This window comes from Channa argus, chromosome 22 (genome assembly GCF_033026475.1).
Source record: "Channa argus isolate prfri chromosome 22, Channa argus male v1.0, whole genome shotgun sequence".
NCBI classification, from domain to species: Eukaryota; Metazoa; Chordata; class Actinopteri; order Anabantiformes; family Channidae; genus Channa; species Channa argus.
The window spans coordinates 5,340,786-5,482,557 of NC_090218.1; the positions used below are offsets into that span (position 1 = coordinate 5,340,786).

Below are 141,772 nucleotides of genomic sequence, written 5' to 3' on the forward strand. Positions count from 1 at the left end.
CACAATTTTGTACTCTGTGTCTCGATTTCTCTCGGTGTGTCAACTTAACAACTCATTATATAATCACAATGTTCTTTGTCTTGTACAGATAAGACAAATATTGTATCTCACTGTAATAATTCTGCCTTCCTGTTAACACATGCCCTGATATGCTTAAACATATTATATCCATTATGTTACTCTCCTAATCTGTTGTATTCCATTTAATGTGACCAGGCCCCATATGGTTCAGTGAGCACAGTGAGCACTCTCACACCTTCACCACCACTGAAGTAACAAGAACAGCACCACATGCTAATGTGACAGAGAAGTGAAAAAATGCATATGAAGTAAAGTGAAAATAGAAACGTGTTTACAGTGAACAGAACAGATTGAATTGTAAATAATGTTACACTGAGCAACAGATCTTTAATTAGCAGCTTGCTAAAATTCAATACTGTATCACCTTTTTTCATTTGTTTGCTTTATACTGACTAAAATGTGCAGTGCACCTTCCTGTTTAGAGACTGGAGTGTTCACAGACTGTATAGAAAACACAGTCCATGTGCAATGAACAGTGAGTGTGGAGGTGTAGCTAAATGCTGTGACATTCACTGGCTAAGCCCCCAAGGGCTTAAGCAATGTCTTGCCCTCTTAAGGCTGAAGAAATAAGAACCTTGCAGACATTTAGTCTGACTTCACTTAGCTGCTGCATTTTCATCCTTTCTTTCTTTTGTCCTCTTGTCTCCCAGTCCCTATTTACCTTTCAGGCAAGTCTATTAACCTGTTGTTAATAGTACTTTGGAATGACACAGCCGGTGCTGCATGTTCCACTTCAGCTCCGGAGAACAATATAAAGAACACTGCCACATCTTAATCTCACATTTTTACATCGATATCATTATTGTCACTTTCGTGGGCATGAAAATACTTGAAAGATTATCAATTCAATCATCTCTTGTCTTGAAAAAATTTTAAGCAAATTTTCTGAAATGATATCTGAATTCTATAAAAAACATTTGTATTTCAACCAGTTAATGATAAAAACCTGGTTGGTTCCTGTAATGACCCTGAGTCCGCTGTAGCTGCAGTTACAAAAGGTTAACTAGTTTACAATTGACTTTTTAGCATTGCCCCAGGAGCAGATGATCTCTTTATTCAGTAATAAGAAGCAAGCCTCACTGGGACCTTTTAGTTTCCTTTTAAAAACACTCATACACAATGTAATAACAGACAGTACCTTGTCTGACCTTGATGTCATCTCAAGTGTGCCACTGAAAACAATCTGTAGTCATAACAGCAGCTTTAATTGTTATGCAGACGACACCCCTCTACATCCACCCGCCCAGATGATCTTCACTCCCAAGTATCATCGCTGATGAAAAACATCACTGATGAATGAAATATTAGAGCCACATCTAATCACTGTGGGATGATGTCTGTCTACAACTTTGACAGCTATGTTTCAAACTATAGTGCTTTCCTATACTCACTGTATAAGGAAACCTCAAAACCTCAAAACCAAACTGAGATTCTGGTGGTATACTTCTGGAGGTTGCGTAACTTTGGTGCAAGTGCTTTTGAACAGGGTTGCTGTTGTTTTGGTGATTGTTTCCTCATTAATTGTAAAAAGCCCTTATAGCAGCCATGGAAATTACATAAACCAGAAGTACACAAGGCATTTATGATTAATAGGGATATATGGTAAATGTATATTTAATGTTACTACATTACAAGCTATAAATAATATCTAACAAAAAATTTGGTAAGTTTTCAATGTTGCATTTATTCTTATAAAGGTATTTTGTAATTTACTCTTTAAAATAAATACCCCCTCAATCATATTCATATTTTCTTCCTATGTTCTCATCACTTATAACTGTGAGTGTAGGGCCCATTATAGACAATATATAGTAACCAATCTGGGTACTGCAGTTTCCTCCCACAGTTCCAATACATGCATGTTGGGTTAATTGATGACTCTGAATTGCCCGTAGGTGTGAATGTGAACGTTTTTTTTGTCTGATAGTGTATCTGTGTTGGCCCTGAGATAGACTGGTAACCAGTCCAGGATGTACTGCCTCTCACACAATGAGAGCTGGGATGGGCTCCAGGCCCCCATGAAACTAAACATGATAAGCAGTTAAGATAATGGATGGATGGATGATAATTTCTGTTATTTTCACAGACTGGTCATTTCCATGGTGATGGTATCCTTTGAGAGGCTTAATAAAAGCTCTCTTGTGCCAAGGTGCTAGGTTACACTTACTATGTCTTATGCTATTCACAATTAGCTGTCATTTTATGTCCATTTGCAGTGATTACAAAGTAACACCAGCTACACATGAGGCAGGGAAACACATGAGGAATACACTTCTGAAATTGTGTAATTGATTCAGTGGTGCCTACATTCTCACCAAATCATCCAAGAAGCCTGTAGTTTTAATGAAAGAGACGTGAAGGAAAGGAGTAAAACCAGCATGGCATGTTAATATTCTCAGCTGGGAGTCGGTCTCAACCTTGACTCAGGAGTAAAAAAGAAAATTCACTGTAACGCAAATCAGATGTGAAATTGCTGAACATCCTTATGCAGGCTACATACTGTATTCTGGAAATGATTTACAGCACAGGAGACAGAAAACATGTCTCACTGCTGTAAAGAAGTGATTTTTGCTCCTACTAAAGACATTACAGGACTCCGGAGTTACCTCTGTTTTCTGTTCTCTGCCTTAATGTATCCATCTATTCATTATCTGCAATCACTTACCCTGTGTTGGGTCATGGGGGGGGCTGGAGTCCCTGCTGTCATAGGGCGAGAGGCGTGGTACACCCTGGAAAGGTCCCCTTAATCTTTTATTGTCTATTTTTTATATATTTTCTTGTATATTTTGTATATTTACCCATCTGCTCTTACATGTATGTGACAAGCAATGGTGTTGAGTCAAACTCCTCCCTCAGTTTCCTATTTGTTTAATATGTTACTAGTGTCTTTCCAGTCCAGTCTCCACCAAACACTGAAGAAAAGCATCTCTTTTGCAGGACTTTGTGTTCTGTTCATACATTTTCAATATAGATAGAATCTATAATTCTATATAGCACAAAAGCAAAAGTGACAGAAAGATGATAGAACGAATGACTGAGAGCAAAGAAAACTAGAATTAGTGAAAATTTATTGAAACCAATCAATAGTTGCAATAGCAATAAATCAACTATTGATTGGTTTCTATGCTGACAGATGCACACCTTTAGTGCAGCTCTGCAAGATCCAAACTTTTTCAGATTAATGTCTTTTCCCACTTAATCAGTCAGGGACAACATTCTGCATACTTCTTAACGTTAAGAGAGAAATTTTTGGCTAGAAATGTTTTGTAAATACAAGACTGTTAGCGCCAATGTGCCAGTGTCCACCCCTGTAATCTACACTCAGCACTACTTTGTTGCTCCTGGTGGGAAAATCCATCACTTGCATTTGCCAGATAAGACCTATTTAAAACAAGAGGGTGGCCATCTTCACCGAAGAACCAGACTGCATTTCATGACAGGTGTACTGCTGGTATTTAACATTTGGTGTGGGAGGAGGTCCTTCGTGGGGGAAAAAAGCGAAGATTTAAATGCATAAGCAATGAATCTTTCTGAATGCACTATAGATATATGAGGATATAGATGTGTAGATGAGGAAACGCATATGTCCTTCCTACCGTATCTATTCGCAGGATCGATATTTCTTTCCTTTTGCCGCCAATCTTCTCACACACATAAAAATATTTTTTTGTTTCTTATTCATATGCATGTGATTTTGACAGTACATGGATTGCGTCAGTGTGACGCAGGTGGTGAACACAGGGGTTGTTATTTTTGCATATGACGCACTATGTGTGCGCGTTACAAAACCAGCATTTATGCTTTTTGTTGCTAAAGCATGACAAACAGTAAGCATCTGATTGAGTGTGCATCCATTTCAGTTAAAAAAAATTGGCTCGCATGTTCGATCACAATCAAAGTTCTTAACATTGCAGAATACACAAAGTGCATTAGAGGGCAGTGCCCACATCAGTGCAGCTTGAGCTAATGCTTACATTTGTCAATTTTTTTCGCCCAAAGCGGAAAGGAGAAGTAATATAAAAAGCAACACGAGCCTGCGGGTCAGTCTGCAAATTACCTTTATTTGTATTATGTTGGGATTCCTCATCTGATAACCCATGGCTCTGGAGAGGTCAATAAAAATAATTACCATGAGCCTCTCCTAGCGTTAACTCGAGATGGTGTGTGTGTCATAGACAAATCATATTTTACCAATATTTTACCAATATTCATTAGATTAAGATGGGACAGGTGCAGTGCGTCAAAGTAAACAACCCCATATTTAGATATTCATTGTGGTTAAACAAATCGGTATTGGAGGTACAATTTCCAACAACTTAGCCTATTATGTATATATTCTATTATAAAAATCAATACTTTGCTAAAGCAAGCGGAAGAACAAACAAAAACAATCTACAGTAGCTTTAAATAATTAAAGATTACCTTGCATATGCTGACAGATGGCTGGTTTCTTATTTACCCACTCATGAAGGCAACCAGCTGTGATTAGCTTGTATTCAGTTACAATGGATTTCAAGTATGATGTTTTAATGATGGAGGAAATGTGCCAAAAGCTCCACCAGAAGGAAGACTGCTTTCCCTTTGGTGTCCACAGTGTGTTCAGTATGTTTTCAACACCTATAATCTTGCCAAAATATCAAGACAGCCCTGTGCTAGGTCATATTTCAAATCTCGGAAGAGAAAAATGCTCTTTTATTTTGTACTTTCTTCAGTGAAAAAAATCATTGAAATATGAAGTCTGTTAGTTTTCTATTTCATTTTATCAACACTAAGTTCATCAAGGGTGCAGCAATTTCATATGTCTAAAAGCCTAGTTTCAAGTATACGGAAATCTATGGAAAGTATTCCACCAGATTTCTACATGAAAATATCAGAAATAAAAAAAGCAAGTAAACAAGTTGTCTTTTAAATGTGAAAATAAAAGCAATGAGGGCAGCAAAGTGGTGAGGTGGTTAAAGCTGGGGCCTCATACGTAGAAGGTCCCCAGTTTTATTCTCGGCAGGTTACATTAGTGTGAATGGTTGTCTGTCTGTGTATGTCTTTCTGTGTTGCTCCTGAGATCGAAAGGCATCCAGAATGTACCCTGCCTCTCGTCAAATGACAGGTGGGATAGGCTCCAGCCCCCCGAGGTCTGAACAGAATAAGCGGTTAATTGGATGAACAGATATCAGCAATGAATATTTTCTCCATTTTAAAGTTGAGAACCTACAAAAGAAAAACTAGAATCAAAGCAGGGTTTCTGTTTGGCTGAATATATAGTACCTTTTTTCCTTCTTCCACAGAGCCTTTATAAGTCCCTAACCATGTAAGGCAGAAGCTCTCTGCAACATTAATTATGGGAACAATTTGGCAGCGACTGCATGAATACTGTGTTTGGGAAAACAAAAGATATTGCTTCTCAAAAAAAACAAAGAGTCACAGTAACCTCGAATTTGTTAGTTTGTCAGCCTGTTGTTAATCCCTCCCACACTCAAACAAGCGATAGTTGAAAGCCTTTGTTGGTATAGTGTAAGAATATCCCAAAAGCAAATAAAGGCTGAATGAAAGTTTGTTCTGTAAGCTAGTCAGACAGATACAGATCTGTGAAAACAGGCAAGGCGAGCTGCAAGAGCTTGCGTACATTTTTGCAGATAAATTTTGCAGTAAATTGTAATCGTGAGCATAAGTAAAAAGCAATAAAGAAATAATTGAATAAGCTGAATAAACAGATTTCTATTCTCATTTTCTCCTTGCAGTTTCTTTCCTCCCACTTGCTGAATCCAGCATAAAATTTGCATTAATATTTTTTTTGTCAAAGTAAAGCAGCTACAACAACAAAGTAAAATATTTACTCCCATAAACATTGTCTCCCTAATGGCTTTTTGATTCAAGCTGAAATTTCTCAGCAACCTTTGGAAATGTCTTACAGACATTCATGGTTCTCTGAGTGTAAAACCTAATAACTTCTTGAATTTGTGGTCGCTCATTGTTCAATATTCCCACTGGTCAACTGCAACTACTAATGAAATGGCACATTATAATATACGGATCTTCATGGTTCCCAAACATTTTAGAAAATGTATAGGTGTCCATTGACTTTTAATCTCATGATGTTGTGTGTAGCACCACCATAAAGGTCAGATATAAATAGTATGCTACTGGATGATTTTCAAAGCATCACTTTAATGATCCATTTAGTTCTGGAAAAATTTAAACTTTTCAATATGTACGATGCTAATCACATTTCCAATAACCCTAGTTGCTATTTATGTTTAGTGCTAATTGGCCGTTGCTTTATGATGGGGTAAATACAGATACTAAGCACAGTAAAAAGTATACTGGCGGTTTTACACGTTAAATAATGCCGGTGTTATGCTCACCACTATACCTTGGATTTAAACAACTGTTGTAGACCTGATGCTATACATATTCTCAACTCCAGGATTAGCCCCAAGGCCAGCTGTCAGACTGGAGAAGTCAGTCTGTGAGCTTACTGATAATCATTTAAACGATCAGGTCATACTGTGACATCAACAATTATATTAACATTTCAATCTTGTGTTCTAATTTGGCTATAGAGTCACTGTCTTTTTGCCTTTTCAAATTTGGACATGGATCACACCTATTGTGTAACTCACTTATTATAAACAATTTCAGTGATTGATAATGAGACATTCTGCAAAACCTCCCAAATGTTTGGGGAATGCATTAGAACTAGGCACGACTCGCTAGTCTATCTCTGGGCTAATGTCCTGCAACAAACCTCAATTGACATTTGGAACATATATTTAGAAACACATTTAAACCCCTATATTACCTGCTTTGTAGGGTAAATTGGGTTGTTTGCTCTTCAGGGTCTGGGATCAGAGAAAATTTGTGCCCAGTGACTAGAAAATGAAGGACATTATACTAAAATAGAATGATATCTTGAAATGTCAGGTTGAAAAGAAAGTGGGAAGAGAGCGATCTACGAAGTCAGTAGTTGTGTTATTAGTGATGAAAAGGTGACATGTTGAACAATGTCTCAAATGTCTGTCAGAACCCAAATGGGTAAGATTAAAAGAGAAGAGACTGAGGAGGACTCATGCACACAGGTACCAAGCATTTAGTTTAAATCCCTTCAAATCAGACAAGTCGTCCCTTGCTCTTTGTCCTCTTTGTTTTGGTGACTTCATATAGCTTTGCTACTGAAGAAGGCCTTTCGACTCCTCCTCTGGTCGCCCCGCCTGATAAAGGGGGGTCAGACACAGGGCAACACCTGGTTCTCCATCATCTCCCTTGGGGCACAGAGTCTCACACATTAATTCACTGAAGTGTGAAGATCTGCCATCAAACCAAATGCACACACAGCGATGCTTAAAGCATTTACGTATATGGGCACACTCTCACAGCTACACACACAAACTCACTAAGCTGCATCTCGGGGGACAACGGTAGCCTTAGAAACAGGAGTTGTGCCACTTTTTTCTCCCTTTTTTTTTTCCATTTTCACTCTATCACTGGTTTCTTTCCTTATATCGACATGCTGACAAATGAAACTCAAAAACAATAAAGGGAGCAAGAGTTACTTTAAGGTGTTTTCAATAAATTCAATAACATAATTTTTGCACAAATTCCTACATGGTTCACATTTATTTCCCACCAGCATTGCTCCCATGTGCTTGTGCTTAACTATTTGAATTTTGACTCACTGATTTAGGTTTTATAATATCTTATAACCGCCCATTTGCAAATTGTGACAATTTCTGGCATGCTTCCGTTTGTTAATATTTTTCTACAGTGATAGCCCTTTGAGGAGGATTTTAGATTGATATGTGGTTGATTGTTTTCAAAACCATTTTTTTTTATGTTCTTGAATCTTGGTTGGAAAAACACTAATGATTGGCTTTCTATCTCTTGAAAGGATGATCCAGGCAAATAATTACAGATGGTTGTTTTTCAGAGTCAGATTTATCCAGCCCATCTGATTTGCATGAGATGGGGATGGAAATCAACAGCCAAAGAAATCAGAAACCCTTGTTTACATGTATTCTTATTCTACCAAGATAACATATAAAAGACATGATGTGTAAGAAAAGACGCATGTTATGTCATGTATAATATGCAAACACATGAATTATGGCCAACATGCTGGACTAATAATTACATTATTAATTCAATCTGTCTATCAAATAAAGTAAACAAATGTAATCTTTCCAAAGTCACATTAAAGAGGTTCTTTAGCAAAACAAATACTCTTTAATGGTCACTAAATTTAAACCCAGTGATTTTTATCATATAGTTTGCAGGTTTGCTCTGCCTACCATGCTGAATCGGTTGAATGCTCATGCTGCAGCACTGATATGAAAACAACCCACACAGAAGCTCAGGACATGAGCAGAGATTTGTGCCACCAGAGTAATACATTTGGTGTCACTTCTTGTTTTTCACAATTACCCAAACATTGGCACTATGTGAAGGCCTTTCCAGTGGAGAAATGTACCGATAAAATGCTGTCAGTTTGAAAAACAATTGATAACCAAACAACTAATATTCGCCATATGATATTTAACGTCTGCATCAAATAAAAAAAAAGAAACCCGTCTTGTTTTCATACAACTCTTGGGAATATTAAATCACCCCTCGGCTTCACTTCAGTGCTCAAAGGATGCCAAAACACTTCAAAGTAAAGACTGCTCTTTCATTATTCGCTATTCATACCTTTTTTGTAAGGGTTGAGAAGTGATTTGCTCTTTCAAATGCAAGGTTTAAACATGTTAAAACATAACCCTTGATCTTTTGCAAAGTACTTTTAAAAGCACACTGTAGACATTCAATTTAGTAGCAGCAGGTCATTCCAATCTGTCAAAAGTACAACTGAGGGTGACATAAAGGCAAAAGTGAGCATATAAGTGCATTGTGTTTTCATAAACTATCAAGACTTCATAATAGCATAGTTACTGCAAGACTGAGCAGCCAGGTGAGATGAAATGATAATCTTTCATTGCCTTTAAAGAATTCAGACATAAAACATTTATTGGAATTGATGACATTAACAATCCCATTAATGCTCCCAGTCTGTCACAGTGTGTATCACCCACATTAAACTCTTTAGTGGGGCGCTTTGAAAAGAATAATTAAACAGCAAATAAAAAAGAAATCTCACAGTTCTCGGGAAACACAGTGAACCTTTATAGAAGTGAGGAAAAAATGTAATGTTGCATTGGATGTTACATAAGACAAAGGTAACTGCAGATAACTGCCATGTTCTTGATAGATCACTGCAGCAGTCAAAGTTGTTCTTTTGTAAGGGTCAGCACTGGTAAATTTCCTGCAGAGTAGTGCAGAGCTTCAGGATGTACTCATCAACGACATGTGTGTACTTTGAGAGACTCTGTTTAGTCTCTCCAGGGCCTGGGCATGGATAATCAAGCCACACGAGTTTCTTGGGAAGAGGTGTTTACTTGTCTTTGGCTCCATTTATTCAGTGTAACCCCTGTGCCATAACTGCAGTGTTTCTGAATTATACAACTTTAAAGTTATTTGAGTTTATCTTTATTGACAACTGTATTTACCAGAAAAAATTCTATTCACAAGCTGTATATCTGGAGGCTCGAACGCTAATAAATGTAGGTTTTTACATTAAACGACACAAAAAATATGACAAAGCCTTGACTCTGGTATTATTAATCTAACATGGAAGCATGCTTTATGTAGACTATTAAATATGATTTAGTCAATATTAAATCCTTTGCCTGAACGGAATTAGTGCAGTTATCATGAATTTATATAAATCAATGAAGTAATCTCAACTCTCAACACGACTGCTTTTTCTATAGACCTCACAGTCACCTAATACAGTTACAAGAAAAAGTAATGTAAATGTCAAGATTTCCTGGGTTTCTGCATGATCATCAAAGTCAAAATTATCAACAAATAAAATGTCTAAGTTCATTAAACACAAACAGCCATGATCTACAGTACTTGTCTTCATTGAACACGCCCATTAAACATATAAAGTGAAGGTAGAAACAAAATGTCAATATGCTTGTGATGTCACTCAAGTGGAGTCAGGTGTGAACCTGGAGTCCAAAAAATAGAACAAAAATGCTGGTGTGATTTATAAACCCAGTCAGAAAGTGTCAACGTGCTACTCACAAGCAGCATCAGCTGATGAGCTATGCCTACGCAAACCAGAGATCTCAGAGGACCTACGATGAAGAGTTGTTGATTTGCATGTAGCTGGAAAGGGTTACAGAGTAATATCAAAGATTTTAGCTTCTAGTCAGTCCACAGTTAGACATAATGTATTGTCTACAAACGGAGATGGTTCGGTACGGTGGCTACTTTCCATAGAAGTCGGTGCTCAGCCAAGATTATTCCAAAGGCACAACGCAGAATGATCAATGAGGTTAAAAATAACGCTAGAGTAACAGACTTGAAGGATTCATTGGAGCTTAACCATACACAAAACATTAAACAGCCATAGTCTGCATGGTAGGACACCACAGAGAAAGACAATGTCATCTCTAAAAACAACATTCCAGCACACCTGAAGTTTGTCAAGATCACATTCACTCTACAACACTACTGGGAAAATGTTTTGTATGCAGGTGAAACGCACAATACTATGTATGGTGTAAGTATGGTGTATCAAGAGAATCACATAGCAACAAGAAAACATCATCCCCGCAGTGAAAGCACAGGGGAAGGAGCATCATGTGTTGGGGCTGATTTACTGCCTCTGGACCTGAACCACTTGCCATTGTGCAGGGGGAAAATGAATTCCCAAGCTTATCAAGGTATCCTTCAGGATAATGTCAGGGTGTCTGTGCACAAGCTGAGGCTCAGAAGAAGCTGGGTGATGCAACAGGACACAAAAAATATGACGGTCCAGCCAATCGGTGCAGCCATCTTATTCAGATGGCTGCAGATAGAAAATCACGCAACCATAATTTGTTAAGTAATACAGTGAATAAGAAGAAATCTGTTAACATAAGTAAATGAAAGTAAATGACTACTTGTTCATTGTATTGCTGTAACACATTCAAAGCAAATTATGGTTACTTGATTTGATCAGATCCATACATTTTTTTTTCAGTATAAAGACCTTTGACGTACTTAATGGAGCTCAGGACTCAACCCTATAGAGATGCAGTCGAATGACCAAAACAGAGCTGTTCACGCCAAATGTCTTAAGATGGCTCAGGTGAAGCATTTCTATAAAAAAGAATGGTCCAAAGAAATCTTGTGTTTGTTGATATTTGTGACCAATTTATGCAGAAAAACAGGAAATTGCAAACAGTGCATTTACTTTTTCTAAGGACGGTATGTATTATTACATTGTATATGTTTTGGCAGAGAGATTGATGGATTCTAGGTTCAGTAGATTTGTATCATGGAGTACAACACAGGAATTGACTGCAAAGTTTCAGTACATTCTTATCATGTGCCACCCAATTGCAGACCTACAATATTCTCATAGGCACTAAATCAACAAGGCTCGGTTTAGACACTAAAAACATAAGGGATAGGTGTTTGGTGAGCCGCTGTCTTCCGCTTGAAAACCCAGTGCTTTCACAACCAGCCACATGTAAGTAGCTATTCTCTGTAAGGTAGAATAATCAATAATGTCCCATTGAATGGTGTAGTGACAGTCAAATTGGCTGGAGAAATACAAAAGTAAACCATTGGTTTGGACTGTGCAGAGCACTGTTCTGCTTTTCTTTCCGCTCATTTTGTGCTTACTGTAACAAATATGAACTCTATCAGGGAGCCAAGGTGGCAGGCTCAGCTTCATTGCAGCTTCAGAGTCAGATCAATTTTAATTACCCTGTAGCCTTTCAGAAAGCATGAGAGCAATGGGGATTTGAACAGCTGCGATGGCCATGCTAGCCACTGAAAACCCTGAAAGCAACGGATACAAAATATAGCACAACATCAATGGATGCACTGAGAAGAAAAGAGGGCTTATGAAAACCTGATAGTTAGCACCACAATGTTGACAGGGGACACTGCCTTTTTACAAAACTGATTCAATCCCTAGTGTTTTGCAATCTCATGAAAGGGCGACGGATTTCTCTCCCAAGCTTGGGACAGGATAAAGACAGCGTTGCATTTCCACAGAGATAAAAGAGAAACTGTGGGTGAGAACACAAGTTTAGATTTCATGGAAGACACACACATACTCTCGTCTGTAACAGAGAGCAGGCCAACTCTTTGTCAGGATTTCAACACAAGTGGTTTTAACCTGCAGCCGTGTGAGGGAGTGTGAGGGAGAGATAGGAATGGGGGAAAGGAGGGTGGGGGGGGGTGGGGGGGGCAGGAGACAGACAGAGGGGAAGCTGCACAGGAAGATGTCACTGCCAACTGGATGTTCATACTGGAATAGTGGGCTTGTTACATTTCAGTGTCAGACAGTGTCCCTGCTAGATTTGTGGCTGCAGCCTGTTAAATGTTTGTTTGAGCCTCTTCTTTGCTTGATGAGAGAAACACCATGTGGTTAAACTTATGCAAACTCTTTAAGTACGAGGCTACTCATCAGTAGTTCTTACATGGGCTTCTGCAAAGATATTCTCTTTGTGAAAAAAAAAGGTACTGCAGCATTGAGATGACTGAATCAAGACCCTGAAAAATCTCAAAATGTGCTGCAGCACCAGAATAGTTTAGTCAACACAAACTGCAATAACACTACGTTTATGCGCACTCTTCAATATGCTGTCACATTTTCATGAAAAAAGGAAACAACTCTACATTTTGGGAAAAGGGAATTCAACGTCAGGCTACTGTTAGGTAAAAATTGAAAAGAAGCCCCCCCCCGGCTTTTACATCCCACTGCTGCAGAAGCCATGCTGTGTCTCCCCTCGAGGCAAAGTGTTAACAACCAGTGTGGGGAAACACCACCTTCATTATACCTAAGAAGCTCTGCTGTGATGAGGCAGCTTTAAAAAACTGAATACATCAGTGTAAGTTAAGCAAGTGGAATCTTGTTTAGCTTTACTCCCCACATCCAATGGGGTTTAAATGTCAGTTCCAATCAGTGCGGTTTAGAAGCCCTTTTATGGAAGAAGAATTAGCTTTGAGACTTTTTGTGGAACTAATAATATGTTAATATTCTGTCTTATTTATAAAACAGTGTTTAGATTAGCAGTTCAACTAGCACAGACTTACTGATATAGTACATTACCTATGTCTTTGTGTCACTGTTGGAGAAGTGTTACAGACATCGCTTCACATCGTGTCACCTCTTTTACAATAAAATGCACTTTCCTACATCATTTCTTTGCTGCTTTGCAAGTCTGTGTGTTCTTAAATCAGTTTCATTGGATTAACTAATGCACTCACCCATCTAAGAGAAGTGCTGTTCATAAAAATAATATATGGTAATAATTATGAAAAAAAAAGGCTGGGTAAGAGAATTGCTGTACCCAAAAAAAGTCTCTTTTTTGATCCAGTGGTTAAAGACATTTAATTGAACTCTACATAACATCACATAACTTAGCAGCGCAAGAGACATGACGCTTTAAGATATTTTTAATTAAAATATGCCTCTAGAGGCAGTGAGAAGTGCAATGACAGAGGGAGATGTTCTTTTTTTATGTTGGTACAGTATTTCTCAGTATGAATTTTGACCATATATAGTACTTACTGTAAACCATTGTAATGAAGTCAGATTTAATAATGCTGAGTAAATACACTCTATTGGAATGATTATCTTGAGTATGCGAGAAGGTCCAGACGGACCAAATATAGACACTAACCCATAACTCCATCAACCAATCCACACAAATACATCTTCCAGGATTTGCAGCCGCGCAGAGGCAAACATTGAGTCATCATGTATCCAAACATGTGTCCCAAGTGACGTTTCACTCTATTTGACATGCGGTTCAAAGCTCTTCCAACACAAACTCGCCCACTTTAACGAGGAATGAGTCCGAGGAATGAGACACGATAAATATGTCAGAGGACATTCAACCCCATTACACACTACTAGGAAGAGTTTACAGCTGACTTGCAAGAGACAGAGTTATGTTGGCGTCTTTGCCGGAAGTATAATTAGTGAACTGATAACCTGTTAGAAGAAATTAGTGGAGAACCTGTGATATATAATTTGACTCCAACACCAGGTGGGTTCAGTGCGTGGCCCGCTGATAAATTGAATGGATGGGATCTTCCCATATGCATTTTCTTCCATATTTTATCAAATGCTACACGTGGTTTCCCTTGTAACAGTTAGCTATCGTATTATTCCATATTGAACCAAAGCTTTACTTATGCCAGATTTCGGGCTGTTTAAAGCAAAAATATTTAACATAGTGTTTCATGATTTAAACCATCGACGCCATTCATCCAGTGTTTGTCTTTTCTGTACTCTGTTCTCTATGCCCTACCTTTAATAAATACAAGTAGAGCATTGTGCTTTTACACAGGTGCATCTCGTGTCCCACGTTTGGACCATCAGTTTCCACTGCAAATCAGAAAGTTGTTAACGGTGCTCTTTAAAAATGCAGCACTGCCCTTACAGTATTCTGCAACAAATACAGCTGAACAGGAGACGGGGATTATGTCACAGTGTAAAATGGGATTTTCATTAGTTTGAAGAGAGGCTGGCTTTCCTTCTGACTTGCTGGTTAGGATGCTTTTTGCCTTGTTGCAGTGCCACAGTTTTCAATGCGTCTCCAAGTGCGCACGACCAATCTGCAGCGGCGCTCCGCAGACTGCCTGCCAGACATCTGGCTGCTCTGGATTTATTTTTGGCGGCGTTTATTTTCGCTAAATAACCCCCAACAGGTGCATAAGTCGATTTTGTGAGAACATTGGTGGAAGGACACCCTGGGGAATCTGGACGCGATGCGGAAACAGGTGTAATCCACCGAGGAAACTTGGTTGTGGTTTATTTTCGTCTCCAGTGTGTGTTGGTGAGCTGAATGCGGCGTGCGCCGGGCTGCGTTTTTTGTCCAAATAAGACCGGATGGAAGTCGTGATCAAAACTGACCGAATGTGGATGTACAACAGGAGAACTGTAAAGTCTCCAAAAACGGAAGGGCAGAATGCCGACTAGACTAAAGCCCAATACAAACGAGGACTGGCATTAAAAGACAACAAAGCTTCAACAAGCGGGGTCTTCACGCAGATTCACACTCCGGTTTTCACTATTTGCGGATGCTCAGTGCAAGTTGATGGGAATTATCTTCAAAGCTCTACAGGTCTGTTTCAGTCAGTTTTTAATTTTATTCCAAAAGAAGCAAAGTGATCTCCCTGAGCGAAGTTCCGATGCCCAACATCCCAAAGGTCAGTTATTTCAGTCTACAAGAAAACGTACATATTACTGGGAGCCTTTGGGGTCCCTCAGCTACTGAGGAGGCAGCCCAGCATCTATAAAGAAGAGACCTTTCTCATTTTCACAACCACTTCTATTTTTATCCACGTTGGTCCTCTGGATCATTTCTCGCGCACTCACACAGAAATAAAAACGTCAAATCTCACCTGCGACTAAATGCAGACGCTCTGCACGGTAGGGAAATGTCTGACAGTTCACACAAACCCGGTAATTAGCGAATGCTGACAATTAATTTGCACCCAATTTACTGTAATTGTAAGGACAATACAGTGTTCACCGTGGTCTGCATTGTACTGTCTAGTCTTTGCAACTTCAGGACTAAAAAGGCATTTTGCTTATCATAGCATTTTCTCTGCTGCTGCACTTGATTACTACAGAAAGCCCCTTGCACAGCAGGCTCTGTGGATACACGCAGCAAACATCCACGGATTCTCCTGTCCTGGACTTTCTGCATGTTGGGTAATCTTGTAGCTTCTGTATTTTGTGGCAATCTTTGTCAACTCAGTGTGTTGTTCAATACGAAAAGACCAAATAAGGTTGATGCCATAAAGAGCAAATTTGATGAAGTTGACGTCAGTGATTTAGTACATTTTAAAACCTCACACAATACATATAAAGTACTATTCTTGTGTGCTTCTGAATAGTGTTGAATGTAATTATGTAATATATGTTTTTTAAATATGTCTATTTTATTAATAATTGTGTTAATTTCCTGTTTATTTTTGAAGAACAAGAACACAGAATGGTGCTTGCAAGACATGGTAATAAAATGTATTACTTTGGTAACAGTTTAAAAATCAACTGCAGTATTGGAGTTGATTTTTGGCAGGAAGATCTACTTTTACAGAATCACAATAAGATGCCAAACAAGCAAAAAGTTACTGTGCCAGCAAAGAAATGGGCAGAAATTTCAGGCCTAATCAGATAACACCGCACGGTGTCCTGAATACACTTCAGTGTTTCTAAAAGATAGAACTAAAAAGAAAACATATAGTTCCAGTACATAGTACTCACAACCCTCCACGTGGAATCATGGCTGATTTACCTAAAGTTTTTGACAGAAATGTTTGACTAGACTATCGAGAAATCTATGACTCCTCCAAAGGAGTTGAGCTTCAGTAGCTGAGGAGGGAGAGACTGTACATAGAGCAACTTTTATCTGGGCTCCTCACCAGCAGAGAGTTAGTTAGCTGCTACAAATCTAGTGTCATGACTAAAGGAACTTCTTCTAGTTGACTTCAGTTTCTTGCAGCTGCCTTATGGCAAGCTCTGAGAGCTTTTTTTCCTCTTCTCACTACACTGAAGGTGGGACTGCTGAAGAACAATTTTCGTACCGTATGTACAATACATGTCTCTCCGATCTCGGCTTGAAGCTTGCAACTCCTGCAGAGGAGTCTTATGTAGATGTATTGGTGGACTCCCTCACTAGTCTCATTCTGGTGCAGTAGCTCAGTTTTTGAGAACGGCCTGCTCTAGGCTGATTTAAGCGTGTGCCATAATTCCTCCAGTCATTAATGATGGATTTAACTGGACTCCAAGGGATACTCAGTGACTCTGGTATGTCCTTGAATCCGTCCCCTGACTTCTGCTTCAGTAAGCTTTTCAGAGTTGCCTAAAGTGTTCATTTTGTCTTCATTAAGTAGTTTTTGTCCAGGATACTGATTCAGCAGTCACTGGACCTTCTAGGTACAATTGGACGTAAACTACAATCCTCTAAACACATTCGTTTCACCTAAGTGAGCTCCATTTCACTAAGTTTGAGACTCCAACTGGCTGCATCATGGTTTAGGTGAGATCATTTAAAGTGGGTGAACACTTTTGCAATGAGTTATTTCAGCACAAGCAATCCCTATTATATTTTTAATAATTTGGACAATTTTGTAGATATTTGTTTTCACTTTGACATGAAAGACTCAAAAAAACCTAAATGAAATCAACCATGATTCAATTTTGTGACAAAATAAATACTTCCATATGGGCTGAATATTATTTTTAGGAACTGTGACTAGGATTTAGTTTCTTTTTAACAGAGCTGGGTTGGCTGATTATGGCAACAACATCACAAATACAATAATCTTCATAACTAACTCTCAGCAATATAGACAATGAGCAGAATTGACAAAATGTTGAACTATTCTTTCTAAATGTGCTAATTAAGGATACAGAGGATTCGGCACAGCACACATAGCTTGACGCATATTGATAAAAGAAATTGCTGTTTTTCTCCTTGTACTTATAAACTAATTAGGCTGCAGTGAGTATGTTAATCCACTCATTATTTAGTGGATAGAGACACAGAGCAGTAATGGGAGACAGGAGCACTAACTACAAAACACTTCCACTTCATCTTATTTAATGTTTTTGCTCACCTGTTTTATTCTTGTAGCTTTAAATCCTATTAAATGAATTGGGGATGTAAACACAGCCAAACCATTGTGTTTACATTGTTGTGCTTATGTTTAACTTTGAACATACAGCACAGATTTTCGAATGATTTTATTCCTGTGGCTGCATGCGTGTAGTCTGAGAAGAAGTGTTATCTCATTTTTAATATCAACATGCGACACATAACAGGTTCCTAATGTTCCTATTAGAATTCTAAACACTGGTCCCTCATCTTCTATTCATGCTAAGTATTTTGTTATTGCAGTATGTTTGTGCAGTAGCTCTTACTCATGCTAAACTCCAGACGCCCAAGATCTTGACCATTACCTTTAAAAAGTACAGCATCCCTGTGAAGGCTTGATTTGGAGAAGCTGCTAACACAAAAGTGCCGGAAACATCACTTCTACTGTCACCAGGCAACCACCGACTGCCAATCACTTACCAAGCATTACTAATGATATTAGCCGAAGCTATTAGTAACTTGAGATTTAAATTCTTATCATCCATTTCAGCTAAGAGCCTGACTGTGTATCATGATTTGTCTTTGCTGTTGAGCAGGAGCAACCACTGCCAACTTTCCTTCTGTTCTCCTGGCTTAGTTTGGATTTGCCTGACAGATGAACAGAGAAAACAGTGCAGTAATGCGAGATGTTTCTCTGCTTAGTGTTTAATACTTTTAACATTTTTCTGCTTGGTGCGTTTGTCCAAAAGCTGTGCAAGACCCATGATACTAACTACTGTGTGGAACTTGGACTCCAAAGCAAAGCAATAAATCATGTCCCTGTCCCTTCTAGGGTGGACTTCTCCCATCTGGCAGCAGCTGTAGCAGTGTTAGCAGGGTGCTGGTGAGCTGAAGCCCAAGGAGATGTCACAGCTGTACTACCGGCGGACTGACAGCTCCTCGTACAAGGACCGCATCCCACTTAGAATTGTGCGGGCTGAGTCGGAGCTGTCGCCTTTGGAGAAAGCGTACCTTGGAGCAGTGGAGAAGGGCGACTATGCTAGTGTCAAACAGGCCCTGGAGGTGTGTAAGCTTGTGTATAAAAAGAAAGCAGAATGGATAATTTGATTAGTAAAGGGATGAATGGGTTACAGCCACTGAAACTAAATTATGGATGCACGAATGAATGGATAAAAAATTCTTAATCTAATTGGATTGATTTGGAAGAAGATTAGAGGATTTATGGGTAATACATGCAACCGTGATGATCCTGTACTCGTTTCCAGCAACATCTGGGGCCTTTATTCACCCTGACAAGTGTCAGGCTATTAGTAGACACAAGATATTGCTTGAGAGCAGCTGTTCTGTTGTACAACAGTGTCTAAAAAGTTGAAAATTAAATTAAAAAAATAATTAATTATTGAGCATTATCAGAAAATAACTGCACACAATGCAGTAGGCAGGTAAAAGGAAAATCGAACTGCTGACAATTTGGTCGGCACTGTTAACATTTGTGTTTCCATTCTGAAATCAATTTTTATTCCATTTCAGTGTGTATTTTGCGTCCTAATCAGTGTTATGCTTTTGAACCAAGTCCCAGAGTAGCACTTAAAACAAACGCTGACTTTAAATCACAACCTCATTTTGTCAGGAGGCAGAGATCTACTTCAAGATCAACATCAACTGCATCGACCCTCTAGGCCGCACAGCTCTGCTGATTGCCATCGAGAACGAAAACCTGGAAATCATTGAACTCTTGCTGAGCTTTAACGTTTACGTGGGCGATGCCCTGCTGCACGCAATCCGCAAGGAAGTGGTGGGAGCTGTGGAGTTGCTGCTAAATCACAAGAAGCCAAGTGGCGGCATGCAGGTAAGGAAGGGGGGGGGGGGGGGCATGGGAGAGGTCTTAAATTAAGAAGGCTTTATTCTGGGGGGGATGCAATGAGAAAACTCGGGTTGTTGACAATCGTTGCAGCCAAATTGTGTCATCATGTTTTGGTAGTTTGGTGTCAATTCGACTTTTAAAAAGTTTTTCTTTCCATTTAGCTCACAATATATAAAACTGTACAAATGCACTGCACCTTACACAAGGTGTATTGTTCTTCATTAAATGTAAAAAGAATAATTTACATAATTAGATAAATTGGTTTAATGAATAAAAACTTCCTGATCAGTGAAGCCAAACGTTTCTGCCTTAAAAACAAACTGCATGTGGACCACAGTGGGCCACATGCCAAGTCCCAGGAAGACTTTTAGATCTAACTGAATGATAGAGTGCAGTGTCAGCTGCTAAAATACTGGCAGTCATTTCTGTATGCTTTTGACTGGAGTTCTTCATACCATCCAAAATAATTGACCCAGTATTGTTGGCAATAACAAAAGCTGACACTTCAAAAAGCTGCCTTCATAAGCCTTTTAGAAAAAAGAAAAGGTCTAACAGAATACAAAAGAGATTTAATGAGTGTGTTCACTGAGGAAAAAAATAGGATTTGCCGCATATTTTATTCAGTTTTTTAAAAAGAGGTCTTGTAAAGATGGAGATTAGTTGGAAATGCAGCACTGCTGTTCATAAACAGAGCCCTTTTTCTAGTGAATGAGAACTGCCTGTTTAGAACTTTAATCACTGTAATCAAAAACTAATAGCGTTATTAATTTCAGATTGGCACCCTATTTACACTGATTGCTCTCCACTCAATGAGAGTTTTCACCACACATGTCGGAACACACATACAGTACATCCTGTTTATGGCTTCCCTCTCAATCTATTAGCAGTACTACAACACGAATCAGAAACGAGCACGTGCTTTTGGCTCCAGTGATCAACTATAGGTCAGAGGCACACTTGTTTTGTCCTGTCACAATCTGTGCATTTGGCTTTGATATCATAGAGCAAAATGCTGTAAAAGGAGAAAGTGAGAAAGAAGCAAGCATTAGGGCAAATCAATTATTGCTTATTAAATGGATGTGTGGAAATGAGACACAGGCTGAAACAAATCAGTCTTAACCCTTTCCACTGTAGCAGCCACTGTATTGGCTGCTACATTTCTTCTTAAATGTCTTCACAACATAGTGCTTCTCCCCATCACAAATAGTTCGCTCCAGCGCTACCAAGAAGGGCTCATTGATTATATTAAAAGGTTTTTTCAAAAAAGTGCATCCTATCTGTGGCTAGTGTCCTTTCTGAGATTTATTTGTATGGAGGTTTGTTTTACGCTCTGTTGATTGTGGGCATTTGTCTTTTTATTTTGCAGAATGTCTGAATGATATGCTTGTAATAATCTTGCAAGTATTGTGGCCTATTTGTTTTCCGCCTAGGAGAGCTCTGGATATCAGCGTTTTAAACGGCTTCGTGTATTATGCTCTGAGTACAGATATCCATCTGTCACTGCTGGGCCTCAGTGTTTTGCAATTAAAAGGGCCTTTGGGTGCTTTTGTGCTTTGGTTTTTTTGGGGCTTCTTTCTTATCATAGTCCACATTTAGCTCATTGTTTTTCCGGGGCACTGTAACCTACATAGAATGTGCATGTATAAGGGAATCCTTCTTCTTCTTATATATAAAACACTGAACGTGAGAATTCACAAAGACGTTCTGCAGTGTCGTTCAAAAATAAAACTGCGCACTGCCCTGTTTTATACCAGCTTTATCTAAACATTTGTTATTTTGTAGGATGACACATGAAAACTGTGGGGAGGCTTAGTGAAAACAAGAGCAAAAGCACTCTGTGATCTGACATATTTCACACCCATCAGATGCTAATGTTGAATTTTTAACCAATCTGGTGATGGTGGATGCCGGATTCTATTAAGAGTAACAAATGTACATCACATGAACGAGTGGGCTATCATTTTGTTGCTTTTCTCCACTATTATCATAACTTCACATCTACCAGCCTGCACTCTTCCTGCTCCATGCTTGGGCACAGGCCAAGGGTGTTTGATGTCGATTATTTGATGTCCCTCCTCCCTCCATGTGGAGAACAGAGTATAGAGCTTATTAGATCAGCCTCCTCTGCAAAACATGACAACTCTCAGACATAGCTCTCTGCTGCTCTTTGGAGATGATGCTGCACTGTGACTACTCTGAGAGCATTTTTGTTAATATTATTAATAAAATGTCTTTAGGATACAAACATTGCAAAGTGCACCAGACATCACCCAACTTCATATTTAGTATCCTATGCATTTTATCTTTTTTTTGAAGAAAGAGATAGAGTTTTTTTTTTTATTATGAGAAGAGTAAATAACCAGATATTACTGTTAATCAACTATTTGTTATTATACATGTTTTGGAGGAACAATTCACATCAAAATGTGTCCTAACGACTTTTTGTTGTGTCCCTTGTCACCTCACTTTTCAGCTTGTTACTGTGTTTTATTCCTGTGTGAGGACACAATATAGAACACCGAGTAGCCTGGGCGATGACATTGATCTGAGAGATCAATATCTGAGAGATCAATATTCTATTGTTCGTCTTGTCAGTACATCAAGCTTTCTGTACCTTGAGTCCCCAGTCTTCCAACTTATAGTTTGGTGCAAAAGCTTGCATATCCTAATTTTGGAATGACGAGTGAAGAGTGAAACAACAAATTTGAACAACAAAATGTTATTGTTTAATATTTAATATTTAATGGCTTGTATGAGGATTCAAACTTGACTCTAAACTTAAACCAATAATGATGCACATTCAGCTAGTACAAATGTACTTTCATCATCACAAATAACAAAAATGGTCAAGAAGAGTATAAAAAACTAATTATTACAGTACAATATTTAAGTAAAATATTACAAATTATATTAGTGCAAAAGTTCTTATACTCCTTGATAAATGTATTATTAAATTAACTATATTTTATAATAGGTCTTAGGTTTTACTCATTTGTTTTGCAGCTGGGTTGGGTTGAGGGGAAAAGTTTGCTTTAAATTTATACTAATCCTGTTGTCATGGCTACACTAATAAACACTCTAAAATACAGTAATAAATACAGTCAAGTGTATATAATTTATGCATACCTGCATAAATAATTAAACAAATAAACAAAGAAAAATACATATTTATACAAATTCAGCATCTATTTTTAAACAGATTAGCAAACTACATTTAGATAATATCTTTAAATCTATGGAACTATGTATGTTTTTATCGCACTATGTTCAAATGGACGACACAGTTAGAGAAACACACAATGTGTAAACACTGAGGCCATAATTAGGATTTCATGTATAATGTATATATCTTTCACACTAAATTCAATTTTCTTTCCACTTTCCTGGCTATTCCTGTGTGACATAGTGATGCTTTTTCCCTCACAGTCATCTGAGCACCTCTCTCTCTCTCTATATATATGTGTGCGTGTGTGTCTGTCTCTTCCATTTCTCTCACCACAGAATCAGATAATAGGCTTTCAATTAAAATAAGTCAAAGGGGCCAGCTTACTCCTCTGCAGCCCACGGTCATGTATCCCTGCTGAATGACACGGGAATAGCAAAAGGGCTTAACTGGAGTAGGTGATAAGAGGCCTAGGTGAAATAAGGCTCTATCTGAGCATAATGATTCCCACTGCAATGTGTGAAATGCTTTTTAAGCGATGGCCTGTAAGCTTTACAGGGGCTTTGATGTGGATAGGAATTTTTTTATTTATTTCTTTTTTGCTTTTTCACCATTAAGGACATTTATACCTTGCTGGTATTTGACTAGTTTTTACTGCAACTCACCAAAGCCCCTAACAACTGTTTTTTTGTTTATCTTGCTTGTCACTTTTAACTCCATTGTAAAGACCTTTGAACTGCACTCTGCAGTGAACAGAATGTCTTTCAGGCTTTGTGTTTCCCCAAACCAATTACGTCTTTGCTCTGAGCATGTGACTTAAACCTGACAGAAGGGAAAAAAAGAACTCTAAATTGGCAAAAAATTTCAGCCAAGGCCAAATGTACTGCTCTGAGAGCTTCATTCAGCATAATGAATGTGTGATTGAAGCCTAACTTCTTTCGTTTCCCCTGAAAGGTTCCTCCTATCTTATTGGACAAGCAGTTCTCTGACTTCACCCCTGACATCACTCCTATCATCCTCGCTGCACACACTAACAACTATGAAATTATCAAGCTTCTAGTGCAGAAAGGTGTGTCTATGCCACAGCCACATGAGGTGGGTAAACCAAATGTTTCTCATTTTGCGATGTAAATTGTTAGTGTGTTTTGTTGCTATTATCAGCTTAAAACTCCATATCTTCCAAATGTCAACAACTGTTCGGGGAGTAAACAAAAGTCTTGTGTACTTCTTGATTAGTCTGCAGCTTTCACATTCTCCAGTGGGGGTTTTGAAAGTATTTCTAAGCCCAGAAGGTCTGAGTTCTACTGATTTTCTCAGTCAGATCAGATAATACAGAAGATAATTAGTTTTAAGTCGAGCAGCATCTTATAGAGATCATTTTTAAGCCCATACTCAAAAATGATCAGTATTTTCTCATAAAGTCTTGTTAACTTTTTAAATAAATTAGATTTTACATTTGTTTTGTTAAACTCTTTATTTAAATAAATATGCCCACAATTTCCAATGACATCACACCGCACTCCTCACATAGCTTTCTATTACTGAACACAGACAAGCCTCTTTTACGTGGGTTCATTCTTTGTTTGATGTTGCAGGTGCGCTGCAACTGTGTGGAGTGTGTGTCTAGCTCTGATGTTGACAGCCTACGGCACTCGCGCTCACGCCTCAACATCTACAAAGCGCTGTCGAGTCCGTCGCTAATTGCACTCTCCAGCGAGGACCCCTTCCTTACTGCGTTCAGGCTCAGCTGGGAGCTACAGGAGCTCAGCAAGGTCAGGACAGCTAACAGTGGAGTGGAACATCATGATCTCATAAAAATAAAAAAGAATCATTAACTAACTGAATGCTGCAGTCATTTACATCTAAGTGCCCTTTCATTATACCATAATGTGATCTGCAATGGCTTGTAAATTTCTTAGGTAATTATTTATATATCTCATTAATATATATTGGCCTTGGTAATAGTCCAAATAGACTAGCCTCAGATGTGGAAATTCCCAGAAATAATTCCTTGCTGTCATGAAGTCCAGTGAATTAACTCCAGGACTTAATTTACTCTTGTCTTCAATTGCTTTTTCAGACTTTTACTTTTGTAGCCACTCTTCCACGCGTTGTGTTCCCATCGGGCATTCCGGCAACTTCACAGACCTCATTAGTTCTACTTGTTGTCACCTGTGCCCCGGTCTATTTAAACAGATCCTTGTTGCTGTTATGTTCCTGAAGAACACCAGCTGCTCTGTTCTAGCTGCCTTTGGTTCTCTGCACTCAGTTTCTCGTTGTTTTGGTCAATGTTTATTTTTCTCTCTGGTAATTATTACCAAAATACCTGTTCTTACATACATGTGCACACCTCTGATATATTATTTACGTCTGCTTGCCCCTGTTTAGTTTTCCTTGGTTTGTCGCTTTGTTTGTGTTTGTTTGTGCTCGCTCTACATTCCCCTTCCTTGCTCATGTTAGTTTCTGTGGTTCACTTGCCATGATCCTTGTTTAGTTTCTCACATTCTCCTTGTGTTATTTGATCTAATTCTGGCTCTGCAGCATTGTGTTTGCTTGTGTCGTAGTCCTGCCTTTAGTTCAGGTCAGTTCTGTCCTCCCTCCTGGACTGATTTTTAGTTAGCTATTTGCTATGCATTGTGTTGTTCAATAAACCCATTATTCAGTACACCTCTCTTCCTGTCTTTTACTTGGGTCCACTCTTATACACAAAGTCTGGCACCTTGCCTGCTATGGGTCAATGTATTTCCAGCTCAAACATTAGTGTTTAATTTAGTTTATTGATGCGATGCCTTGATTAAATACCTGTAAACAAGTGTGAAGCTGCTTAAATAACAAAATAGTTGGAGCAACTGTACTGGCTCTGTAGTGTGTAATTACTATTTTGACATACATTAACTTCAACATTTTCCCTGATATAATGATTTACATTTCAATTCCATTGTTCTTTTGGAGCTATCCTTCTTTATTGATACCTTTACCTTCTGTATGCACTCCATCTATGCTGGATCTTTCAGGTGGAGAATGAGTTCAAATCCGAGTATGAGGAGCTGTCTCAGCAGTGTAAACAGTTTGCCAAGGACCTCCTGGACCAGACAAGGAGCTCCAGAGAGCTGGAGATGATCCTCAACTACAGGGACGATATCAATATATTGGAAGAGGAGGGCAACAATGACCTGGCAAGGCTCAAACTAGCTATCAAGTACCACCAGAAAGAGGTAAACATGATAAAATTGTACATATTTATCACCATATTAATGCTGGTCGTATATCAATCTTGTATTCAGATTTAGGTTTTCAGATTTCCGCAGGTTTAATCAGTAGCTTTCTGAGAAGATCATATGACAGAGGTTGAAAAACAAAAGCAGTGTGAGAGCTATAGTTTCAAATCTGTAGTTAATTCACTCACATCTGTTGGCACACTTCCACTCTGTCAAGTGAACTTGGCCCCTCTATCACCAAACAAAGGTGGGAGAGCCAGACATGACTGTAATAGGATGGGTTTAGCCTTTCAAAGCCTTTGTGCAATATGTTAATTTCTTTTTTTCACAGATTTCCTTTCCTCTGCTATTCTTCTTTGTGCTCTGTTCAGTAGTGTTTGCACCATTACCTACTGTCCAGCTTGCTGTTAGATTTCACATGCCCCAGGCAGCATTCACTGCATGTTGTCTGAGGAGGACTGCCAAGCTTTTGCTCTTAGCTGACACTTTGTCTTCTCATAGGTGTCACTGACGACCAATATGAACTAGTGTAATGATGTTAGATTCTTGCCAAAAGTTGCTGGATGCTGGTTTGTGTAGGATGTTGTTTGTTTTTGCTGTGACAGCTGACACAGATGACAGAGAGGCGGGTTTTGATTCAAAGGTGTTACAGCTGTAAGGTGATACTTGGGTCCATAACAAGACTGTATCTAATGATACAGCTACTGTTTTTAAATTAATATGTAGAAAGCGAGGAAGCAAAAAACAATTTCTACTTGTAAAGTTTCATGCAGAACATTGCATGTATGGTGTGTGTTTGCAGGATTGTGTGTTTTTAATTAGGACAGGATTATTACCTTTACTATGATTTTTCATTTTCCTATTGAGCTAGTGTGCTGTTTTATTCCTGAATTGATTTTAGAAATATATTTAAACTAAATGTGTCTTAATTATGTTTAAATCATTATTTAATTACTGTGCTGTATATATATTGTACACTTATTTTATGCTTTTGCTTCTGTGTGCAAATAAACTAAATAAACTAAATAAACTATGACTCAAAAAAGTAAAAATATATAGTTTATAAATAAATGTGTGCCACTGCTATAAACATGACCAGTAGCACATACAATCATTACGTAGAGCAGTGTCTAAAAATTATGTAGCACTTCTCCCTTCAAATTTTTGTGTGTTCAAATCTCTGACTAGTTAATTTGTTTGGGCTGTAAGAATTGAAATGTGTTTACTGTACACTGAATTTACCTGGTAAAAGCTGTGGAGGAATGGAAAGGGATAATAATAAGAAAATCTAATGAGCAGTGAAATTAGACATTTTTGGTTTTTTTAATGAAGGATGTAGCAAGTCTGATTTTGATAGGCTTGCTCATTTATTAGATAGCTGAAGGATCCCTCAGGCAAGTAGAAAAGTATTAAAATGAATATTTCAACGAACATTTTTGCTGCCGGGGATAAAGGTAAAGGCAAAATGATGTGGAATTGGTTGTATTTTGCTTGGAGCACTGCCTGGTTGTCAGAGCAGCCAAACTTTTTGGAGGCGTATTGATTTATGATGCTGCTGTTTCCTCCTTCATCATTTGAGTTGTTGCAAATGGAGACACGGGTTGGCAGATAAGCCTGTCAAGTCACAAAAGGGCAATTGGGAGCTGTGCAAGTGCACAAATAGACACGATGATAGATAATCTTAACCCAACCTTTTTAGGTCTTTGGCAGTAAGTCTTTCATTGCGCAGACAGTAAATAAACATCCTCTGCCATGACTGTCCCCCTCACACCTCCTCTCTCCAGTTATGTCCCAATATGCCCTTCACCTGCATCCTATTTATAACACCCTTCAATTGTACTACAACTTTGATGGAGGTGTCTCATGTTGTTGGTAATCATCCACCCAGCTGCCCTTTTCAAAAGATAAATGTCCAAATTACAGTGCGGCAAAAGCTTTGTTGGCCTTATTTGCACAATTCCAAACTAGTTTTAACTTTGTCCTAAAATCAAGTTACATCTTTGTGCATTCATATTTTCCCTCGTTAAGTTTAGTCTATAAACTGCCTATCTCCAAAACAAAATGGTGATTTCCAGAAGTGAAATAATCTTATTAATTTATAAGATTGTTTTCATGTGTTTTGGAGTTATTTGTTTGTGGTAGTGCAGTTTTGTTATTTTAGCTTCATAGTACTCTATGATTAGTCTTGCAAGAGAAGCTGCATGAAAAAGGAAAAGGTCTATTAGCAGTTTAGCTCAGTGAAGCTGTGGCCCTATACTGCAGCAACATTTTCCACTGTAGTGTGGAAAATTTTCCCTGTGATGGGAAAACGACACTTGTTCAGTTTATTTGGCAGATGTAGTTACAAGGATTGCTCGTTGGTTGTGATGGATGATCTTTAAGCCAGACAAGTTTTGGGTCCCTGTGAGGGACCGCGGGTTAAGTGGACACACTTGGTTGGATTGGAAAGGCTCATTTGACAGTTTTTTCAGAGTAACAGTTATTATATTCAGGACATTTTGTCTGTGATGTGATCACCACTTATCTCTTTCAGCAATTTTGTGCTCAAGCACTTATAATTGCCTTGCCATTCAGCATCAATGTGTGTTTTTTATTTTTTTATTTTAAATAATCCTGGCTGGTGATGTATTCCAGTGAGTCACCAGGAGCCTGATTTTGACCCTCAACCGAACAAAATGTGGTCATTTGCGATTTTGTACTTATCCTTGCATCTGTTGTGTGTTTTCCAGTTGTTGCTGCTGTGCTCCCAGGGTTTTTAACTGCAATTTAAAATGGTCTGAAGAGACATCTCCACAGGCCTCCCGCCTAAAGAGCTGAGCTAACGGAGAAGTCTGTGCTTTGATGCCGCGGGTGGCCAAATCCGATAAATATGATCCATAACACATACACATTAAAGTGCCAATTATCCCCTCTGCCTCCCTGAAGGTTTCGACAGTGGATTGCTCTCATTTGTACTGATATACTTTCCAAAATATAGGTGAATACATTGAAGATTCACAGTGCGAGTAATAAAAGACCGTCTCTTTAATATTTCAAAAGTTCAGAGGCGCCAAGGGAAACCTTTCAATTTCAAATGCAGTAGGTTGACGTTGCCCCCTTGTGAGATCATATAAAAACTGCAATACACTATTTAAGTGTTTTTAAAGTCTCCATTAAATTGAACAATAAGTATTATGTAAGGAAGAATTGATAGCACCTAGTGGTTTTTAGTAATTTAAATAAATGTATTTAGAGAGAAGGCCATTTGTTGATAGTGTTTGAAATTACTCTAGGAACACATTTTAAAAGTGGATATATTCAGCCAGTGTTTCATCTCTGCTTAAAGTGTCAGACAGTGTGATCACAAGTGTGTGTGTAGGTTGACTCAGAAATACCCATCCGTATCAATTATTCATTTGGAAGTTCATCTAGAAAGTCAAGGTTTCAAATTTTTTACAGATACACAGTCAAAATTGTACACCACACTATCCTTTCCATGTAGGAGTCAATGCAAGAAAAGGGCTGGGAGATGGCTTCATTCTCCCTTTGAAAATATTTGAAATGACAAGTTATAGTTTTCATAGCCACATGTATTTCAGCTCTTGGCAAGAGACGAACCAGTTACAGCATATCCAGCTGTTCTGTGTGTTGTGACGAGTAGTGTTTGTGTCTTTGCGTGTCCGGGGAAAATAGAGAATGGCTCCTGTGCACATTTAACTATGGTAAGGCCACAGGGGAGCTTGTCTTCATAGTGCTAGAAAGTATCCTCACTTGGCCACTCACACAGTGATAAGCACCTTTCTGGCGTTTGTGGACAGTGGACTGTGGAGAGAGAGAGGCAGTAAAGGTGCTACAACGACACTTTCCCGACTGGAGTCTGTTTTGAGTTGTGTGAATAAGCCACCTAAGGCAAATATGACACTTTGCTACTGTTCAGTATTGGAAGTGATGGTGACAAACAAAGGCAAGGTGCCAAAACAGAGGTGTATGACCTGTTGAGATTTTAACCACTAAGGAAACAACATTGGAAGATAAATTTCAGGATAAGAAAGTTTGTATAAATAATGGATCTTAATATTAGATAAACACAATTGCTCTTAGATAATGTTTCATGGCTAATTGAGGCCAGTGTATGCAAATTCGTTACTTCTGTTCATGAAAACTTTGGACAAGTATATTAGCATGGATGCATTTCCTAATTACAGTGTTGATTATCTTAATTTGAGACCTCATTAGCATCCCTGTCAGTGTTTAATATGTCATAGTGATTAAAGCAGGACATCAGGCAGCTCAAGTGCCTCTTGTTAACTGTCATTAAGTAGGAGGAGTGTTCCGACAAGTAGTGTAAGATGCGAGCTAAACATTAAGTCCTCTGCTCACCTGTGCCTCCAAAAGTCCAGATACCTTCTGATGGAACAGCTGTGGCAATATGATCAAAGCGTTCCTTGAGTAGATGGAACAATTCTAGTATCTAAAGCTGCCGCAAAATATAAATGAGGTAATTATGAAATTCAGAGTCTGATTCAGTCTTCAGGGGCAACATATGGAGTTCAGCTGTTTTGCCTATAAAAGGCTCAAATTCAAAGGAGACATATGAAAAGTCAACAAGAGCTTTTTTTCCCTCTTGCCCTTTAGTCTTTAATTGGAACATATTGGTTATACAAATAGTGGTTAGCCGTATCTCTGATCATTCCTGTTATCGTAATCCTCTCTTCCTTTCCTTTGTTCTGTCTTTCGTTTGACAAAAGAAAAGGAATTCCTCTTCCCCTGCACTCAAGCGTGAAATTGGTCACCCCGGTCCCCATATCTGCATTCCTCTCCAGTTGTGTTGGTAATACTTTAGCTGAAGTATGGAAATGTGAGGCATTCTACTCCACACCCTGACGCAGATAGGGATCGCTGGTTCCCATGGTAACGAGGCTGCAGTGTTGGTGAATTGGCACCCGCCGGTGCCAGTCGACACTTTGACTCTGTTTTAGAGCCTCAACGTGATATTTCACATTGTGTGTGCCTGTGTCTCATGTGTGCTCATGCTGTAAAACAACTTTGTTGTTGTATTTACTTACAAAAGTGCATCCCACATATCTGTACATTACCACCAGAGACTGTTGAAGGAGTTTTAGTTCATTCAGTCGAAGCAGCCCCACAGCACAGCTTTAATATTTTGGATTTATCAATCATGGTAAAAACTGTACTTTAAGAAAAGATCACTTTTGTTTTTAAGTGTTTCATAAAACAGTTAGGTGCCCATGTGAACACTAAACATGGTATTTCGTACTGTAACTGCTCCTTCTGTTAATACTGGTCACAAAGAGATTGCTTCTTAAAACCCTTGGCAAAAAAGGGGAAAAAAATCCAGTCCTCCATCTGTGCAAAGAAAATACTACAATGTTTATTTGAGGACAAAAATGGATCTAACCTACCAAATTAGTCATAAGTGGATATCTTCCAAAGTTGCAACAGTGTTCTGTTCTCTCTTTGGGTGTTCCAACTTTTCTTTGAGTGAGACTCAACAGGGAAACACAAAGAAGTGATTTCACAGTGAAAAGACTTCAACTTACAAGAGATCCACTTGATTTAATGAGCTCACACCACTTAAGCCTCATTTTAGCTTCTGATACACATTTACATACACATATTTTCACAGTACTGAATTTTGGATCACTTTAATTGAAATGGCTTTAAGGAGGACTTGCACAACCTTTTGGAGGCACCTAATAAATTATTCTATTAACAGGAGGAATCTTTACATCAGGTGGTCATACTGTTAATTTAAGAGAAGCTGTAACCCTGTAATAATTACAGGATGGCTTTAACTGAGATTTCTTTATATTTCTCTTGTGTAGTCACAGTATGATCCTATAGAAACATAAAACAAGCCAAACAACAGGAAACACAGCAAAATATTTCCCACATGTTCATTTATGCTCCGAATACATTCAGTCATTTCTGTCATGGCTGAGACGCACATGTGGACATCTCAAGCCAAAGATGATCCCCCAGTTTCTTGACGTGTTGTTTCACTCTGCTCACTGCTGTTGGTTCAGCCACAAATTGAAATCCTCCTAAAATCTTGATGTGTGATTACACTTCAATTTTGACACCACCAACACATCCTACTCTTCGGTTTGTGCAGTATGCTCTAAACTGGAACTTGCTGCATTTGCTAATTCTGGCATGTGTCTACTGGGACATGATGTTCTGTGTAAAACTATGAAATGTCCTCAGGCTGAGCATGCTGTCTCCCAGCAGCCATACATGCTGCTATCACAACTTAGATTAAGAAAAGTTCTTCTGAGACATTTTTTTTTTAAGCAGCCCAAAAAGATGAAAAGTAATCTCTTGTTTTATTTCTTCAAGTTTGTAGCTCAGCCAAACTGCCAGCAGCTTTTGGCGTCTATGTGGTATGATGAGTTCCCCGGCTGGAGGCGGCGCCACTGGGCAGGGAAGTTCGTCACCTGTGTCTTCATTGGCCTCCTCTACCCCTTGTTTGCTGTCTGCTACCTCATCGCGCCTAAGAGTCGCTACGGTCTCTTTATACGCAAGCCCTTCATCAAGTTCATCTGCCACACGTCGTCATACCTGACCTTTCTATTCCTGCTGCTCCTGGCCTCCCAGCACATTGTCACCACAGAGCAAAGCAGGCAGGACAGGCAAGGCCCCGCACCAACCGCTGTGGAGTGGATGATCCTGCCCTGGGTGCTGGGTGAGTGAAAGCAATGAGGACAGGGGTTGTAAATGGTCATCATGTATAAAAATAACACTGTGGCTACTTGACGAGGGCAAAAGGGCAAAATGAGAGTTCTCATCACCCACTTTGAAAAGTTTGTTTATAGCCATTTTATTAATTTTATAAAGATGTGGCTGGATGTTATTTCGAAAAGTCATATATGAGCTCACTCCTTATATTTATCTATGCTTGGGATGTGACAATATGGATGGTCCATCACTACATATATGGCTGGATAGTGGAGTCAAGGGAAAGTGAAAAATTAAAACAAATATATGTGGTAGATTGCCAGACTCAAAGTACCACTGGGCCTAAATACAGAGACACTGGCTCTTATCCTTATTAATAAAATATGGAGATATTTTGCAATGCAAATTGCAATTTCTGATCTTTGTACTGATGATTCAGTCAGGGGCGGTTGATGCCCATCTAAGTTAAAAGTCATCTAACTCCCACTCACCTGAAGTTGTCTATGCAGCAAATAAGCCGAACCTTTTCCAGCACAGCCCCTACAGTCCTCAGAATAACTGAGCTATTTTATCAGTCACCTGCTAGAAAGAAGCACTTCCATGTCTCTATAATGACATGAACTGTTCAGACAAATCTCTGCAATTTTAGGATTCATTTGGGCAGAGATCAAACAAATGTGGGATGGTGGTTTCCAAGACTATGTCCATGACTGGTGGAACCTGATGGACTTTGTCATGAACTCTCTATACCTGGCTACCATCTCCCTCAAGATCGTAGCCTACACAAAGGTAACTAACCGTGAATACTATTGATCAATTAATTCTATCTATGACTCACGGTAGAAAAGGTTTCAGTGTGTTCTCAGTTTATTTGTTCCTCGTTCTTTTCCCTCTTCAGTACAGCGGCAGTAAGCCCAGGAACCAGTGGGAAATGTGGCACCCAACACTAGTAGCTGAGGCAGTGTTTGCCATAGCAAACATTTTCAGTTCCCTGCGCCTGATCTCGCTGTTCACAGCCAACTCTCATCTGGGGCCTCTGCAAATTTCTCTTGGGAGAATGCTGTTAGATATCCTGAAGTTCCTCTTCATCTACTGTCTGGTAAACAGAAATGGTAGAGAGAAGCAAACGTGGTGTAGGACATTAGTAAATACGAATATCAGTAATAATTGCTTCCATTTTGCACATTTATTTATCTCAAGGTCTTACTGGCATTTGCAAATGGGCTGAACCAGTTGTACTTTTACTATGAGACCAAGGCTTCAGATGAGAAGGGAAAATGCAAGGGCATCCGATGTGTGGAGCAGAACAACGCTTTCTCCACGTGAGTTCACATGAGTCTAAACTTGCTGGCATGTGTAATGTGGATGTGTAATGTTGTGAAAGCAAGTGGCAAAGACAGAGAGATGTGAGAGTTTGTCTGTTGCTGTTACGTGCTGAAAAATGTGCAAAAAATCTAGGAACACTTTTAGTACAATTTTAATTGTAAATGCATTGAATTAAATGCATTATGGAAATTATTTCCATCTGTGTGACATGTATCCTACGCAGATTGTTCGAGACCCTGCAGTCTCTCTTCTGGTCAATCTTCGGTCTGATTAGCTTGTATGTGACCAACGTGGATGCCGACCATCAGTTCACCGAGTTTGTTGGAGCCACCATGTTTGGCACCTACAACATCATCTCACTGGTGGTGCTTCTGAACATGCTCATAGCCATGATGAACAACTCCTATCAGCACATTGCTGTGAGCACAGATCTCAGCAATTATTGCAAAATAAGAGTGACGAATGGATAATGTATCAAAGGCATGTTTTTCAAATGTGCCCTAATCTTGATTTCAGGATCATGCAGACATTGAGTGGAAATTCGCGAGGACAAAGCTGTGGATGAGTTACTTTGAAGAAGGGGCCACTCTGCCGGCCCCCTTCAACATCATCCCTAGTCCCAAAAATTTCTGGTACCTGCTGTGTTGGATTAAGAGGCAAGTGTGCAAGAGGACAAACTCCAAGCGCCCAGAAAGCTTTGGCTCTCTCGGAGTAAGTCAATTTTCAAAACAAATCTAAACTAATCTCACGCAGGAATAGGAAAAGAGAATCTGGCTTGTTTTCACACTGAACTTTCTTTGCAGCTTAGAATAGTTTAATGTCTGACTGGGATAATAGAAATTTAGTTTAAGAGCAGAAGTCTTAAATATTGTGTGCTCCATCACCGTGAGGCCAAATGTACAGGGACACACACAGCAAAGGTTAAATTCAATTTTCAATACTGTGGACAAGAAGATACTTAGCTTTTTTCTCTCATTTCCTGCTCTCGTTCTAACTCCTTCCCTCTGGCATCTGATGTCTCTACAGAGACGAGCTGCAGAGAACCTGAGAATAAATCATCAGTATCAGGTAGTTTCTCTCAAAGGAAGCTAAAAGATATTACTGTCCTTTACTAATGTGTGTGTGTGTGTGTGTGTGTGTGAGGGGGGGGGTCACACACTTGCACTTGTGCATGCAAGTGTGTGACAGTTCACCCATTCTGCTCTTTGACTGCTTTCTATACTTTCAATTTCTATCTGTCAGTACAAAAGACCTAAGAATTACACTCAGTGGGATTTCCCATTTGCCCTCATCTCCAGGGGGCTATTGTATTATTTTTGCTAGAGGAGATGGAGCTTCAAATAAGCATATTTGTAATGTTCTTTCTGACTGGTTGCTTGAGTATTGAAATGACATTTTCATTCACGTTGTGTTCAAAGACATTTATTCTTGTACTGCTGTAGGAGGTCCTGAGGAATTTGGTAAAACGTTACGTGGCCGCCATGATCAGAGATGCCAAGACGGAGGAAGGCCTGACTGAGGATAACTTTAAGGTAGGCTCAGGTCCTAGTAAACCAGAACTGTACAAGAAACTAAATATTCAGACACAATTACTCCCTGCTGCTGTAGCATTTAGTAGCTTAAAACAGGAACAGGGGGTGGCCAGGGGTAGCACAGGCCCCACCAAAAATGTTTTTAAAGCTGAAAAGAGCAGTAAACATTCCCCTTGAATTCATTATGTCGATGGAACAGGCTCCAGATGAATGATAATGTTGGTCTGTGTCTGCTGTGTGTAAAAAATGTGCCTGTCTTAAAAGGTTATGCCATATGAACATAAACAATATGTGAGTTTTGCTTCTTCGGTTCGTTTCTGTTCTCTCTCTCTTTGCTCGTTCTCCAGATCTATAGAAGACTGAATTAAATTTAGTTTTAAGTCAGCAATATAAAATGGCCTTTTTAAGTGCATACACAAAAAAGTATTGACCCTTGGCTTGCTGAGGCATTTTTTGTCAGCGGTTATTTGATTTTGATGCTTTGTTAGAAAAATAAAGTGCTCTATCATTACGCTATGAATTAAAATGTATCCACTTAGTACTGACTGAACTGAAATATAATCGATACTCTGCAGCCTCTGGGACTGGGTAGTTGAAAAGCATTAGTTAATGTACCAGGGGAGTATACTCTATGCTTTGCTCTTTCAGGAGCTGAAACAAGACATCTCCAGTTTTCGTTATGAGGTGATGGGCATGATGAAGACAGGGAAGCCTGGTCTACAGGTAGCAAAAGCCAGTGGCAGCTCAGTGGAGTGCAGTCTTGTTTACCCTAATTCCTCACTTAAGGTTGCATCCTGCTCTCAGAGCAGCCAGGTGAAAAGCAAACTCAACCGTTTCAAAATAACCACATCTATCCTCAAGCAGGGCGGTTCTACAGCTTCACCCAGGCCACCTGAAGCCTCCAATGGTCTGCCTAATGGACTCTGGAACCTTGTTCCTGATGAGAGCTCAAGTGAAACGTCAAGCCAGAGGAGAAATTTCCCCAAAGACATTAGTGACTTTGGCTTGTTCCAGAAACGCCACTGGGGCAGCAAAGAAGCCACGTCAGGTGCAGGAGAGCTTTCCAGAAGGATATACTCTTTACCAGAGGTAGCAGGAGAGTCAGAGAGCTCTGAGAGAGAGGAGCAGAACAAAGAACAAAGTAGAGGTAAGGATGAGAAAAAACTCTTGGAAGGGGAAAATGTGGAAGAAGCTTCAGTTAATGAGGCACCTGAGGGGAACAGTGAGATCTCAAACAACAACAGCAGCTTGGAGTTGAATGGGCATGAAGAAACCAAGGAAAAGGACAAAGACAGTTTGAAATGCAGTGACCCTGCATGTTTGTCAGGTTTATGCAGCGAAGAAGCGTAAAATGTGATGACATCATGCTGGACTGAAAACAAAGAGACAATCAATGAGTGTCGAGTGAGAAATGCTGTTTCAGAACTGTACCTGTCATTGTTTGTCTTTCAAAGAGTCCAACTTTTCGAGGAATTACTAGTAACTACGAAACTAATGATCAGCTTTGATCCATGGAGACTCAGGGAGGCCTTTGATTTAAATGTTTCAAAACGCTGTTATATTAGCGCTGAAGATACGGTAAGTGGAGCTCTGTGGGAGAATCGCAAGGATTTAAATTTTAACTTAAATTAATGTTATCTAGTAGATGATTTCCTGACACTGATAATTTCATTTTTTAAACTCATCTCTTTTGTTTTGCCCTTATTTGACATGTGCCCTTGTTTTCAAATTATCCATTTTTCACCATATCTCTCTCTACCTCTTTTCTGCTTTATCTCCCCCTCCTTATCCCACTAGAGCAATACATGTGTTCTGTTTTAGACTCGACTCTGCCTTATGCTGTCTATTTCTGCACTTTACATTATTTATACTGGCATTGCAAAATATATGAAAGATGTGTCGAGGTCTGATCATGCAACAATAACCCTGTCAATGTTCTTCTATGCAAATATCTGGGATTCTCACTGCTGTGATGAGGACGATTGTGTATTTAACAGTGACAGGTATTGACATGACAGGTATTCTCAGCTGTAAGGAAGAACATGGCTGACTGTCATTTAAAATAAAATGGCATATTTACGGTGTGAACACAGCCTATCAAGCATTTACAGCAACATAATATTCAATTGTTATCACTCTTATTGAAAATACACTTTACAGCTGTTTTTAAACCCGTATCATTAGATGTCATTTTGAATGAATGGTGTTTTAGACATGAAACCGTAGATCAGAAATAAACATATAAATCTTTACTTTGCTATTTTTTTTCTTTTGCTCAGTGAACATTGCAGACACAATACTCATATAATATGCTGTCATGATAGGGCAACACAGTTAACTTTTTGCTGTCAGTATTTTATTTCGAGTTAGTTAGTAATGTTTTCTATAAGTCTGTTGTAGTCACTCATTCACATTCATTCCCTTGCTTCCCTTGTCTTTCAGTGATTCTAAAATAAACATTCAACATTGAAATAGCTCCAACACATTGCTAGGTGGGAAAAAAATTACAATAATTGTTCGTTGCTGTTTTCATGTTGTTGAATGCTTGCAAAACTGAGCTTTAATGCCAAAAAATGCCATTAAAATTTGAAGGCATGTCATAAAACAATTCTCGTTAAATATTCCCCCAGCTACATTTAATGTTTTAATTGAACACTTTCACAGGTTTAAAGATAAAAGAGTAAACTTGATGTAATTCTGTTTGACGGAGCTTTAGCAACAGGGGTGTTACCTCGACATTTTAATGGAGGAAACGTTAAAGTATGAATGCCAAAAGCAAGTACTATTGAATGAATGAATGAATGCATTAATCAAGTTGGACCAAGCTCCGTACAGAATTACTGAACCCTTTCAGGGAGCTGTTTTCTTCCTCTTCAAGCAATCTGCCCATTAACTGCTGAAATGTTCTTCCATTAGTCCTAAGAGTAAGTGCAGGAAAATCGCACAATGGGCGGCCATTTACAGGATCTTCGGGCAATTTGCCTTCAAAAAAAAAAAAAGAGGGGCAAAAGAAAAATATGTGTATTACAGTCACTGAAGTATATTATATTCATTTGAAAGTCTTTCTCAAGGAACAGAGAAGCAGGAGATTGAACTGCAAACCAATATAATATAAATGTAAAACCTGTTGCTCATTAGTTACTGTGTTGTAGTTATGTGTTGCAAAATGATTCTGTAAATCAAAGTGTTATATATGTTATATTTCCACTAGTATATGGCTTTATCTCATGAAAAGGTCTTCAGATAACATCATCTGAAAAAATTTTTTGGTCTTAGTGGTCCTGCTGCTTCAGGACTCTTCCGGATGATTCATTCAGGTGATTCATGCATTTCGTAAGGCAGAAAATTTAAAATCTGTGAAGTGGTCATTTTACTGTTAACTGGAGAAATAAAAAGGAGCAGCTATCTTCTCCTAAAAACCAAACTGTCAAAAGAAAACCCCAGCAGGAACTTTTCGCTTCGTAACACTGTTGTCCAAACTAAGTTAGGACAGCGAAATGATATCACTTGCCCTTTCTGCTTTCCCACAGACCTTTTTGTTTTCTCAGAACAGCAGAACACATATTTTTGTAGCTTTCTGATACCTTCCTGTCTGCACGCTCAGTGGCCTGCGATTTTTTTTTATTTAGTTTTTATCACTGAACAAGGAACCAAGCAATGGAAAGATTACATTTTTAACAGATGATGAAACTGTGTGATCAGATGAGGAAACTGTGTGCAGACATGCTCCTGGGGCTGCGATGGATCTTCCAACTGCACTCAGCCAGGCTCTCACAGATGCTGAAACATTTAACATGTACAGATTAGTTTATAACTAGATTTTACTTCCAAACACTATTTTGCCTCTTTTCAGTTCGGACTGAAGTGATTTGTTCTGAAACTCGAGCTTTTCCCTCAACACTTAAATCTTAGTATTACTCACTTGAAATTCTCCAAAGCAACACATCTGCCATGTCCCTAAATATTGTAATTTTCAGTGCATGTGATGGATCGACATTTGCTATTTAGTGAAGTAAGAAGATACGTCCATGGATTCATCATCCAGAAAAAAAACGGAAAAGGTGCCACTTTATTAAATGAAAAAACAGCCGTAGTTACATGTATTTACTTTTTTTTTATTGTCCTTTTTGGCTTATCCCTTGAGTTCAAGGTCGCCACAGCGGATCATTGTCCGCATGTTGATTTGGCACAGTTTTGTCTTACCCAGTAACGCTTCGACATATACCCGGGACCGGAGATCGAGACAGTGACGGACTGGGCTGCAGCCACCCCCTGTTACATGTATGTATGTAATTGTGAAATCTGTATTACCCAGGTCACAGAGGCCTCACAGATGACTGTACTGACAAGTTCTTTCCACTAGGTGGAGATGTTATCATAGACTGGAGTTAGTGCTATTTGTCTTTTTATTTTTTTTTTCTACCCATATCTTTTGCATGATCTAAGATTCTAAATAACAACTTCACCTTCTCACTGCCTGCAAGGGTGCACAATAGTCCACTGCAGGTTGCAGGCAGTGAGAAGGTGACACATTGTGGTTTAATGTTTGTTGTAGAGGAAGCCGACAGAACAGAGGCAGATAAGAGTGAGACATTTTGCTGACTGTTAGTTATAAGTGACAACCCATCATGTGCAGTAGATCTTTGTGAGTCTGTTGCTTTATGTTTGTGAACCTTAAAGCACTAGGAAAGAAAATCAATAGCTGATGAGTTTAAATGCTGAATATTCGTTACTGGCTTGAATATGTGTGTTTTTCTTAATGTTACTCTATCCAAAGGGAGGAGGCCCGGTTGGCTGCATCTCAGACTGTATGCTGCTATCTTCTCTGTCTGAGGGGTCATGTAGGTTCATAAGGACTTCTGCTGATCAGGAAAACATTTATTCCTTTTAAAATAAATAAAACAGTTAAATAAATTATAAAACAGTTACATTAGCATTAGTGTGAACACCACAGTATCCAGTTCCTGGCTATGGTTTGTTTGTGCTTATATTTGTGGCCTAAACTGGAAGATTAAGCTCTCAGCTCAATAAATCACCAACATCAGGAGAGCTCTGACCTGCATGTTTCCACTTTAGAAGCACTCCTGTTCATGTTCACCAGTCAAGACCTTACATGACGACGTCCGGAGAATCTGTCTTTTATTTATTTATTTTTTTCTTTGAGCTATATCAGATCTGGCTTCAACTTGAGACACTGAGACAGCTCTAGGGACAAGCTGGGACTGGGAAAGACTTAAGCTGATGAATGATAACCATGACAGTAGGGCAGATGAAGGGAAAAGGGAAGCTGTCGGAGCACGAAGGGGAGTACAGGGGAGGAGAGGCTGGTGGAAATGATGAATCCCACATTGTAAAAGTAATGAGGAGGAGAGAACTATCCCAGGGGTTGGATGAAAAAATATACTCAGACTTCTGTCAGAAAGTGTGACTGTGTTATCTACACAGATTTGTTAATAAGGCTCTTTGGGCTTGATTTATTCTAGCACATTTAAAACTTATCAATCAATTTTATTTGCATAATTTTCTGCCAAATGTCCCAAGACACGTGTGTCTTACTGCCTCTGTTAGTTCATGTTTGAGCCGGAAAGAGTGACTTTGAATTTCTCCTTTAACTATATCCTTACATGTTTTTGTCTTTTGTGCATTTTTCACCTGCATCAGTCTTAAATCTATCTATATTACAAAGTAGTCTAATGGATTTTTAGGACAATCCACAGCTGGAAGAGAAGCTCTTACAATAGCGTGTAGGACTGTAGAATGTGAAGTTGAAGTTACAGGGTGTCGTTGGTGCTCTGGGATGTGATGGTGGTAAAGAAATTCATGTGAAATGCGTGTGAAAAAACGTGAGAAAAGGGGGAGACAATAAGCTCATGCTTGAGTCAGAGCTGGAGGCAGGATTTCTGACTAAAGAGAAGGGGGTGTGTGTTTGAGAACAGCACATAATGGTATGGAAAAGACAGTGAGAGAGTCAAAACAGAGTGGGTGGGTACAAGTGTGAGTTAGAGGGAGAGACATATGTTGGTATAAAAGCGCCCTCTCTCATGCACGCTCTCATATCTCCTGTGTATTTGTTTGCTGGTGTGCAGCTGTGTGAGTTTGCGTGTGTGTGTTTGTTTGTGTGTGTGTAGAAGACAAGAGGAGTGTGTGTTTGTTGCACTAAAGAGGACTGATAACTCCTCAGGATGCATCAGCTGCTAGTGGTGACCTTAGTGCTGGTGGCACTCTGTTCTCTTCAGAGTGTCGATTCTTCAGCTTATGACAAGATAGTGTCCCACAGTCGCATACGAGCCAGGAATCAAGGGTAAGAAGTCTCAGATGTGGGATAGAGGGAGAGAGCTAGACAAAAGAGGGAATGTGTGATGTCAGGCAGAGGCTGATACAAGTTCAAAGAACAAGTTTTAGGAGGTTTAGTTTTTCAAAACCAGAGACCTGGTGATTTTTACAATCCTGATCAGTCGGCTTGCATTTGTCAACAGAATAAAATGAACATAATGCATGATTTGTAAAAGGCTAACAAACGTGTGTCTATATGTGAAATGCTTTGCATGTCGGATTTTTCAATTATGTTATCTTCTAAAGTGGTTTTAACCAGGTTTTAATCAGATCATGATTTGATAAGCAGGTCAGCCACACTGATGACTTTATTGATTGGAGCCGTAATGGAAAATTCAATAGTGCCTCTCACATTCGTTCACTCTTCTAGTACAAATAATGTGACCAATTTCTTGTTTGACATTGATTCTGGTATTTTTTTTTTTATATAACTTTAAGTGGTATTAAAGAGTGTCTATTGCTAGTAGAAATTAATTTCTACCATTAACTGTAGTTAAAAAAAAAGGGAGCGAAGTATAAACTTGACTTGGCTCTTAAAAAACCAAATTATTCATTGTCAATCAACAATGCATAAGTCTTGACATGCACAGTTTAAATGACATTCTTTCTTTACCTGCATGCACCCCTCCCTGTTCCGTACCCTCACTCAACGACCTTCTCCTCCTCTCTCACCTTCTCATCCTTTCTTTTTACATTACCTATCTATGGCCCCTCTCCCCCTCCACCCTCACATTCTACCTCACTTGTCCCCCCTCCTCCCATTGCTTCTGTCTTTCCTTGTCACTCTCGCATCCCCCCCCCGCCTCGTTCCTCACAGCCCCAATGTGTGCGCTCTGCAGCAAGTCATCGGGACCAAGAAGAAGTACTTCAGCACATGTAAAAACTGGTACAAAGGCTCCATCTGTGGCAAGAAGGCGTAAGTCCTGACCAAAGTATTAAATGGATTGAAATGTATTTTATTTTATTTTGTTTTAATTTCATTTGCATCTAATCTAAGTGGCCATCACCAGTGTCCAAGTTTCTAGAAGCAGGCTTTTGGTAATTCTTGGAAACAGGAAACATCTAAGTATTAATTTAACTTATCAGATCACACCAGGTGTTCAGAGTTTTTGTACATGTGTACATGGATTTGAACCAACCGCTAACCTTCGCTGGTACCTGTTAGTTTATTTTACTATTGTCCTGAGGTCAGCACTGTGTGACCCCAGCTCTGGGGACCTTCAGGCTCAAGTCAACACCTATTCATCAGATTATTCACAACAAAGAAATTACGTCAATTTTAATAGTGATGACTGAAATGATACATTTACAAAGTTTTAAATGTGTTTTAACATTTTTCAGAAACAGGAGCTTTAGCCCAAAGTCTTCCAAATTAATGGGATTTTAAACTCTTACACATAGAAACTCTATGCAGAAGATACAATATCATTCTTTCTCTCTCTTTGTCTTCATCCATCCATCCTCTCCTCACAAGCCTGAGCATGCTAGGTAGCCTGCAGGCTGGGGGTTTGTTCTTTTGTAGACCTGCTGAGGTTTTAAACTCCGCACAACAGTGATTGATGCCCCACTCAAATGTTTCAGGTGCTCATAAAAAATGTAAATTCTTTTTGTTTGTATACAATTTGGCAAATAGGTGGGTATATTACTACCCACTACTAATATCTAATTTCATCACAAGGGTAGTGTGTACTTGATTTGCATGTGTGTTTGTGCATGTTTCATACTGTTTAATTAAATTACATTATTTAATAGCACAGATGACAACCAAACATTTAATTAGAAATGTATTAAAATAGATTTATTCATATAACGTTTATAGTGCTAGCATATATGGAGATTTTCAGTATGTGTCCCACAGCAGGAGTAATAGCTATTTTAGAGTTTAGCAATAAACTGTAATAATTCGTTTTTGCTAATTGAAAAAAAATGATTTATTAACAGGCAGGACATGAATATATCATTTTAGACTGTAACTTCTGCAGGACTTTATCAGAGGGCATTCTGAAATGGATGTACGTTAATAAATAGTTTCCATATCATCTATTGCAGAATAGGAACATGTTAGCTTGAAATATGTGGATTATAGCGGCGGATGTGTTGACGGTGTGTAAGGCTCGGCTGGAGATGCTCCCGCTTTGTAGGTGAAGTCTGTTGCGGGTTCTTTCCCGTTTACTCTCAATGAACCACACACGTGCAAGACCACACATGCACAAATACAGTAAACACATTTCTGTTAGTCATGAAATCAGCTGTAACACCTTCTGCTGTGTGATGATAAACAATAAAATGACTAGATGAGAGGGAAGCTGGATAAAAGAGTGACTCAGTCAAAAGTGTTTCATCTTCTCCCAGTTTTACCAACATATCATTACATTAACCACCCAGCAAGTATCAAACAACTACTAGAGATCATAATAAAACGTGAGGAAACAAAGCAGGGGTTTCTGCAGAAGGGACCAAACATATTTAACTGTTTTTGTCTATCAGGCTATTAATCAACAATAACAATAAAAATTACTTCAAAAAATAATTAAAAAGAACTAGACAACTTTAGCTAAACCCTTTTAACTGTTCACTTGCTATGAATGTTTCTTTCACCACTTTAGACAAGTTTAAAGAATTTTATTAATATTCCATTCAAATTGATAAGGTAACGTACTATACGAACCACATCAAAATAGGTGAAAGAATAAACAAAAATGGAGAAAACGTGAAAACCCTGCCTAAACTCCCCCACCGTCATTGGTTCACACTGACATTGACACTGACATTGTTCTACAGCAGTGGAGGAAATCCACCCAGCTGCAGTGTTGAAGAAAGATTAGAAAAGGCTGTTCGCCACAGCTTGAGGTACCAGGAAGCTGGTCTTTAAAGCTTCGCAACAGCACATGCAGCACATACATCTCTTGGGAGTCACTTTAACAAAAGAACAAGTTATGCCGATGGGGATTCAACCTGTGCTGTGTTCTTTAATTATCTACTGTGGAGTTAAACGATACCATGGGGATTTTTTTATTACCTTAATTTCCACAAATAAGTGCCGATGGGAGCTGCTGGAGGATCAGATGGAAATCCTTTTCTATGTCTTGTGCTGCAGCTCATATATATACAACATGTAAGGAGTAGTGAACACACTGTATGCCTAAAATCAAGTTTATTTGTGGTAATAGTATTAATACCATAGCAATGTAAAAAAATTAAAACATAAAGGTAAATCTCCATATATATCTAAAAAAAGAAAAATGTTGGTACAGTGTTCTGGAAACTGATGGCACTGCTTAGGAAGCACCGATGAGGACACATGAGAAAATTAGTATTGTTGATTACATAACAGGAAAAAAACTGTAATGTTCTCATGTGATGCCAGGCAACCCCACCTAGAGTGTGTGTGTGTGTGTGTGTGCGTGTGTGAGTGCGTGCGCGCATGCGTGTGTGTGCGTATGAATGCGTGTGTGTGCACAGATGCCCTGTGTTTGCACATCTGCTCATCTGGAAGCCACATTGAGCTGGTTCATGCAGTGACACATCCAGAGGCCTCGTTGCTGGCTAGTTCTGTCTCTGGTCTTTACTGCATCCATTATCCTGTCAAGAGTGCAGCGAGGGAGCAATGACTTCATACTTTCCTGACAGCCAGCTGTGTGTGTGTGGATATTTATGTATTTTACATTGTATCAATTAGTGTCAAAGCATAGAAAAATTGCACTGTAAGCAACATGAGTGTGTGCACAAAAATAGCAAACTCATAGGGGTTAGTATCTACCGTATGCACATTTCCATAGAAACACAGACTAATTAGTGGACAAGAGAGGTTGACTAAAACATGTGAGTCACTGTGGGGAGTTGAAATGAGAAAGTGAGTGATGTTTTCTGTTATGTGCACTGAACAGTATGTTTGAAGTGGGCTAAGAAGGGAGTGGTTTATCCTTGCATAATGGATCACTACCATTCATTTCTGAAAGGAAAGCAAATAGTGATTTGTTTTGGATGTCAGATTGTAGAGAAAGCACATACTGTGTAGAAGTTCGCAAAGAGTTCATTTGATCATCTTAGTAGAACAAACAAACCTTTTTACCAAACCCACTCAATGCTCCAACTGGAACCTATGAAGTGCTTCAGGTTCAACCCTAATTAAAGTTATCCCAGCGTTCAGGCTGTTTCTCTGGTGCCTCATTGTTTAGTATCCAATGCTGACTCACTGCTAGTTGCTTTGCATCTTGGAATATGTGTGTTAGCTTGGGATCGGTCCCAAACAAATGGCTGCTCACTGCCGAAGGTTGGCTTCCTACAAAGCAGTGGTTCCAAAACCTTTACTGATAATGTCCAATAGAATTGTTTTTCAGCTAAGTACATCCTTTACCAGCACAAAACATATGTATTTCATACCATACAATGCACAAATACCACATAAAATGAATTTCTTAATCCATTGCAAACACATATTCTTCATTATCCTGACAGTAGTTTGGTGGCTCTTATTTTTTTTACTTGTCTGCTCTATGGTTTCAGCTGTGTTGCGGCTACATTTTAACAGCAAATCCACTTTCTTTATTTCTGTCCGTCGTTTTATGCAAACTGGCTTCCCACTAACAGTGGTTTTGATTGCATTAGTGGATTTCAACGTTTCTGGACTTTTAAGGTTGCATTGAAAATAGGAATCCTGACTTTAAAATCTGGTTTATCAAACTTTTACAATTTTTAAGAAAGATACTGTTTAATTATCTTGGTATTAATGTGTGACTGGTATGTGTAAAGTGTAAATACGTCCTGCAGTCCTTCAGACTTCAGAAACACGGATTGTGCAGCTTTATTGTTGTTCGTACTGTTAGCAGCTCCTTTCTGCTTCCTGTCAGGATGTTTCTCCTTTGTTGTGTTTGATTTATTGGCCAATGTGTATTTGACATGGGTGTGTTGCTACACAGGGGCAGAACACACCCATGTCTGGTTTATAAGTTAACATACTGTATTCTAGATCTAGATGAAAAAAAAAGTATGCTGTAGTAATGTTGGGGCTACAACTATGGCATTTCACTTATTGTATGTGACACCCATAGGAGTAGTCCTCTACATTTTTTTTTCCAACAATAATTTTGAAGAGAGACATCAAATCTTTACAGTAATTCAGCTCGTCAGTGTTATACATTTTCTCTTCTGGGCTGTTTAGATGATGTTACTCATACCGTTGCTTTTTAAAAATTTAATTTCTTTCCTTTTGTGCTGGGCTTATTGCTGTACTGGAAATGCTGTTGGCTTGCTGTCTTGGGCTTGTCTTTCCTGTTCAGCCATTGGTGGTTCAGCAGGTGGTGACCTGCTGGGAGTTGCGCTCTCTGCCAGCCTTCTTGTGGACGCTTTTAATGGACCGCATTCATATTAGTTGTGTTTTTCTGGCCCCTGTTATCACCCTTAACTTGCTTCCTTTTTATTTTTATGACCTCATCATTTCTCTGCTCTAGCTTTCAAATGTGCTTTGCCCAATTATGGATATGATATTTGGTGAGTAAGATTCGTTCTTCCACTGCCCAGCATGTCTTTACTGCCCTAAACAGGTTTGTGGTTGTTCTTGAAGTTTTTCCATTGCATCTATTTTGCTTGTTGCCTTGTTTTATTTTTGTTTTTATTTCTGTTGCAAAAAGTGTGAATTGTTTAATGTCCATCTCTCTGACTGTTTATGTTACTGTATCACATTTTCTTTTTACGTTTGCATCTCAATAAAATTAATCACTGTTGTTTTATGATCAGCTAATTAATGAAATCACACAGTACTTATATGTTTGTTCTTTTTTCGACAGCATGGTAGTATATGAGTGTTGTCCTGGGTACACGAAGCTGCAGGACCATAAAGGATGCCCTGCAGGTAGGTTTCCCACAACTCAGGTCTTGAATGGTTGAATAACATTATTATGTCATACAGTTGTGAATTCAAAGTAATTTCAAAAGTGTTATTCCTGTTGACTGGCCTATTGCTGAGAATGAACAATTGCTCTGCTTTTCCCACCTAGTGGCCCCCATCGACCACGTGTATGGTACGCTGGGGCTGGTAAAGGCCACAATGACGCAGCAATACTCTGACATGTCCAAGCTAAGAGAGGAAATTGAAGGCAAAGGCTCATTCACCATGTTTGCACCTAGCAATGAAGCCTGGGATCAGCTGGAACCTGTGGGTAGCCTGAAAGTTTAAAACCTTTCTAGAGCAAAGCAAAGAAATAGTCAGTCAATCAGTCAGTGCTCTTTACCAAATGTTGTGATTTCCCCAGGAGGTACGCTCTGCACTGGTGAGCAATGTGAACATCGAGTTGTACAACGCTCTTCACTTCCACATGGTAAACCGTCGTCTTCTGACCAAAGACATGAAGAATGGCATGACTGTATCTTCCATGTATAATGACCTGGGACTCTACATCAACCACTACCCAAATGGGGTCAGTTTATCCACTATGTAAAATGCACAAGATTGCATGACAACATAAACATGATAATGAATATCTTAAACTACTTCTGATCTAAGTGAGCATCTTGGTTTATTAAAAAAAACAACCTTTTTCTAAAGATTGTGACAGTAAACTGTGCCAGGATCATCCTGGGTAACCAGGTGGCCACAAATGGTGTAGTACATGTCATTGATCGGGTCATCAGCGCTGTGGGCAGCACCATCAAGGATATCCTGGATGTCTCAGACGAGCTTTCCACCTTCAATGTGTGTAAAATTTTTATTACAAAGCCAACATTTTCTTTGACTGATGAAGCTAGAATGAAGTATTAAAAACAACATTAGCTGGAGCTACAAGGTTTCTAGCAATGTGAGACACATTGTTCTGTCTTGTTTCCCAGACTGCGGCGTTGGCTTCTGGTATGATGGACAAACTGGAGAAGCCTGGCCACTATACTCTGTTCGCTCCCACTAATGAAGCTTTTAGGAAATTAAGCCCAGGCTACTTGGAGAGTATCATGGAAGACAAGGCTGTTATTGCAGGTATATTGCACATCTGATATGTGAATAGTAATAGAAATTACTAACATACTGTGCTTTTGTCTTTGTGCATGTTGCAGAGATTAAGAGCAATAAAATATTTTTATCTTAGGACTGACAGTGTTGGTCAAACAGGAAGTTCTTCCACATCTTGTGTCCAGGCAGAATTCTATCATTTGTACACACATTTATGGTTCCCAGTGTTTCCACTTTTGTTGATCCCTCCACACCTCCAGTAGATGAAAGTTTTCAATTAACCAATAAACTGAAAGAGTTGATTGGTTAGATATGTGGACTGTCATGGTTGCTAATGAATGTAGTGTAACCCATGAGGTTGACAGTTTTGTTTCTATTAATTTAACATATTTTATTAAATTTACTTCCATACAATTTGTTGCTGACATTTATATCCCTGGGATTGTAGTTACTTTGGACGTCTCCTTCTTTTTATATAGCACTAGCTAACTTTCCTTAGACTTGCAATGACCTCAAATCAGTCTGATAGGTTAATTCAATATTTACAACCAAATTACTGAAGTCATCTTCCAAATCCATTTAACAAATTGCAGCTAAATCTTTCACACAATGTAAGTCCTCAAACCACACAATGAAAGCAGGAAACCCATGTCTTCACAGTGGCAGCTTATCTTCTAACTTGCTGAGTCACTATCCAGCCCGGATTGTTTGCTTGCCAATCTGGAAAAACAATATAACCTCAGATAAATTCTCAAAAACCCAAACACATGGCAGGATTTACTGACCAACCATGTTAAAACAGCCTCCAAAACAAAGATAATATGGAGCCTTATGCCTTGTCTCTACAGGTTTGGGCCAGAAAGTAATTTTGCCAGCAGTGCCACACTGATTGCATTTAAAATGTTGTGGTTTTCAAAGGTATTTGCATTTCTTTTGCCAGGCCAGTATTACTTCCTTAGTTTATCAATTGGACTTAGTCAGTGGTGAGATCCCATATATAAATGACAGAAGTAAATATTTGTATAAGAAGTGTGTGTTTTGACTATTGATTGCAACTATCAAGCTTGTGTTGCATTGCTACGACTACTGGACATACAAAGCCTACAAATTAGTTTATTCTTATCAGCTACTTTTCCCTATTAAGTAAATTTAACATTTTAATAATTTTGAAACATTTACATGGGTCTATAGGAAAAAGATTATTCATCTTTGCTGAAAAGTAAGTTTGAACAGGTCAGTCAGAAATCTCCCCTTTCTGAGGTCACGATGGGCGTTGTTTACATAGGCCTTTCTCCAGATTGGCCGAAACACTCGACAGGGAAAAAAAAATAAAAATCTGGGCTGATATCAACACTGATGGTTCACACACTTGCAAAGAATCATGGGGTGCGAAAGCTCACTTACTTTTAAAGCTTAAGATATTTTCAGACATGTCAAAATACATAATTGAAGTTGTATTTCATCTGCACAATTAATAAGTACCTTTAGGGGATCTCTAAAGGTAATGCATAAATGCATAAACGAGTAAATCTAACCTAGTTTATCCCACTTTACTCACACTAGCTTTTTCCTCTTTGTTCCATCAGCCCTGGTGAACTACCATCTGCTGAAGAGTGTTCAGTGTTCAGAAGCAATCATGGCAGGGTCAGTGTATGAGACCGAAGAGGGAAGCACCATAGAAATCGGCTGCGATGGGGACAGTCTGACAGTCAATGGCATCCAGATGGTGCTAAAGAAGGATATTGTTGCCACCAATGGTGTGATCCATCTTATTGACCAGGTGCTAATCCCTAACTCAGGTAAAGCACATGTTAAACATGATTTAAGATTCCTCCAGATGATATGCTAGCGTTAACAATCCTTTAGCTATATGTCTTTTTCTGTGATCATCACCATGTCATGTTTATGTGATATCAGCCAAGGAAGTGAAGGACTTGATGGGAGACTCTCAGAGCAAGTTCAGTGACATGATCTCCGAAATGGGCTTAGCTGCCGCCTTGGGTCCAAAGACAGAATACACACTCCTTGCTCCTGTCAATACAGCATTCACTAGTGAGTTGATCTCCAACCAAGTTTAAATAAACAGCGGAACAATAGTTTCAGATTTCAGAGGCATACTGTTAATTTTAAATCTATAACTTTTCCTTGTTTTTGTCAGACGAGCTGGTGTCAACAGACGAGAGCCTGCTGAAACTCATTTTGAAAAACCACATCTTGAAGCTTAAAGTTACACTTAGTGAACTTTACAATGGACAGCTGCTGGAAACCCTGGCTGGGAAGCTGCTCAGAGTCTTCATCTATCGCAATGTGAGAGCTTTGTATATGTTTGTGTGTAATGCTGTAACAAAGTCAAATCAAAGGAACAGGAAATGAGATAAGTAAAATGCAATGGAGAGTGTAAACTTCCATATTGTAAATCTGGAAGCCATTACCCAGCCTCTTATCAAGTGTTACCATGATTTTGCTTATTTTCAACTGTAAACAAAGGCAATGAAACAGCTAATTAGTCCAGTTCTTGGCAGATAAAGTGTGTTTAAGCACTGGCGATCGCATATTTGAAATGACTGTCTTTAATTTTCAGTGTCACTGTTTACCTTTTGATCATTTCTCTGTTTTTAGGCTGTGTGCATAGAAAATGCATGTATGGTACGTGGCAGTAAGGAGGGAAGCAATGGGGCCCTCCATCCTCTAAGATCTGTCATCAAACCACCAGAGAAATCAATGTTCCAGCTCCTGGTTGCTGACGGACGATTCAAGTAACAGCCACATTTTATTTTATGTTATTTTTTGCTGTACTCATTTTTATAATAACAATGAATGATATGTGATGTATTCTTTATTTATTTGTTGTCTTAAATGTATTTGATGTCCTGGCTTTGAGATGCCTTCATGAAGACCAACCTTTAGAAATAGTATACTTGATTGAAAATATCATGTATAAATATGTACAAAGTACAAAATACTGTACAATTTAACACACTCCAAAGTAGCTTTGGTGGACTCATGTTTGGAAACATTTGCTGTTGATTGATTTTTCAAACTTCATATTTTTTGACCAAGTGGTATATGCTGCAACCACAGATGAACAGAGAAAGCAGGTGTATGAACAAGTGGAATACATACATGTCTGATACAAATTCTTACAAATACCATAATCCACCACTTTAAAATGAGTAAGAGATGAACAATTTGGTCCAAATGCGACATAGAATCTGCTCTCATCGTTGCTTAAACCAGTCGTATGTGAGTTTGAAATTTTCTGTTCTTTCTTCTTATTTCATTTCTTTGAACAAATTCAGGATTTTCCTGTCATTGATGGAGACTGCAGGTCTCACTGATCTGTTGAAGCAGCAAGGTTCCTACACCATTTTTGCTCCAAGTGATGAAGCCTTTAGTGGCCTCAGCAAAGAGGACTTAGCTGTGCTCAGACGTAAGTAAAATGAATATCACGATCCATATCAGTAAAAAGAGAGAGAACATATACCAGCTTTTCAGCAAAGTGTGTAAATTGTATGTGTATTTTCTTGTCACTGACAGGTGATGTGAATTCTTTGAGAACCATTTTGCTGTACCACTTCAGTAATGGCACCTTCATCAATGGAGGATTAGAAGGAGGAGTCACAAATCTGCTTAAAACCCTCCAGGGCAACAATCTGCAAGTTTTGTCTGTAAGTACCATTAACCATCATCTGAGTGTGTATTTTTGTCCTCCGAATCAGTAAGACAGGGGTAGTTCATGAATCACTGAAAGATTAATCAAATGAAGGAAATGCCTAAAGTATTTCTTCACCAACAGATGCACCAGTTTATAAATTGTTGAATTTTGTAAAGGGTGCGCAACCAAGACTCTAGTCCCCAAACATGCTGGCTGGTAGCTGGATTTTAGTTACCTAAAGATAAAAAAATCAAAATCATTCTGGCTATTTGATGAAAAAGAGTAGATTGTTCTTTTAAGAGCACATTTGTGCTATGAAATCAAGTTTGGAATTATCACAGATTAATACACATTTAATTTAACATAAATAATACAATTTAAGAGCTGGATGTCTTTGTCCCAAAGTAATAAAATCTGGCTTGCTGACATTTGTTTGTCAACTCCCACCACTGCTGTTTCTGGCGCCCATCTGCCTTGACCCCCACCTCTCACCTTTTGTCACATCAGGTTATCAGCCAAGGTCTCACATCAGGTCCTTAGGCCTGCGTTAATGGACACAGTTGTTTGAAACAGTTACAGGAATTATTCAGGCCTCACACTGTTATAAAAACAAGACTACGGTGATTTGTAAAACATGTGTTTAGTTTTTTTAGTGTTTAGATTTTTAGAGAAATGACTCTTTTCAGCAGGTGAGGGATGAAAGCGGGGAAGCAGAGGAAAAGGGAAACCTATCCTTTCTCAGAATATTCAGTCACAACTGTGTGGACAATAAAACTGAAGGAAATTAATCATACATGGAATTTCCCACTCTCTTTTCCAACAATGGAGCGCACTGCCTGGGATTTCTGTTAAGCGTCTGGCCTCAAGCCCTCTCATGTCAAACCATTCACAAAAAGTGTTAATATTGATGTTTGGGGAGTATACAATTTAGCAAAATCTCGAGTGTAGACATTTTTCACTTGCTCGTTCATCTTCTCTTTAACTCAGGCTAACAACACCATTCATGTCAACTCTGTGGGCGTTCCAGACAGTGACCTGATGGCCACAAATGGTGTGATTCATGTGGTGAAGAATGTTCTCTATCCTGCAGGTGGGAACAGCATACATTACCATACGTTCACATAATGTGCAAACAGGGCTGAGATGCATTTTCCCTTATGTATATTGATTGCAGACCTTCCCGTGGGCAGTCAGGACCTCCTGGTCCTCCTGAAGAAGCTGATTAAGTACATCCAGATACACGTAAGGCAAAGAAGAAGCACGTCTGTGAATGTGTACAGCTCAACTTATCTACTTATCAAGTGCCTTATACCTTCTGTTATGTTACTGTTTTTGTTTTTTAGTATGTTTCTGGATTTTCTTATACTGAGATCCCACTCACTTTCATCAGTAAGTTCCCTTAGTGCAACACTTGCACAGACTTTTTGAATATGCATATGGATCTGCAACAAGATAAAACAATTTATGTTACTTTACAGAGAGGACCATCACTACTCATGTTGAAACAGGTGAGACCAGTATTGTTACCACATGATTGTATGTCTTGGTCAGAGGATTGATTTATTATTACTGGTGAAATGTATGAGTCATTCAGAAACTGATGTTCATTGGTAAAAATAAGCATTTGCTCTTAAGTTAAATCCACTCCTGCAGCCACACGCAAATCATGCACTGCATTCAAGCCTCTTCCCTGCTTCTTCTTCTTCTTTGTTCCCATGAATACCCCGTCTTAATTTTTCTTAAGTCAACTTGGACCTCTTGGCATATTTAATCAACCCCTTTAGCGATGAGGTAATTGGGCAGTTGAAGCACACGGTAACAGGGTCAGAGACCATAGACGTCTCTTGGATGTTGTTCGCTCAGTTGGTCTGAATCCAGTACACAGATGGGAGCATGCCTTGAGATATTGGATAATATAGACAAGATGAAGTCAGATTCTTTTAAAGTTATTAAGCGCATTACGTGAAGATCAGAACTGAACCTCGGGACCTCCAGGGGGTTTAATTTAGGGGTTGTGGTATTATGCTATAAATGTATGGAAATAGAAGTTTTACATGTATTTTTATGAATATTGTTGGCATTGTATTATACGTGTAATGTTTTCAGCTCTTATCGTTCATCAAACAAGAGTGCAAAAATGAATAACACACTCTTTGCTTGAGTTGCTTATAAGAATGCATCACTTTGTTTTATATGGACTCAGAAGCATTAATATTTAGCCCTGCTTGAGAGGCTTAGAATAAGACTGAGTAGCAACGGGTTGCAAAAGCACAGAAACTGTGCTGTGACACAATCCAGTATTTTTGTGTGATTGATGAGTTAACCTTCCAGAATAAGAAAAAAAATGTAAAAATGTCTAAACGACTTTGTTGAGAGAAAAGACATGAGCTTGGCTGAGGCTATCCATTACGGGACCTTGGGCCAAAGACGACATGTTCTCTGATGCATTCAAACATCTGTCAGCTTTCATCTAATTATGGGTCACATCATCATGTCATCCAAAAAAATTCTGCACTCAGAAGAAGAAAATATAAAAGAATCAGCCTGGCGCAAGTTTCTAGTGGAGCTGACCCAAAAAAGGATTTGTAAAAATCTAGATAAAAGAGATCTCTATTATGAGATGGAAATGTATTGACTGGGTTTAAAACGTGTAATGTAACATGCCACATTTTGTCCTTTTGTTATTTTGATAAACCTGTAGGCGGCGATCAGTTCTTGTAAGCATTTTATGAGCAATGTTTGTGTGTATGGCACTAGTGCTACCGCCATCTCCACTACGTCCTACACCGCTAGACACCTGCTTTTTGTTTTTCCTCAAGACTAAGTTTTTTCTTTAACAACTCACCCCAGCCAACACCACCTATTGTAACTAGTGTGTGTGTGCTATTTTATTTTATTTTATTTTATTCTATTCATTTCCTATTTCACTTTTCTAGTTACTGCTATATCCTCACTCTTGAATTAAATTTTCACTGCACTGTACATTTGCTTCTGATGAGGTTATGAGCATCTCCGACAAAGTGAGATGTAATGGAAGGCAAGGCCTCAAAATCAATAAGTAGGCGAAAGCTGTCCTTAGAGAATAGCACACTGCAGCATAGATCATAAAATCATTACTTATTAGGTAATATTATTAGGCTCTGTTTTTTTTTTCCTCAATGCAATATAATGGTCTGCTGTACACACATCCTTCTCTCATAATAGAAAATACTGTAAGTTGAAGAGTACAACCTTCACATGACCACTCTTTCTGCTATTCTTAAGTGATGCTCATGTTACCTTTTTCTCTGTTTAGTCCCTGATGTAACAAAGGTGACAAGGGTCATTGGGCCAAAATCTACCTTGACCAAGGTATCAACAGTCATTGAGACAGAAGCAAAAGTCACTAAGGAGATTATTGACGGGGAACCAGTGACCACCAAGGTAACCAGGGTCATCCAGGGAGAGCCTTCAATCACAAAAGTAACAAGAGTCATTGAGGGGCAGCCGGATATTACCAAGGTTACAAGAGTTATTGAGAGTAAGTTCATCATTCCTGTTTTGAGCACAAATGATAAAGAAAAGTTGGAATCAAATACATTTTCAACCGTTTAAAATGAAGATTTAATAGAACAGTGTATTGATTGCAGGTGGACAGTTCGATGCAGATGGAAGGAGGATTGGAGGTCAGTGTCTTTTTACATGTTTTTTTTTTCTTTATAGAGCATGATAGATGAGCTCTGTAAGAACTTTCTTCTAACAGCTCTTTTAACAATTCACGTTCACCTCAGTTAACTGAGTGTCATCACATTTCCTTGGTGATCATCAGTTAAGTCACCTGACATACTGTTTTCATGTTGTGCACCATTTTACCCTCAACAGGGACATTTTTAATCAAAACCGTTTTGTTTTTTACACAATTTAATTCAGACTCACTTGAGTAACAGTTTTCATTTTGTCATATATATTCCTTGGCAATAATTACTATGTCGATTGTCTAGCCATTTGGAAGAAGTGGAAATAAATGTCCATGTCCACTTGTCAGTAAGTAAACAAAATGAACTAAATAACTATGATGTTATACAGCATCTTGCTGAGCCACCACGGTACATTTTGTAGCATAATAAAACACAACAGGTGACCAATTCCTACTTATTTACTACTGAAAGGAACCAGAAAACTGTGTTTTTTATAATATCTAGCTCTTTAAGCTACTTTTTAACTTGGCTGTTTTGGCCACCAAAACAAAGCAACCAGCCAGAGTTTCTGCTGCTGCCTGCATCTACAGTCAGTTCCTAATCAATGTTGCTTATCTAATAAAATATACAAGACAGCTGCTTCCTGATGGGAAAGACTTACAGATCACCTATGCTTAAGATTAGGCAGCCAAACATGCTTTACTCAGTTAACAGTTTCATTGATGTCAAGCTTTGGCCAGCCACCATTAAGAATATCACTAACTTTTTCTAGTTTTTCTAGTTTCTTGTATAGGTTTAGCAGTAACACCATTAAGGAAGGAGGTTTTCATTTACAGTCCATCATTTGCTTAGGCACACATAGTTACAAAAGGGTTTTGTGCATGTTTTTCTACTGCCCATGGTGCACCATGATCTGGATGTCAGTCCATCCCACCACCTATGCATCTGACATCATCTCTCTGTCAGCGTTCTTGTCTCCCAGTGCAAGAACCCCATCTTTCCCATACTCAGCTGTGAACACAGCTGCGATGTGAATGTGTGTGCAGCGAGCAGATTATAACAAACCATTTGGGGTGCCCGACTCAGACCTTTGGGCCATTGGCTTGTTTGAGTACAGTGGGAGGTGTGCTTTAAACCTACCTTCAACTGCTTCATGGGTGCCTTGCAGCGTAGTCGGGCTAAAAAAAAAACCTTTGGCTTTTTCTGAGCTGAGCGCCCCCTCTGCACACCTGTACTTCACACCTTCTTCATTTGTGTGCAAGTGCGTATGTGTATTGCACATTAGTGCTTGACTTTGTGTTGGCGGTGGCGGAGGAGGTATTTTATGGGGTGTATGTACCTGTCAGTCTGTACGTCTGTCAGTCAGTACAGTTGCTAAGTCGCTACATGACTTTCAACACCCTTCTCCGCTGCCCGTCTGAAGGTGGAGCCGGATACATCACAGCGAACGAGCCATATATCATTGAGGGTAGGGGCTCCTTATATAAACTCTTCATACTAAACAGGTTTCTTTAAATATTTATTTAATTTCCTCCTTGAAATAATCACATTTACAAATCTGTCGTTATTGGTCAAATAATTGGCTGCTTCTGGTAGGTAAGGAGGACATTTTTAACACTGTTGTAACCCCATACATGATGTTGTATGATATTGTATGTGAGGGACACATCAATTTGTTTTGTGGATCTAATTGTTTTCTTATGACCGTTCAGTCCCTAAGTTTACTACTATCCATGGCAACCCAGACCTGGTCGATGAGGAATCAAGGAGAATTTCTGAAATCATTCGAGGTGAATATGCAGAAATGCAGACCTGCACAAATCTTCCACAGTACTTACGTGTGTGGCCAAATGCAGTTTTTGACTATGTCGTCTCTTGTTTTCACAGAGGGGGGAAAATTTGCAGCTGCCAGGAAACCTCCAGGTAGGAACAAGATTAGCTGTGGATGCATCCATCAACACCAATTTTGGATGAAGCTAAAAAGAGTTTGCCAAAAAACACATCATCACTGCTTGTCATTGTTAGATTTTCTCTTTGCTTTTGTTGTCTTTACAATTTAGTTTAGTCCCTCTATACCTCTTCACATGCCTTTCCTTTATCACCTGTTTTATTTTGTCTTTGTATTAATTTGATTCTGTGCATGAACTCTGTCTTCACTTTTACAGCAGGAATGAGGAGAAGGTCAAGGTTGGTGAGGCGTCACCACAAGCCAAGGGAGTGAATTCTGCAGAGAGGAAACACCTTTGGGCTCACTGCAGAGACTGAATGCAAATCCTGTGCTCCTGGTTGAGTGCTGGAGGATTTAAAAGCTGTAGACCAATAAAGAGACATTAAGTTTAACTAATTGTTTCTTTCTTCAGACTACCAATTAGGAAACATTGTTTACTTTTCCATTTGGACCATTTTGTATGTGATAGGCATTGTGTGTAATCACAATGCAATGATATTAGACAAACCCTTCATGTAAGTAATGTAAGTGAGCAAGGGAATATGATTTTCTTTTTTACTGTGGGGTAGATTGTGTGCAAGGTGAGATATACCACTGAGAGATTTGTAAAAGTTTTTTTAGTTTTTTTTTTTTTTTTAAACAATGTCTCTTTTATAATTTTACAGCTTGGGAATACTTTTGAATGCTTTCTATGGTGCTTGGATTCTGTACAATGGGTGCATTTCTATGACTATGACAAATTTTCAAATTCAAATTTTTCCAGCTTTAATAACTGTTTTCATAATGTTTTACCTAAAGAAATGGTTGTAAATAAAATGCAAATAATTGTCTGAGAATACTCTTTACGTTTTCATTATTACTTCATGTCTCAGTATAGCTGGTCTTAATCACGATACTGTCACCCCTCTAATCAAACATTGTCTACAAGACCCGACAAGACAGCCAGACTGTCTCTGTCCAAGGGTAACAGAAACACCAAAATCTCAGTAAACAATGAGTTGTGTATGATTTGCTTAATTTCTACATGAACCAAAGTAACAAAACCACATGACCCAAAATTACATTATAAAATAATTTAACTTTTTAGGGGGCCATGTACCTAGTATAATATCCTGTAGTCTCAACTGGTTGTCAGGCAAGTGTTCATAGCCAGAGACAGGTCTAAGCCATCACCATTAAGGAGGGAAAACACTTAATCACTAGCCCCCTTTACATAACTTACATAACTGTAAACTTATGGACAAGTATTTTGCTTAATTACACGTAGCCATAGACACACAGATTTGTCTGCTCGGGACTGGTGTCATGTTGGCTCTGTCACTTCATCACCTGTTATGCGAGCTTGATCTGTGCTGCAGAGGTCTGGGCAGCCTCTTTTTGCCTGGCCTAAAGACCAAGCCTTTGCTGCAAGTGCCAGATTTATGACTGCGAGAGTCCAAATGAGGTTGGCTTGGTTCTTACCCATGTGTGGTTTCCATGATAGCTACAATATCAGATCAAGTTCTCATGCAAACCCCCGGTGACAATATAGCGTAACTATAGTAAGCATTGCCTGTAGGTGTTAATGTGAGTGCGAATGGTTGTCTGTCAGTGTATGTTTGTTTATGTTGGTTTTCTACATGGTGGTTTTGAGTGGTATCCATGGTGATTGAGGATACCTTGAACAGGATGCAGATCATCCACTCTTCCATTGCTAAAGCATCTCCAGATCGTCAGATCATTACATTTTCACCTCAGTGCTTCACTGAGGGCAAGCAGGCATCTAATATCATTTAATGAGCTCTGCATCTGACATACAGTATATTTTTCGCTTGGATCTAAATATCTCAAACTACCTTAGTAGGTTTTCTTTTAATGACAAACCTGCCACGAGGCCAGTTGACCCAAGTCTCCTACTCACAGTGTCTATACTCAGTGGTTTCTCTCTTCTTTTATTTAACAATGCATCCAGTTCAGGAGTAGTGAGGCATCTGGTTTTCAAGGAGGACACTCAAAAGTAATTGTCTTGCGCAGATGTGCACTTGGCCCTTCCACTGCCTCTGCCTTTTTCCGATTGGATCCTGTTGCAGAATGTCTCTGGAGAATATAGTGTGCATCTTTAGAAGAAATGTTTTGGCTGTTTTCCTAAAGAATAACCTTCTTTTCCCAAGACAAGTAAACTGTATAGACACATGATTTAAAGATAATTTCACTCCTTTTTATATGAATAAATGAACATATGACTCCAAGCAATGGCAAATTTAACAATTACAGGCAAAACACAAATTTACAAAAAAATATTTTACTTGATCTACTGTTGCCTTGTGACAAATACACTGTGCTTAAGGAAAAGTAGTACAGTACCTGCATTATTACTACTCCCTCTGTATGCTTTTGTCAAACCTGAAACTTAATTGTATCCCTTCCTAGGTTTGACCCAAAGGCTTTTTAGTCTTTCTCCACCAAATTATTCAACTCTAAATTACAACCAGCTGACCAAAGCAAATGTATGGAGCTTGAGAGCAGTCTCTGTGCAGACAAGAGCAAAATACAATCCAGGATTTACTGCGTGATTGATGTACTGTGACAGGGAAGCCTTTCCAGGCCACCACTAAAGGTGGTGCTTTCACTGATCCCACATAATGTGGTTGGATTTTTTTGTCTTATAGTGGATTAAGTAAAAGGATAAATATGCAACTATAAACTGCAGGGTTTGCAGATATTATCTACATCTTGTATTTCACACGGGTTGCTGTATAATGCCTAAACAGCAGTTAAGTAGTTAAATGACACAAGAACAGAGGAGTCAGCCTAAATTACAATAAAATGAGAGGAATTTTAATAAAATAATTGACTTGGCTCATATTTACAGCCAGCTGTACTTCCGACACCCATATTAAATGTAAAAACAGAAATTAACATAAATTACATTCTTGCTGATTGACATATTTTGAATAATGCAAAAAAGAAAGTAAAAGTTGTCTACACAGTATGGCGCTACCTTTCTATTTACAGTTACAAAAATTGCAGAAAATTGCAATTGTAGTCTTGATAATCAAATAAGCTTTCCATAATATTTCACAGATAAAAAATGAGCTGCTAAAAACAAAATCATAACTATAATCCTTTAAAGATTAGGCCACGCTTAGAGACAGAAAAACATCGCACTGCAGGTGCTACCTTATTTTCAGCCATCGGATCTTGCAGATGTTGGAAAAAGAATGCTGTGGTTTGTCTGAGAGAATTCCACACCACTGAAGTATAACTACGATTTCCACTACTCAACAGACAGCAACACATGCAAACACCCAGCCAAAGCACAACAGGATTTGCTATAGTATGCAGATCAGTGGCCAGAAGTTCCTGCATTTAGAGAATAATCACTGTGATCTGTGCATTTTGGAGAGAATTATGTCATACCTTTGCAGATGCACTTTGAGATCAATAATTAAATGTGCTGGTTTAGGAAAAGATGTGGTTTTAGGTTGAAACAGCAGGTCTACATTGGGGGAACACGGTATCAGATGTAGGCCCTATAGAGTATGTACACAGTAGCCACAGTACATTTTAAACATTTAAAAACAACAAACAAAAATCTGACTCACTTAAACCATTCATTTAATTGTTTTTACTTATTTCAGCAATATATGACAGTTTCCTTGTTTTACTTTGCCTTGTTTTCTATAGATTCTGCTGCTGAAGTTAACCTCATAGTTGAAATTATAGCACATAATCATGTGAAGCTCCATCAGCTTAGACATGACTAGTGTCTGACACAGACCATGTAACAAGGAATCATTTCATACCAGCCATAATTTCATCATTTTCCAAGGAAAGGGAGGGGGCAAAATCATAGTTGGAAGCAAGGGAGGATGAAGGACAGGAGAGCTGGAAACAGATCAAGGGAGGGCTATGACAACACATATAAAGCAAGACTGTATGTTCACTCTCACAGTTTTTTACATCAGTAATGAAACAGATGTTTTTTAATAGAATTCAGATAAATATTTTCAATAAACCAAGACTGTGTAAGATTCATACTTGTTTACAGTTTAATACAAAAGAGATACAAAATTCCTTGATGTGTGTATTCTTCTGAATGTCATGATTTGGAAGTAATGTCGTAGCATTTATCTAAAAAAGAATTTACCCCAGTCACTGTTGTTTGGCTTTGATCTTTTTTCTACTTCTGCAGCATAGAAGCCTGACAACAGACAAAGCAGTGAGCAGCAGTAAAGTTGCTGCTGTCAATAACACTAGTAGAACATCTACACAGTAGTATGAGTACCAGGGCATCTTATAAGCCTCTGTACGTAGGTGTGGGGCCCCTTTATGGCGCATCACGTATTCCACCCAGAAGATGGCCTGATCCATGGGTGCTACTGGCTGATCTCTGTGCAAACGTGACAGTCTTTGCATGTTCTGTCTGTAGCTGTCTTGATGGAGAACTTCCATAAGACCTTGCTCAAAACTGTGGCCATTAATTTCACTTAATTGAAGGATCTTTCCAGCTCCTCTCTCCTGCAAACGAAGAAGGTTGTCATACTGGTCGAAGAACAATGGTATGCCGAGAACAGGAACACCATGGTAAATGGCCTCCTGGACTCCATTAGTTCCTCCATGAGCTACAAAGACTTTGGTCTGAGGGTGGCCCAAGAGGTCCTTCTGTGGCATCCAGTCCACTATCAGAGTGTTGTTTCCCAAAGTAGAGGGACGCTCCCCTTTGTGCCTCCATATCACCTGATGAGAAAATAAACAGAAGTATTAGCAATTATCTGCAGATCTATATGCCAGCAGACAGACAATGATCATGTTGTCTAATCTAGCAAAGAGCTGGATATCAATCTATTAATATATATATATATATATATATATATATATATATATATATATATATATATATATATATATATATATATATATATACATAAATTTTTATGTATATATATATATATATATATATATATATATGTTTTTTCTTTTGACTTATCCCATGAGCTCAGGGTCGCCACAGCGAATCATTGTCCACATGTTGACTTGGAACAGTTTTTTTTTTACGCCGGATGACCTTCTGACGCAACCCTCCCCTGGCTGTTAGGGGTTTAGTGTCTTGCCCAGAGACACTTTGACATATACCTGGGACCGGGAATCGAACCACTGACCCTGTGGTCTGTGGACGACTGCCTTACCAACTAAGCTACATTTATTGATGTATTAAATTACTTTTTGTACATTGTGATATTTGCTCATTTCTAATATTTTGTTTATTTCAAAATGCATTTTGAAGTGAGGTGAATTTTTAAAAGCCTAGAACGTTTATCTATATGATTATTGCTGAATAACACATTTTACGATTGATCTGAGTCAAACAGAAACAATCTTTTCACATATCATGATCACAAATGTGTTACCTTCTGAGGCATCTCTGCAAACACACTGGCAATTTCATTCGTAACTTCCTGAGGCAACGCTTCAATCCAAGTTCCTAGAGACATGATGATCACTCCATGTTCCCCGGCACTTTGAACAAATTCTTCTAGGTCTGCTGGCAGAGGTTGGGCTGGTTTGCACTGAAATCCTCCTACATAAACAACATTTGGCATTGTGGGCCGAGGGAAATCAAACACAAAGTCTGACCTGAACAACCAAATGTCTGCTTCCTGAAGAAGTGAGAAGGTATCACAACCACCCTGAATATATTTATCACAGATGGCATCATAAATTGGCCCTATCATGAATTTCTGTTGCAACACAATAATGCTGTAGAAAAACATGTTCTTGAGCCTCTGAATGAAATTCATTTTGTCAGTTAAGCCTGATCCTGGCACTGGGATATAAGAGAGGGGTGAGGGGGCTATGGCAAAATGACCTTCTCCACTAGTGATCCAGCGAACATTGAGAACCATTGGCAGTTTGAGATACTTGGCTAATATAAGGCCTGGTGCCATGCCTGGGTCAGTGAGAACAAGATCATATTCGGAATCCACCAAGCGTTTGACCATAATTTCATCATCAAGTAACCTAACAAAGGCATCACACAACACCTTATGGGCCCGGTAAACCATAGCAATAAAATCCTTGGTGAGTTTGAAGAAAGTAAATGCTGAGGCCCCCGTACGCTGCACCTGAAAAGTAAAAATTAAAAACATTTAATAATGAAGAGGTGATTACTACCTTGATTAGTGAAATACTAAACGATCTACGTGGAGCCCTGTACTAATGACATACATTCATATGCTCTTTTAAATATGCGCCCAAAAAGTCCTGCAAGCCTTCATCCATTTTAAATGTAATAGATGTGTAGAGAGGAGATTTTTCTGAGATGTGCCAGCCAGTGGAAGTCCTGATCACAGTGATACTGTGTCCTCTGGCATGAAGTTCTTTTAGCAGTATCTCCATATTGATCCAGTGGCTTCCATCTACAGGGAACACTAGAATGTTCCCTCCATTGCAAAGTGGTGTGAATGAAATCAGACACACTACACTGAGGAATGCAAATAATCCACAAACACGATGCAATGACATGGTTCCTAAAATGCACAGAGAAGAAACATATTAGTGCTTTCATGAGCTTTAAAATGATTTTGATAGAAATATGTGCTGGATAAATTAGTAGATTGGAAACAATATATTAAATAAATATTATGTATTTTATAACTACTTTACCAGGAGAATGTGGCAATATAAAACTAAATATGATAATATTCTTGAAATGTATTTTCTCATACTTACAAATGGAAGCAGTAGTTCTTGTTGCCTGCACACAGACAGCCAATGCAAATGAGTCCTATCTGAGTTCAAACTCCAGTTGATTAGAGCCTTCCCTGGTAAATAAGTTACATTCAGTACATGCTATATTACATGAAATGATGGTGCTTCGATAACTATTTTGCAAATCGCAAAATGTAGCTTTGGTTTGAATAGTTTCATAGTTATGTAAACGTTTATGAATAAAGTTTATTTAATCATCTTGTGTTACTATGAAAGCTGAGAACGGCCATGGATGCCGGCCATGGAACAAAGTCTGACTCTTTTACTGTTTGAACAGAACAAAACTACGGAGCCGGTGACAGTCAGGAGAAAAATAATTCTTCTGTGGCTACAACTTATTAAGGCGGTAGGATAAGATAATCCATCCATCCATTATCTATAACCACTTATTCTATCTAGGGTCACGAGGGATGGAGCCTACCCCTGCTGTCACAGGGTGAGAGGCAGGGTACACCCTGGACAGGTTGCCAAGTCTATCTCAGGGCCAACACAGAGAGAGACACACAGACATAAAAAAGCATTCACTCACATTCACACCTATGGCCAATTAGAGTCACCAATTAATCTTACATGCATGTCTTTGAACTGTGGGAGGAAACCGGAGTACTCAGAGGAAACCAACACAAGCACATGGAGAACATGCAAACTACACACAGAAAGGCCATGGTCAGCTGGGGATGCAAACCCTCAGCCTTCTTGCTTTGAAGGCGTCTAATTACAGTAAGACAGGATGCTTGCAGCTTCACCACAGTAAAAATTGTTTGAAGTTGGGTTTTAGTACTGTCTTTCTGAATACAGCAGGACATCACACAGGGAAGAAAGGGACCAATTTGTTGCATAGCACTAAGTGGTGTATGTATATTGTCTTTGGGGAAGCCGCTTTCATAGTGTCTAAACTGTTGGAGAAATTAGGGCGTAGCTCAGTCTGCACATCCACATCACAAGTTAGTAAGAACTTTTTAGATGCTGCAATACAAGTTAAAATGTTTTGTCTGATAGGATGTCTAAGACTTGGGATTTAAATGAGATTCTGCCCCTACAACGTCCGCTGACTATTAAGAAAAGATACCCTAGGTTGAAGTAATACAATTATTGGTCTTTAAATTAAATTAGGGTAAACTATGTTACACAAACTACATTGATTTGATTTGGCTTTAGCCAGAAAATTTGGAATATGCTGCATACTGTAAAGTTTCAAGGTTTAGCACATTGGAAGCAAATGACTAAAACCTTTGATCATCATGAATTATTATTTAGGTAGTGAGATAGTAATTGGTGTTATAATCATAGAATTGTATAATAATATCAACTAGATTAATATCAACTAAGCTAAACTAAACTCTAATTGAGATCAGTTAACAATTGATTTTTGAAACAAAATATAGGTATATTACTTCAAAATAATTTGCTGTATGTGTCGATCACCCACTGTAAGAAATGTCTGTGAAATTAACAGTAAATTGCTGTAAAATCATGAAGTCAAAAAAATATAAATAGAAAAGCACTAATGCAATGTTTAATTTACAGTAAAATTTATTAAAGTTGTGAAAAAAGAAAATATCTTAAATTAGCCACATTTTATTGTATAATTGACAAAATATTGTACCTTAAACACATAAAAATTGTGATTTAAAATCAATACAATACAGTTAAAATTACAACAAGATTGTGTCAATAAGGATTTTTGTCCCTTTTTTTACTAAAAGAACTTGCATTACATTTTACAAAATCATAAGCTACAGTTTACAAATAAGGATATGAAAAATGAAAGTAGAATTATGTACGCACGTTGGTCTTGCATAGCAGCCACCACGATTGGTGTGTGAGTGTGTGTGTGAATGGGAGAACAAGAAGCAACATTGTAAAGCGCTTTGCTGCCATTTAAGGAAACCTTACCCTGTAGTTTTACTGCCTAAACCTAGCCGATGTAGTTTCTTAACGTAACCTTACCTTGAAGTCCTTTTCCCTAACCATAACGCAGTTTTGTGTGTATGTAAAGTCGCTACGGTGGTGTAAAATAAGCAACAACTGCATGGAATTCTTACTGAAAGAATTTGTTATTTTTACAGCACAGTCATAGACAGAAGATAAGGACTTTTAGGTTTACAGGTTTAAAGTGTAAAATGTACAGTTTTTCCTGTAAAGGTGTTACTGATTTCTGTGTTGGTACTGATTTCTTTTTTTTTTTACAGAATTATTCTGGCAACCACAGCTGCCAAATTTATGTCCGAAAAACAACAGTTCTTTTAGTGTATGTTGTCTTTATACAAAAGTTACACATTCGTATAGAAATTAAACTACAATTAAATGTTTATTTTTAAATACAGTGCTTTAAAGAACCCACTGTCATTTCTAAACAAATTTGATCCCAGTCACTGTTGTTTGGCTTTGGTCTTTCTTCCACTTCTGCAGCATAGAAGCCTGAAAATGGCCAATGTTGACAGCAGCAGTAAAGTTGCTGCTGTCAGTAACACTAATAGAACATCTAAAGAGTAGTATGAGTACCAGGGCATCTTATAAGCCTCTGTACGCAGGTGTGGGGCCCCTTTATGGCGCATCACGTATTCCACCCAGAAGATGGCCTGATCCATGGGTGCTACTGACTGATCTCTGTGCAAATGTGACAGTCTTTGCATGTTCTGTCTGTAGCTGTCTTGATGGAGAACTTCCATAAGACCTTGTTCAAAACTGTGCCCATTAACGTCCCTTAATTGAAGGATCTTTCCAGCTCCTCTCTCCTGCAAACGAAGAAGGTTGTCATACTGGTCAAAGAACAATGGTATGCCAAGAACAGGAACACCATGGTAAATGGCCTCCTGGACTCCATTAGTTCCTCCATGAGCTACAAAGACTTTGGTCTGAGGGTGGCCCAAGAGGTCCTTCTGTGGCATCCAGTCCACTATCAGAGTGTTGTTTCCCAAAGTAGAGGGACGCTCCCCTTTGTGCCTCCATATCACCTGATGAGAAAATATTAAAAAGCCACTGCTTGTCAATAAACCAGCAGTCTGACAATTATCTGGGTGCCTTTACATTAGGCTGTAATTTACAGCTGTAAATTATTTTAAATTAACGCAAGTTTTGTTATTTAAATGTGTTACCTTCTGAGGCATCTTGGCAAACACACTGCCAATTTCTTCTGCAACCTCTTGGGGCAAAGCATTGACCAATGTTCCCATAGACATGATGATCACTCCGTGCTCCCCGGCAATTTGAACAAATTCCTCCAGATCTGCTGGCAGAGGTTGGGCTGGTTTGCACTGAAATCCTCCTACATAGACAACATTTGGCATTGTGGGCCGAGGGAATTCAAACACAAAGTCTGATCTAAACAGCCAAATGTCTGCTTCCTGAAGAAGTGAAATTATGTCACATCCACCCTCAATATATTTGTCACAGATGGTCTCATACATTGGCCCAACCACATATTTCTGCTGCAATAATATAATGCTGTAGAAAAAGAAGTTTTTGAGCCTCTGTATGAAATTCATTTTGTCTGTTAAGCCCGATACTGGTGCTGGGATATAAGAGAGTGGTGAGGGGGCAATTGCTAAATGGCCTTCTCCACTAGTGATCCAGCGAACATTGAGCACCGTTGGCAGTTTGAGATACTTGGCTAGTACAACTCCTATTGCTACAATTGTCTCTGCAATCACAAGATCATATTGGGATTCCTTCAAGCTTTGGACTGTATTTTTATCATCGAGGATTTGACCAAGGAAGTCGCACCAGACGTAATGGGCCCGATGCACTGTATACAAAAAATCTTTGGAGAGTTTGAAGAAAGTAAATGCTGAAGTTCCTTCTCTCTGCACCTGAAATTAAAAAGTTGGAAAATAATGATAAAAACTACCATTACATTTGAAAAACAAATGCAGGTGAGGCTCAGTACATGATACTTAATGACCTACTCTCATTCGCTCCGCTATATAAGCACCAGCAAAATCCTCTAAGCCTTCTTTCTTTTCAAAGGAAATGGACCTGTAGAGATGTGACTCCTCAGGGATGTACCAGCTGTTGGAGGCCCTGATCACAGTGATACTGTGTCCTCTGGCATGAAGTTCTTCTATCATGAATTTCATATTGATCCAGTGGCTGCCGTCTAAGGGGAACACCAGAATGTTCCCTCCATTGCAAAGTGATGTGAACAAAATCAGACTCACAATGAAGAATACAAATAATCCACACACATGATGCAGTGGCATGGTTCCTGAAATGAAGGAAGGAGAAATAACAACGTTTCATTCAAAATTAGAAATTTTGTGTTTAAAAATAATCCTTAAAGATGTTTGTTATCCTGTTACTCTAGTATAAACTCAGGTAAGCAAACAGTACCTTCTTTCTTATAGTAACAGTTGTTGTGCTTGCTCCAATATTTTTGGGTGATATTATAGGATATTAATTTCTGGGCCTACACTAAACCAACTAGAGCCTAGAGCTACAGGAATCCATTGCAGAGAAACGAAAAGTGGTGCAAAGTGTGTCCTTTTTGACTGATTAAAAAAGAAGACATGGTGCTGCATTTTGGATCATCTGGAAGGGTTTGGTTGTGTATGGTGGTATCCCCTGTCAACAGGGCATTGCAATACTCAAGATGAAATATGACTAATGGCTGCGTAATGAGTTGGCTTGCATATACTGAAAGGTAGGGCCTGTTCTCTTTGACGTAGCGATACCTAAATCTCTTATTTGTTAGCTAGATGTCCTATTTCTCCAGGACACACAAAATATATTAACCATGGCTCTAACATCAGTGCAGAGCCCACTGTTTTTCTCCCAGAGGAGTTTTTCGTCATTCTGCAAAGACAGTTAACCATGATTACAAAATTCATACTGTCAGCAACGAGATGAGAAATCTGAACTGAAGGTTCCTCCAAGTGATGACACCTGGAAGCATTTTTCAGCTAGAAGTAGAGAGAAATTGTAATACAGGGAATTCAAAGGGATGTTTATTGCCATCTATTTACATTACCTACACAAACTAGAACCAAATGAAACAAATTCAAAATCAGTGAATGCATCCTTTAACAGCTAGATGTAGAACTGCAGTTTAGAGAAATGACAGCAGGAAATAAAGAATATAACCTCTCACCTCCTGATGATACTATGGCAAAAGGAGCTAAACATTTTTTTCCATAGACACATATGCAAACACACATTGCTCTGAGCCCTGACTGACCACTTACCTCCTAACTGTCCTAAAAGCCTGAGCATGTGTTTTTTTTAAGCTTTCCAATATAGAGATGTTAAAAAAGATGTTAAAAATCGGATAAAAGCTATGCATCTTACCGGTTGCTGGCACTTTGTGGCAGACTGCTTACTGAAAAGACTCTGCCCCCCTCCAAGACATAAGGCCAAATCTTGGAACCTGATGTCATTGGACAGGGGCAATGTCTTATGCTCTTTTTTTTTTTTTTTTTTTAATATTTAAACAAAACAATAAATAATTATAGAGGCAGTGTGAGGTCCAAAAATGTGTCTGTTACCTAAGGGCAACACCAGGCTTTAGAGGGCAAATAATAATCAATAAAGCAAAATAAATAAATAATAAATATAAACTTAGTGATATAAAGAAAAAAATATATTTAAAAAAAACTTGCACAAAGTAGCTTTTGTTGACTATAACTAGACATAAACTAAATTTTAGTCAAAATTAATAGACTAAAGCTAAAGAAAATTAGGTGCCACATTCAACACTGGCTTCAGGGCTGAGGCTCAATTACTATCCAGTTATCATAGAAATACAGTATGTGCTGAATAAATGAGTGGGTCTATAATGTAAGTAAAATGTCACACACTGATTGGAAAATAGAAAAGTATAAAACAGCAACAACAGGCCATCCTACCTGTCCTGTGAGCTGTGCACATTGCCATTGTCATACAGTCACACCTAACACCCCACTGCTCCCATACAACCTACATGTTTGTATTTGTTCTGTGTAAGAACAGGCTGAGGCTGGATGTGGATCAGTTAAGACAGTACAAATGATGGTCCAGCATCTCATCTACTGATGAACTTAAAGCTGTGATATGCAACTTAGCATGACACTCGAAATTGGCCCACTCTAATTAACACAGCCCTTCCTTATGCTCTGTCCAGGCGGCTGAAGCTAGGTTGGTAAGGCAGTCGTCCACAGACCACAGAGTCAGTGGTTCGATCCAAGGTCCAGGCTATGTGTCAAAATTTGCTTGGGCAAGACACTGACCCACCAGGTGAGCACCTGGTGTGGGTGTGTGGGTGAATAGGAATCAACAATGTAAAGCGGTTTGGATAAAAGTGCTATATAAGTGGCCGTTTACCGGGGGGCGGCTATAGCTCAGTTGGTAAAGGCAGTTGTCCACAGATCACAGGGTCAGTGGTTGGATCCCTGAGCCCTGGCTATATGTCAAAGTGTTTCCCCTCCCCAGCTGTGCAGTGCCGGACCAAGACCAGTAGAAATTGGGGAGGGTTGCGTCAGGAAGGGCATCCGGCGTAAAAACTGTGAAAAATCAACATGCGGACAATGATCCGCTGTGGTGACCCTGAACTCACGGGATAAGCTGAAAGGACATTCATTCATTCATTAGTGGCCATTTACCATTTACTCTATCCTTTAAGAATGATAAATGTTATTCAGCGATCGATTCAATTTTTGATTTTCTAATACATCCAAACTCATCTTACAAGTGAGTAAAGTGAGTAAATACATTTTCCACATATGTTTGGCTTCATTATAAGGGGCTTTCTATTCTGACCTCAGATGTTTCAGGGCATTTTTTCTTACCTTTAGTAAACAACAATTGATTTTATAGAGTCTGATTTCTAAAAATGATGGAATGATGGATTTATCTTTTGTCATTTTTAAAGATTGTTTTCCTCAGGCATTGATTAGTTAGAAGTTAGTTTAGAAAATTATGTAATTTATATAGATTGTGCATGTGACTGCATGTGTTCTTAAGCTTGTAATTATCCTTGCTCGTACTCACACACTTAGCAGAAGCTCAGAAAAAAAAATTGCATAGTCTTTTGTAAGACTTAATCGATTCTTGTTTGTGTTATACTTACATCTGTTTCTTCAGCAAACAGTAAGATTAGTATTTCAACATTACTAAATGTTCCCTCATAGTTAATGAATTCAGTTTTTCCCAGTGGTCAAGTTTTATAACCTTACCAGAAAATGTCACCTGTGATAGTTTTCTATCAAGCGTGAAGTTTGAGATATAGGCAAAGATTTGGGTTTTGTTGGAGTGTCGCCATGTGAAGCCAAGATTTTTGACAAATGTTTAATATTTTAGGAATGATAACAAATAAACTATTTCTTTTAAATACAATTGTATTGATCTTGGATATTCTTTTAAAATATATAAGAAAAAGTGTAAGAAAAGTGAAAAATTATAATTATAAATTATATTGAAACAATTTGGACTGCTAGGAAAAAATAATTGTTTAGGTGTAAAGTACTTTTTAATACCTTTTAAACTGAGTCGAAAACAAAAGCAGCCACATAGATGTTCTTCAAACAGCCACCCTCAGATCTGGCATCGGCCAAGCACAAAATCCCATTACAGAAACATGCATTGTACAAGTGTGAAGACCCAGGAAGATAGTATCAAGACTGAAGCCTTCCATCCCAGTTTGATTTAGAATTGAATTCTAAGGCTCATAGGTGTCTGTCACCAAATCAGCTTTTAATCACCTCAAAGATCAATAATCACAGAGAGACTACTGCTTGCTTTTACATATAGGAGACTGGACTATTGTAATTTTATTCCTTCTGGTTGACCCAAATACCTCATAAAACAGTCAGGACTCTGCTGCCCGAGACAAGAATAAGAAAAAGAAACATATCAGACATATTTGAAAGTCTTTACACTGGTTGCTTTTCACCGACTCTGCTGATGTTAAAATTCCTTCACTTGCCTTCAAAGCACTTTATGGTCTTGCACCAGCCTACTTGTCAGTCATGCTGTAAATTCATGCTCTTACGTCCAGACTCTTTCAGCTGTTCCAAAGTGCAGGAAAAAACCTTTTCCTTGGTGTTCATGTTCTGAGCCCTTGGGACAGTCTCCCTGAGGATCTCAAGAAACTTAAAACCCACCCTTTTAGCTTGGCTTTTGATTAAAATATTTTATGTACACTATACATTTATTGCCTTTTTAACATATTATTTCTTTTATCTAATGCTATTTTTAACTAACTTTAATTGCATTCTTTATCATTTTCCATTATTATAATCTTTAATTTATTTTTATATTTCATCTTTTATTTGTGTGCATTAGTCTTATTGTCCTCATTTGGTGCTGAGTCAACTTCAACGTCAAATTTTCTCACTCTCTCTTTTTAAATACTCTTATTTTGTGGACATTATTAATCATGCTTTGTCTCTTTTTATCTGTATCTGTTTCTTCAACTCAGCACTTTGAATTACATTAATCTGTATAAAAGATACAATATTTTTATGATTGATTGGTTGGTTGATTGGTTGGTTGATTGATTATAATGTGCATGTGATGATGGGTTTATTTATCAATTAACTAACTTACAAATCACTTTAACTTTATATGTTATATGGCTCAATCTACTGGTCAATTGTCTGTTTACTTGATACAAAAAAAAGCTGACCTATATTCCAGTGCTTGAAGAACCCATTAAACCATATTTCTAAACAAATCTGACCCCAGTCACTGTTGTTTGGCTTTGGTCTTTCTTCCACTTCTGCAGCATAGAAGCCTGAAAATGGCCAATGTTGACAGCAGCAGTAAAGTTGCTGCTGTCAATAACACTAGTAGAACATCTACACAGTAGTATGAGTACCAGGGCATCTTGTAAGCCTCTGTACGCAGGTGTGGGGCCCCTTTATGGCGCATCACGTATTCCACCCAGAAGATGGCCTGATCCATGGGTGCTACTGACTGATCTCTGTGCAAATGTGACAGTCTTTGCATGTTCTGTCTGTAGCTGTCTTGATGGAGAACTTCCATAAGACCTTGCTCAAAACTGTGGCCATTAATATCACTTAATTGAAGGATCTTTCCAGCTCCTCTCTCCTGCAAACGAAGAAGGTTGTCATACTGGTCAAAAAGCAAGGGTATGCCAATAACAGGAACACCATGGTAAATGGCCTCCTGGACTCCATTAGTTCCTCCATGAGCTACAAAGACTTTGGTCTGAGGGTGGCCCAAGAGGTCCTTCTGTGGCATCCAGTCCACTATCAGAGTGTTGTTTCCCAAAGTAGAGGGACGCTCCCCTTTGTGCCTCCATATCACCTGATGAGAAAATAAATGATTATTAAAAAGTCATTGCATGTCTATACACCTGGAGACAGACAATTATCATTTTACCATTGCTTCTGACTGTCTCCATTTGAAGATGCTATTTTTGTGGAGTAGTTTTCAAGATAGTGAGAGAGGCTTTATGGAACAAATCTATTTACTGGAAGGGGGCCTAATGTAATAAATGTAAGTCAAACAATTTAAAGTAGCGTGTGTCTATTGCCCTAGTTTTTCCGGTGTGTCCTGCACTTTCAGCACTGGTCATACTTGTCTGTGTCAGATGATTGCCAGTACAATGTTTAACTTCTTATCAGACATGTACTTGATTAGCAAAGTTGTATAGCAACTGGGGTAAATGAGAGCTGTGTGAAAATGGTGAGCAAACACTGTTTCTGAGTTACTTGGTCTTCCCCTTTCCCTCTTTCTCATAGATGTGGTCAGATGCCCCTTGTTGGCCCAGAAAAAGGCAACATTAGCCAACGCAGCTGTTGGTCTTTGTTGCCTCTTGTTCTTTCATATTAGCTCAGTGTTTCTGAAATGATCTAAACGATCTATGGAGGTTGCAAGGCTGTGTATTCCTTTGTGGTCTGTCTATTCATCTACTACTTCATATAATTCATATACTACTTGCAAATTTTAACACTTTGTGTTTTATCTGCTGTATTTATGTGTTAAAAGCCGGTAATTTAACTGGTGTCTCCTCGGTACATTGGCCAGGCAAATAGGGAGTGAAATTGCAAATGTAAATCTTCCCACATTCAAGTCTTTGCGAGTGAATCACTGAACATGTGTTACCTTTTGAGGCATCTTGGCAAACACACTGCCAATTTCTTCTGCAACCTCTTGGGGCAAAGCATTGACCAATGTTCCCAGAGACATGATGATCACTCCATGCTCCCCGGCACTTTGAACAAATTCCTCCAGGTCTGCTGGCAGAGGTTGGGCTGGTTTGCACTGAAATCCTCCTACGTAGACAACATTTGGCATTGTGGGCCGAGGGAATTCAAACACAAAGTCTGATCTAAACAGCCAAATGTCTGCTTCCTGAAGAAGTGAGATAATGTCACATCCACCCTCAATATATTTTTCACAAAGGGCATCATAGCTTGGCCCCACCATGAATTTCTCCTGAAACATAATAATGCTGTAGAAAAATAGATTCTTGATCCTCTGAATGAAATTCATCTTGTCTGTTAAACCTGACCCTGGCGCTGGGATATAGGACAGTGGTGAAGGGGCTATGGCAAAATGACCTTCTCCACTAGTGATCCAGCGAACATTGAGCACCACTGGTAGTTTGAGATATTTCGCTAGTACAACACCAGGTGCTATACCTGGGTCAGTAAGAACAAGATCATATTTGGAATCAATCAAGCTTTTGACCATATTTTTATCATCGAGGATTTGAGCGACAACATCACACATAATGGAATGGGCCTGAGAAAGCATAGAAATGCAATCCTTGGTGAGTTTGAAGAAAGTAAATAGTGATGCCCCCTCTCTCTGCACCTGAAAAAACAAATAGAAAATTTGGGAATTACTAAAATGAATATGATATTATATGAACAACTCTCAAGAAGCCCAATACATCATCCATTAAACATACCCTTATTTGCTCCTGTAGGTAAACATCAAAGAAATCATTATCCGCTTCATCCAATTCAATCGTAATGGATCTGTACAGAGGAGACTTCTCTCGGATGTACCAGCTATTGGACACCCTGATCACAGTGATACTGTGTCCTCTGGCATGAAGTTCTTTTAGCAAGATCTCCATGTTGACCCAGTGGCTGCCATCCAGTGGGAAGACCAGAATGTTGCCACCGTTGCAAGTTGGTGTGAATAAAATCAGACACACACTGAAGAATACAAATATTCCGCACACATGATGCAGTGCCATGGTTCCTAAAATGTAGGAGAGAAAAATACTGGTGTTTCAACTAGGGCTATAAAATTATGCATCACTAGAAAATAAGGAGTTAAAAAAAATCAACACTGATTAATTGAGTTGTGAGAATGCTTGGTTCGCACCCCACTATTCTAGACCACATGTCGAACTGTCCCTGGGCAAGACACTGAACCCTCAACATCCCTTCCCTATCCCCGTCTCTAGCCGTGCAGTGCCGGTCCCAAGCCATAATAGGCTGACAGAAGAAAAAAAAAAGTAATTACTTACTAATTACTCAATCCCTTGACATCCCTAGATTTAACAAAGCTAAAAAAAATGGGCTTAGCCAGTAAATAGAGTGGGCATTAAGCTAATTATATTAAAATAAATGAGTTGTTTTCACGCTCATAATAACATTCTTGAAATTTATTTCCTTATAGTAAGGAGTGGCAACAGTTATCCTACCTTTTAGCAGACCGACAGTCCAAGTAAATAACTCCTGATATATTTGAGTTCAAGCTCCAATCTGTGAGTTTATTTCCCAGGTCAATGAGTTACACACAACACATGCCATAGGATATGATGCCACAACTTCATGGAGGACAATAACTGCAAATAACAAATACAATGATTATGTCTACTTTTTAAGTCAGGTCAGAGTTTCACTGATAATCATGTTGTCACATCTCCTGTTGTACAAGGTTCAAGGGTACAGTACTTTGTGAAGGAGTTTCTTTTAGCCCAGAACAAGTGTTTGCACCATATGAACCTCTGAACTTTCACAAGGTTATAGAGTAGATGAGTTGTGTAATGTTAGTCATGTCCTTTACTTTTGTAAAAGTACCAGTACCTTAGTAACAGTGCATGAATTTTATCAGGAAATGTAAAATACAAATGTGATCATTTTAAATGAGGAGGGATCATTATTTAATCCATTTGACTGGGATTACAACATGCAGATGTTGCATGAATCTCTGCTCTGACTTAAACACTTAACCACTTTCCAGAGGGGTTTGAGTTAATGAATCAGCTTCTGAACCCAAATAGCAGAACATTACACACCTCCTAAATGCTAAACACGGATAAACGTAGAAAAACTTCAAGCTGAAATTTTGTACCATTTCTTCCTCTTCTCGAATCCACTCTGGCTTCCTGGTTTCACTGGTTTTCTCAAACAATCTCAGGAAAAACACAACACAACAGGGTGTTCTGAACAGGACAGAGAACATTGCACGCTCTCTGCTGGGTCCTAAAGCCAATCCTTTTTACCTGTCTAAACCATGTGAACCTGACATTTGTTTTGTCAAGCTTGTGGCCTGGGCTTGTGTTTATGATTGTGGTGTTTATTTTACCTGTTAAATATCAAATGTTCCTTCATCTTTCTGTTCACTACCTTGTTTAATTGGTAAGGTACCTGCTCTTTTCACTCGGTTAAGGTGTTCACGCCATTCACTGGCAATTATTATTCGGGAGCTTGGTAGCCCTCTGCAGCTGGGACCCTGCAGTATGTTCTGCCATCCAATCCCATTACAATACATAAGGGTTTTTCTAATCCACATAACGATCAAGGACTTTCGGCTTGTCCCTTCAGGGGTTGCCACAGTGGAACATGTTATGGCTTGGATTTGGCAGGTTACTAAAAATAAATACCAAAATATTGTCCCTTCCATTAAAGCCCATGAGAGTTTCTTCTATGACAAATCCCATCCTCTAGTGGTTTTCCAGTGGGGGAAATCTTGTCTCAGGTAGTCTTTTCCAAGATATCTAATAAACAAAGAGCTAATGTGAATAGAAATGTTGTTACCATAAAACAAAATGTAAACACTCCTCATGACATTTATTATTTATCATTATTATGTTTAGGGACGTGTCTGCACAGGATATTTTCATGCCTAAATACAAGCTGAATTGACAGATTCACAGCAGCATTAAGTTTGCACTGGTGTTTAACTAGCCCCCCAAGGCATAGAGCAGACATTACATGTGACTGCTCCCCATCAGCTTTTATAATTTGTGCTTCCTATATTTTTCTTCCCAGCTATGCCATAGAAAAAAACAGCCTGTACAGATTATAATCTATTTCAAAGTATGTTTGAAACTTTAATTATCATAATGTAAATAATTCACATTCATAATTCATTGTGAAATCTAAACAATGCTAATTGCATTAAAGGACAAACATACTCAGCAATGCCTACACAGGTATACTGTATGTCATACAGCTTATGTAACAGCTTTAGTCTGAAAAATGTTGCCATTACAATATCAAAAGTTTTATTTTTGTTGCGTTCTGCTCAAACTATTTCTTTTACTCAATCGGATAATGACCTTTTGGAAACCAAGGGAAGTCTGACTTATGCATCACTCCGGAGCCTGGAGCATGATTAAACCACGGAGCATTCAGATAAGAGCAGATAGACAAGCTCACCTGCAGTTATCTGGGAGAGCGGCACATCCAGAAAGGTGACCAGGGTAGCCGTCTAAATATAGTTACTGTCTAAATATCAGTGAGAGCAGATTATATTTTCACCCACTGTTTTGAATAATGATTGCTTTTAATGTGAAGGAACCACAACAGAAAATGTTTGGTTTTAGTTATAGCAGATTTACTACAAGAGTCTGCCCGGTCTTAAACAGATTAGAACTTTTTCACAACTGGGTCAGAGACTGTTTCCTGTGAATCTGTAAAGAACTTGGATGTGGACATTCAAAGCCTTGTGTCAACATTTCTGTGACTCGCGGAATGTTTCCCTGCACAGAACCAGAGCTAACCGCGTTAGCTTCAAGTTCATTTTATGTCCATACACAGAAGTCATTTTCCTGACCAAATGACTTGTACAATACTGCACACATGGGGAAGAAACCGGGAGTTTGAGAACCGGGACATGGTCTAGGTCTGTCTTATGGATAATATCAAGCTATGGTAGGAATAAAATGTTTTTGCACAAAGTTGAGTGGTTGCTCGTAGTTACAGCAGCTGTTGAGACCAGGAAGACACAACACATTAGGCATCCTCGACCCTGCCAGTTTGTCTGTTGTTAATTACCTTAACAAACCCTTGTATTCAATTGTTGTTTGAGACTAGTTTTATTCGAGTAAATGTTACAGTCAATTCCCAGACATAGTTTGCACATTGCACGTAAATACGGAAGCTGTTGGACACAATAAACGAGTAGTGAGAGGCTCTGTTCCTGACTTGATCTCTTTTCATTCAATTGTTGAATCTGTAAGTTTCTATAGGTTTCAGTTCAGCCTCGGCCACCCCATTTATAAATGTCTGACTTAACTTTTTTGTCAGTTCAGGAGTGACGTGCCAGTATTCTTAAAAGGCAGAAATGTCAAGCTTTTTGCCTCAGGACCTGTTGGGATGCTCTCGTTTAATCAACTAAGGAACATCAGAATACATGGCATTCACTGTTCTAAACATCCAAAATATAATTTGGATTCAAAATGGCCATTTTGGAGACTCCAAATAAATACCTTTGTGTATGTCTGGTCTAAATCTCACATAAACAATGCACAATGCTTAACTTTTATTGCTTTCTTCATCCCACTTTCTACTGTATTTGATCATACTTGAGGCCACGGCTTTATTGGGTGTCTAGGTTAACTAGGTACACCCCTCACCTAATCACAGACTAATCTTGAAGTGGATAATACCATCATACACCTGCTCCATCTCACCTACACCCACTTGGACAACCATGGGGGCACTGTGAGGATTATGTTTTTCTGATTTCATCAGTTCCTTCAATACCATCTTCCCTACCCTCCACTGCTTGGGGAGTTTTCAATAAACATGGAGGTGGAGCCTTTTCTGGTTTCTTGAATTATGGACTTCATTGGCCTCCCCAAGTGCATCCACCTGCAAAACGATGTCTGACGTAGTCATCTGCAATACAGGTGCTCAATAGGGGACAGTTCCATTTCTCTTCACCCTGTATATCTCAGACTTTAGAGACAACTCAGCATAATGGAGGACGTTGAGGTTGTAATGAACTAAAAATACCCTTGAGTCCACTAGGACAATAAACTGGACTGGACAATAAACTACAGCAATTTATTTTAAAAAAGCAACATGAAGGTGGCGGACACAGACTAGACAAATTAATCAGCAGTGCTCACTCCTTCCTGGGTGTGCAGCTTGACCCTTCACATGTTGTGGCTGACAGGAGGATTCTCTCTAAACTGCTCTAAATCCTTTACAATCCCTTCCACCCAGTGCACAGTGTGCTGGCTGGTCAGAGGAGTATGTGCAGCCAGAGACTGATCAATACCAAGCGCTTCACATTGCGCCAAAGGAAATCCTTTCGTACTGTGGCCATTTACTGTGGCAAAATTCATCCCCTTTAAAGGGGAAGGGGATTGGTACTGAAATAGAACTAAAACTGGGTTATCATATTTACTACTAACACACTTCATCATGACTGTTAAGTGTTAATTGTTTCATTAATCCTCTCATCCAACTATTGACCATCATCATTATTTATGTAATCATATCATGGCTGTTGCAGTCACTGCATTACACAGCTGTTTATTATAAACCTAGGCTTTTTTGTCTTAGGTTTTCATTGTTGTTATTGTTGGATGTTGGAGGTTTTTTTGTGTTGCGTTTTTTTGTTCCTCTGTAGTTTTACTTGTGTTTTTTTGTTTTCTTAATTTGAAACGGAGAGCAGCTGTAACAAGGCAAAGAAATATCACTCTGGGATTAATAAAGTGAATCTTAAATCTTAAAACTTTAGCATTAAAATAAAGGTTTAGGGTTTGACAACAAACTAAATTAATGTTTACTTTCAAAAGAGACTAAGCTCATGGTTTATTCACTAGGGGTCAAGAACAGGAACCATTTTATTTTTAACCTGTGCACAAATATTGGGTTGATATATATGTTGCACATTTGTCAAAACAAAAGCTAAAACCAAAACATGGAATGACAAGCAGAGAATATCTATAAATACTGTAATTTATGACTACTAATTATAGAAAACTGTAAAAACTAATTACCAAATACATAAATAAATGTAAAATGTTTGTACTCATATTTTGTTACATAAATCTGTAAGCACGATCATATTGTGGGGACAAAAAGTAATCCCCATAATGTGAATCGCTGCACATATATTGAAGTCTTGGTTTAAGAATAGTTTTAAATGAATGTTAGGTTTAGGGTAAGCATCTCTCTGCATGTGCATGTGTGTGTTTACCTTATATGTTACTTGTGGCATAGATGATGATTGTGCTGTGTTATTATAGCAGCTGACAGATGAAACCTTAAAAAACAAACACTGATGAAGCTTCTCTCACATGTGCCAATCGGTTCAACATAAAAAAGTTTTGCACATGGAATCACAGTGTTTCTAAGGAACATTGTCAAAGTATTAATCCTCACCACTAAATTCGAGGTACACAAAAGCTTTGGTAGACTTTGAACTAGTTACTCATCCTTATTAGTTTATTTACAAGTGCCCGTATGAAAACACACAAACAAGCAGTCCTTTAATTTTACTAGCCCACTACAGCATATATAGCCTGAATTACAGGACAGAAAAGTTATCTGAGACAAAACATAAAGCTCATTACAGGCTCCATCTTAGTCAACTGCCTTTGATTTACCTTTGTTTTGTTGGGTCCAAATTTTAATTACTACCTCACAGGTTAACTTCAATTGGAAAGACTGCTAGTCAGTGTTATTAACACTTTTGATCATCCCAGCTAACGACAAGAATATATATATACACATCTGTAATTGAAGACATCGAAATGTCATGAATTGTTTGCATAGAGTATAACCTGAATGAAGTTGAATGGCCTTTGAAAATGTGGTCAGTAATGTGGTCAGTATGTGTCCTTTCCACTAGCAATCGTTAGTGGAAAGGACACATACTGACCACACTGACCACTAGCAGTGGAAAGGACACATTTTTCAGGTTCTAATTCATTATTAGCCTAAAAAATGTAAAATAAAAACATTAGTAGAGTCAGTACGCTCTTCATAATTCTTTTTATTGTTATATTCCCAAGATATCTTTAAAAAAACCTTTCTAGTGCTTTACTTAAATACTAATAATATTTATTACTTTTTACCTCAAAACAATAACTCGAATAGAAAATATAAAAATTTTAAGGGGAACAAAGAAAATTACTTAAGATAAACCTATGGTGAAGTCCATCATAAAGTCACTCACACCGACTAACCGTAAGGACCTTCGGACTATTTACATAAAGACCTGGCACAGTGATAGAGTCTGTTGTATTATTAGAGTAAAAGGTGTATCATTGTAGAGGGTGAGTGTTCTTTACACCTTGTCTATTTCCAAACAAGTGCATGATATATTTTCAAACAGTATTAGAGTTAACCACAAATGTAAAACATCCTTTCCATGCTCCATAAGGTCCAAAGCTGAGCAGCTTTGAAGCTTTGCTTTTTTCACAGTGGTATTGGTTGAGTCATGTGAAAGAGATCAAAAGGTCCTCAGGGTTTTGATCTATTTCATCATCTTCACCACTGGAAATTTGTGCACACAATAGTACAGTTCCACAAACATGTCAACTCAGTGGTTACTTTTCCACCCATAAGACTCAATCTGTAATTTGTTCTGAACATGGAAAACGTCACTGGAGCACTGACAGGCTCTCTGGATGTTACAATACCTGCATACTGTCACAACCTGGCTCAATAGTGTGTGACAAAGGAGAGAGGCCACACAAAGTTCTCCAATAATTCAACATGTTTTAATTGAATACATAGAGATTTAAATTGTGAGCAAGTCAGTGTTGTGTATGCTGTGTTGGATGGGGAGTGTGAAAAGAGTGTTTCTGGATGTAGACAAGACAAAGAGAATTCAGCCGGCAGGCCCAAGGGAAGACCGTGATTCCTTTATAGGAATCTCAACCCAGTTGACAGAGGTGTGCGGCATTTCAAAAACACACAGCCAGCCACACATGGACAAAGACAAAACCCAGATCTGGCTAAGACCATCAAAATCCACACATTTGTGTTCGCATACACATGTTGCTTTGATGATTTGGATGATTAATTAGTTTTATCCGATGTCTGGTTCATGTATTTACGTTTTCTCTTTTTGCTTAGGAAGGAAGTTAGAAAGTAGTTGTCTGAGCTAGTTATTGCAGTTTATTTCATTCATTTGTGTGTTTTTATGTCATGCTGGCGGTTTCAATTGACCAACAACTGCAAGACAGACCCAGAACACCCTAAAGGAATTACTTATCCCATCTGGCCAGCGGATTTTAGAATTCCCCCAGGAAAAACTTGATAACATGACTGTGGAGGAGGTTTGTTTAGCCTGTTGCTAATGTGGCCCAGATAGCTGTCAAAAAAAAAAAGGATGGAGCTCATTTTGCAAATAAACAAAATTAAATCACTGATCATTGTTTCTTATGTTGAATTTTTGCCTTACCTAGAAGAATTTTTCCTCTCAGAATACATGTTGATGACAAGAAGGAAGAATGGCAGAAATCAGTATGAAATTACCTGGCGGTATTTTGTAGCCCAGTATAAAATTACATTTATGATGGCAATAAATAAACAAATCAGGTAATTAGATAATTCAGTTAATCTCATGTATTATATTCAGTTAATTTTGACCATAAAAGGGTTAAAAAAAACTGATAAAAGAAATATTATTGTTTGTTAATAATTGAAATAATTGAAATTTCAAGTTTGCATGTGAAAACATGTGGTTTTTAGTTTACTACATATGTAACAATTTGTATATATTTATATTAGGACCCAAGAGAGGAGACAGCGAGGGGAGAAACCAAATTAAAGGAAAATCAATCAAAATGGAGGACAGGAAAACATACGCTAACAGGCAAATGACTAAGTCAAATGGAATTCAGGAAAGTAACCTAAATATGGTTGTGAGGGGAAGCACAGAAACAAATCTCTACAAAGCCAGAGTGACAAGAAAGGAAAACACATAGAGGAAACAACAGGGCCAAACTAAGGCCCCCGGAGATAGCAGTGAGTGTCTTGCTCAGGGGCAAACCTGGTGGGTAGGCTGGGATTGGATCCCACTGACTTCTGCCTCCCATCCTGCTGCCAGGCCACTAATAACAATAGTCTGTTACTATTTTTGATTAATGTGTGTTAAGGATGTAAGCTAATGTAAAGCTAAAATGAACTCAGAATGAGATTGCTACAAGCTTTAAATGAGGACTGGGAACTAAATGAATAGTGCAATGTATGCTGGGCAGAGGAGAGGACCAGGAAAACCTACATGGACTTTTGTATGTGGAGAGAGCAGATGTCGCCTGCCAACCATCATCTCACGTGGTGTGTCCATAAATGGTGGTTTTGCTCTTTGCCCATCCTTCACCCCGTTTCAACTGCCTGAAGGTCCTTCTTGGACTGATCGACATTTTATTGTTCATGTTCACAGAGAGTAAGAGGTTTTGCACTCTATTTGGGTATATGTCTTAAAGTTTAAGACATAAATTTGGTTAAAACTATTAAGGATACACAAAAAGAAGGACAGTAATATCTTGCATCAGGAGAATTTGTAGGACGCATTAACTGGGTACAGGGTTAAATTCATGTATGCTGTGTGGGGATGTGTGGTTATAGGTGCCAGAGTCTAGGTGTCTAATCCATTTACAGAATCCAATGTTAAAGTTAGAAGTGTTAAACATCAACCGTGCCCATGTTTAAGCATGAGAAGTTCATGCAGAAAATAAAATATTGAAGTAACACCAAGGTCAAAGCTCTCTTGTCATTTCCAAAAGCTGAAAGTGTAACTGAAGAGACCTTTGTAAATATCTATAAACAGTTAAAAGGTTGAGCCCACAGCCTGATGTAAGCAATGGAGAGATCAACTCATGACCAACACTCACTCACACACATCTTACACTACGCAGAAAACTCACTGGTCTATATTTAATTTTATTAGGTTGCATTTACTACACTTAAACGTTGCTGCAGTTGATATTGTGTGGTTATGATAGGACTTTTTTAAACAGGATAAAAATCATCGGATACTGTGTGATATAAGAGATTAGTAATATACATCAAATTGTAGTGAAGAAGTACAAGATCTGAGAAATGCAGACAACAAATTTATTCACTGATGTTTAGTTTCCAAGACTATAGTATGTCAGTTTTAGGTACATATTTGAATCACCTGAATCTAACAATGTGTCACCCTGGTGACACATTGTGATTGCAACCCCTCCCCACCAAAGACTCTCACTTAATGCTAGGCAGCTCAGTTGTTGAAGAGTTAAACACACATAAACTACACACCTGGCCTTTGTCCTTGCCCACCAGGAAATCCCACTCAGGATCTGTTTCAGCTGTAATGACATCCCCAGGCACCAGCCTCAGGCCTGTTCCTCCCACCCCTATTGTCCACACTGTCAAGTCCCTTTTAACTTGTCAGCCTTAAGTTGTAGCCAAATACCGTCCCCCCTACCCCCTCAAAAGGACTCAGAGCATATTACACGCCTCTGTAATCACCCAGTACATCCCATAGAATGTGCAAAAAAATATCAATGTGTCTGTAAATTATTTTCCAGACACAACCCATGTGATGTTACACAATTATGCACAAATGGGAAACCTGTGTGTGTGTGAGTGTGTGTGTGTGTGTGTGTGTGTGTGTGTGTGTGTGTGTTTTACAGAAAAAAGGATTGTTCTATTCCACGGTTTACTTCTATTTACTCAAACTCACTGTAATCCATGTTGCATCTCCTAAGGCCAACTCTCCTTGTGCTTTTGAATTGAAGTTTACGATACAGTTAAGCGAGCAGGGTAAAAGCTACGTACATAATGACCAGGAACAAACAGAAATGGGTGTATTCCATTGTGTCAGGTCATGTTCAGACACACATGTTCACGCACAGTATGACACCATCATTTATAGTATCTCTGTTTCCAAAGATGAAGTGCTGTTGTGGGGGGCAGTGATTGACATGGTACTTTTTTCTTTAACACAGACCAGACGCCAGGAAGTGTCAAGTTATCTTATCAAGAGGAACAACATGAAGGGAGCAGAGTTTTTCCTATCCTTGCAGGAGTAGCCTCTATTTGTCAATAACAAGTAACTATAATTTGAAAAAAAAAAAAAGAAAATTAAATCTAAAACCAAACCTTAATTGCTCTCTTTCTATCTGTCAAAGCTCTGACAGTCAGTCAAAGGCATTGTGGACTTTTAGCTCTTTTTTTTTTACCACAACACTTCACTAATGCCAAATATTCTCTAATACTCTTCAAAACAGAAGACAGACAATCCCATTGCTTTAGTGAACTTATCGAGGTCATCTATTAAATTACAGAGGCCCATTTAAGTGGTCAATCAGTCTGAATTTACAGCCAGCAAACTGAAAAAGGCATGAAATTCCCATGATGTGCCATTTCCTGGAATTTCATTCTGTCTGCAGACAGAATTATCAGACACTTTATGCATGAAGTGCATGACGTCATTGCACAAATGCACACGTGATAATGCCAGTTAGGCCAAAGTTAACACTGTCCTAAACATTTAAAGACTGCACCTATTATCTAGTCTGGCCAAAGTCAGTACTTCGATCTGACTTCAATCTTTTCATTACTGGTTGCTTTTTAAAATAGCACCCCCATGTATCAAGGCAGGTGTCTGTGGAAATTTCACCCCAGTGTTTAATTGCAGTTTAGTCAGTGTTTGTACAAATGAACTAGTCGTGTTTTACAGGAGGACTGTCTCCTTAACACACTACCTTCACCTTTTTATTGGGCCCTTTGTAACTTTAGATCTAATTCTGGTAAAGTGGCAGCTGGCTCCGGGCCAGTATACTGCACAAGCTCTGCTGAGCTGACAGCTTTGTGTTTAGGGAACCAACCTGACAGACTGTGCAGGCTTATTTTTATTGTGGATGTTCTGTAATGCCGCATGAATCAAAACAACCACTGCTAACCACTGGATGGCCACTGTGGTTGGAATATTTTTAAAATCGCTCATACTTTCCTTCTGTTCAGGACTTTCTCCTGGCCAGAAAGTTTGAATTTGACTGTTTCAGTGTTTTTTTTCTGAATCTGTCCAACAATTTGAATGTGATCCTGTTAAAAGTACAGCGCCACACTCACCCCTGACAAGATTCAAATGCCCTGTCACTGATTGTTATCTGCTAATGTGACACATAAAAGCCACTGTGTTTTACTGCCTTCGTAATGTGCTACTGTGTGTGGTTTTTATGAACCGCATTTAGATTAATAGTGTCTATTTCGAAAACCTTTCCCCTTTAGTTTCACTGTACATAAATTAGTAATGGTGCCCTAAGGATTAAATAAATGTGTTTGTCACAGGAAGGTGCCTGTTTTAACCCCAGAGTGGCAGTATTTAATATGGTTAATACAAGTGAAAAGGCAGAGCCCTTGAGCTGTTCAGTTTAATTGTGATTGTGTGTAACTGTGTGAACATCATCAGGGTGTTCCTGATAAAGTACGAGAGGCCATCTGAAAAACAAACCTTTAACCACACACAGCTTCGCAAACTCTTGTGAAACAAACTACATTCTTGTGTTTACTTTCATACTATCCTACACAGATTACAGTCATCATTTACACACACACACACACACACACACACACACTTGTTTCTTATACTCAATAACAAACTTTTCTGTTTAAGGGATGGTTATATTCTTAATCTTAGTTTTCTTTATTGTAATGCATAATTAGTGCAAAGGTGGACCCAAGCGAAGAGACTGTGAGAAGGACTGAACTAACAAAGACGTTTATTGGTAAAAAAATAGAAATAAAACAGAAATCGCTCCTAACAGGAGATTACAAAGGAAAACATGACCAGCAACAGAAATATACTGGGCAAGAAGGATTTCAGGAAAGCAACTAGAACACAAACCCAAATGAACACTAGACAAATTATAAGAAACCAAAATGCAACCCACTAAGCCTAAACTACCAGCCGGGAAACCCAACAAACACTTGGAAAAACCAAGGGGACAAATGAAAAGAAAGCACATCAAACCTCAGACCAAACGTTGCTGTAAAACAGAATCTAATTCACAAGAGTCAGGACGGCTAGGATGAGGTTAACCATGAGTTCAGAACATAGGCTGGGAGTGAGATGAGGATCTGACAGGGAACTGTGGGGAAAGTTGGACCTAAATAGTGAGGGAAAAAGGTGCAAACAATAATAAGGGATAACAAACGTTAAAGCTAAAGACTAGAAACAGGAAGCGGGGAAAAGGGGTTAACAAATAAAAGTCCAAATCCAGGAAGTGTAAGCAGCAGATACAGAAGGTTGAAATTATGATTGCTTCAGGTCTCTGGTGCATACAGTTAAAATAAGTAACTGATGTTATATAAGTGAGCAGTTCAGATGAATGGTAGTGCAAGAATTATGGTTATATGTTTGCATGGAATTATGTTATGTAAGAGAGGAAAATAGTATATGTAACGATTTAACTATGACAGAATATGTAAGTGGGGGTAATCTTGTATGTGCAACTTAAATTAGAACACGTATAAGTGGATATTATTCTAGTTAATAATAAAAGTGAATGACAATTTTTATGTGTAGGAAACAGAATGATAGTGGAAGGCAGAACCACTGAATATTCATCCATCCATCCATCCATCCATCCATTATCTGTGATCGCTTATCTTGTTTAGGGTGGTGGGGGGCCTGGAGCTTATCCCAACCCTCATAGGGCTTGGAGAACACAGACAGACAAGTCAGGGAAGTTAACTCGCAACCTGTAGAGTGTTGCTGTAGAGTGTTCATTTGAACACTCTACAGCAACTTTTAATGCCATGTGGAAACAAACTGGTCTCACCGAAGTTGCGTTAGGGCCAGAAGGTGAATGTCTTTCGGACGCACCACTTTCAGTTCAAAGTAATGTGACGCAGTATTTGGTCATGCTTTGAATCATACAAGCTTAATCTTATAGCAAGGGGCTCAAGTGTTTTTTTTAGATTTCACTTTAGGTTTACTGATTAAGAAAACATCAGTTACTATATAACTACCAGGGCCAAGGGGAAAATCAAAATGCTTCAACATAGCAGGTTTTTAGTTATTTTTTCACCAAAAGTATCAGAGCAAATCAGTCCATTGCACCAAAGGAAACATTCAGCGACAGTATGACCTAAAGGCACCAGTCCAAGGACAGCATGAGCAGAGGGAACAAGTCGAAACACAACATGACTAGAGGGAATCAGGTGTATCACAGCAAGCGGCCAGGGTCACTGACTTGGATGACACTGTGAAACAGATTCCAGCATCTAGCAATGATAAGTAAGCTGCTTACCTTTCACTTGCCTTTTATAGGTTCCATCTCACAGCTTTCTTGTCATGATGACTTAAACAAGGGTGTATTCTTAAATAAGTGCGGTAATTGTAATTGTGTAACTGCTGCATTTGGAATCTGATGTAACTTATGGCAGTTTTGCCCTCTGGGCGACTGTGGTGCAGGAAGGTAGAGCGGTCGTCCACCAATCTCACAGTTGTTGGTTCAATCCCCGGCTGCTCCGGTCACATGTCAAAGTGTCCTTGAGCAAGACACTGAACCCCAGCTTAGTTTCTCCCGGTGAGTGTTGGCCAGCTGCATAGCAGCTCCCCCATCGGTGTATGAATGTGTGTGTGATTGTGAGTGTGAATGGGTAAATAAGAAGCAGTGTAAAGCGCTTTGAGTGCCAATAGGTAGAAAAGCGCTATATAAGTGCAGACCATTTATCATTTACCCTCTTTAGATGTCATACCATTAGTTGTGCACATGGAATAAAAGATGCAGCTTGTCCTTTTTTTGTCCTTTTGTTTTCTGAATTTAAAAAGTGAGCTATTGTTATTTACCTTCCAACTCCCATTCATTACCTGTTATTGTGTCAGATTCACACTACATTGTAACGAATTGCCTGTAGAATTTACATAATTACCTGGCAAAAAAGTTGCTCACATAATTACTGCAAAAAGAATTACAGTATACAGGTGCATATATTTTACTCTGTAAACCTTTGTGATATTAAATACTGTTATTTTTAACCTGGGTTTTGACAAAAAAGTTTTTACACCTTTTTTCACTTGACATTTCATTTCACTACTCAGCCAAGCGTGACTGAAGACACTGCTTGGATGAGAAGTGAAACCTCTCCAACCGAGAACAAAGAAGTCCAGTTGACTTGATCCAGCCTTCAGATAACCAAACCTGGATGACCTTGACTGATACTAGGTGTACTGTGCAGCAATAGTCTGCTCTGTATGTTTGTCTAAGAACATGGCTCTTAGCTTCTATTCATAAGCTTGGCTCAATTCCTTCACCTTTGGACGATTTTTAGGGCAGTAAACATCAGTACTGTAGACTTTTGTAAGCATATGTGTATGCTGCTTAGAGCTTTGTCATAGGTTGCACTGAAATTAACATGTGCTTTAAAGAGTTCATCAAAGGTTTCCAATGACATGGTTCCCTGGCAGGGGAGGATCTTCTTGTCCATCACAATGGACACACAACTTTTGATTTCTTTAGGTGTACTTCTAAGCTCATGCATGACTGCAAAAGAAATTAAACATTAAGTCCCACTGAAATATTGAATTGCACCTTCTGAAGTAGTCTGACAGCTGTTTCTGGACTAAAGAGGAGACTAAAATCTTAAAGTATCTAAAATAACACAGAAATGAAATTCTAGTTACCTATTCAGTAAATGTTTGCAAAGCTTATCTCTGTTAACTGTGTTTTCAAAAAACATTGGCAGTTCTTATGCAGCAGCCTTGGAAACACAGAGTACAGTGTGTGATTCATCTTGGCTGTGGATGAGATGTTGTCTATACTCAAAGGCATCCTTCATCTTCTGCGAGATGATTTCTCTTTCCCTGTTGTGGTTAATTAAGGATATGACCACTATTCTATTACACTCTCCCAATTTTATCAGTGAGAGTAGACTAAATACTGAAAAGGCCATATAACAAAAAAGTTCAACAGAAGCTAAATTACAATATTCAAATAAAAAAGTTCATCTTTAAAATCTCTATCAGAATTTCACAAAAAATTCATATACAAAATCTCATATTTTCCACACATTTGCCTTTCCTCATAAACTCACCCCTCAGTCTGATGTGTGCTCTACATATATTAATGTCTACCACCTTCTAATGTCTAATCAGAAAATTACAATAACAGCAAACAGATGCAATGATGAATAATAAAAATTAACCATCTACACCTCATCTGAAATATTAATTAGATTAGTCTACTTTCAAAATTTTTAATTCACCAGCCTTAATTTAACTTAATGTATTTCTTCTGTTTTTTTGTACTGACTTTAATGGCCAGTTTGCAATTTTTAACCTTGTGTCTGTAATGTGAGACAGGACAAAAGGGCAATTGTTAGATATAATTTCACTGCTAGTTATTGACCAAATGTTGTTTATATATACTATTTTTTTTTTATTTAGTTTAATTTAATTTTATTTTTCTGCAGATTAATCTTTATTCAGGACTTTTCATTAAATGGCCTTCTTCTAAACTTGGAAATTGAAGAAGGATGCCAAAACTTTATACATAAGTATGTAGCACTGCCTCGGTCTGTAGCATGTCACGTTATAGATGCCTTAACGCTCATGAGCTAACATTAAAACAGCCCTGAGGACTACACAACACTTTAAAAGACTGGACCGATCACTCATAAAGACTGTATCTTTTCATCCTGGCTTGTGCATTATTTTTGCCGCAGGCACTTTTATTTGGCAATAAACTGAACAGGTGATGTTTCAGCAGATGCCACACCTGCAGACAAACATTAATGTTTCCACTCATCTTAGAAAAGACTGCGACTTCCTCACAAAGCATTAACATAACCATTTCTTTCGTTATATCTAAATCTTACAAAATAATATTCAAATTCCCATTATTTAATTTCTCAGACTCAATATGTTTCATTTCTCTGCAGCAAAAAGATTGATAGATGACATGTCTTTAACAGATTGGAAATGGAGATGTTTGGGGCTTTTTTCAGTGATGGAAGTTGGCTTGTGGAGTGAAGCAAGTTCCCAGCATGACAAACAGGGACCACTGTAAAAAACAGATGGAAAGATAATGTGATGAATGTTTTTAAAGCTGGGTGCTTAAAAAACATCTGTGAAGGTAGTTTGTATTGCCTATAATAATTTTACGAAGGATTTCACAACTATGTTTTCCACACTGGCTTTTTGGGGCACAAAACACTGCTGCACTGATTTATTTACACAAAGAAAAACGTAGGCTATTTCTTCTGAGATAAATACATTCGCTGTTACATTAACTGTATCTAAAAATATGCTTTGGCAAACATTTTGGGCAGCAGTGTTTGCACCAGTGCTGTATATGAAAATGAAAAACTGCTGAAATATAATATAGGACCAGAATAACAGCAGCTGATGAATATGTGTCTGTAATTGAACATTGACTGTAACATATACTGTAATACAAGGGGAACACAACATCTGAATTGTTGCTACCTGTGTACATAAACTGCATTTGGCTCTAAGTCAAGACCACCAAAATATACAGAAAACACAACACGGTAGATGCATGCAAAACAATTTATATTCACTAGATCAGATACTGAATTAATGATGTACATAACATACAAAATGCTGTATGGGTTTCTGTCCAGGAGTTTTCAAACACAGATAAAAAAAAAATCATCAAATTGTATCCATTCCTTGTGACTCATTGCAAAGTTCATAATGAGTTCATAATGGGTACAATTTTATATTTCAGACTTGGGTAAGTTGCATTCTCGATCACCTGTGGCTTTCAAACATTTGAGAATTTAAGGTGAGCCCCTTTAGTAGATGTGAATGAAACAGCTTTATAGTTTCAAACTCTGCATAGACAATTCTGCACAGTGAAGCTCAAGTGAAGTACAAAACACATTCTACAAAAAATGTGGTTCAATATATCGAGACAAAGATATTTTTTAAAAAGTGGAAGTTCCCTGTTAATGTCCCCAAATACATGATCTTCCAGAGTTTTTCCTTACTGTTGGCAATTTAGTTTTCTCCCATTTTCTGTCTGTCAGTAGTCTGTTGAATATTTGTTCATAGTTTGTCTTTATTGGATAGAGTAGTGGGCAGTTATGTAAAGCAAAACAGCCATAGAACTGACTGGCCTAGACCAGAGTCCAACTACTGAGCCTGCATGGTCGCTCCGAATGATAAGTGACTGAAGGGGCAGCCTTAAGTCAACATCGTGAGAGTATCCAAAGCGTATATATTACTGATTTAATTGACCAATTATGTTTAAATGAGTCTTTGAATAAATGATGACTTCTTGGAATCCAGGTGAATACATAAAGTTGTGTAAATGTCAATCAAATGGTAATTTCATTTAATCACAAGAAGAAGCTGCTAAATATTCTCACTCTTCCTTGGAGGTAACCTATGCCATGTAAATCATTTGATTTAAGCTACAGTTATAAATGTCTGCATCAAATAAAGTGAAAAAAGAACATTTCAAAAGAACATTTTCAAAATATAATGCATAAGCAGCACAATTGGAGCCACGTGGGAAAATGACTGATGTACAGTTACTGTACTAACTCTTTTTTAGAGGTTTTTTGTTTTTACACACCCATGTTGAAATGATGATGTTCCTACTGAGACCACAGAGACCAAAAAGAACAAGTCCATGTTTAAGCTATTCTGGGATTTTATGTTGTTGTTGTTGTTGTTGATGCTTGTTTGTTTGTTTGGGCTTTTGACAGATTACATAAACAAAGTGTATGCCGTTAATTATTGAGCTATAATTCTAATGGTAGGTGCATTATGTTAGTGCTGGTCAGGAGTCAGGGTAGCGTTTTTTGTTTTTTTGTAGCCAGACTTGGAAACATTTCTGCTTTCATATCTTGTACTTTTGAACCTGTACAACATAATTCCTATTTAAGCACTGACATACCAGCTCTGATTACAATTACGGGCTTTACAAGCACACACGTGTCAGACTTGTTGACAGACATCATACGTCATCCATCTCACACGTTTGTTTGCAGAGAGTTTGGCTGTAATCAAGGTAGTTTTGCTCCGCAGGTTATGTGACAAGGGTACACCTGGTCTCCTCTTGTTGATGTTGCATCCCAAATAAACAGTTGTCTCTCTTCACAGACAAATCCTTTGTTTTCTCTTAATTGATCAACTTACTGCTTTTATTGCTTTATTGAAATTATTATTTTATTTTTTCTTGTTACTGTTCGTGAATTAAAATTTTCTCTCTTCGTGCCCTTTAATGTGTCATTTCTTCCTTAGTCAAAATGAGATCACTGTTACGAAACTTTATTTATTTTATTTATTAAACTGATATGTAATGGTTCCTCAAGCACCCTGTCCAAAGTTAGCTGAGGTCTTTACACAGAATAACTTTGGGTATTCGCGTGTGACTTTAAAACAGTAAGGGCTGGACTCACTGCCAGAAAACTAAACACACACAGACACCTGCAGGTTGAATCTCATGTCTGAGCCAGTCCTCTGCAAACACAAACTTGAGACATTTTATGTTTGGCAACAGTAAGAGAGTGTTTTAGTGTTTTAGCTGGAGAGCTAAAACACTGATGCAGAGTCACCGAGTTCGAATGACAGAATACAAAAAGAGAGATAGTCATGAATCCTGAGGATTCCTGTCATCTCTGTGACACGAGGGACTTTCAAGTATGTGTTTAGTGTGAGAGTGTGAGAATGTATACTGGGGCAACATGTGTTTTTGAAATGAAAGCTGTGCCTCATCATTTGAATGGCAATCAAAGGTGCTATCAGCAATAATTCTCTCCTGAAAATTCACTTTTAAACCCCAAAAGAGCAACATCGATCATTAAACAGGGTGTTTCTTGTTGCAATTTGCAGTGTTAAGAATTTTTGTAATTTTAATGTTTCGCAAATTTAAACCAATATAAAACAGATGAGCAACAAATAAGTGTCAACATTTGGTGTAGTGCTGCGTACAGCAGCCTAAAAAAGCCTGACTTCAGCTCATTGTAATCTTATTAAGTTGAAAAAAATGAGTACAGTATTTCAGCATAATCTGTTTGTGGTTTTCTTGCTAAATTATCGTGGCTTTTTTGTGGTTCACAAAAGAAAAACTCAAATCCCAAGTGTGAATTTTGCTCCCACATGAAATTGAGAGTCTATCAGTCATCACTGTTGTTGGTTTACTGACACTTTTTACCACAAGGATTTAATCAGAACCAAAAATTTGGAAAACTTGCATTTTGACCGAAATCATCCCAAACTGTCCTGATACTTTTCTGTTTGTGACCCTGATCGCTTTGGTGGGAGTGAACAAAACAAAAAACTCTCTTGAGATGATTGGTGGAGCATCACTGTAACTAAGCTCATGCAACACTCAGCATTAATGCATCCTGCTTTTGAGTTTACATTCCAAAAAGCTGCATACTTTTATTTATGTTGGTCTCTGGTGCATCAAGAGTTAGCATTTGTATTGTCCCTGTCTTGCTTTCTATTGTCTTAGTCCTATTGGATAAGAATGTACATTATGCAAGACAAGGGAGTAACACAAACTCATCATCCCGAGAGACCCAGAGCAGACTGAGCCAACTGAGTTCCTCTGATTTCTGGGTCCTTTTAATAGTATTACTAACAGGCTCTTTTTAAGATGAAGCAGAAGAGAGCGAACCATAAGTCATCTTGCTCACGTTGCCTCAGTCCGTTCACATGTTTACTCCTTTTATATTCACTCCTTAGTAACAATGCACCAGTTTAACAGTCCCGCTGGTACTGATTACTTCTTTTTGTGAGTGTCATTACAAACATTTGATTGTTTCCAGCATCCCATTTATTTGGCCATGCTTTCCCTCTTTGTCAGCAACTCAGGTGTTTAAGTGACACAACTATACTCATGTACTGATTTACATTAGAAGGATTTGTGTGAATTTTAGAGATGGTTTTAAGTTGGGGAAAAGGGGAGGACTGGAATCGATCAGTGCTCTGCATCGAGCTGCGTTGTCAGAATCTCTATGGGGAGACACGATTTTAGGTCTGTGCATCCGCACTCTTAACTCCATCAACAACTAATCAACTTGTCAGATAGTATCTCTGTTCTTATCCAAAAAAAATCTCAGATGTGAATGTTAGTTAAAACTGTAGCTCATTGTTTGCATTGGAGTTTTACAGATTAGTTAAGGCAAACTCAATATTTTGATAAGACTCTATTCCTAAATGTAATAAACATATAGTACATTACTGTAAATGAATCACGGCTGTCTTGGCAACATTTGGTTGTGACTGCAGTGTATGTTTTCGATGGAAATCTTCATTCTGCCAATTCTCTACAGAGTAAATTTATCGGATAAATATATCCCTCAAATATAAAACAAGAAGTAAAACACACTGGGTGCCAGTGGCAGTATAACACTATTACAGCACTTTGATAAATGTACCGGTTAGCATCTTAAGAGTATCTTAAGGTCATTCAAACTATGTCTGACTAATTTACTTAACATTCAGTCACAATTCAGCAGACCTGTGTCTTCTGTGTATTCTCTGTTTTCTGCACGCAAGTGATTAACAAGCTCCAGTCAAACCATCTCTGTACAGAGTGGCAGAAAACAATTTTGGCAATGCTTTGAATGTGTGTGAACAGATCATGGTAGTGCGTGCATGCACAAGTGTCATTACATAATTTCTAACACTATTCTCTAAGGGAGTATTTATTACTCTGATGAAACGGGTTACAGAGTAACCTAACAGTAAACACATTTAACACATTCCACACTGGCAAACTGGCTTCATCACCCACTGAAGAGCAATGCACAGTCAAGCGCTTAAGAGCAAAACTGTAAAACAAAAAGGTTTGTAGTCGTAGTTAAGACATCGACACCGGTTTTGTCATTGTGGTTCTACAGTTGGTTGTGTATTACCAACTCCAGGCATTTATAGTGTGATTTTGTCTTGCACTGATTATATCTATGATTAATGTGTATACAAACTAAAGCCGAAGGCATATTGAAGGATTAAATTAAGGATTTTCATCTTTATTTTGAAAAGAAAATCTAGTTTTAAATACTGTTTTAGATAACACCAGATGTCAGATACAACAAATAATTTAATTCAGTGTTGAAGCCTCTTCAGTCTGATCTTCATCACAGAACAGTAAATCAGGAGCTGTTAGCTAGTATTTTCTTTTGATAGAGGGGGTTAAAGCAGTGATTTAAAGAGAAATTATGAGGTTTGGGTGTGAAGAACGGCTGGATTTCCAGCAGCCCCAGGCAGCTGCAGATCTATCAACACGTTCTGGCCCACATGCCTCAGGCAGACAGACAGAGGAAACAGTAAAACCTCCAGCTGCCTGGATGTTTGACTGCCACTGACTTTCCTACCAGCTTTATCTTACTGGAACTCTCCTTACATTATTCAGCCATAACATTATGACCACTGACAAGTGATGAGAATAATGGTACATATTGTCCTTTAACTTGGCATACGGATTAGGGCATCGTTGACATGGGCCACCTTGTCATGGCTTGACAACTGGTTCCTGGTTTGGTAAGCGCAGCATCTTACAGTAATACAACGTAGTGATTTTAGTACACTTTGCATCTAAATTCCATAACTTAGCATTTAGCACTTAGCAAGATCTGCTACTGGTGCCAGATACCACAGCATACCTTCAGAGATCTAGTGGAGTCCATGCCTCGACAGGTCAGAGCTGTTTTGGCATCAAAAGAGGGAACAACTCAATATTAGGTGAGTGGTCATAAAGTTTTGGCTGATCGGTGTATATAACCTTCTAACTCACAAACCCTAAGCCAAAACAGCTGTCCTGCAGTAGTATTTTCACAGTATCAAAATCTTTACTTTTGGGGATGATTTTTATTTTTTATATTTTTTTATTTTATATTTGGACACAGTAGCTAATGTAGTTAAAAACAAAGAAAAAGCAGGTTAGTTAAAGAGTTTTTGGTTTGTTGTTTTCATTTTAATCCCATTTGTGATCACAAACATTTTATTATTACTCCTAATACATTTATTTTAAAATGCAATTAAAGTTTAGTGTTGTCAGGGGAGAGGAGTCCAGGTTTACATCCCACAGTATGTTTTATAATTTAATGCTACAGTCACCATCATCACTTTGAATTCTGTGGACATTTTACCTGTCTGATTATAACAAACAAAAAAACTACTCGACATGCTGAAACAGGGTTTGAAAAAGTCAGTGCTGCCATTAGTCACTTACTGTTAGACAGTGTCAGCTTTTTAATCCAAACAATGAAATCTGGCAGCTTCAGGGTGAGCTAAGAACAGGGCATGTCAGAGAGGATAACTTATAAAGACGTTTATGGAAATACTGAGTGGTCTGTCAATTAGAAAACAGAAGGAAATAAACACTTTTACTTGTGCCTGACAGTGGGGAATTACATGCTGGCACATGCAACTGAAAGACATTTTAAAGTAAAATATACTACGATGACTTGAAGATCTTTGTATTTTGTTTCTTTCTGGTTTTTTTTTATTCTTACGAGAGTTTTTTTATTGATGTTTTAGGGATTCCACAAAACATTGTCCACTAAACAACAGCGTGAAGCTGGAACAACAAAATTCAAGCAACTTCATCTGTTGTAAATTCAGTGTGCATTTCCATGAACTCTTCGGCCTGCAGGCAACGAAATCAAAGGAATTTAAATATTTATCTGCTGCCAAATGTTGAAACATAAACTTAAAAAAGGTCTCAGTAACATCTGAAAGCAGCGGACCATACCTGCAGTGTGTCAGTTGCTCTCTCTGTATGGAGCCGTTTGGTCTATGTGTTTTGGCCGACCTCACAGCATTTTTGCCAGTAGCCTGAATTGTGAAAGACATTCAGAAAAAATACAATTCAACGATCTGTCCCGAGATATAACTGTGTAGAAATGTAAAGCCAATGTTTCTGCTCGCCTGTGCCACTATGTGAGATCAACCCATTTTGGGGTTCACAAAACCCAAAAAGAAATGACTTCGTTCATTCAGCTCTGATGAGTTTAACACTTGCAGCGGTTCTAATTATGATCCTTGTTTTTCCGGACATGATTATAACAAGTTTTTTCTGACAGGCTAACAGAATAACACTTTAGTTGAGACACTTCTGCTGTGCCCTAAATGTCCAGTTAATGCACTCAGACAACTGTAGTCGGAAAGTGGGCAGAGTTGTAATGGAGTAAACTTGTCACTGCATTGGAAAATCAAGGACATGTGTTCACTCATTGGCTCGTTGTGTGTTTCTCTTGGCCAAGACCTCATGCTGTGCTGTCCCATCAGGCCATTCCTGTCTGAAACAATTCCTGGCTTTCTCTCCTCTTTCTCTCACACACAATCACACACACACACACACACACTATCATCCACACTATCACACACAACTTGACCCTATTTCCAGCTTAATGTGTGTAAAATGCTGCAGTGTGTTGAGACGAAGTCTAAAGCTTGTCCACATAGAGCTACAATAGGTTATATCTTTAGTTAAAAACCATCACCATGTGGGAATTTACCACAACAGATAAAAGTATTCATTGTATCTTGTGTAAAAGAGCAGGAGACATGCGAAATGACAAACTGCTCAACAGTGACTGGAGGAAAACAACTAACAAACCCCAGACATTTCTAGACCAGCTCTTTGTAATGAAAGCCAGGTCAGACTTCAGAGTGACTCGCTGATAACATGCTGAGTCTGGCACTCCAAGATGTGTATTTTGAACGACAAAGTTTGCACACCTGCTTTGTTAGTTATCAGTCCATGAAACCTCCTAGACCCACGCCAAACACTTTGATGTAAAAGGATTTGAAGTCTTCCATGGATGAGTTCCACTGTTGCCAATTTTTCCTCCCCTAAGGTGAATAATGTCTGCCTGGGCCCGTGTTTCCAGCTATGTTTGCATCCTTCCTTGTTAGTTGCAAATGGAATTGTTTCATGAATCACTTTAACGGTACTATGCTGTCACTGCTCACTCTTTTTTTGTATAGTCTATAATATAATTTATGATAACAATGAAATTACTCCCCTTCTTCTGATCACTTTGTCTTCTTTTACAGCTCCTTTCCCATGAGCCCTCTACAGACTGTACGGTAAACAGCTGATAGGAACACATTTTTCCCATTCAAGAAATTATCATGATGAGGTTATAAAAACCATCTCAGGCTTCAGTAGAAATGGGTGGTAATAAACCAATGTTTTTTGCTATTCTGCTGCAGATTAATCACAGAGATGGTTCTGTAAATGGAAGTTATTAGAAGAAAACATCAGCTCCTTTCATTATTTCTTTAAAACTTTATGGTCACTGCATGGGAGCAACACTTCAGAGCCGCTGTTGCTGTTTGTGTCAACATGTGCTTGTTTTTTATTGCATAATAAATGAAAGAGTTTTTTTCATCAAGTGAAGCTGTACTGACAATGCAGGAAAAATGGAGCAGAGTCATAACTGACTATCATGTTCCACTTACAACAGTATTATATTATTGAGGTACTTGACTAGTAAGAATAGGCTGTCATCAAGAAGGGGCTATTGCGGGTCACAATCAGTGTTGTAGATGCTCAAGATGTCCATATGCGTCCTCCCTGCCTGGTAAATCCAACGTCTTAACACAGGTCCCTTATGACTGGTGAGCTTTAGAAAAAATCTGTGTCCTGTTTCTTTTGCTTTGCAGACACATAAATGTTGTACTATGAATGAAAATGCTGCTTCTCTGCATGTTGTACACTAATACAAAAAACAAAATAGGTTACGTTGATTTTTCTTATAAGAATTGCAGAAGGTTTTATGTTTAGTTTATATGTGTGGGAGTTAAATTTGTAGTCCACTGCCTAAGCTGATATTGCCAGCTTCACTTTGTGTGCAAGACTTACAGCATACTTCTATTTTCATCATCTTAAATACTGTCTCACCTTTCTTTTGTGGCAACGTGTGTGTGTGTGTGTGTGTGTGTGTGTGTGTGTATTAAGTTACCACAACGGCTGTGCCTGCATGTCTTTGTATGCACGTTAACCTTGGCCCAGTTGTGGTTTTCCAGTAAACCGCTGGGCTTCTGGGGATGTCTGTGGCCAGTTAATCCTTGTTCTACCCTAAACACCCATCCAGCTGCTTATCTGACAGAAAAAAACAAGAGCTGGGTGTGTGTGTGTGTGTGTGTGTGTGTGTGTGTGTGTGTGTGTGTGTGTGTGTGCGCGTTGTCTGCCCGCTTTGTCCTGTTAAGTTTTTATATGGAGCTGAAAGATAGGAGAAAGAATGAGTAAGTCACTTACAGAGAAAGAAAGCAGCTTGTTCTTGCCTGTGTGCACTCACAGAAACGTTTGTCTGTACACAACATGCTGTCAATTAAAACTGAGCCGCGCCTCTTCTGTAAAGAAAGTTAGAAGTAGTAAAGTGCAGCTGACAGAGAAGTCACATGTATCTGATCCTGACAGAGATAATTAGCACTTCACCTCTGTGTCAACAGCACTGATCAGAGTACAGGAAACATGTATTCGGTCATTTCCTGCAAATTTCTTTGAGTGCAGTTTACGTTCCCTGGAGGTGGGGTCATTTTCAGATGAGCGGAGAGAAAACAGCTGCTACACAGAGCAATTTAAGCCTGTTGATTTGATAATTGGCACAATAAAAAGATGCAGGTAGACGTGTGGCCAGTGGTGCCAGGTTAGGAGGTTTTCAGCCATGTGTTTCCCATTTCTCCTCTGTTTTCTTAATATAAAACCATTTGTCCGAATAGTTACAGTATTTTTAATGAGCTTCACTGTTCTTACCTTACCGAAGTTTCTCTCTCTAATTACAAGGTAGGGAGTCCACAATCCTTAGGAGAAATCAAAGCCAGCTGAATGAAAGCTTGTGTATTTCCTTTGATTGCAATAAATAAATAAATAAAACAGTAAGTGAAATAAACAGAGACAAACGCCTCCTTAAGCCAGTGAAGACCTCATTACCCAATAAATCGGGGAAAGCTGTTATTTATTATGACTCCATAGGGGTATTACATCCAAAACTAATACCCACGCCATGTTAACCCTCTGAAATTAAATAGTGCTTGTTAGTTTGGATAGCACTACTTTCTCCCCTCAATCACACAGACCCTCATTCCCTTCCACAAAAATCCCTCGGTTCTAACTGCTGTTTCTGAATGATGTCCAACATTGACGAAATAGTTTGACTCTGGTATATAAAGCTGTCATTAACCACAGGGAGAGTCACAAAAGGTCACATTCTTCAAATGTGGCCCTACAGTCTGCTACCAAGCTGCTGCAAGTAAAAAGGAGCTACTGTACCAAGTACTGCTTTCAAATCTGTAATGTTAAGTGCAATTTCATATGGTTGTTCTCATTCCCAAATGTTTAGAAAAGAAGCCCGAGGCAACTGCTTGTTCTTCAGCGTCTATAGTACACAAAACTTGTTTTCCCACCAAGAAATGTATACATTACGCCAACGTTAGTGTGTTAAAGGAAATCCCATGATCTTAAGTCTGGCTTTCATAGACTTGGATATTAGTTCTGTCAGTTCTGGTAACACTGCACTATTATCAAAGAAGCAGCAGTATACTAGTGTAACAGACTGGGGGAAAATAACATGTGAAGTAAACTTTCTACCACAAGGTCTTGGGGGTCTTTCATTATCCTGATTCTTTTTCGAAAAAAAAAAAAACCTGAAGAAAACCAGCTGGGATCTGAGTGGGACAAAAACACTTTTACCAGATTTTACTATTAACAACAGACATGATGCAAAGAACTTTGTTGTTCCTGTGAGCTTTCAAAGTTTATCTGCTCTTTATCCCTTTTTTTCTTTATCCTGTTCAAGGTCAGCTAGATCCTCTCCCAGCTGTCTTTGAGCGAGAGGAAGGGTACACCCTTGACAGGACTCCAGTCTATTTCAGGCCCAACACAGAGAGACATAGACAGACAAACACCCATTCGCACCTACGGGCAATTTAGAGTCACCAATTAACCTAACATGCATATCTTTGGACTGTGGGAGGAAACTGGGGAGAACATGCAGACTCCTGACAGACAGGCCGTGGCCAGCAGGTAAATTCAAAACAGGGACTCTCTAACTGTGAGGCGACAGCACTATCCACTCTACCACCGTGTAACATGAGGAAAATTACCAGAGAATTTCCCTCTCAGCTCTGCTTTCTGTTTGTGATGGATGAGGTCAGTAGACCTCACAGGGAGACAGTAAGACTGCTGCTGCTGCTGCTGCTGCTGCTGCTGCTGCTAAAGAACAAAAAAAAAGTAAAATTAATTGCTTTTTCTGTTTACAGACTGTCTCAGACTCTCAGGCATTGAACTTAAGTTGTATAATCAGTTGTAAAATTGAAGACTACCTTTAGAAAAAACTATTTCTCTCGCCTGTCTGTTTTGCTTTATGAGTCCTCAAACACCTCTGCCTGAATACAGGCACATTTGCGTATCTGTTTTACACAGTAAATATCGACTGGAAAATGAAGGTCGACAATGAGCTAACAAAAGTGCTGCTGATTGGGTTTCTAACCACCAATATAAGATATACTTTTCAACCAGATGCATAAAGAGAAAACCATTTGTCTCACTGCTGCTACCGGCCAACTCTCTGTAGGTCTTTTGCTCCTCTCTCCTGTGAAATCATGAGATTTTTCTTCAGCACTGTAATCCCATACAACAACAGAATGGCTCATTGTTTGGAACAATGGCTGAGTCACAATCTCACAGTGCAGCATGTAGATATGCAGCTATAATCCCCTCAGGGCCACAACTGGACATTTGAAACTAGTGAATGGTGGCTCAATTTTTTAGTAACAATAACACATCTCATGCTTTTTCTACACAGAAACACAACACAATCACAATTTGTGATAAGGCCATATGTGTAAATTTGTCAGCAAATAAAAGAAGGATGTAAATGTAAATTTTTTGCTCACATACTTTTGCACCATTTACTTTGAAATGTTACATCCTCCAGAGAATTACTTCATCTCACTATCTGCTTTTGAAAGGCCAGGATTTGGAAAAACATGACATCCCTTCACTTCAGCTGAGGTTACTGTTGTAAACTCCCACACAGCTGCACACAGATGGGATATTCTTCTCTCCCGCAGTTGGCAGATCCCACATCCACCAAGGTGAGATAGATAGATGGAGAAGAAACAGACCAAAGAGCGTTCAGAAGCAAACTAAATGTAGATATACAGCACAGGCAGTATATTTGTGATTAGGCCAGCTGCTTCTAACACTGTGTTATCTCCCAGCTCCTTTTTCTCTTCACAGTGTGATCTTGTTTGTTTCACTCACAGCTCATCCCGAAGTGGAAAAAACCTGAGCAGGGCTAATGGCACAACAGAATAGTGACTACATCTGGATACTTTGTGAGGTTTCTTTTTTAACCTCTTAGGCTTAGGCTAATAAGCCTGCCACATGTCAGGGATTTGAAAAAATCTGTTTTCCCTGCAGGTTTGCCACTTATTACTGAGTTTATTTAGTTATTGATAAATTAACAATTAACATTTTAGTTTTCATTTTAATCACTTAGGTTTTATGGCTTATCAGAAGCAAAGTTCGGCTCATGTGTGAGTAGGGATTGACTCAAAACCTCTGTGGTTAATTATGTTGATAAAAAGTATAAGAAGATACCCAAATAAGTATTGGAATAATGATTTTAAATATTTCTATTACAAATTCAATATTTGTATCACAAATATCCCAGCTAGCAACCAAAGTGTGTTTTCTTTCTTGTATGATTTCATGTATGATTTTTATTATGGTATAACTGCAGAAAGAGATTATTTCATCACTTATGTGACCTTGTCATTATTGAATTCTTACGCTTTTTCTGTTGTCCACAGCAAATTCGAGAGAACTACTACAGACAAGCTATAAAAACGTTGCAAAGATTTTCTAAGTTAGTTTGTCTATATACAAAATAGACAGTTACCCTCTCCCTGAGGCTTTCATTCTGGATTTACATATGAAAACCAAAATCTGTTTATATTGCAATCAAAATATTGTTTAGACGGCCCAGACAGTAAGTCATCAGCACTGGCCACTTGCCCCTTCTACCTTGCCGGAGAGCACCTCAGATGAGTTGAATAATTGATTGCAGATCTCACTTTGGGAGAAAAAAATAAACCAAAATCCTAAAGCATTCTCCACATGGCTACAATTCGTGGATTAGTCTGGGGGTTCCAAATCATTCAACTGCCATTTCGGATTTGTAAAGAGGGGAGGATCCGGCCAAAGAAATCAAATATTGACTTTATCTGAGAGTAGCTCTATGACAAATATTGAGGCTAATTGTTAGGAAAGTTAAAATGTGCACAAGACATGTTCTATATCTTTTGCAGAAGTTGATGAGGATGCAAATTTGAATGACATTCAGTGAAATCAAGAGTAAAATGTTGTATTGTAATAGCCTTTTGAACACCTGACAGCCTGCCAAACATTTTTCTTCAGAGGACATGTAGTTTCACAGGACACCTTGAGTCATAATTGGCATTGTCATCATAATTCTCCAAAATGACCCTACTTCATTTCTACTGTAATTCTGTATTCATAATAAACCTGCCAGTAACTGACAGATTTATTTGATTCAGACTAATAGATGCTCTGAAACTAAAAGATTATCACATGGGCCACAGCCAGTCTATGGAATTCCTATCTACATATATGAATGCAGTCACAGTGTTTCTTTGGAACACTTCAATGTATTCAAATCTCACATATCATTTCTCCATTATATTTTGCTTGATAGAATTTCCAACTCTCCAGCTGTTCAGTATTATATGCCTATTCATTCCAAATTCCAACCAAGAACAGTCTTCACTGGTGAGGACATAAAGAGTGAATTATTGTGAGGATGTATGTCAGCTCAACACCACAGCCAGGGGTCTTTGGTAATGGGTGGTTGAAAACCAGTCGGAGTTAAAAAAAATAGACAGATGGTGTTAAAAATTTGAAACTGACTGACTTTTTTTCATTCCTTTTCTTTGTGTCTTGATTGATTCACAGTCAACCATCCATTTGATTATGGGATTTTGTCAAATCACAGTCAAACAACCGTGATTAAAACCAATGATGCCTAATTTCTGGCAAATTAGTCATTCAATAAAGCCTTAGGATTTGAGTCACAGAAGGAGCATTCAAATTCATTATTTAGGCAGTCAAAACCAATTTAATTTGATGTGTAAAGTACAAACAACATACTGGCATCATCAGCAACAAATATTGAGCCAAACTAACTGTGAACACATGAAATCCTGTCCACTGTGCTTTAAAGAGCTTATGTGACTGACCCCAGGCAAGTCCTGTCATGTAGTCATGTATGTGGCCTTGTTTAGCTCCTGAAAGAAGTGTTTGTGTGTGTGTGTGTGTGTGTGTATATGTGTGTGTGTGCGCACGTGTGTGTGGGTGTGTGTGCAGCAGGTGAGAATTGATCCGGAGCCCCACCCAGAACTTTTCTGCTCTCAGAAAGGAGTTATAGTCCTAACTTTTAAAAGACAAATACCCATTTTCAACACAGAAAAAAAAAAAAGTTTTTGTAAAATCCAGCTGGTTAAATAGCATTTTAAATGTTTATATAAACTAATTTCTAAGACAAGATTTTTAATGTCTGATACCATCAAACTGAAGCAAAAGCAAGTGGTTAAAGTCAAAGGTGAAAATCAGAAGTGTTTAAAATGAACAGTTTTAAGGAATACAAAGAGCAAAAAATTCCAAGAACATTTCCTCAGAAAACACAGTACCCATTAGAAAAACTGTTCTCACCTCACTGCAAGTGGAACTTTGAAACCCTCACAAAGCTGCTCAATCCACTTTTCCTTTATATTAGTCCTGCTGCACTGCTCCCCTGTGACATTAAGTCTAATGAATCTGCTATCCTGGTCTTCCCCCTACTGTGCATTTATGGGATTTCCACCCATATGTATACATTGAATCCATGACTGAAGTTGAAATAAAATGGTTTTTATCAGCTGTTATCCTCTTTGAAATGTACCCTAATTTAAAAGATCCTCCTAAATCTAGAAGAAGCTTTTGAATAATAATTCAGTGTAATAATCACTACTGTTGGATATGACCCACGTTACTTGTCTTCTGCCCACTCTTCTCTATTACCAGCTTCAGTCCTGCATTTCTTCCCTACAGTTCACACATACTATTTTATTCATTGTGATATTAACACTAAAATCGAAAGTGTTACAATAAAATGCTGTGAAATTAGAGCCAATTAAATAAGTCTGTTCAAGTAAATTCAAAATTAGTTGGTGTCTCATTTTTACATATTGCTCTAATTCAAGGGCTTGTGTTCCGCACATTGATTTGGCATGAGTTTTTTACACTGGATGTCCTTCCTGCTGCAACTTTCCTATTTGTGGGAGGGTCTTTAAGTGAGGCTTGAATTTATAACCAGCCAGAGAAAGAAACAGAGAAAGACATTCATTTTTGTGTGATGGCCAGGTTTTGTGCCATTCTTATAATTTGAAGGATAGCTCATATTTATACTTGTTTGATATTTTTCCTATAGGCAACAACATCAGAAAACACTTCATAAATTTCCAATTCTACGCTGATGATACCCCAGCTATATCTATCTATGAAACCTGATTAAACAAATCAGTTAATCAAACTTCAAGCATGCCTAAAAGACAAAAAGGCAAGACAAAAAGTTTTAGAATGTGGGCCAAAGAAATCTCAGAAAAATGCTGTCCAACCATATCGCTACTCTAGATTGCATAGCCTAGTCTTCCAGTACTACTGCAAAGAACCTCTGACTTATTTTTAACCGGGATCTGTCCTTTACGTCGCATATAAACAAATCTCTAGAACAGCCTTCTTCCACTTTGAGCATCCTGTATTAAAGGGCCAAAAAACTAGTCCATGCAATTGTTACTTCTAGAGTGGACTACTGTAATTCCCTATTGTTGGGATGCCCCAGTTACTCCCTAAGGAGCTTGCAATTAATCCAAAATGCAGCAGCAAGAGTGCTGACTGTAATTAGCAAGAGAGATCATATTTCACCTTCACTAGCTTCTCTCCATTGGCTTCCTATTAAATCTAGAAGAGAATTTTAAACCCTGCTGCTTATGGACAAGCACCAAACTAGGACAGGAGATATACTCAACAAGCAAGGGCGGTTTGAAATTAGTTTGTTGTTTTCAGAGGTAGCTTAGTTTCTATCATTTCTCTTGAGTCTGCTGATTGAGTCTGTTTAATAGAGTCAAGAACTGTAGGTAGAAACTTGTGCTCTTCTGGTGAATTGATTTTTGGTCAGCAAATCCCTGTTCTCCTCCGCAGACACAGGACATGGCGTCCTACTAGAAGACGTCATGTTTCCCACCTGCGCACTCCCACCTTGACCACTTTGTCACTGGTCTCTTTTTCTCTTGCCCTGTGGAACTGCAAGTCTACAGTGAACAAGGCCCACTTCATTCCAGCTTTTGCTACACAGTCAGCTGTTCACCTGCTTGCACTTACAGAAACCTGGATCACGCCACAGAACACTGCCACACCAGCTGCACTTTCCACCAATCTTTCCCTCGCTCACACTCCTCACTCATCAGGTCGGGGGTGTGGGACTGGACAGCACCCTTCAACAATCTGTCATCCTTGAAATATCATGCAATTAGGATCACAGCACCAATTATAGTCCGGGTGATTGTGATATATCAAACACCGGGCCAGCTGGGGAACCTCTACAATGAACTTGACATGTTGCTGTCCCACTTCCCTGAAGATGGCACTCCTCTCATCGTCATGGGAGACCTGAACATCCACCTGGACAAACCACAGGTGGCGGACGTGTTTGCTCTTCTAAAAAAATTGGACCCAAGTCTGTTCTTGCTTGCACCTGCATCTCCTGGAATGTAAACACTTTTCTGACAGGACTTTGATTTGATGTTTTCTCCTTGACTTAGTTTTTTGCTTGCCTTGTACCTAACTTGTAACTCGCTTTGGATAAAAGTGTCTGCTAAATGACTGTAATGTAAATGTACATATAAAGCTCTAAACAGTCAGGCTCCATCATATATAGAAGACCTCATAGTACCATATCATCCTCTCCTCTCCTATGGAACCAGCTCCCAGTTCAGAATCAGGAAGCAGACACCCTCTCTACTTTTATGTCTAAGCTTAAAACCTTCCTCTTTGATAAAACTTATAGTTAGTTATATTTATGCCGCTATAGGCTTAAACTGCTGGGGGACCCACCCCAGTTCCTTTACACCTCCCCTCCCTCTCTCCTCTCCTCTCCCCCCAATTGGCATGCCACCACTGTATGACATTAACTTTGTCTGCTGTAGTTGTCTTTCTCCCTCTCTTTCTCCCTCTCTCTCTGTCCCTTTCTCCAGGTGGCCCCAGCTTTGGAGCGGTGTATTTCCAGTGTGCAGCTACTGGTCTTGCCAACCTGCCCAATGTTTTGTTGCTGCTCTTTTCTTTCATCTCTCCACTTTCCAAGTACCTTGAGAAGACTTTGTTGTTAATTGGTGCCATATAAATATAGTTTAATTCAATTAAAATGAAATTGAATTTGGTGCAGATAGTGGTTTTCTTTTTTCACTTCAAATACCAGGACAAATGTGTAATCAGTCCAAATATTTTCATACACCTGTGCTTCACGGTGACAATGTAAGGTAACTCTCAGTTTCCATGTATCATAGTGGTCAGAGTGGCCCCGCCCACCATGGCTCAAACCGGAAGTTTAGCTGTTGTTGTCACACTGGAAGAAAATGGCTGCTGCTCCGACTTTTTTTCAATGAAGACCCAGAAATTTCAATTTCATTTTGTTTTCTTGCATTGGAGTTACATAGGATCGCTATGCAATCCAGAAGGCAAGTCCATCCTGTTGGTCGAGATTGACGTCGCTTTGTTGCGTTGTGTCTCAGGCGACGTAACATCATTAGCGTAGCTGGTAACTTACAGCGTTGCCCACTAGGAACGGGCTAGCATGCTAATGTTAGCCGTGTTAGCCTCAGCGGTCAGGCATCAACGAGCTTGTTGCTATTCAGCTGCTGTCTTCACTAGCCTCAGAGTCATCAGAGTTCACTAGCCTCAGCTACTAAGTTTAATCGACTCTGTGACAGAATGTGTATGTATTTACTTTGCGGGAGCATTTAGAAAACAAGCAAATGGTAAGACAACTTAGATCAAACAGTTTCGCACGTCAGTCTTCTTAGCTGTCTTTTGCTGTGCAGGGTGTGAATGGTCACTTTAGGAAGGTGACAGTGTGGGGCAGATAGGACAGCATCACTGGCCTTGCAGCGGCGGTGGACCACAATGGTAAGTTTTATTCCTTACAGGCCATTTATCTCCACATTTTCAATAGAAATCCAGATTGATATTTTGTACTAGATTGTATCATCCAGGATGCCTAGCACAGTGTTTTTGTACCCTCTTGATAGTACCAATTATGACTGACATCTGTTTAATTTTACTTTATCATTCACAGCAACAAGTTTTGGAATATGCATTGGACCGAGCGGAGGTAAAAGCTGATTTTGTTTTTAAGCTTCTTTGTATTTTTGTAGAAAGATAAGCTAATAGTGTGTATTCATACCTGCATACTGCTACAAAGTGTACTGCGAACTGATTATTTCAGTCAGACACTATGTATCATCTTTTATTAATAAAATGTTTCTGTTATTCAGTACATTGTTGAGAGTGCTCGACAACGACCAGCCAAAAGGAGAATTACGTCCAGTGGAAGGAAAAGCCTGTATCATAAGCTCTATGAGCTGTACACAGAGGAATGTGAGAAAGAGCCAGAGTTAAAGGTTTGTCTTATGCAACTTGATTCTCAGTTATCACTGTGTAATTATGGACATGCATTATAATCATTTTTAAAAATGTGACATTATGGAAGTTAAGCTACTTTAATTATAGTTTTAAACATGTATGCAAAGGTTATCTGTCAGGTGCACAAAAGTGTAGAATATCAATAGAGGTATACATATTTATACATACATATGTCAATGATAGTCCCTATCCGTAACATTTTCCTTTTAATAAAGCATGTCAAACATAACTACTTAACAACATTAACTCAAGATAATGTGGGTGGAAAGTAAAAAAGATACTTTAATCACTCAGAGTTGGCATGGATATAGCTGTGAGATTTTTGTGGCTAATATGGCAGAAATGTCTCTTAATCGAGTTTTCTTATTTGTCTTTCTGAAGAATTTGAGGAGAAATGTGAATCTACTGGAGAAGTTAGTGTCTAAGGAGTCTGTATCATGTCTGGTGGTCAACTTGTACCCTGGGAATGAAGGCTACTCTTTAATGCTCAGGGGCAAAAATGGATCTGGTAAGAGATGTCAGTTAAACAATTACATTCAAGTTCACCCAGGTGATGAATAATTTTTTCAATCTATTAACACTTATTTCATCAGCAATATTTACTTGTATGTTTCTTTCTAGATTCTGAAACAATCCGTCTGCCATATGAAGAAGGAGAACTGCTGGAGTATCTGGATGCTGAGGAGTTGCCACCTATTCTGGTGGATCTGCTGGAAAAATCCCAGGTGTGTGTGTGTGTGCTTATCTGTAAATTGAAAATGCAAGGTTGCAGTTATATAATCTTACATCTGTGAAGCATGCCTCACGAAGACATCAAACATAGTGTATTTTGATGTTTCAGATTTTTATGGAGAGCTCTGTGTGGTTACAGTTCTTAAAAATAAAGTTCTCAATGTTTTTCATGCCGCTTAATGCTTAGTCTCTTCTTCTAGTATCCATCTGTTGGCTAACATACTGCTACATGTACTGTGTCTCAGGTGAACATTTTCCATTGTGGCTGTGTAATAGTAGAGGTGAGAGACTACCGGCAGTCTGGAAATACAAAGATGCCCACCTATCAGAGTAGGCACATCTTGCTGCGGCCAACCATGCAGGTAAACCAGCAGATTACACGGAAAACGTGTGTATTACAGTGTGAGAGAACAAACTGCAAAACAAATATCAAATTTTGATTTGAAAAAAGTGACAGTATATAAGGTCACTTTTTTTTATATATATACCTTTAACATAAAAGGGCCGCTGTGTTTAAACCTGTCTTTTCCCTGCAGACTCTGATCTGTGATGTCCATGCCATGACCAGTGACCTCCACAAATGGACACAGGTAAAGTCTCTCAGTAGGAAACGAATAGCAATATCCGGCTTCACCTGACACTTCAGTTTTGCTGCTATATTAATGCACTCCTACATCCTCATTTATCACACTCCAAAATATTGTACTGTATTGCACTGTTGATAATTCAATATTTTTTCCAGTAATTACAAATGATATTGAATATTTTCAATAAGCAATAATCATTAATGACTTGACCAAAATACTATGTGGTATCTTGAATTCTGTTACATCTCTTCTTCTCTGCTTTAGGATGACAAATTACAGCTGGAGAGTCAGCTGATTCTGGCCACGGCTGAACCTCTGTGCCTGGAGCCGTCAATTTCTGTCACCTGCACAGCCAACCGCCTGCTCTACAACAAACAGAAAATGAACACGCGCTCCATGAAACGGTAACAAATACACTCACAGTGGTAGAAATCAGCTCACTTTGAGTTGATATAGTGGGAAAAGAATGCTTTTATTAATGCTTTTTAATTCTTTTTTCTTTTCTTTTCTTTTTTTAATGGAATAAAAGCTGTGCGGGTGGGAAAACAAATAATCAATGAATGAAGCTAGAGCTTTTTTTAGACACATTGTTTGTGTTTGTTTCACACCATAGCTGTTTCAAGAGGCACTCTCGAGCTGCACTGAACAGGCAACAGGAGCTGTCGCATCTGCCCATGCCACCACAGCTACGACTCTATGACTACCTTCAGAGGAGGAAGGAAAGGAAGCCTCCTCCTGTCATTGACCTGAAGATCTCAAAGATTGGAAATGTAAGTAGTCATCACACCCACTATATGACAACGAAATCTACGCTGTAACGTACAACACTATATTTAAAGAAAAATGTTGCCATCATTATGTTAAAAATCCTAGAACAAAAGCAGAAATCAAGCTAAAGTTTCATAGCAGCATGTTTACTGTTCACAACCGTTGAGCAAAATCTCTTAATCAACTTGAGCAAAGGGCAGTGCATGTTGTCATAGAGCTCTGTCACTTGTTTTTGCTCACACTTCCTTTTGTTTTCCTTTGCCACTGTCATCCTGGCACCTTGACTGTCATCACTTGCAGTGTGTTGACATGTGGAAGCAGAGCAACTGCCAACTAACTGTACCGAAGGAAATTGATGTAAGTAGCTCAGTGATCCTCTATAACACTGTGTTAAACACTTGCGTCAACTCCACTTAAAACCCACACAACTCATCATCTGGTTATAATGTACGGCAGACCCAACCAGATGGATTTGTTTGTGTGTTTCTCTAGGTGGAAAAGTATGCTGTGGTTGAAAAATCCCTACAGTTGGAGGACTCTAATCCCAAGACTGTGATCTGGCCTGCGGAGGTAAGTGTGACGGCAGCAATAATATTCTCTGAGGGTACAGATCAATGATGGCTGCTTGCTGTCAGAAAAAGCAGTGGTTGTGTGTAATCTGTAATGCTCCATAAGAAACAAAGTCAACGTTTTTCACACCCCTGTATTGTGCAAAATTACCACACTGCCTGATCACCTGTAAATACTACTGTGCTCCATCACAAAAACTGAAGTGAACATGAAATATTTCTAAATGGTACTCATGTCTCTGCTATATTGGGAAACAGACCATAATGAAGTGCAGATAGTGTCAAGAACATTGCTTTTGTCCATAAATGGTCATGGAGTGGTAAGTTTTGTTTAAACATACCTCATGCCTTCTGAAAGTCTGTAACATGCTGGCAGCTGGGCAAAAACATGACACCACTCAACCTCATTCAAGTCATACAAACCTTTTTCGTTCTGCTGCACTTTCCCTCCTTTTTATGCAGGAAGTTGTTGATGACTACACATTTGAGTGTGAGGTGGGTGGCCAAGCACAGACGACCAAGGTGTCTATCTTCCAGTCAATGGGAGACCCACTGGTGTATGGGAAGATCTACTGTGCTAAAGAACCAAAACCAGAGGAGGACGGTGCAGACCTGAAGCTCATACATCCCCCGTAAGGACAGTCTGTGAAAGCAGTTCCGTCTACATAATTGAATTTGAAATGCAATGTTGAATTAATTCTCCCTTTTCTCTCATTTATAGTTTTCTCATAGGCTCAAAAATAGATGCAGACCGGTGAGTTGCCATGTTTTCTTTTGTTGAGATTCTAAACCTGTCAAATACACTGTTTTTAAGGAATATGCTGTTGAAGAGCATTGAATTTATTTTCTGTTATGTGTGTTTCACAGGTTTCTCACTCAGTATAAAGGAGTCTATGAGAAAGATGTGAAGTGTCAGGTCAAGATGTCCCATAACTCAGGCAACATGGGACAGGGGCCTCCCTCCCCCAGCAAAGAAGAGGTGATTCCAGTGTTACAAAAATGTGTATAATATTTGGGGTTGTTCCAGGAATGTACCTCCAACTGGCAACAGGTTCAACACTAGGACATTCACCTGACCTTATGCAACATCCTTGATGTTTTTAATGAGGATGAAAAAAAGATTTAAAATGACTAAATGAAATTAAATTGAGTCTTATAAACACTTGTGTTAATCCCCATTAATGAGAACATTGTGGCTAACACACTGGTTTTGATGATATTTGCAGGGTGATGGTATTGCTCCACTGGTCCAGACGTCTGTGTTGGGAAAAGGGGTAAAGCACCGACCCCCTCCTATCAAACTGCCTTTAGGATCAAGCAGCTGCTCCTCAGGTACATTGTCTGCTACTTCTCACAAAGATTTAGTAAAAATGTGTGTCTAGCATGATTCCTGAGATCAAGGAAGCAGATACATAAAGGTGAAAGGGGTTAGTAGACACAGTTGTAAAGCAGCATATGTTTTGTAATTGAAAGAACCACATTCACACTCTTTCTTGCGGGTTAGTTGAAAAGAATCCAGGAAAGTGGAGAAAATCCCAAAACACAGAAGGCAAGACAGGTTGTTGTGAAAAGAGCGCAATCATACCTTAAATGGTAACGAACATAGTTTGATTCACTCTAGCAGCGCAGAAATGTCATAAGTGGATTTTTCCTGTTATGGTTAGCTTTAGAGCAGCTGGGTGAGACTGAGGTCAGGAAAGCACAGGGGCAGACCGAATCTTTCTGTTTCTGTTGGACGTACAACACAAAATTGATATACACCAACTTATACTATACATAAAGTTCCTTCAATATTACTTTACAAGGGAATAAAAAGATGCTTTATAAAGCAAGCTCAGTGTTTCTTCCCTCTTTGAAAAAAGATGAAAACACAACTCTTTATGTATTACCTGTTATTAAAAAGGGTGCCGTTAATATGTCAGCTTCTCTTTTGTCATCAGGTAATCCATACAGTTCACAAACCACCAGTGGTCTACTCAAGTGTCCTACGCCCCCACCAGCCAAAAGCCAGTCTCTCAACAGGAAGCACTCCATGGAACTGGGCCAGGTGGGCCTGCTGTCACCTGCCTCCCTCTCACCCATGGGCTCCACACAGAGTGAGTGCAGTTTTCATCAGGCACAGTTGTGAAAATGAGCTGTATTGGCATGTCTCTTATCAGCTTCAAAGTTTTCCAGATCAAAAATAATTTTGATGAGAATCTGGGTATTAAGAAATATGGAAAACAAAACCAGATAAACATGAAACTACAGAGACATATCTTAACTTGATAAGCAAACAGAATATTGCATCGCTATAGGCTTTTTTTGTGTTTTAACAAAACCCTGCTACTTTGTGAAGTTGTCAGAAAACAGTGTAAAGCTTTGACATGGCTGAAGATTTATCATTGCCAGTTAAAATTATGGCTGTTATTCAGCCCTGAAGCCACCGTCATACATTTGCAGTGAAAGAAATAATTACAAATTATGTATGCAAAACACTGAATCTGTTTTATAATACGTCAGTAATTTTGTTATAATAAACTTGTAAAAATCTGCTGAAAAGTATCCTACTCTGTCTTCTAAATGTTTGTTTTCACCTATTCCCCTTTTAAGGATCGGGGACCCCCAAGCCATCCACCCCCACACCCACCAACACGCCATGCTCCACCCCGCACCCTTCCGACTCCCTCACTGCTCCCCTGTCCGTGACCCCTACCCCTTCAGATCCTTCCATGGTGCAGAACCAGTCACAGCCCACCCTCCTCACACCTTTTGCGCAGCAACAACTAGCTCTTCCTGTCATGACTATTCCCCTTCCCACCATGGGTACGTCCATCACCACCGGAACCACGTCGTCACAGGTCATGGCCAACACACCAGGTCTTAACTTCATCAACGTTGTCAGCTCTGTCTGGTAAGAAAATGTAATAGAAGTCTGTATTGCCAACTGTCCCTTTCTCATCACTGTCACTTTTCATGACTAAGCTGTGCTCTCTGCATAGCAGCCCCAACCCCATGATGGGTACAGGCCTTAACCTGAGTGGGATTCCTCTCTCTGGAGGGCTGATGCCAACAATGCAGTCTGCGGCACAGACTGGTAAGAAATTCCAATGCCCTGCCTCCTTATGACTTACACCACTTGTTTATCAGCCTACAAACAATCATGCTATAGAGAAGCAGAACCTTCAGTATAAGTATAAGGATGAACTGTATTGTTGAAGAATATTTTGAGGAGGTTGAATTCACATTGGCTGAGTCAAGAATCAAATAAGTTATATAAGATAATGTCTTGTTACATAAAGGTGAAATTGGGATCTTGGATGAAGCGATTCAAAGAAATATCTACCTTCATTAGTTGGCAACCAGAGTCATAGAAATAAAGTATTTACAGATTATGAAAAAAAAGTATATGGGAACACAAGAGGTAATCGACGTACAGGAAGAGTGTACTTCTATCTCAGTATTCAGTTAAACATGCACTTCATCTTATGAAAATGCCCAGAGATGTATTTGTAAAGTAGGGAAAGTTTTGTGTTTGTATTATTCTGTGTGGTAAATTTCACTTATGTTCCAGGGAGTCCTTTTGGCCTGAACAACAGTGCTGGGTTGAGACCACTGAACTTACTACAGGTATGACTGTGTATGAGTTAGTTTGCAACAGAATTAAAGGCATGAACTTCAGCTGGAGTGTTGATCAGTGTATACAGGTTAATTTCCTGACCGTTCTTATTTCTGCCACCTCGCTGTATGTGCCATAAAGAAAATATCATTTATGAGGTTGCTGTAGTGCCATGAGTGCATTTGTATGTGGTGCCCTGAATTGATTAGACAGTTTCATGCCACCTTCAACCTTGTGAGATGCAAAGAGTCTCTTGGCAAATACTTTGCTGAAAAATGTAGAAGCAAGGGGTGTATTTAAAAAGTTTTCATATTCTCCTCTAATCTCACACACTTTTGCTTACATCTGCATCATTTTTTCCCTCCGTTTTACCTTCACTCCATCTTTCTTAATCTTTATCTCCCCTTATGTCATGTTCTTTTAAATTATTTGTTCTCTGTCTGTGTGCTTTTGGTTTACATTTTCAGATCCCCATCTTTAACTCTCTGCAGCAACAGCAGCTGTCTCAGTTCTCCCCACAGCAGAGTCAGTCAGCCACCTCCAGTCCTCAACAGCAGGGGGAGACGGTGAGACACACAGTCACTTTTGCATGCAGACATATTGTAAGCATACACACACACAAAGCAGAATTCCTATTTGGGAAGAAACAAATGAGCCAAAGACCAATATATTCTGGCAAAATGTACCCAGAACTCAAAAACGAAGAAGAATCAGAAATGAATTTGTGGTCCAGCAGGATAATGATAGAGTAAGAATTTAAAAGTGCTTTAGTGACCCAGGGAAAGCCCTGTCCAGAGTTACTATGGAAAATGTATTGCATGAACTTATTACTGCTATTGAGATGCTCTTTCTGACACATATGAGCAAGTATGAACCAATCTGCAAGGGAAAATGGACAAACAGCTTGGACAGTGTAAAGGTGATACAGTCAGAAAGTTCTGTAAGAGAAGCTGTAACCACTGCTAAAACACCTCATAATCAACTGACTGGAGCCTTGCTCATTTAAACCTTCAGATGAGGCTCAGTCCCAATAATAATTAGATAAATAATATAAAACATTCTTATTACTATTACTACTATTCAAAATAGTGTTTTGATTGTTATTTGTCCGTTTCTTCCTTATATTTTTTGTCCCATGGTTAATGGCAAGGTTCACTAATGCTTAGAGCTCTTGAACTGAAAAAGGTTTGAAATGATTGAGTAAATATATTTTCTGGTAAGACATTGTACTTGTACCTCCTCAGATGTATGTAGTCGAAGGATTTTGTGATGGTAGTAAAGGGGGATGTCAGTCATGTGCGATGATCTCATGGTCCTGTTTTATCTTTGACTTTGTTGGCAGGGTGACCAGGGATCAGATCAAAATTTAGGAAACCAGCAAACAGCGGTCATCAACCTGGGAGGCTTCATGTCTCCACCGGCAGGTATGACCCACCCCACATGCGCGCACGCACGCACACACACACAGATACACGAACTAAACACAGACAAATTACTCTAAAACATTTCTCCTTATTGAGCCACTAAACATTTTCCAAAAGAAATGCCACCATGTCACTAACTATTTAGTTAAGATTTACTAATGTATTCATTCTTGTAAATATTGTACATTAGGACTCTTTTGTCTGTAATGTTGCTGAAGTAAGTCATTGTTCCTGTCAACGGAGCATGTAACACCTCACAGGAGAGACTCAACATCCCCTTCTTTTCTGCTACATTTTCTTTTTCCTTTTTTTTTTTTTTTTTTGTTTTTGTTTCTTGCCTCCACCCTTGTATCTTTCTCTTTTGCACTGTCTGTCCTTTTATTCATGCTGTTTGTCCATAATTCATTTTAAAAATATCTACATCTTTTTTTTTTTACCTGTGCTGGCAATACTCCCTCTTTTGTACTCACTTTCACCTCTTTCCATGTGTCTCGTTATCGTCACTGTGACATACACATCCTCCCCCTCATCCTCATTTATTTCCCTTTTTCTGTGTCTGTTGTCTCTCTTCATCCTTTACGCCATTCCTTCTTCTGCTTCTCTCCCTGTTGCCCATCACAACCTTACCCTGTGGGGCTCCCTCTCTCCCTCCTCCCCCCCTTAGTGCTGTCCCAGTTGGGCTGTGGGCTGGACGGGTCTGGGCCCCCGCTGCCTTCTCCAAGGCTTCAGCAGCAGCACCAGCCACAGATCCAAGTAATACAGCAACTTTAACATCTATATACACATATACACTTTTGTAGGAGTTATACACTGAGAAAAGATTGATCAGCCAACTCTCCATGCCTTTATTTATCAGGCAGGTGCATGTTGTGCTACACTACATGCTTTGAGGGATATAGATAAGTCAACATTCAATTTTGTATAAACTCTGGAAAAAAACAGAATCCCTTTTTTTTTGGGTAGTACTCTCATCAGACCTGAGTAAAACACTTAACAAACAATTGTTTATTTGAAGTCTGAATAAAAACACATATATGGCCCCTACAAAGATGAATTTGAAGGGATTGAAAACCAGCCATATGCACTGAAGGATGAATTAAAGCATATTAGACTGAAAAATTGATTATATCCTTTTATATACTGTAAAATTGAATATTTTCCTAATGCTTTCTCCTTCTAACACATAGTATTTGATAGGTCTTACTTTCATCAAAATTCTCCTTCACCACATGCCTTGTGGACTTATTTTTTTCTTGTTGTAAATCCACACCATTTACTCCATCTTGTGTTGTATGTTTGGTTAATATGTTGTTTGACATAGCTCATGGCAGTCCCAGTACTTCCAACAACCAACACAGCAGAGCTTGTGGCACTTCCAATGGCAGCAACTAACAGCGGGTCAAAGTGGGGTGGCATGTTCTTACAAAGCACATAGCGACAGGATCTGAATTATTGTCATTGGGTATATACTGTTGAAATGTTGCCGGCTGCATTGTGAGTAATTAGAGATAATAAGCTGTTCCACTGGAAGCATGAAGTTTAAGGTGTTAAAAATGTTTGGACCAGTTGAAGTTGCTGACTTACTCTGAGCAAAAAGCATGGTTGCTAAGCTGCATGACTGAAGTTTCCAGGATCACGGCCAGTAATTTGTGTTTCCAGAACGCCACTGGTGCTGCTTGACTGTGTCCTGCCACACTCCCCAACACACCCTGACCCGCCCACACTCTGTATCCTTTTCTTCCCACCCCCACCCCCCACCCCCCACAACCCATTAACCAATCTTCTGAGTTTCTCCACACGCTCCTCTTGTATGTTTGACCAGGCTAATTCAGCTTCACTAACCCATGCCACTTAAAGATGTGTGAAAATACTGCCGGTAAACTTCAGATACGATCAGATTCCAGTTTCAGTGAGGGACTCTGCTCAACACTGGCGCCAGTGACTGTTTTTAACCATGCTGCGGATGCTTACACACACTTTAGATAAAAACATATGTTGTGTTGATTGGTATAACTTACTGAATGGCCTCTGATTTTGTTTTCATATTTCTTTCTGCACTGGACAGTTGCAATTCTTGCAGCACCAAATGCAGCAGCAGCAAATGGCTATGGGAGCAGCAGCTCCTCAGGGGGGAGTGCCACGGCAACATACCGCCAGCCAACCAAGAAGTAAGAGGAAGAGGAGCACGCCACAGCCCCTCCCTAAGTCATGACAGACTGAATTCACACTAAAACCCCTCCCCCAGCTACACAAGGAAATGAATGATTCATACTGTGCTATTTGTCTGCCTCACTGTGGAGACTGCAGACGAAAAACTTTAATTTGTCCTCTGCCTTTTTATAGGTGACAAGTTTGTATGTAATGGTTGTCAGAGGTCTTGGAGAACCAAAACTGTGCCCATCTTACAGGTGTTTTTTAGAAAAGGAAGCGCTACACTTGAAGAACCTTAGTGATATTTTTGAGATGAAACTGAAAAAGATGGTTCTTGTAGGTAGCAGTCTTCCACAATAACAAATTGCCCCTTGAGCAAGACTTTTTTTTTCCTCTATGGAGGCCCCATGGACTGAGAGGATTCCTCATGAGCCTGCCTGATCCTCTTACCTCTGTTTGGTTGATCCCCTCCCCAGTAAAAACTGCCCTTTAAGCATGGATCCCAGTTGAGTTAATTGACACCAAATCCTTCATATAACTATTACATGTGAAAATGCAAATCTGATTTTGGAGTAGTGCCTGGGGGCAGCTCTCTACCTCTCAGTCTGTTGGAAGTCTTTCTTCTCTTAGCAATCCTGGCGCAGGGCTCAACCAAGGAATCAAGATCTACATGCAAGGCAGTGTACCTGCTTTTGTACAGTACATTTTGAAAAGGCATTTTCTTTTATTTAGTTCAGGAGCCATGAGCGTATTCTTACGAGACATCAGCTAAGTGTGTGTGCGAGACATTTCTGGACACTGAGAAATAATTTTTTAAGCAGTCTTTGTCAGCAGTTTTATTGTTATTAAAAAAGAATATATATTGACAGTGGAAAATACAGCTTTTAGATAAAAAAAGCTACGTCTGAGGCTCTTCATTGGGCTGTCTTTACACTATGCAAGACTTTGTCAATGAGTTTCTGGATCTCTCTCTGTCGCACTGTTGCTCGACCGATACACTCCTGCAGCTTTTCTCCCGATAGTGAGGTCCCACCTGAGCAAGAGACAAAGATTGTTGGTGGCGATGTTACATTTGTTTTTTAATTTCATTTATACTTCACAATCAATCAGTCAATCGTTCATCTTGTGAGAGATGGTTGACTTTGTCTTCCTTTACTCATCATCACACGCAATACAAAGCTACAGTAGGTCCATTTAAAATGAGTAACACCAGCACAAGCAACAAACCTGCATCATGCAATACTGCATTTCTCACCTGGTTTATGTACAGAGCAGAGTCGGCCTTCCTCGTCTGTCACAACAGTAAGCTGAGCAGTCGACAGACTCTCCTCCTCAGCTGTGGGGTCTACAATCAGTATAGAGCTGCAAAGGGTCAGAATCACACATACACTATGAAAACTGATTCCTCCTGTTGTTGACTTGAATGGAGCAACTGAAAATCATTTACTTACTCATCAAAGACACAAAAAGAGGCCCCTACTGGATGTTTGTGAATATGCAGCTCACATCTCTTTTCTAAATTCACTTCAGGTGCACTTGTCTCAGTGTTGATGGTGACCTCTGGGAGTTTCGCTGTGCGGGGAAAATGTCAAGTTAATACATATAATATATAAGCAGCTGAAAAAATTATGTATTCATTTGTGGAAGAGGCCTAAATAACAAGATCAGCATAGGGGAGGCGGCATAGTTGCGTGAGTGAATATGTGGTAAAGGCACAGGTAACCTGTCAATTACACTAACTGTAAAGCTACTGTCACCAACTGTCACTGCACATACTGTTCTTCAGGGCAGCCAGCAGAGCAATGATGCAAGCATCCAACACGTTCCCATCATAGTCTAGACACATGATGTCAGCGTAGAGCACCCAGCAGAGCTGTAATCAGAATCAATGAGTCCAAAGACATTCACAATTCCACAGCACCAGTGTATGTTGAATTGATCTGGATTTACCTTTCCTCTTTCTATGCACAGGTCCTCTGTTTGTATCACTTCAGAGCTGCAAAACCAAAACTAACAATCGTTATAAAGCAGTGTCAGGTGAAAAACTAAGCAAAGCGTATCAAATTCTGCCACACCTTTCAATTACGTCAGCAATGAATTGGCTGGCAGCCTGAGCTTGTTCTCCTGGTGGACCCGGCCGAAATCGAGATGAACACAGAGGTGGGAGGTCCACGTTGGGTACTAAAAAGGATGGAGAAATGATTGTTATTCTATCAGGAATTATTCTTCCTGCATTCCATAGAAAACTATACTTAGTAACAAATTAAAATGACATCTACTTACATATATTCCGCAATAAATAAAAGGACAGTAAGCCACCTACACCTTACTAACTTATTGAATTAGAATGAGAAGATATAAATAAATCCATTTACACAAACGGCTAAAACTGCAATTATTACTCCTTCACTTTTTCTTCAGTAATATGTCAAAAGAGAATATGGCTCAATACATGACCGTATGTCAGCGGTTAAAAAACAAAACAAAAAGCCCTTTAGTAATGAAAATGCCATAACAATGTTTTAATGAATACAGATTTTGACTCTGTGATCCACCTGTTGTTTCTTTGCCTTGAACCAGCACCTGACACCTTTGTGCTGCACTTACCGATGTAGCCTTTACCCGGTGTCTCCACTGTGGGGGTTGCCAACTCCTGGGGATGAGGAAACACAAGAAGTCCCTGAATATTAGTTTTCCTGCTTCAGATGGATTGAAACAAGGTTTTTAACTGCTCCGTTCATGATCCCTTACCGCTTTAATCCCACAGATGACTGTGGTGTTCCCAACCTTCACCAGAGCTGAGCCATCCGCTGTGGAAATGGACCCTGGACGAGGAAAACATTATCACATACAGACTTTAGAATAAAATAAAAACACAGCAATTATACAGTAAATAATCAAGAATCACTGTGAGGTCTCACCTATGTTCAGTGTGGTGGTTCTGAATTCAGACAGCTCGCGTCCATCTGGTCGACAGTTTTCTTTCTGAAAAGGGAACATCTGAGTGTTGAATGCTGAAACTAACATGTATGATAAAGAGGAAGGGGGGAACAATTGAGTCAGTGGAACGAGGTTTATCAAACCTTAGTGTTTTTTTAATACTTACGAGAAAAGTCCTATGATACTCCAGAGGCTCAGCGGTCCTGTAATTTTAAAGGAAAGAGGAAGAAAGAAGTTATTGACTTACATAGAGTAAAATTCTCAAACACACATTTATTGACTGACAAGGTAATTCGCCTGTAATTCAAAAATCGCTCATGTGACAGATACACAGATAAAATAAAAACAAGACTCTGAGGAATGGCCTATAAAACTGGCTATTTACCACTTTTGTCACGTGTTAGCTAACTAGCAGTCAGATAAAAGTAAACTAGACTAAATGTACAGCAGTCATCAGCAGAATAGAACACCACCAACAGGTCTGAATGAAGTGCGCTATTGCAGCTTTGTCAAGCCGATTCTTTATTTTCAATCAACAGCCAAAGATTGCATCTAATATAGTTCTATTTACACTTTCATTGTTACCAATAAAACAAATACAAAGTATTATTTTAGGTGTGACTGCTACAGTCTCTCCAATCTTACTTGAAACCAGCCGCCATGATGTTTTGATTGACCACGTGGGATTGGTGTACGCACTTACGGTAGCCGGTAGGAAGAAACGCGTCCTAAAAAGTCCTACATTTCCGCAGATTATTGGAATATCGCCTGATTGTTTTTATCACAGTTTTTAATTTTGGGCATGTTGTTGGCTACATGTAATTCCGCTGTTACAAGTAACTACACTATATGTTGAACATAACTTTATTTTCGATGCTGTGCGGGAAAACTATGCATAGACAAAAAGTACATATTGTCTTTTTAATACTTTTATGTAAATGATGACCATTTTAATTAAATCCTGTACCTAAATAATTTAAACAGCATAAAAATAAATAATAAAAATTAAAATCAGAAGCCTTTTGGCTCAAAGATTTGAGATAGGGTTGCCTCATCCGAATTACAAATATAAATACATAGAAAAAAATCATATTCATATTCTTCATTATTTGGAAAATTCCAATTCAAAAACAAAAACAAACAAACAAAAACCGCAGCGTCCTTGCTATTGTTCACACCCCTGACCACCAGGTGTCAGTGTCCGTCTTGCTGCTCGTAGTTCTCTTGCCTCAAACTGATGATGTGTCGAGAAAAACGTGATTCTTCCGCGTCTGTGTTGTGTGCAGTTGTGATTGGAAGTTGAGCTCATTGAACTGCATGCAGAGTAATGGGAATACAAGGGCTCGTAGTTAGAACGTCCAGCTATTACACAGTCGTCTAAACCTGTTATCGCCTGTATGTCCTGCGAAGTCACGACAGCACCTGCAAGACGCGAAGCAAAGCGAGGGGAAGGGAAGCTAGCTGTGTAGCGAGGCTCGTTGGCGGTCTGTGTGCGGCCGCAGGCTCACTTATGGAAAATGGATTTCCTCTGTGTAATAGTTCAGGCCTTAGTCGCACTGGCCGTTTTGGCTTTGGTTGTGGTAAGTAATTATAACCGTTATTATTGAGTCAGCGTTGTGTTTGGTAGAACTGTAATTTTAGTGTGGCGCAAAAGTAGTCCGATTCCCGGTGTTTGCGATCACAGACTGACAGGTTCAGAGAAAGTTTCGTCTCCGTGTAGCCTACTTTTTCCATGTTTAAAAAAAAAGAGTAGTATATTATACACTAGCTCCTTATTTATCTTGTGACTCGGTTCCTCTGCTTAAGTTTATGCCGGGGCAGTTTACAGTACCACTAAGCACATAATGCCCAGGAAGTCGCTCCAAAACAGCAGCAAGAGTAGCTGGCAATAATTTGCCTTCTCGTTTCTCCAGAGTCCGCAAAACTTTACTCTATAATCCAAAGTGACAAACAAACAAATTGATTTAAACTTATGACATAAATGCAACATTAACGGCATGTAACAGAAAGAAGGTGTGAGGCCTTACGTTTAAAGCATGACAACGATGAAAAACATCCTGATCAACCTCAAAACATGACTCCTGCCAAAGACTTCAGATGGACTTGTTGCAGGAATTGTATAAAAGGTGCTTGTTCTTTGCTAAGAATTTAATTACCTTACTGCAACTGCAAATTACTTCTGTTCAGGTGCTCGTATTAGCACATGTTACTGCTGGGATGGTGAACGTGACACGGCATGAAAATGAGAAATACTTCCTCACTGCCACGGGAGAGAAGGAGCTCTTTCCCAGCCTGCATGATCCCCACTCCAGGGAGATGTCTGTGGTGATCCCGGCCTACAATGAAGAACTCCGAAGTAAGTGTGATCACGGTACAACTAAATTCCTATGAGAAATATTATGCCAATGCTTTATGCAGTGACATTAGATAGGTAGATAAATAGAAAAATACTTTATTCATCCCAACTGGAAACTTACAAATTCCAGCATATCCACAACTTAAGGCAAAAAAAGCAATGGATTAAAAACGTAAGGTATACTTACAACTTAAGTACATTTAAGCACCTGTGCAATTGGAGTATATAGAGCATTAGCTGTTAAAAACCAATTAGCAACTGGCTTTCCTCAAATACAGATTTGTTGTTGAAAGATGAAGACCGTCAGCTGGTTGGTTGTTCACTGTGCACCTGCAGGAAGTTTGGTGCTAATATGTGTGTTTCTGTGGGTCATTACAGTGCCTGTGATGTTGGATGAAGCTTTGCAGTACTTGGAAAACAGACAGGTAAGTGCTTAGCCTCATATGGACACTGTTAGCTTAAATTAAAACAGATCTGTTTTAATTTTTCATCCTTTGAAAATCAAAAAGAAACAGCACTCTTAGAGCTGAATGAGTTATTCTCAAAGATGCCAGTAGGTGGTAGCATTAGACTTTAAAAGTTTCCTTGTGAAGCCTAAATTTGTATTTCCTTCTTGCAGAAACAAAACCCATCTTTTACCTATGAAGTCATTGTTGTTAACGATGGCAGCAAAGACAAAACCACAGAGGTAATCATTTTAAACTTTTTTTGGAATATGTTACCAGGGATTTTATTATTGCACAGCTTACTTTTGCCCAGCTAAACATTTCAAAGTGATAGCAGTAATTCTATGCCTTGTGAGTAAACACTATTGTGATGTTCTGCCAGGTTGGTTTGAGGTACACAAGAAAGTATGGTGCAGATAAAGTCCGTGTCCTGACGTTGGTGAAGAACAGGGGCAAAGGCGGAGCTGTGCGGATGGTGAGGCTGTCAAACTAACATTTAGCTGAATGGTGCTCAGAAGCCGTAGTGAGGAGTTTAATTGTCACAAATTTTGCTCACTTAAAGGGAACTCTGAGCTCCAGAGGGAAAGTCATTCTGATGGCAGATGCTGATGGAGCCACAAAGTTTTCTGACATTGAGAAAGTGGAGGCTGGACTGAATGAGCTCAACCCAAAACCGGTATGGTGGCGTTTAGTCTCTTACTTTTCTTTCTCATATACACATATTGAAAGAAAAAGGTAAGTACGGGGCCTTTCTAAAAGAAATTCTTTCTCTGTACATTTAGGGAAACCTGGCCATTTCATGTGGTTCCAGAGCTCACCTTGAGGAAGAGTCTGTAGCCCAGGTAATTGTTCTTCTGTTTAAAGAACAAAGCATTGTAGGCTATGTTGATCTAACAATTGAATAATTGTTGTGTCTCTGCCACAGCGATCTGTGTTTCGTACGTTCCTCATGTATGGCTTCCACTTTCTGGTGTGGTTCTTTTGTGTGAGAGGGATCAGGGACACTCAGTGCGGCTTCAAGCTTTTCACACGTGAGGCTGCACTTAAGACCTTCTCTTCTCTGCATGTAGAGCGATGGTAAGAACTCAATCATGATGTTGTGGTGATGGCAGTTTGTCCTGCAATACATGGTTGCTACCAAGAAGAAAAAAACATATTCCTCAAGTTCTTGTTTTTACCATAGGTATCCTTTCCACTTTACAAGATATTTTTCGTAATATACCCACCTTTTTTTTGTATCAAAGTCCATTGTCCGAGAAACCTTTCTCATTATTTCAAAAAAGCAATGTGTATCATTGAAACAAACTTTTCTCATTATGACATAATGAACCTGAAGCTCCCATAAGCTGTTAAAAGAAGAAAAGCTCCACCGTTGCCTGAACAGACACTGCAGCCTACAAACATATCTCTGATAAACATGCCGAACTAGACACGGAGCAGGGAGCTTTATGTGATAAATGGGAGTTATTTTCATTTAGTGACTGATAGCTAGTCAAATGCTCTCTATATTCCAGCAGATGGTAAATGCAAATATAGTGATAACACAGAGTTGCATAAACAAAACAAAAAATAACAATGTAGTAATGCATGAATTTTACTGCAACTTGTAAACCTCTGTGCGCTTGTTTCACAGGGCCTTTGATGTGGAGCTCCTGTATATTGCCCAGTGTTTTAAAATCCCCATAGCAGAGGTGGCAGTCAACTGGACTGAAATAGAAGGTGGGTTTTCCATGGAATGTGTGAACATGTCTCCTCTCACTGTGCCACCTGTGTGTCATTTTTCAAATATCTCTGCTGTGTGTTTGCAAGTCTGTGATTGGTGGATTCTACGGTTGTGTGAACACTTGTGCAACCCCTTATGTTGAAATGGAAAAATTGAAAAACATGTTTTCTTTCTATAATAAATTCAAATTGAGCTAGTACAAATGTTCTTCTGTCATTGGAAATAACTAAAATGCTCAGAGTGCATAAAAAGAAAGTTATAGTCAAATATAAATTATATCAGTTAAAAGTTTTCATCCCTCTTGATAAACAGTGTAAGAAATTATTTTTTTTTATACATAAAATCAGGTTTCTTTCTGAAAAAAGACTTAAGGACTTTAGGGAAAGTAGTACCAAATGTGAAGACCATAATCCAAACATGGAAGAAAAGTGGACATGCTAATTTTTTTCCAAAAAGTAGAGGCCTGAGGAAAAAAATAAAATAAATAACAGAGGAGCTAGGAAACTTCCTTTAGAGTTTTCCAGAGCATTTTTATTTGTACTGGCTTTTGACAGGAAATAATTAATGTTTTACTGTCATTTTAAAGTTAAGAGATATGTGTTGCACTCAGCTGTTTATATATATCTATTTATTCCTTATTTAATATTTTGTTAAGGATTGCATATTGGTGGTGGTTATATTTTATTGTCACTTTTTGTTCCATGCTTTTGTTTTTGACTCTGGCAAATGCATTGGTTTACTGGTTCACAGCTCCACTTGACTTTTTTTCTGGCTTTGGCAAATTGTAATGAGCATGATATAAGGCCATCGTTTGAGAATTAAGCACCTGTGTCTTTGCTCTGCCAGGATCCAAGCTGGTTCCATTTTGGAGCTGGCTGCAGATGGGGAGAGACGTGGTTTTTATCCGCTTGCGCTACATCACCGGAGCCTGGAAACTGCAGTCAACAAATAAGACTGAGTAGCCAATCAGATAAGCCCTGGTACCATAGAGACAGCCTATGATAGGACCATCAAACCTTTGGATAAGGTGGGATTAAAAACTGTGCATCATTTGCCATAATCAACAGCAATCAACAAACTACATCACATCCTTCTCCCTTCCTTAAGTCACTGGATGTGAAGTAATGACACAGTTCTGAGTTTCTTATGGTCCTGCCTTTATTTTTCTTTGTTTTTTTTTTTTTTTAAATCTGTTAATGGCTTGTGATGGCCACTGTTTTGGGCACATTTCTGTGGGCACAGCTTACAGAATGGTTGTATGACTGATCCGTGCACTAAGTTACATGTTTATTTTGTGGGCAATGAGCCGAGAGCAACACGTGTGGGGAAATGTATGGGATCTTACAATCTTACAATCTTTGTACCCAGATGTGACAGGTAGACTGCGTATATTATGAGATTTGACAAAAGAGAGGTGCTTGAATGAGTCAAACTAAAATAAAAACAAGTTAATGAAGTTAATTATGATTTGATTATCATTGTTAAACAAACCAATGAGGAGCAACACATCAATTAGTCAGTATATAGAACAACAATGTAAGTGATTTTTATGTAAAGATGAAAAATGATAAATCCAGTTGGTTGGATGTTAATATTTGTGGTTTTTGGAGTCTTGGTCTGATTATGTGATATTGATGCCTAGAGCTCAGGGATATGTTAATAGGCAATGGCCAATGACTAAATGTGATAATCATAATCATTAGTTGCCATCCTACTACTAAAAGTCCAAACAAACTGCACCAACGTGGCTTTTCTGTGACTTTGTAAAAAGTCTGTTTGAGAACAGTAGCAACATCATAATATAGTTTTCGCTCCTGACTGAAGAAAAAGCCTGTAAAGCTCTTTACTGAAGACCTTCAGTTTCCACCGGGGCATCAGAGGGCAGAACAACTCTCCTATAGATTATGACTTGCAGTGTGTATTCGTTTGTAAAAATCATGATGTAACTTTTTTTTTTTTTACACTGTGGGTAACATTTTCATAACCTTTGAAACTTTAGTAAGTTTTTTCCCTTGCCTTCTATCAGTCCGCTTCCTGTTTCTTTATGTAGTCTTTGTTAAAGTGTTTGGTATCTCACTGGAAAATTTGACAGATGCATTATCTTAACACACAGGGCTTCACAATGTGATAATGCATTACTGCTTTCATCACTGGTTCACAGAGGGACAGACAGCTGAGAGTACGGTCAGAAAAATATATGTAAAGTTTTATAGAGATCTGAAGGATTTTACTGCACTTAATGTTTTGGTGTAAAAATAGATTCAACAGAGATTAAGTTAGCTGGAATCAGCTGTATGAATTTTTATATCATGAGTCTTGAGTTTTCCTTGGTATGACAGAGAGTGGGGAAACCCGGGATCACAGTATCACCAAAGTCATCCCTTTGTCTTTCTTCTAAAACTCATGTGGACATCTTCTTGGAAAGTGCCCAGCAAGCGATTTTGTGGTCTGAGTAAATTAAGTTCTTCATAGTGGTGTTTTCTTATGCAAGCCTGAGGTCTACAGTTCGTGCTGATGCGGATGTCTCTGGGGCCTCCCGGAGCCCCGGGGAGCACATATCCTGTTTGTACCCTTCTTGTCTGGTCGCTGGGTAAAGACGGGCTGGGTACAGAGGCGATGACTCATAATCCGCCTGCACATTTCTATTTTCCTGCCCCCCCTAAAAAAGTAATGAATTAAATATTAATGAGGAATATTTAATACGCTGATCTGGGTCTGATTTCACTGCGGGAAATTTACTTCATTCAACTTCCATGTGATGCCAAAATATCCTCTATATATTTAGTGCAGGTGAGGTGTATCATAAGCTGTTTTCATATTATATGTATTGCTAATAAGAGAGAAAAATCCTTTTTTTTTTTTTTTTTAGCTTTAAAAGTTTTTCCTTGAGACCTGCTTGCGTCCAGTCGGACCAGACTGTGGTTATCGGACTTTATTGCAACGACCATGGGGACACAGACCGGCAGCTGATTCTGTTTGTGGATTTTGATGATCCACCTGGTGGTCGGAAAAAAAAATCATAAGGTCTTAGACCGGATCCCCAGAGTGGTTTCACTTTGTGCTGGAGTATTGTTACGTTCCGCGGCAGTTGCTGTAAACTGTGAAAATGTCAAACTTGTAGACTCAGTGTCGCCAGCCGGGCTTGCGTCATTAACTGGACCAGTCACGGCACTCCCAATAAAGGATTGTATCCATCCGCAATGGGAAAGACCTCTGCATGGCTCCAAACAATAGATAATGAAGCCAGTTTGATTCCTACGAGACAAAGAGAGAGCGAGAGAAAAAACACAAGTCATGATTCCACAGCATCTGGAGGAAGACGGCGGATAGTTCCTCCTTTCACATTTTTAAGCGACAGGTGCATGTTATTGTGCGTGTGCGCGCATGACCGTGAAATGATAATAACCCATAAAATATAGGCACTCATACAGTTATTGATAGCAATCAGTAGAGGTTCCAGCACAGTAAGGGAGACTGTGAAAACCTCCTGTGAAGCCAACTACCTGATTAAACTGCTGCATGTCACGTCCATTATCATCCCCCAACTTATTCACTATAAATAGGTTATTAGACCCAAATAAGCCAACAAATAAACACACACTAATTAATGAAGAAAGTGTGGGAGAAAAGGCAACAATCTTACCAAAGAACTCACACTAACATTTAACTTGGTAAAAGATACAGGTGTAACAGACGATGAGAGCATTTTATGCTGGGGACGTTAGAATAGTGCGGACAACGAGAACAGGTGGGTTTGCTTTTCTGTCGGGCCTCAGCTAAGACTGTCTGAATGCTCAGGTGACGCGCACGCGTGCGCACGTGCTGCTGCTGTTTCTGCTACGAGGCCTGAATCTGAAATCCTGAGAAACTTCCGGGGGGGGGGGAGGCGGAGGGATCTTGTATGCAGGCGCTGCGGTTCCAGCCAGGCTGACGCCGCCGAGGCTGTGTGGCGCTCGACTGGGGCTGCTGAGGCTGAAGGAGTGGAGGCTCCGGGCTCCTCAAACCTGCGTCAACCGCAACCGCAGAAGAACAGGGTAATACCGGAAGACGACTGCACTTTCACAATAAACGCGGATATTCAATCATTAGTAGTTGTGCCTGCGAAAGTCGATATAGTGATTGATTAATGTAAAAATAAGTGTTCATAAATGTACATCTTAATTTGATCAATTGTTTACATAAGTAAGATACAAAGTTTTACAGTGGCCAGTTGTTTCCTTTTTAAAATAGGCTGATATTTGTAAATTATAATATTGCGCATAGTTATTGTTCATGGTTAAAGAACTATTTTTACAAGTAAAATATTTCATAATTAGGATATATGAAAAAAATATACATGTGTAATAATTACATCTTTTTAAATGACAATACTTTCCTACAAAACTTATTTCTCAAAACGGGATGCATCACCATAAAGTTAAAAAATATAATGTTTTAATTATGTATAGATAGATAGACCATCTCAATCTATTACGGTACAGTCTAAAGGCAGTGTAGTCTCATGTTAGATTTGCAACTGAAACAGCTTTCCCTGGTAGGTTTGCAATCAAATTATTAGTTTTTGTATTTATTCCAATAAATGAGCGTATCTTCTGCAGACTCTTTGCAATACTTTGGCCCGCCTGCGAGCGTGCTTTTACTTTGAAATGTGTAACTGGTTGGAGTTGTTACTGAGGCAAACTTGACCGTTCAACCTCAGCACATCAACCCACAAAGTCCACACACAGACACGCACGCGCGCATACACACAGACACACCTTTGCTGCCTCAGTGCGGTGGCCTGACCCACAGACAGGAGAGTGTCCACACGCGCAACGCTGTCTGCGGCGCGCCTACAACAGAGGTGAGAAACGCATTTTGTTTATTTCACACACACATTCAGTTGTTTTCTATCTATCATATTGTCGTTCTGAGTTTACACAACGTTTTATATTTACATTATTATAAATATCACTTGGACAACTTTTGGGGGGTTAAATAGTCTGATTACGTTATCATCATATATGACCTGTCTGTGCTTACCATGCTCCTATAGCAATACATGAGTTACTATGTGAGCACCAGGAATAGCTGCCTTTGACCCCCCACATGTGCTTTTTGATTACCCGAAGTTCAGTCCTTAGTGACATGTTGTCAAACTATGACAAGAATGATTTTGGATGCCAAGCCAAACATATTGTCAGGTTACGATATCTGCCGGATATTTTGCGACGGTAAAGTGACTCGTCGCCGTAGTAGTAGTAGTAAAAGGAAGCTGGTGTGTTTACTTTTTTGGGAAGGGGCATCCTGGTGATAAAGCATTAGGTAATTAGCCTATCTGAGCCTGCAGACTAGGCGACGCCAGGCTCCATAAGCAGCGGCGGCGGGCTGCTGCCGCATTGAGCCTTGTGCGCCTCTGCTGTCATTGTAAACCCCAGCTGTCTGTTTGTCTGCGCGACAACCAGTGCTGGCGACACGTCTTTCAACAAGCATGGGGCATAATGCAGGTATGCTGTTTCACATTACTTACCCGATCACCTAGTTTCTTTTCTTTTTTTTTTTTTTTTTTGAGATCCATCTTTTTGAAAAGCCACAGAGTCCTAGACTTGAGATGAAACTCTATTTTGTGGCCACGATGAGAGGATGGGATGTCCGGGAGAAAAGGCGGAGGTTTAAAGAGCTTCCAGTTCACCTGTGTAAACTCTTTGTTTGTCAAGATGCGCGGCAACAAACAGACGCGCGCAAAGTTCAGAAACCGTAATCAGCATGCTGGGTTTCACACCTATTTACTGTGTTATTATCTGAGAGAAGTTAGTTTTCAGTAACATGGTGCGGCTGGACCAGAAATACCTATGTGATTACGAAACCCGCTACCTAAATATAACGCGAGTACTTGCATCGTTTCAATAGTTTTAAAAAGGACAGAAAGAGACAAACACTGGGAGAGATCTCGCTCTGTCTGTCCGTCTCCCGCCCTCTCTCCCCCTCCTGTCCTGTGATGTGTTCTGGCCAGACAGTATGGCTCCTGGGCGTCGGTGGCATGATCATAGAAACAGAGGCCAATAAGGACATTCCTCATTGTTGGTGAATCTAGAAATAAGCTTGGCCATCTTGCCCTGCACTTTCTGAAACAGTTTGGGTACACGTTTCATTTTTCTCCGCAGAGAACAATAATCTTGCTGTTCAGCATGGTGTCTGTAACCTTGGCCTGCTGATACACCCGGCTTTATCGTGGAAATTCATCCTCTAATGCTCTGATCATTAAATATGAGCAGATTGTGTTTATATGCTGCTCAGTATTTGATTTCACTTTGTCTGTTTTCAGACCCGCATGTCGCCATAGTGACTCTGGTTTAATTGCCATACAATTAAATTCCAAAGTGTATTTTCTTCCTAACCCCTGAACTCTTTCTCCAGCTGTTCATCATTTTCGGCCAAATTAGCAGTTAATACTATGTCTCACTTCTCTTGCTAGATGATTTAAACTTGACCTGGATTGCTGGCTGTGTGTGGAACAACCTTTCCTGCAAGAGTCTTTGAATCCAGAGCTGCCAGATCCCTTCTGTGCCAACCCAGAGGGGATTGAGTGTTTGTGCTGTACTGGCGGGAGTCCAACTCCTCCACCGGCACTGCTCGGAAGTAAAAGAGGAATACAAAAAAAAAAAATACCCAGCCTATGTTTACACAGGCTCATCACGCTACCTCTTTTATCCTCGCATCTCTGTTTCTTCTCTGCCCTGGCTACTCATTATTTGCCTCCTCGCTCCTGCCCTCCAGGGAACTTTTATCCCTTTAACAGCACCCGTCAGCTCAACTTGTCCCCCATTTATTCATCTCATAATGAACTCCTCTACCTCCATTACATCCCTATTCTCCTTCACCAGCCCAGCAGTGAAGCGCCTGCTTGGCTGGAAACAAGGGGATGAGGAGGAGAAGTGGGCGGAAAAGGCTGTGGACTCCCTAGTGAAGAAACTGAAGAAGAAGAAAGGGGCAATGGAGGAGCTTGAGAGGGCGCTCAGCTGCCCCGGGCAGCCCAGTGAGTACCACTGTGTCCAACATGCAGTAATACTTGAGTTTGGTAGTTTTCAGTCTAGAAGTTGGGATACACCCAGGAGGTCACAAAAAAAAAAAAGATGAGGACTTTTTTCTGACCTCCGCGTTTGTTTTGTTGCCTGTGAATCACTGAATGCTTTCTCACTAGGCTTCTCATATTAAAATTAAACTACATTTTAGATTTTATAAAGTGGAGGTCACACAAAGCAAGACTAAAACATACCTTTTCCAGTGTGAAGAAAGTCATTTTTCCCTCAGTAACCTATTGTTTGGACCCCAACTTTCATCAGACTGGTGAAGCCACTTGAATGAGTAATGGAATGTTTCAAACTAACAAGATAAAAGTCCAGTTGCCATGACTCACACTTCCCAGTAATTTCACCTGGATTACGGAGTCTTCACAGACTCACCTGGTGAGACCTACACTGCTTCTCAGTGTTTATTGTAATGTTCCGATTTAACACCATCAGGTAAAGTCAAGACAGATATTTGACATTTAGCTTAACAGATGTGGCAAATTTACTTAATATAAACTGAAAAAGCTTTACTTTACATTCAGCTAATTCTCTCACAGCGTGTAGACTTCTACTTTACGTGTTGGTTTCTGCCTGTTCACCCTGGTCACAAATTAGTCTCATAATTTTGTTAGACCTCAAGCAACCAAAGTTTAAAGATCCACCACATTCTTCCTGTTTTTAGCTGACTGCATTGAGACTAATGCTGTTTCATTTAATGCCTCAGGTAAGTGTGTGACGATCCCTCGGTCGCTGGACGGGAGGTTGCAGGTGTCGCACAGGAAGGGTCTGCCTCATGTCATCTACTGCAGGGTTTGGCGCTGGCCCGACCTGCAGTCCCACCATGAGCTGAAAGCCCTGGAGTGCTGCGAGTTTCCTTTTGGCTCCAAGCAGAAGGACATCTGTGTGAATCCCTACCACTACAGACGCGTGGAGACTCCAGGTACACACATTAGCATCTTGTAAATCAGCTTTACGAAACGAGGTAACTGTAATAACAGTAAAGCTTTTACGGGTTCCCAAACAGAGGCAGGATGTACGATAACGTAATTCCCAAGCCCAAAAGATTTGCAGTAATATGATCTTCTATAACCGCATTTGGCTCTTGCTCCCCCCTCGCTACCTTTATCTTTCCTTTCCCCTCTTAGTGCTGCCGCCAGTTCTGGTCCCGCGCCACAGTGAGTTCAACCCTCAGCACAGTTTACTGGCGAAGTTCAGGAACACCTCTCTGCACAACGAGCCTCTTATGCCACAGAACGCCACCTACCCAGACTCCTTCCCTCCACTGCCCTGCTCCTCCTTCTCCTCCTCATCTTCCTCCCTGGCCCAGTCTCCCACCTCACAGAGTTACCCCAACTCCCCCAGCAGCTCTGCAGAGCCTGGCAGTCCATATCATATCACAGGTTAGGAATCAAAACAAGTAAGCTGATACAGGTCAAACTTATTTTAATTTTTACCATGACCTAATGTATGATGTCAGTGTGTTCAACTCCAGTCTCTGAAGAACGTGTATCAACTTCGTTACCCGTTTATCGTCTCATTTTGATATGACACATTTTTTCAGCGGAGACCCCTCCGCCTCCGTACAGCATGATGGAGACGAGCCCTCAAGAGGATGTGAAGCCCAGCAACTCCACAGAAACCACTAAGCTTACATTTTCTGCTCCACACAGAGGTAACACTGCTGCAGTTTAAAAAATAAACAGTCTACGCCATGACATGATAGACATGTGGCTACTGATAGCTATGTTATAATATGTATATAGACATTTGTTCCTTCAATAAATTCATTTAACCACTGGAGGGTAGGTTTTATTAAATGAGCAGGACCAATTTGTGACAGTGAATATGTTGCCCACTTCTGAGTAATCCAGTCTTTGTGTTTTTCCTCAGACCTGCGGCCTGTGTGTTACGAGGAGCCAGAGTACTGGTGTTCTATAGCCTACTACGAGCTTAACAGCCGGGTGGGGGAGACTTTCCACGCATCCTCCCGCAGCGTGTTGGTGGACGGCTTCACAGACCCATCCAACAACAAAAAACGCTTCTGCCTCGGCCTGCTGTCCAACGTCAACCGCAACTCCACCATTGAACACACACGCAGGCACATAGGAAAAGGTAGGGAGAGCACATGCTTTTTGCTGATGTCACATTATATCAACGTTTCAGCTTTTATTTCCAGGAATTTACATCTGGATCTGATGCACAACTTAGAAAATAGCACCTTTTTGTTTGAACCCACCTTTTTATTCATGTGACCAAAAGTATTGGAACAGATAGACCTGAAATAGATTAACCTGAATAAGACTTTCCTGCATCAAGCCTGTGAACCATTGCTATCATCAAACTTTTCCGTTCTTCTTTTGTGATGCTTTTCCAGGCTTTTACTGCAGCCCCTTTTAGTTGTTGTTTGTTTTGGAGGGTTACTTCCATCAGTCTCCTCTCTAGCAGGTCAAATGTATGCTCAACAGGGCTTAGGTCTGGAGTATAAAACCTTCCGCATCTTTCCCCGGATGAACTCCTTTGTTGTGTTGGCAGTGTGTTTTGAGTCATTATCTTGCTGCATGATATAGGATCTTCCAATCAGTTTGGCTGAATCTTTCCTTAAATTGGCAAACAAAATGTTTCTGAAGTCATATTCATCTTTTGACGTCAAACCCAAATGTTTTCAGTCTACAGGAAAAAATAAAGGAATTCGCTTCACGCTTCCAATATTTTTTAGAGGGGAGTGTAAACGCCCACTTTGTATGTATTCCTGTAAGCAATGACATCATTTCAGACTTTACACTCAGCTTGGATCCTTGTGCTGTATCCATCAGGCCAATTATTGTCTCTTTTTTCACATGGTAAACAAATTATTATTATTGAGCTGGTCCCCGAGTCACAGACACAACTCAGACATTCCTTATTTACAAGCATAAATGCCCTTGTGGTTTTGTAAACAGTGGTTTCAGTTTATGTACAGTAAAGTCATTAAATATGTCCATAACTTACTTTACATTTTTTGAGAAAAAGCTCTCGATATGTTTTTATGCAAACAGCTTAGGTTTAATTGACTATCATTTAAAACTATTTGATTTTCTTCTCAGGTTTACACCTATATTATGTTGGGGGTGAGGTGTACGCAGAATGTCTGAGTGACAGCAGTATCTTCGTCCAAAGCCGTAACTGTAATTTCCAGCATGGCTTCCACGCCACCACTGTGTGCAAGATCCCGAGCGGCTGCAGCCTCAAGATCTTTAACAACCAGTTGTTTGCTCAGCTCCTTGCCCAGTCTGTTAACCACGGCTTCGAGGTTGTTTATGAGCTCACCAAGATGTGCACCATCCGCATGAGCTTCGTAAAGGTACGTTTTTTACCTTTGTTACATGATGAGTAGCAAAAAAAATAAATGAATGCAGCAGGTGATCCCCATTCTTTCCACATTTCTACTTGATACCTTGCATGGTTTGATAAGCAGCTGATATCCACTCACTGTAGCATATTTATTTTGATCTTTAAGTGCTGTTGGAACTGTAAAAGATGGGATTACATTTGTCCAGACATTAATTTTAATGGTTAAATTAACTGGCGGCATGCACAGCTGAGATTTATGGTTGTGTCCTTTCCTCAGGGTTGGGGTGCTGAATACCACCGTCAGGATGTGACCAGCACCCCCTGCTGGATTGAAGTACATCTGCATGGGCCACTGCAGTGGCTGGACAAAGTCCTCACACAAATGGGCTCCCCGCATAACCCTATTTCTTCAGTGTCATAGCATGAACACGTACAAACGGTTGTGCATACTTCACACAGGTAGTCATAGATTCTGTATGTTCTCATTTGTCAAGGTTTTCAGTCCTACGATCCCTCTTTTTACTTCTCACTTAAACAAGGTAAATCAGCTAAATGAAACTGAAAGATGTGTTTAACTGAATTTCATTTAGCTGATTTACATTTCATCTAGGTAAATGATCAAGAATTCCCTTATTTCAGTATGATAAAGCATTTATTCTATCTCTGTTTCCATTGGGACATGTTACGTGCACTCCAAGACAAGAAAAATGGGATATTTGTAGGTACTCGTTATAGTGATACGTACTGTATGTCAATGTACTGACTGATGTTTGACTTTGTGTACAGGTTGCGTTTTTCTTTTGTTCCAATAAAGTTTGATTTCTTTAAAAATCTATTTCATTTAGCTGTTCTTCTCATGTTATAAGCATATTGCAACATTAAAGCAGTGAGTTTTTAATCTGTGTTCCCATCAGAATTTTAATCTCATAATCACAACTGGATGTATAGAGTTTAACTTAAAAAGACAGGAGACATGTACAGCACACAGTCTTTTCTCTAACATTTTTAACAGGAAGATAAGATCTAGCATGAGCAATAATTCACCCTCCTCCCATCTGAATGCATCTGTCTTGTTTTTGGAGACAGTTAAAATTGACTGTTTGTGATAAACAAAGAATTATTTATTTATTTAGTCAAAGACCACTCCTGAAAGAACTGCTTGATTTAAAAGAGGCTACAGACATGTATTACACATCTGATTGTCACATCATACAACTTCATTTTCAAGATTCCCAAAAAAAGGGTCATTAAAACAAAACAGAGTTACAGAAAATAAAAACTGGGTGATCAAGCTGTCACAAGAGTATTTCGGGCTGAACTGAGACTTTAACGCCTTCTAAATGGACAATTATAATCCAGTGCCTTCATGATTATTACTACACAAGAACATACAACTTACACAGAGAGGGAATTAACAGTAACTAAAATATAACTTAATAAGTAAATGTAAAAACAAATTTAAAGCTTCATCACATGGTCAGTCTGCCTTCTGTGTGATTCACTTCAGTGCATCTACTGCAATCCACCAGTTTCAACATTCTTTTAAAAAGTCCCTTTATTATCATGTCCTTCTTTCTTCTGCATGGCTCCCTTGGCAGTGGGAATTCATGTTCCTATTCTGTTTTTGACATTTTATATATATAAAAAGTCCCAGTGCTTCTTCATTGCGCTCTCTGTGCTAGAAATACCAGGGTAAAAGACACTGACCGCCTGGCATCAGCAACCCTGGAACTGCTGGTGTGACTGGCTGCGACTCTGCGTGGCCAAGAGCTGCTGCTGTTGCTGCAGGAAGCTGATCACCTCCGGGCTCCTAAGCAGTGACTGAATCAGATACACAAAATATTCAATATTTCTGCAGATCCAACACATTTTGTCTTTATTAACCTTCCATGGAAAGCAAAAGAACATTATAATTAAAACAGTCGGGTGCCCATATCGAAATGGTTATGTACAAAGTTACATTTCAAATTTATCAGGTGTTAACAAAACACTTAATCAGTTTGAGTTAGAAAAATGAATCCTTTTAGTTCTAAATATCCCTTTTTTGTTATTATCCTTTCTCAACTAAAACGAGAGACTGCTGTAGGAGATAAAAAAAACATGCTAAAGTACTAAAAAGAACGTAACTATTTGAAATACTCACACTGCTGAAAACTTATAGCCTGTTAAGTTCACAAAAACATTTTAAACAAAACAGGGGATACAGATGGAACATACAGATTGTGGCATACTAAAGAAAAATAATAATAAAAGAAAAAAATGAGAAGAGAAAAAAAAAAAAGATGCTGATGTTTTTTCTTTTCTGGCACTGGTGGGTTAAACACTCTTTAAATGAAGAGCTCTCTTAATAGTTTGATATATATAATAGTTTGGTACAGCAGCCAACAAAAACTTATTTCCCTTTAAGGGCTCCCATCTGTAGCGACACCACCACACATTCAGTAAAGCTGTGGCTTACCAGTCTCTTTTGGTTGAGAACCTGCTCTATCAGGGAAGGCCTGGCTGGCCGGTCCCCCATGGCACCCAGACGCTGTTTGTTTACAGACACAGGCCGCTCTTCTGAGCTTTCCTAATTGACACACACACACACAAAAAAAAAAGAGACAAAAACAAGCCTTTAGCTTGGCTGGTATTGTTTCTATTGTGGTTTGATAAAATCTGGAAAGCAAAGGCATTTAACCACATGTGCTGCTGAGTTCATGCTTGTTGTGGTAAACTGTAATACAACCTGAGGTTACAATTCTCGTAGTTTTTTCTTCTTTAAAATCAGAAACTGTTTGTTGCAGCACTAGGAATTTGCCTTGGTGACAGGTGCAAACATAGAATCTTGAATATAAAGCTAAAATACAAACATGCAGGACACAACAAAGATGAAATAAGTAAACAATAGGAAAGATAAAATAAAATACAACAGCATTTTTTCAAACTATATACTGCAGAAGTGAGTGTCCAGAGGGCAGTGGTGAGACTTCAAAGTGACAGTGGCTGAAATTATGTAGCAAGACAAATAAAATGTAGATGAGGCACAATAAAACGTTAGATTACTCAAATGAACCACCTTTTGCTCTGATCACAACTTGGCACTCTCTCAACCAGCTTCATGGAGAAGTCATCTGAAATGCTTTCTTGCGTGTTTTAATTTAAGACTTACGTCAAGTTTTCCGCTGGACATGGCCTGATCACTCTTCTTCTTCTTGTACTTGTCCTTGTACATCTTGTTGCGGTGTTTTTTGCACATCCAAGGTTTCCTCTGCTTGGCTACCTGCGTCGTGGTCTCCGTGCATCCCTCGTAGGTGCACTGTTTGGGAGCGTTGTCGCCCTCCGAGGTCTCATCATCGTTGAGCTCCTCCGGGCTGGCGGCGCTGTCTCTGGGGTCCGAGGTGTCCAGAACGTCGCTCTCCTCGTCCGGATCGTCCATGTCGTACGAGGCGTTGTTCTCTGG

At 39.1% G+C, this 141,772-nt stretch overlaps 10 protein-coding genes across 24 annotated transcripts in view; 5 read left to right on the forward strand and 5 right to left on the reverse strand.

Annotated features, from left to right (window-relative positions):
• Positions 1-14,469: 14,469 nt before the first annotated feature.
• On the forward strand, positions 14,470-37,762 carry trpc4a (transient receptor potential cation channel, subfamily C, member 4a). Of its 5 annotated transcripts, XM_067491847.1 has the most exons (16): positions 14,471-15,333; positions 16,111-16,143; positions 18,562-18,791; positions 19,360-19,578; positions 23,711-23,851; positions 24,352-24,528; positions 25,771-25,971; positions 32,314-32,659; positions 33,302-33,441; positions 33,551-33,751; positions 33,853-33,974; positions 34,202-34,397; positions 34,495-34,689; positions 35,005-35,046; positions 35,421-35,510; positions 36,159-37,762. In XM_067491847.1, exons 3-16 carry the CDS (start codon positions 18,633-18,635, stop codon positions 36,858-36,860), a joined length of 2,931 nt encoding a protein of 976 aa, XP_067347948.1. In that variant the 5' UTR covers positions 14,471-15,333; positions 16,111-16,143; positions 18,562-18,632; the 3' UTR covers positions 36,861-37,762. The 5 variants fall into 5 exon arrangements, with proteins under 5 accessions (XP_067347951.1, XP_067347948.1, XP_067347946.1 ...); XM_067491845.1 differs by lacking the exon at positions 16,111-16,143; XM_067491848.1 differs by lacking the exon at positions 16,111-16,143 and having other exon boundaries at positions 14,471-15,248.
• A 3,784-nt stretch (positions 37,763-41,546) lies between these two features.
• LOC137107817 (periostin-like) lies at positions 41,547-58,899 on the forward strand. Of its 2 annotated transcripts, XM_067491851.1 has the most exons (23): positions 41,547-41,811; positions 42,661-42,759; positions 47,630-47,694; positions 47,840-47,997; positions 48,095-48,259; positions 48,388-48,534; positions 48,669-48,810; positions 50,370-50,582; positions 50,701-50,835; positions 50,942-51,090; positions 51,403-51,539; positions 52,083-52,213; positions 52,321-52,451; positions 53,426-53,528; positions 53,613-53,680; positions 53,782-53,827; positions 53,917-53,946; positions 55,734-55,958; positions 56,068-56,103; positions 57,539-57,583; positions 57,828-57,905; positions 58,003-58,038; positions 58,281-58,899. In XM_067491851.1, exons 1-23 carry the CDS (start codon positions 41,693-41,695, stop codon positions 58,334-58,336), a joined length of 2,514 nt encoding a protein of 837 aa, XP_067347952.1. In that variant the 5' UTR covers positions 41,547-41,692; the 3' UTR covers positions 58,337-58,899. The 2 variants fall into 2 exon arrangements, with proteins under 2 accessions (XP_067347952.1, XP_067347954.1); XM_067491853.1 differs by lacking the exon at positions 57,539-57,583 and having other exon boundaries at positions 41,548-41,811.
• Positions 58,900-60,905: 2,006 nt separating this feature from the next.
• LOC137107953 (UDP-glucuronosyltransferase 2A2-like) lies at positions 60,906-64,844 on the reverse strand. Its single transcript, XM_067492148.1, has 4 exons — positions 64,775-64,844; positions 64,271-64,572; positions 63,454-64,167; positions 60,906-62,782 (listed from the first exon to the last, which is right to left on the reverse strand). The coding sequence occupies exons 2-4, from the start codon at positions 64,565-64,567 to the stop codon at positions 62,198-62,200; spliced, it is 1,596 nt and encodes a 531-aa protein (XP_067348249.1). The 5' UTR covers positions 64,568-64,572; positions 64,775-64,844; the 3' UTR covers positions 60,906-62,197.
• A 2,261-nt stretch (positions 64,845-67,105) lies between these two features.
• LOC137107956 (UDP-glucuronosyltransferase 2A2-like) lies at positions 67,106-72,095 on the reverse strand. Its single transcript, XM_067492154.1, has 3 exons — positions 68,722-72,095; positions 67,912-68,625; positions 67,106-67,770 (listed from the first exon to the last, which is right to left on the reverse strand). Exons 1-3 carry the CDS (start codon positions 69,013-69,015, stop codon positions 67,186-67,188), a joined length of 1,593 nt encoding a protein of 530 aa, XP_067348255.1. The 5' UTR covers positions 69,016-72,095; the 3' UTR covers positions 67,106-67,185.
• A 362-nt stretch (positions 72,096-72,457) lies between these two features.
• Positions 72,458-77,181, reverse strand: LOC137107954 (UDP-glucuronosyltransferase 2C1-like). Of its 4 annotated transcripts, none has more exons than XM_067492149.1 (5): positions 77,069-77,181; positions 76,416-76,559; positions 75,669-75,967; positions 74,858-75,571; positions 72,458-74,056 (listed from the first exon to the last, which is right to left on the reverse strand). In XM_067492149.1, the coding sequence occupies exons 3-5, from the start codon at positions 75,960-75,962 to the stop codon at positions 73,472-73,474; spliced, it is 1,593 nt and encodes a 530-aa protein (XP_067348250.1). In that variant the 5' UTR covers positions 75,963-75,967; positions 76,416-76,559; positions 77,069-77,181; the 3' UTR covers positions 72,458-73,471. The 4 variants fall into 4 exon arrangements, with proteins under 4 accessions (XP_067348250.1, XP_067348251.1, XP_067348252.1 ...); XM_067492150.1 differs by having other exon boundaries at positions 77,013-77,133; XM_067492151.1 differs by lacking the exon at positions 76,416-76,559 and having other exon boundaries at positions 77,069-77,178.
• A 32,356-nt stretch (positions 77,182-109,537) lies between these two features.
• supt20 (SPT20 homolog, SAGA complex component) lies at positions 109,538-120,751 on the forward strand. 5 transcript variants are annotated; one of them, XM_067492197.1, is made up of 24 exons: positions 109,538-109,693; positions 110,057-110,141; positions 110,311-110,346; positions 110,510-110,635; positions 111,039-111,174; positions 111,279-111,382; positions 111,635-111,751; positions 111,926-111,979; positions 112,241-112,380; positions 112,590-112,746; positions 113,045-113,101; positions 113,237-113,314; positions 113,776-113,945; positions 114,035-114,067; positions 114,181-114,292; positions 114,540-114,645; positions 115,254-115,409; positions 115,906-116,206; positions 116,295-116,389; positions 116,867-116,922; positions 117,379-117,477; positions 118,254-118,335; positions 119,000-119,088; positions 120,401-120,751. In XM_067492197.1, the coding sequence occupies exons 2-24, from the start codon at positions 110,139-110,141 to the stop codon at positions 120,545-120,547; spliced, it is 2,454 nt and encodes an 817-aa protein (XP_067348298.1). In that variant the 5' UTR covers positions 109,538-109,693; positions 110,057-110,138; the 3' UTR covers positions 120,548-120,751. The 5 variants fall into 5 exon arrangements, with proteins under 5 accessions (XP_067348298.1, XP_067348299.1, XP_067348300.1 ...); XM_067492198.1 differs by having other exon boundaries at positions 116,298-116,389; XM_067492199.1 differs by having other exon boundaries at positions 111,039-111,165.
• Positions 120,752-121,307: 556 nt separating this feature from the next.
• Positions 121,308-124,145, reverse strand: exosc8 (exosome component 8). Of its 2 annotated transcripts, none has more exons than XM_067492216.1 (11): positions 124,072-124,145; positions 123,593-123,629; positions 123,408-123,471; positions 123,238-123,311; positions 123,094-123,139; positions 122,562-122,667; positions 122,437-122,482; positions 122,263-122,359; positions 121,941-122,058; positions 121,742-121,848; positions 121,308-121,519 (listed from the first exon to the last, which is right to left on the reverse strand). In XM_067492216.1, exons 1-11 carry the CDS (start codon positions 124,086-124,088, stop codon positions 121,401-121,403), a joined length of 831 nt encoding a protein of 276 aa, XP_067348317.1. In that variant the 5' UTR covers positions 124,089-124,145; the 3' UTR covers positions 121,308-121,400. The 2 variants fall into 2 exon arrangements, with proteins under 2 accessions (XP_067348317.1, XP_067348316.1); XM_067492215.1 differs by having other exon boundaries at positions 121,938-122,058; positions 124,072-124,143.
• Positions 124,146-124,671: 526 nt separating this feature from the next.
• On the forward strand, positions 124,672-130,256 carry alg5 (ALG5 dolichyl-phosphate beta-glucosyltransferase). Its single transcript, XM_067492214.1, has 10 exons — positions 124,672-125,006; positions 125,614-125,782; positions 126,161-126,207; positions 126,402-126,470; positions 126,611-126,703; positions 126,791-126,904; positions 127,011-127,070; positions 127,154-127,305; positions 127,862-127,947; positions 128,798-130,256. The coding sequence occupies exons 1-10, from the start codon at positions 124,944-124,946 to the stop codon at positions 128,911-128,913; spliced, it is 969 nt and encodes a 322-aa protein (XP_067348315.1). The 5' UTR covers positions 124,672-124,943; the 3' UTR covers positions 128,914-130,256.
• Positions 130,257-132,568: 2,312 nt separating this feature from the next.
• smad9 (SMAD family member 9) lies at positions 132,569-139,165 on the forward strand. 2 transcript variants are annotated; one of them, XM_067492211.1, is made up of 8 exons: positions 132,569-132,794; positions 134,406-134,966; positions 135,725-135,940; positions 136,146-136,400; positions 136,562-136,672; positions 136,891-137,112; positions 138,084-138,340; positions 138,608-139,165. In XM_067492211.1, the coding sequence occupies exons 2-8, from the start codon at positions 134,771-134,773 to the stop codon at positions 138,749-138,751; spliced, it is 1,401 nt and encodes a 466-aa protein (XP_067348312.1). In that variant the 5' UTR covers positions 132,569-132,794; positions 134,406-134,770; the 3' UTR covers positions 138,752-139,165. The 2 variants fall into 2 exon arrangements, with proteins under 2 accessions (XP_067348312.1, XP_067348313.1); XM_067492212.1 differs by lacking the exon at positions 132,569-132,794 and adding an exon at positions 133,008-133,437.
• Positions 139,166-139,429: 264 nt separating this feature from the next.
• rfxap (regulatory factor X-associated protein) overlaps positions 139,430-141,772 on the reverse strand; it is a 2,739-nt gene continuing 396 nt past the window's right edge. Inside the window, exons 1-3 of the mRNA XM_067492218.1 lie at positions 141,482-141,772; positions 140,789-140,899; positions 139,430-140,151 (exon numbers count right to left, since the gene is read on the reverse strand). The exon at positions 141,482-141,772 is cut by the window's right edge and continues 396 nt beyond it. Of these exons, the coding sequence (XP_067348319.1) occupies positions 140,047-140,151; positions 140,789-140,899; positions 141,482-141,772 (507 nt within the window). The 3' untranslated portion in view covers positions 139,430-140,046. The remainder of the gene's footprint in view (positions 140,152-140,788; positions 140,900-141,481) is intronic.

Bases quoted from the DNA above. Each gene is read 5' to 3' on its own strand.
- trpc4a (XM_067491847.1), top strand. From the start codon at position 18,633: ATGTCACAGCTGTACTACCGGCGGACTGACAGCTCCTCGTACAAGGAC. The intron at 24,529-25,770 runs GTCAGGACAGCT...TGGATCTTTCAG, and splicing joins AGCTACAGGAGCTCAGCAAG to GTGGAGAATGAGTTCAAATC. The intron at 33,442-33,550 runs GTAACTAACCGT...TTCCCTCTTCAG, and splicing joins AGATCGTAGCCTACACAAAG to TACAGCGGCAGTAAGCCCAG.
- LOC137107817 (XM_067491851.1), top strand. From the start codon at position 41,693: ATGCATCAGCTGCTAGTGGTGACCTTAGTGCTGGTGGCACTCTGTTCT. The intron at 48,260-48,387 runs GTCAGTTTATCC...CTTTTTCTAAAG, and splicing joins TCAACCACTACCCAAATGGG to ATTGTGACAGTAAACTGTGC. The intron at 48,535-48,668 runs GTGTGTAAAATT...CTTGTTTCCCAG, and splicing joins ACGAGCTTTCCACCTTCAAT to ACTGCGGCGTTGGCTTCTGG.
- LOC137107953 (XM_067492148.1), bottom strand. From the start codon at position 64,567: ATGTCATTGCATCGTGTTTGTGGATTATTTGCATTCCTCAGTGTAGTG. The intron at 64,168-64,270 runs GTATGTCATTAG...TTTACTTTTCAG, and splicing joins ATTTAAAAGAGCATATGAAT to GTGCAGCGTACGGGGGCCTC. The intron at 62,783-63,453 runs GTAACACATTTG...TTTTCTCATCAG, and splicing joins TTGCAGAGATGCCTCAGAAG to GTGATATGGAGGCACAAAGG.
- LOC137107956 (XM_067492154.1), bottom strand. From the start codon at position 69,015: ATGCCACTGCATCATGTGTGTGGATTATTTGTATTCTTCATTGTGAGT. The intron at 68,626-68,721 runs GTAGGTCATTAA...TTTTAATTTCAG, and splicing joins ATATAGCGGAGCGAATGAGA to GTGCAGAGAGAAGGAACTTC. The intron at 67,771-67,911 runs GTAACACATTTA...TTTTCTCATCAG, and splicing joins TTGCCAAGATGCCTCAGAAG to GTGATATGGAGGCACAAAGG.
- LOC137107954 (XM_067492149.1), bottom strand. From the start codon at position 75,962: ATGGCACTGCATCATGTGTGCGGAATATTTGTATTCTTCAGTGTGTGT. The intron at 75,572-75,668 runs GTATGTTTAATG...TTGTTTTTTCAG, and splicing joins ACCTACAGGAGCAAATAAGG to GTGCAGAGAGAGGGGGCATC. The intron at 74,057-74,857 runs GTAACACATGTT...TTTTCTCATCAG, and splicing joins TTGCCAAGATGCCTCAAAAG to GTGATATGGAGGCACAAAGG.
- supt20 (XM_067492197.1), top strand. The intron at 110,347-110,509 runs GTAAAAGCTGAT...TCTGTTATTCAG, and splicing joins ATGCATTGGACCGAGCGGAG to TACATTGTTGAGAGTGCTCG. The intron at 114,293-114,539 runs GTGATTCCAGTG...TGATATTTGCAG, and splicing joins CCTCCCCCAGCAAAGAAGAG to GGTGATGGTATTGCTCCACT.
- exosc8 (XM_067492215.1), bottom strand. The intron at 123,472-123,592 runs GTAAGTATTAAA...TTCCCTTTTCAG, and splicing joins AGTATCATAGGACTTTTCTC to AAAGAAAACTGTCGACCAGA. The intron at 122,360-122,436 runs GTAAATCCAGAT...TTCTGATTACAG, and splicing joins TGTGCATAGAAAGAGGAAAG to CTCTGCTGGGTGCTCTACGC.
- alg5 (XM_067492214.1), top strand. From the start codon at position 124,944: ATGGATTTCCTCTGTGTAATAGTTCAGGCCTTAGTCGCACTGGCCGTT. The intron at 125,007-125,613 runs GTAAGTAATTAT...ACTTCTGTTCAG, and splicing joins CCGTTTTGGCTTTGGTTGTG to GTGCTCGTATTAGCACATGT. The intron at 126,905-127,010 runs GTATGGTGGCGT...CTGTACATTTAG, and splicing joins ATGAGCTCAACCCAAAACCG to GGAAACCTGGCCATTTCATG.
- smad9 (XM_067492211.1), top strand. From the start codon at position 134,771: ATGAACTCCTCTACCTCCATTACATCCCTATTCTCCTTCACCAGCCCA. The intron at 137,113-138,083 runs GTAGGGAGAGCA...TTTTCTTCTCAG, and splicing joins ACGCAGGCACATAGGAAAAG to GTTTACACCTATATTATGTT. The intron at 138,341-138,607 runs GTACGTTTTTTA...TCCTTTCCTCAG, and splicing joins TCCGCATGAGCTTCGTAAAG to GGTTGGGGTGCTGAATACCA.